We start from the raw sequence: 144,179 nt of genomic DNA, 5'->3' as shown, positions 1-144,179 counted from the left end.
TTTTATTGATAATGATTTTTTAGACGGAGAATTTGTTTCGGATGATAGTTCTGTGCAATCTACTGACGAGGATTATGATACAGACTTAGAGGTCAACGAAGAAGGTAGGTTAATCGTAAAACCACCGAAAAGGGCAAGAACATTTGCAAACCTAGCCTCTTTCATAGTTGTTACCCATATAAACAATACATAAATTTACCGTAGTATATATAAGTAGTAAAACAGATTCATGGCTCATATTTGATATTTGGTATGTCAGACGCGCGGTTCATCTACACAAGACTGATAATTGACACTCGAATCAAAATAGATGAATGACCAAATCAAATACGAAATGAATGTGTAATGAAAACTAAAAAAAAATCCTCAAACGTGTGCTTTACAGAACATTTGACTGAAGTATTTTCTGGTACGAGTACATGAGATTTCACGGTTGATTTTGATTCATTTTTGTAAAATATACGTCATTTGACCTATAATTGATATTTGCGATGTGACGTCATTTTTTTCCGGGCAGCAGATCAAGAATTGATTGCACGTCGTCTGTTATTTTCGATATCAAAATTCAAAAACATTATATATACAAGAATATATACAAGAAAAACTTAACTATTAACTCCAATACTTTTATATTACAGAATGGTTACATCCTTCGAAGAATGACTACCATGACACAACGGGGAAGAAAAAATACATGAAAGTGTGTAGTGACATGGGGATACATCCTGTATCATATATTGTAAATAACTTAGAACAGAAAGAACTCAAGCTTCGATTTCACGGTCTTGATCAACTTAGTATAAAAGCAATATCTATCCCTCTGGAGGTAAATATTTCATGTGTTGCAGTAAGTTGAAGTGTTATTATGGAAAATAAATACCATATATAAAGTTCAAAGTTTGCCATAGAAACTATAAAATGAAAAAGCAAATATAACATAAAACATAAAAGTCATCATGCTTATTTTAGACAATGAATTAGTTTTGTAGCACGAAAGTCCGTACGAGTGGTCCAATATTTTCCTAATTTTAAGGTAGTTCCCGTTTATCTTTTAGACAACTGTTAGTCTGGCAAATTCTGGTGGAAATGATGATAAAATTAGGTTTTCACCTGATGTTTTGGTTTCTATATTCTGTAATAGTTCATCACTCAAATTTGTATTGTTATAAGTAGTATTATTTTTTCTGAATTCAATTGTTTTCACCATCATTTCCAATTCTGTCACCCGATCAAAATCCTCGAACATAAGTAACAGGAAACTTGCATGTTACTGAATCTAGAACAACTTTTTCTATCATTTCAACGGTTAAACTACTGTTGTATTTTCCAGTTTTTCAAATATTGAAATCATAAAACTTTTGCTTGGTCTTCATAACTTACGAAATTTGAAAAACAAAATAGATATTGGCAGGGAGCTTTTACTTTTCTAACGAACACATAGTTCTACATAAAATAGTTCTATAATCATAAACTTTACCGTATCACATTAATATCAAGGATCTTTGACTTTTACAAAGCTAACATCCGGATGTTAGTCTTATTTGACAACACGTCTGCCTTTAAAAGCGGCATGACTTCCGGTGAAGCAGAATTTCACACATTATTATTGTCTTTGAAGCTCATGTCTAAAGTCATTTAGGCTGGTTCTACTCCTGTCATCTGGGTATTTTCCAACTCAGATCTATATGTCAAACATAGTCGGTTGTGAGCAGAATGATTAACAAAAAAGCCTGATAAGCGTGAGGTTAATGTATTTTGTTCTCTAAGTATATGTTATGATATAATTGACAATTTATTGCTAGACTAGGTCATACAAACAACTATTTTAGACCAAATGTTGACTGATATATATAAAGGTAACATCCGACCATCGAAAGCTTTATTGATTGAAGCCTATGCTGTCCAGTGGTCTAGCGAATCGAATACATTGCAGTCGATTTGGTGCCACGATATCTCAGTAGTATGAGTTCGAATCCCGGTGAGGGAAGAACAAAATATTTGCGAGAGAAAATTTACAGATCTAACATTGTTGGGCTGATCTTTAGACGAATTATTTATAAAATAATCTTTTTTTCATTTCGATGCCTTTTATAGTATTCTTTATGGCATGGTTTAGCCCATTGTTGATAGCGATTTATACATAGTTGCCTGCATCGTTGTCTGACAGTCTCCGGTCCCTAGTGGATAGTTGTCTTATTGGCAACCAAACCACATCATCTTATTTTTGTATTAATAGTTGTATGTTGTCTAGAATATACATCAGGTATTTGCCAGTGTACTTCATAACCGCCACGATTAATCTGAAGAATTGAATCTACTTTTAATTTTTATTTTCAGACAAATACAAATGTAGAAATATTAAACTTACAAGGAAATGGTATAGATCCCCTAGGAGCTAGATGTTTATGTAGGGTTCTTCGAGAGAATCTCTTTTTGACAGAAGTGGTAATATTCTTTTATTTTTAAAACAAGCATTATTTATTACCCTTACAATAAAAAGAATAAATAACATTTGTTTCAAGGTCGATGAACACAAATAAATCGAAATAGCATTGGTATTCTAAATATATATTTGGGTCTGTACATATTCTATAAAAGTAATTTTTGGAATATTTAGAGCATGTCAAAAATAACATTTGTTTTGACATTGATAACGATTTATTTTTGGAATAGTTCAGACAAATTTGAAGGTTATATTTTAGAAATGTAGGTCGAACAAACTTCAAAAGTGTAAAAAAATAAATTGTTTTGTATTTCAATTACTAGTATTATACAAACAGTTATCAAAGGTATCAGGATTATAATTTAATACGACAGACGCGCGTTTCGTCTACATAAGACTCATCAGCGACGCTCAGATCAAAATGATTATAAAGCCAAACAAATACAAAGTTGAAGAGCATTGTTTTTCAAAACATAGTTATTCGTTGAAAAGTCTTAAACATAGTAAGCGTCTAATTCTTTCACAATGTTCAATACTTTCTGAGCTGTGAAATTAGATTGTTAAGTTAATTAGAAGTCTACGGAACCAAACACTATCATGATTAATGTAAACATTGCGTGTTTCAGGTGCTATCTGAAAACAAGATTGGAACGGAAGGTGCTATAGCATTATGTCAATTTCTTAAAGGAAATCGGAACTTGATTAAAGTTGACCTTACAGGTGAGGCCATGTAGAGGAGTACCGAATAACCATTTAAATAGGATTAAGCTGTTATGATTAACTTATTTAGTATGAGTTAAAGTTTGTTTAAAGGATACAAAATCTATGATGACAAGAGAAAGAACATATCAGGCTTCAGAAATAGTTTCATTAAATTATGTTTTGCTCTTTATTCTTTTTTTTATAACCAAATTCCATGATAAAAAGTTCAATGTTTGATAAAAAAAATTATACTAGCTTTTGTTGTTATTCTAAAGAAGGTCTGAAGTATATTGGTATCCTTTCATACAGATAAGTTTGATTATAAACATGATGAAAAGAATATTAAGCAATTTTGTACAATGTATAAGAAGTAAAATTACAAAAAATACTGAACTCCGGGGAACATTCAATCGTAAAGTCCCTAATCAAATGGCAGAATCAAATGCCAAAACTCACTAAACGAATAGACAACAACTGTCATATTCCTGACTTGGTACACTCATTTTCAGATGTAGAAATTTGTTGATTGAACCTGGTTATATAGCGCTAAACCTCTCACTTATATGACAGTCGCATAAATGTATATTCATCAAAGTTATAATTTCTAATGCCAAATGTTTGTTTACAGATAATGAGATTGGAGATTCTGCGGGACAGAGCTTCTACGAAGTGTTGAAGGTATGAAAACAGTACAATATTATAATTCCACAATTGATTTTTTTTTATATAATATATGTTGGATATTGATATTAAACGACGGAGAAACGTGTTTTCGGAAATTTCAGGAAATCTTGTTTTCATATCGTATGGAATGACATGTAGCTAACTTGACCTGTACTAATAATTATTTGATATTTCTATCCTATTGGATTTTTCTATTTTAGGAAGCAACCATTTAAATTAACAATATGTTATGTGTATGTGTTTTTTTCCTAAAAACATAGTTTGATCCCCAAATTGATAAAAAAAAATCTTAATTCTGAATCCAGATTATTCAGATTACCCAAATACCTTGAAGTGCTTTTAGAAAAATAAAATGATTAGGTTCATAGCATTGAAAAAATTTGATAAAATTGTTCTCGGATTTTTCTTTCTGATTCAGAAAAACACATAACTCCCAGTAAAGTTATATGGTTGCTCCTTCTTATGAGCACGATAAGACACTGAACATATGAACGGACAAGTGAAACAACATAATGTGGGGTACCCAACTACAAATATATCGGCATAACCAACACACAACATCGTATTTTTCTTTTTGTGGTTTGAAAAAAATATATGGTTGCTATTGAGACAATATAAACTTAAAATCCAACATACACTCGTAAGTTCATAATTGGTATTTCTGATTAGAACAAGTGCACAACTCTGTGATTAGTAACGTTAACAAAAATCATTTCTACTTATTCTTATGGCTAACTATATAACTACCCGCCATGAACATGAATCAAAGGACCAATTATTGTGATTAATTTTACGAATAGGAAGCTGGGTAATGGAAAACTATTTACACGTTACAGAACAAACAATTAACGCAATTAAAACATCAATCTTAAATATGGGGAGCAATTTTAGAAATTGATTATGATTTGTTAAGAACAGTTATCTTGGTTTAATATATCAACTGTAGATACAAATAAATTTATGCTGTATTACCAGTGATACTACATTATGAGAAAAATAAACTAGCTTTCAGTAATGGCAAGCACATTTTAAATTTTAAGTAATTTGGTTAATTTATGGACATAATTATAGTAAAACCCTGTTCAAATGATTTTTATATTTAATCACACAAATGTTTAAGCCATTATTTATTTACGTGTCACACTATAGAACTTTTATAGGTTGTCATAGTTCCCGTCTGTCAACTCTAGCGCTGTTCTGTGTTAAATGTTAAAAGCTGCAACTCAGGCCATAAGTTCTGATATTAGCTCTATTTCAAATTTTGCTATCTCGATTATTTTATAGTGATGTATACGGTGTTTGTTTTGATTATGATTAAAGAACATATGACAACCTGTAGTTAACATCCTTATTCTTGATAACACAACGCTCTTTATTAGAGGCGTAAAATCCGCTGCCTCGTTAACATCTTTTTGAAGGTTCTGTATATGATCTATTGCAAAGCTAAATTGCGGTCCTTTTGCAATGTACCCCATTTTTCAGGGGGAAATCAAATTTCCCGACCTTCGTCCCGGATGGTCACTATTACAGAACTAATTTGTTGTCGTCCTGAACATGCACAAAGCATTTGCTAGCAACAATCAATCATTCATATTTGACGGATAATTGTCATTCGAACACTATTTTCCTTTTTCCTGAAGCTATTATAGGTTAAAGGAAAAACATAATGTTATTATTTTTAAAAATTTCTCTGCATTGTCATGCAACCGTTAGAATCCACTTTTCCATTATAACACTAAGTCCGATAGATCGTTTTTCAAACAAGCGGCTTAGCATTTAAACTGACTGGTTTCGTGATATCTGGGAATGTTTTTAAGACCAATTTACTTACATGAACACATAAGGATATGCAGTGTTTGTAAATTGCCTTTTTCAGGGTAACAAGTCATTAAAAGAGTTATTACTTGGTAACAATCACTTTGAAGAAAATGCCGCTACATGGTTTGGAGATGGTTTGTCAGAAAACGACACATTAGAAGTTATTGATTTAGGGTGGAATCCGTGGAAAACCAGAGGAGCAGTATGTCTGGCCGAAGGATTGGCGGTATGAATCCGTTAAAACCTTTGGTCAATATTCATAGAAGTGTGGTCAATATTCATAGAAGTGTGGTCTATATTCATAGAAGTGTGGTCAATATTCATAAAAGTGTGGTCAATATTCATAGAAGTGTGGTCTATATTCATAGAAGGGAAGAAAGATGCATTTTATAATTTAAAGATATAACTGAAATCTATTTATCGCTTAAGGAAATGGCATTCATTTTTAAAACAGCGAGATAGATATTTCCAACACAAAATGTACAAAGAAAGACAACACAAATATTTTACCAAGTTTTTAAAATGTCAGATAATAAACGAGGCGCTTAATGTCAAGCAAAAAATTATTTGGAAAGCCAAACTCAAATAAATAATGGTTAATTTATTTGACTCGTTTGATTCAGTTCATTTTAAAATATGAAAATTTGATATTTTTTTTTTATTTGTAGGAAAATGTTGGACTACGACGTGTTCGGTTCGTAATGGCAGGTCTAGGAAAGATGGGTGCGCAGGCATTAATGGATGCCCTACAACATAACAGAACTCTACAAGAGCTAGATATAAGCTATAATAGGATACCAGTAGAAGGAGCAAACTGTATAGCTTCCGGACTGAAGACAAATGATACTCTTAAAATATTGAAAGTATGTGCCTCAAAAGTCAAATGAGTCACACAGAAGGGGTTTTACCTAAGCTTATATTATTCATGAAGACAAACCAAATTTTTTTTTTTTTTTTTTTATAGAAACAACAACTACTAGTAAATTGATTATGAACTGCAACATTCATTTTGATTGAATTTAACCTTTCATGACTAGAAAAATTCAGTTATTCTTGTTTGTTTATTTCAATTAATTTTCAGATATATTTCCCATAGATTATTTACTCTGTTTTATCATCTTTCCTGCAGAAAATTGAGATATAGCCAGAAAATAACTACTGTTTTAAAGAGAATGTACATTATTGCCTGAAAATGAAAAATCGCATTTTAAAATGTTTTGCGTCCATAGCGCTATACTGGATTTGCCTCAGAAAGCAAACCATAAATATTGAAAACCAAAAATAACTGAATGTGCCTAAGTTCAACTCTGTCTGTAGGCATTAGAACCTTATTTAAAAACGACGACTAGTATATAAAACTCGATACATATACTTGTTTCGAGTTTGTCCTTCATCGGAAAAAAACTCGTCAATATTGCGAGCCTTTATAACGTCATTTATCAGATAGAGGGGATTGCCTGTATCCCCGCTCTGTTAAAGCTCATCAAGCGTCTTAGTTATCGTTATTGTACAGGATAAACTAGAAATAATGTAGTTAAAACAAATCCCTGATGACAGCAGTGGTGATTGTCAATTATGAGAATTCAGTTTGCCGAAAAAGTCCTGTAATACAGCGTCATAGTTTTCCAACCACTTGTTGAACATTGGAACGGACGTGACGACGTCCCTAAAAGCACGAACAATGTTCACAAAAAAAAAAAGAGTTTTTGACAGAAAGGTTTCGAACTCGAAAGTTGTCTATTGCTTACAAAACTTTTCTACATTTACCTTCAAGAAACTACTCGAATAATATCATTGACTAAAAGTGACATCACTTTTATGTAAAAAACAAAATAATTAAATTTTGCTATTGAACTGTAAGAAATTATTCTCCAGGTCGGACAGTTTTTGTCATTCGTTCGATGTGTTTGAGCTGTAGGTTTTGTCATTTGGCTGTGGACCTTCCGTTTTGGATTGTCCTCGGAGTTCCGGTATTTTAATTATTTTTACTATTTACCTTATAGATAGGAAATAATCCATTTGATGCAGACGGTGCCATGGTAATACTGGAAGCCGTTGAGAGTAATGAAACATGTGCAATAAATCTTCTAGACTTTAGTGTAAGTATTGAACCCTCGTTAATAGTATTATTCTAGCATGGAATTTTTGAAGCGCGTTTCGTCTACAAACGACTCATCATTAACGCTCGAAAAACAAAATGTCAAAACACAGCATTAACAATATCTAGATAGAATTAGCATTAAAAGTAGTATTCAAATATATATTCACCCTCATTTAAGGTCATACTTTTTTTTTTAAATTTCATCATAGATAGTCAGCACTAAAATTTTAGAAAGTCAAATAACTTTAATTTCACTATGAATTTTACTTAAAATTTAGCGTTATTTTGTTCAATTTGACCATTTTCTCAATGTAATTTCGGCATAAGTTTGCTGAAATTGGCTTCGTTTTATTCATCTAGATGTTCAAAAATTTTCTCGGAACCATGTTTAGGTAAACTTGTTTTATGGAATCAAGCTTGCAAATGTGTAGTAGTAACCGGTTTTTAATTTACCTTAAAAGTCAGAAGCATGTTATTTTACAAATGTAGAAAACCTAAAAAACAAAACGTAGGCAGCCTCTTTTGATAAAGTTAAAGTCATTTTCGATACGATTGATATTTTTTCACATTTTCTTCCAATTATCTTTTCAGAATATCATGGTTAAAATAGAATTTAAAAAAATACAGGATAGACTCGTGACTGAGCGAAATATGAAAATTACAAACGAAGGCGTTCTTCCTGACACTCAAACGGATCCAGAAACATTTGCAAAAATGACAGCTTTCCGTAAAGATCCAATTGAAGCTTTCAAACGTCATGTTTATACTTGTGGTGTTAATATGTGTGATGTGTTTAATGTGGATAATGATCTAAAACTTTCCGTCGTAGATTTCAAAGATTTGATAAAGGTAAGGTTTAGTTAAAGGAAGGTCGTAGGTAGGGGATATTGTTTTTGATGAAAACTATAGAATAAATTGTAATAGAAAATAACATGGAACGAAATTCATTTATAAAAGTGCAATGGTAAATACAAGAAAAACTTGATAGACATCGTGTTTTCATGAATCAAGCCAAAAAATGTAATTACAAATAATGAACGCTACGTTTAGTTACTTGATATGGTTATTAAATCGTTGACCGTGCACACAAGTGAAGAATGAAAGAGCGTCATAGAAACGAAATTCAGTCAACGTTTTAGCCCCTAAGAAATTTAGAAAAGAAGCATTCAATTCTTCTTTTTTTTATTCCAAACATACCGTAGAAAGAACAATGCTATACCAACAGATCTTTGGGAAAATTATGTTTATTATTTAGAACCACTTAGCGATAAAATATTCAACCAACAAGACTTAAGTTGTGCGTACGCCTTTTAACATTACCATTGCCAATTTTTACACAGAAACACGACCAATAGCCAAATGACGGTATAAAAACACAACATAGAAAACTTAAAGCTGAGAAACTAGGAACCCCAATAAAACCGGAAGTTTTTTCTATCGTTATATTTAAAGGGGAACACAGATCGTAAATTGAATAAGAGATCAAATATTTTTACGGCAATGATACACCAACCTACCGTTACGATAAAACAAAACAAAAAACACACAGAGGAGACCAAGGATTTTTTCGAAAGTACAGAAGTGAATTGACGAAATGTCATGTTCTAAACGGAGAGAACTACTGAGAAGCTCCAAATATACTTTTGTATAAAGCTTTACTTCAAATTGGACATAACAGCTTTGTTTGAAGTAATAGTTGATCATAATGATATATTCATACGGTCACGTTGCAAGAATAAATCGGTCAATCAATTTTATAATCAACACTTATTTTCAAATTGCAATTAATCTTGAAGCCCTGAAGGCTGTACATTAATGTGTTGAAACCAATTATATTTGTTTAAGTCATAAATTATGAGCTTATTTACTTCATTCTTAAAGCAATTGCTGCAATACCTTATCAATAGGGATAATTGAGGTGATAATTACTTAACCAGGATAAACAAAGCAGTTAAGTCATTATTGGATAATTGGTACCTGCAAAAATTTCAATTAAAAATGAATTAACATAATTATCGTAAAGAGATCAAGGAGGTATAACTACAAAATCGATACTGTCTTAGCTAAATAGTAGATTAAATAGAAGGGTTTTAGTCCGCGGTTTTGTTGTAAGGTATTTAAGATTTAAAACTACTGATCCATATTAAAATACAACTTCAGACAGGGTAAGGCGCTTAGGGAAATGTAGAACAGATTTTTGATAATTCGGTTAAATGTGCATTGCTATATGTATACACAATTAAACATTTTTATTCTAAACCTAAGGATGTCTTTTATTTTAAAGTCCTCAATATCTCATTGCCAAAATCCCCCCCCCCCCCTTTTCAATTAGATTAACAGATCAGAGGTCTTACATCTTAACTTTTTTTGTCTCTAAATGTTTTTGAGCAATTTTTATGATAAAATTCTTTCTATGAATTTAATAAGTTGGCCTTCCCACTGTTTTGTTTGATACCCATCCACCAGTCCTGTTTAGACTAAAGCGCGTCTTGCATTCTCTATGATAAGCATGATATACTTTTACACTCAGTAATTTTTCTTAATTAAAAATCAATAGTACCATTATGATGAAGTGCACCATCGTTGTTCGAATCGATAAATAGAACTTTTAAAAGACCGAAACCCTGTTCGTTAACAACATAAGCCTCTTCTGCTATGCATGTTTCAGATGTCCCCATGGGGAATAGGAGACGATTGTTTTTTCTCTATTGTAGATCAGATAATTTTTCTTTTATCAAAATATATAAGACGGTAAAACATGTTTCGAGTTGGTTAATATATTATAGCTACATACCGCTTAACCAATTTGTGTCGATTTCCGTCGTTATTCCACATAAATAAAGGCAACAGTAGTATACCGTAGTTTGAAAGTCATATTCGATTGATGTCGAAACCTTTCTTGTGAAGGAAGTACACATATGTAAATCAATTCCGCAAAGTTTGAACATACACGAGCATAACATACAAAACGGAAAATACAGCCGTTCCATACCAATTTTAATAGTTTAGTTTCATTTTAAACAGGGTGCTGGTATTGATATCCAGGGACAGCATTTCTCTTTTTTGATGAAAGTTTTAGAAGAAAATGGAAATGTTAATTACTGGTAAGAATCTATTTAAGCATCAATAATTTCCACCCCCAAAATAAGAGATACTGTTTAACAAATAGTAGCCACTTTGTAACTCTTAATTCTTTTACACATGTTGGTCCATAAGCTTATGGGTAACCAGTATTTGCCTGCATATTGATTACATTCTTCTAACATGTCTTACTTAAGTTTATTGTCAAATTGAAGTTTAAAATTGTAAAACGACAAATGGTTAAAGGTGTTTAATTGATTTGCTAATATGACACTAGCCAGTCGCGATTATCGGTATTCATTTGTGGTTATCAAATCCATCTGATTAGAAGGGTTCAAATATTTTTTCGATACTGTTTCCTTTTGTTAAATTTGTGTCCTTTGTTTTTTCTATACCGACGATTATATTGCTCTCTGAAAATAATTGAAAAATACTTAAACTCAATCAATAGTCAATTTTAATCTTTATATACAACTTTAAAATTATAGTCTTGAAATATTTTTGTTTCAGGCGTTTATTTGATAAAAATTCAAATGAAGAAGTAACGGAAACTGGAAACCCAGGAAAGCCACGTGTTACAATAAAAATCGTCGAAGAACCGCGATCAAAAGGGAAAAAATCGGCAAAGGACAGAAGTGAGTCAGCTAAATCAACGAAAAAGAAAAAGAGTAAAGATAAAACAAAGAAGAAATAATATTTCATGTCAAAATTGCATTCCCCTTTCATTGACCTCATTAGTGCCATAGAATTTCGCCACATCGTTTCATATCATAACAGTGTATCTGTATTTATTACAAGGTTATGGCTTTTTACAATGCTTTGTAATTCTATTCTTAAAGTTGTTGATATATGCATTAATAAAATCAAAATGAAACACAACCATTGCTTTTTTTAATTTCTAAACACCCTTTTCGATTAAAGTTCATCGTAAATACTCGCAATGAAATTAAACTTAAGTAAAAGTCGATTCATACTTAAAAAAAATCTAGATACAAGTTTCCTTATGATTACTGACGTTGTCTGATGTTCACCAAAATTCTAAATGTTTTATTGTATTTGAAAAGATAGTCGGTTTTCCTGATAATGAAATATATTTATTGATTGATACAAGTGGGACGATTTTTTGGCTTATCAACATGAGGAAAACAAGTAATTATAATTCAAGTTGGATGACTTATTGATTGTTGTTTGCTTAAATAAAACAAGAAGATGTGATACGGATGCCAATGAGATAACTTTTCATTCAAGTCACAATCTGTAATAACCAAAAAATTGTAGGTCAAAGTACAGTCTTCACCACGGAGCCTTTACTCACACCGAATTCCAGTTGCAATTTTTCATGAATATATATTCAGGAGCAAAAAAATAATCAAACAGTAGGCACGTATTGCATTGTATGTCGACTGGAATGAATGGTTTGGAATATGGACTGTAATAACAAAAAATAAAAAAGGAGTATTGTTACATATTTTACTCTTTATAACATATTTTCGGGATAAAAGTATCGACATGTTGAGTAAAATTCTAAGCTATTCTATTTAGATATAATCTTTAAAAAAAAAACCAGAATTATAAGATTTTTATTTAGATAAAAGTATATATATTGTCGCATTATGTATGTCTTCAAAGTGAAATGATTTGTTAATAAGAATATACTGTCCACATGACTTTGAAACAGATATATAGCCTGTAATTTTTTATCGTATGTCGGTACTCTTAAAGTTCATCGTTTTACTGTAAACATTTCATTTTTATGCCTTATATATCATGCACTGTATTACTGTTTTATGCCTTATATATCATGCACTGTATTACTGTATGACGACGACAAATCTGACAATGAAAGGTAACACCAGGCCATCGAGAGCTCTACTATTGTAGAAACTAGGCAGACGTTGTGCATAGTACAAGGTTATTTGATGCCAAACTATCTCAGTAGTATGAGTTTCAATCCCAACCAGGGTAGAACAAAAATATGTCTGGATAAAAAACAAGAGATGTAGTATTATTACCATATGAGACAACCATCCTCTAAAGTTCAAACTCATGTATTAAATTATAATTATAATAAATTTTGTGTTAGTAAGCTTGTGATCAATAAGATTATCTACTCATATCGGCCGATAAGACTACCCTTGCAAGATAAGATTTATCGATTATAGGTTGATGTATGCTAAGTAGTAGTTATTTTAAGCATATTCAAGAATGGAAAGGGGTGACATAATTCCGTAACTCGAAAATATTTGAAACAAGTTGTAGTATTATTACCATATGAAACAACCATCCTCTAAAGTTCAAACTAAGTGGCTCTTCAAATTTGTACTTGTTTGGGTTTATTACTATTTTGATCTGAGCGTCACTGATGAGTCTTCTGAGGACGAAACGCGCGTTTGGCGTATTAAATTATAATCATGGTACCATTGATAACTATTAAAGCGAAAAGTCATTTGAGGAATTAAAACTGCATATGGATTCGACTGATATTTGAATATTGGATATGCCTTCCGGTGTTGACAATTAGTCGATAATCATGATAATAAAGCATCACATTTTTTAGGTAAAAGAAAACGCGTTTCCGAAGTTGCAGTTGGCTACCTTACCATAATATTTGAATATTATTGTTTTCTCACATGACAATTTTCCAAAACTTTGAATTATTCGAAAAACTAAGGATTTTCTTACCCCAGGAGTAGATTACCTTAGCCGTATTTGGCACAACCTTTTGGAATTTCGGGTCCTCAATGCTCTTCAACTTTGTATTTGTTTGGCTTTTTAACTATTTTGATCTGAGCGTCACTGATGAGTCTTATGTAGACGAAACGCGCGTCTGGCGTATAAAATTATAATCCTGGTACTTTTGATAACTATTCCCCCAATATTAGTGAAATATTAAAAAAATTATCGAACTGAAATATTAAAAAATGATCGAGGTACTATATACTGATAAATGCTAATTAGTTTACTGTAAATCTAACTAAAAAGAAATACTTTACAATTTTTGCATTGTTGAAAAAATATCACAGAATATGTTTGTTCTCTAGTTTAGGGTATTTGGATTAAGGTAAATTTGCGGGTTGAAGGTAATTCCTCGATAAGTGTATAACAGGACCACATCTCTTAATTTTATGTAAGCAAATAACAATCAATAAGTCATCCAATTTGGGTTATAATTACTTTTTTCCCATGTATATCATACAAAATGATCAAATAAAAAAAAATGACCACACTTGTATTATCAAATAAATCTACTTCATGATCATGGATTCAGTTATAAAAAGCGATATACAGCATTTGGAGAATGAAGCTTTGAATACCGGATTTTGGAAATAGTGAAAACTAGAGCTAGTTCCTATTTCATGTTTTCTAAGGGTTAACATATACATAAGTGACATTATATTAGATCTTGGCAGCTATTTTTTTTTTATTTTGGTATAAGTTAAATGAATGTGTTACTTGATTAGTAGTAAAATAAAAATATAATTCATCAATATACTTACTATCTCAAACAATAGAACCGTTTCGTAATACCTGTAAATATATTTTTTGAAGAAAAAAAAATCATGATAAGAGTTTTTCGTAAGAGAGTAAAATTATTGGGCCAAAAGTAAATCCCAGATAGGCGTATAATATTTGTCCCTTCGTAAATAATTTCACCTATTGCAACAAAATGTAATTGTGCGAAGCCGACTTATCATGAAATCAGTAAATACTTTTTTTTATTTCATTAACAGTATGCTTCGAATCGCTATACAAGGTAACCAATTACTATTTTTTTTAATGGAATTCTATTTTTTTTTTTTATAATATCAGAAAATTTATTATGTTCACCGATGCAGAGCAAAAACATTAAATTGATAAAGGAAAGAACTGAAGACAGGGAAAAACAGCAAAATACAACGAAATAAATTTTAAAACGCATTAAAAGAGTTTTTTTTATAACAAATATATAATAATATAACTAATATCTCTATTAAAAGAGAGTAACTCATTTCGATAAATATAAAAAAGTAGATGAGGTATGATCGCCAATGAGACAACTACCCACAAAGACAAAAATGACACATACATTAACAACTATAGGTCACCGTACGGCCTTCAACAATGAAGAAAGCTCATACCGCATAGTCAGCTATTAAAGGCCCCGATAAGACAATGTAAAACAATTTAAACCAATATCCAATAAGGCTATCTACATGCAATGTTAACAATATGAATAAAACATATTTAATCTACTATTACACACATGTAAACAATAGACGTATATAAAGTAATAAAACAACAACAACAAAAATACCTATGGTATTCATTGTCGCTTAAAGGGGAATTAGCTGTCAAATTCATGGTCACACCGATTTGACTCAAATTCCATATTTAATTCATTACAATGTAAAACATTTATCCAAACTACCAAAAGTCTAAAATAAACAGTATACAGAGCATGGTGTAGATAATATGTAGGTTCGTTTCGTGTGTATGTTAGCCCAGACGCCATCTAATTAACTATTGATTTGACCTCAGATGGCCATATTAGCGATGTAAACATAAATAAAGATATAAATAGATTATACCAACACGTGCAATTGGATTTTTGATTTTATCTTATGGATTAAAAATTTATGTTTGTCATTGTTTTTTACCGTATAAGAATGATTTTATATAGATCGAATAAGTCATCAAATGATTTACCGTAGTTTCACTTTCATTGTTGACATTCGTTTTCTTTAAATAACCTGTACACGTATAATGCATGCGTTGTCAATCTCTAGCTAGGGGTTAAATTGAAGTTCACATGAATACGGATTTAATGAGGTCGACTAATTCACTTGCAAGTGAATGAGTAATTATCAATGTTTCTTCGCTTTATTTGACAAATTGAACCATTTTGGCTGCTAAAAGCGAATTATTATATCACTATTTCACTTTCATTATTGATTGAACAAAAAAAAATTACTTAAGATTTTTTAGATATCTTGTAGCTAATGCCCCTTTAACTTATAAATTTAACGCTTTTAAAAATATAATGACTCGTAAGAGTTTTTGAATGCAGATAGACTTTTTGATTTTTAAATTTCACTGGACAGTGAATTCCACACTTTTGGACCACTAAAAGAAAAACTTGATTTGTAAAATTCTGTATTTGATTTCGGAACAATAAAATTATCCGATGATGATGATGATATATGAATTATGCTGACGAAAACAAGATTCACTAATGCATAATTTGAAAAAGAATATTAAATTATTTCACGAACAACTCTGTATATACCTTTCGTTTATCTTGAAATATGTCTTCTAATACGATGATTATGCCATTATAACAACAACGAATAAGATTAAGAAACGTTTTTATTTGACTGGTTCCCATATTGATAACACCAAATAACGAAACCCTATATAGAAGGAAAGGGTAATACAAAATCAAAATCTGAACTGACAGCCAGACAGAGCAATTCATTATTGAAATATGATTGCAATCCACATTTTAAGGTCACCAAAGTTTACACAACACTCGTGAACATCAAACTACAAAGATAATTCGGCAGTTGTTGGAGCTTTAAAGGGAAATCTGTATAGTATACCAAGACAAACTAGCGATGTCTGTTGGTTTGTTCATGTATAAACACTCAAATGCAGGATAACATATTCAAAGCCGTTTTTTTGTGATGTGTATATAACTTCATTATATAAATGGTAAGTATGATTGTACTTCTACAAAATTTGAAATATCAAATCGAATGAAGACGCAAAGATATCGTCAACATTTTAAATTGTCGTGGACAAATCAAACATCGGTATACACTGTTAAGATTATACTCATTATCAAAGAATCTTTTAGCTAGGATCTGCAAAATATATCAAGTGAAAAGAAAGTTAGAAATATATCAAGTGAAAAGAAAGTTAGAAATATATCAAGTGAAAAGAAAGTTAGAAATTTGACTTCAACCCTAAACTAGAGGCTCTCATGAGCCTGTATCGCTCACCTGATTTTACCTGGGTTTTTGAAATCATATAAAATAAAAAAAAAAATTGGCTACAGAGTTACACCACATGGCCAGCACCTCATTAAGAAAGGAACATTTATGCTATGTTTGGTTTCATTCCATTCAGTGGTTCTCTAAAAGAAGTCATTTGTATGCATTTCCCATAGGGTCCTATGTTAAACTAAGTCCCCCGCTGGCAGCCATCTTGAATGATGGATCGGCTACAAAGTAACAACACTTGGTCAGCACCTCATAAGGAATAGCATGCCATGTTTGAATTCATTCTTTTCGGTGGTTCTCTAAAAGAAGTCATTTGTATGCATTCCCGTAGGGTCCTATGTTAAACTAAGTCCCCCGCTGGCGGCCATTTTGAATGATGGATCGCCTACAAAGTAACAACACTTGGTTAACACCTCATAAGGAACATTCATGCCATGTTTGGTTTCATTCCATTCAGTTGTTCTCTAAAAGAAGTCATTTGTATGCATTTCCCATAGGGTCCTATGTTAAACTAAGTCCCCCGCTGACTTTATCCCAAACAAACCTACACATTACGCTTTAGAACGTCGTTGAAACCAAAATATTTTAATCTTAAAGATAATGATATGCGATTAGTGTATAAGACATTTGCGGAAACTAGGTCAATGCCTAAGATTACATTTTAGACTTACGGTTACAGGTGACAAAAACAATGGGTTATCTCAAAATACAAAAACAAACCAACAATACAGATACAAAATAGCAAATGGTGTCTTCAATAAAAAAAAGAAGATGTAAGCAACACGTTAAAATTTCATGTGTCAGAAGCACTTTTCTGAATTTTCTATCAGGACGGCACACAGCGATTATTTGAATATTTGAAGACAAGGATTTAAAAGGATCAAATGTGTAGATAGATGTATAATGATATATTATCAGCAGGAGCAATATACTTTCCCCGCGAAACAGTGTACTTTTAATGCAATGGTTAGTATACGAAAACCACCAAAAATATTATTAAGAGAATACTCTACAAACTGTTTCATTTGAAATAGTAATGTGGGTGTTTTTTTTGTTATGGACGATTGTAACTTTGTATCCGCAACTGTTGCCCTGCCGACTTAAATAGATTGTGTTTTTCTAACAAATTTCTTCACGCCTGCTACACTTTTGCATTGTTTATCCCTAACAATCAATTGGAAAGATTTGCGTTTAAACAGATGCATATGGTCGGACCCTTTTATCTTGGGTTGCAATCCCCTTTTGAAAATGGCTGGATCGACCTATGTGTCGTCAGTGCACTCTATATTACAAATTCATGAAAATAGTGCCAGTCTCGGAAAAGGGGTTAAGACTCATGTTTCGAGCATGCTAGTCCAATCCATATTCAGGGCATGGGGATAATTATTGACACCACGAAAAAAACCCGTCCGTACTCAATGAGTCTCAAGATCTCTATCATAATAACTGCATCAAAATAAAAAAAAATAAAAAAATTGGAAGTCGTTCGTTTTTTGTTTGTTTGTTGCTGTTGAAAACATAGATAGCAAATTTTTATCTATTTGAGTACACCTGTTCATTCTTACATTTCAACTACGTCAACTGGCGAACAGTCTAAAATACGTTTCCGACATCAGGGGCGGATCCAACTTATTTAAAAAGGGGGTTTCCCAACCCAGAGAAAAGGGGGTTCCAACTATATGCTCCCATTCAAATGCATTGATCAGCTAAAAAAAGGGATGTTCCAACCCCCGGACCCCTGCCTTGGATCTGCAAATTGACAAAGAGAAGTTCGTTGATAACTGTTTTTTTCTCACTCGAATAGTTTTGATTTTTTTTTATTGAAACCAAAAACGTTGACAAAAGTGTTTTCAGGAAAAATGAAAGATTTCAAAATCATACAGAACGGCAAGTGAAATTTCATGAATAATAGATAGCTTAAAAACTACCGTCCGCTGTATTTCCTCATCCTCCTTAAAACAAAATAAAAAAGAAAAAGTATGTCTTAGCATACACATGCTAACATGCTTCATTGTTGATTGCACATAATATCATATCGTAAAGCATGATTGCTGACTTGTTCAAATCTAGCTCCTGCAACGACAATTGCAATATTTTGTATGTCTCGTGTTAAATTTATTTAAAAAAATATGTTATTTCATTCTATTAAGCTTCGTACAAATATACCATTTCCAACCTAGATATCACCGTTTACAAATATTAGTATTAACACAAAATGCTGCAAATATATATGAAGAAATCGTTGTTCAACTACAGAAAAAAAAATCACTATTGTTACATTGTTTTGGATCGACGGTTAAGGTTTACACTTTGAGAAAGCCCAATATTAAAATGGTAACTTTAAGTGTAATTGTAATCCTAATCGTAGGTGTATGACAGTTTCCGCAAATGTCTATTAATGCTCCAAATGAACTAGGAGAAATTGAAATGAAAACATTTTATATAAAAAAAATGGAGACTTTTGTTAACCATGCGTTTCTGTCAACCTATATCTTTTCTGCCTTACACAAGCTCAAATGGAAACTTGGTTATAAACAATGTCATAACATAAGTTTCTGTTGTTACAAATATTCTATACTCTTTTCTGCTAGAAACATATACTGTAATATATATTCTGTAAGGAACATATACTATAATATTTATTTCGTAGGGAACATATACTGTAATATATATTCCGTAAGGAACATAAAATGTAATATTTATTTCGTTAGAGTCATATACTGTAGTAGTATTCCTGCGGACAAATCTATTAGAACTTATGTTATGAAGGAACGATTGGTTCGTGACAATTCAAGTAAAACGTGATTCATTTACTAGGACCGAAGACTTGCACGTTAAGTGCAATAATCACATTGATTGCATTAATATACCCTCAGTGCTTTAGAAATAAATTTAATACTTGTGTTCGAGACATTTGTTAATGACAGCAGAATATTCTTCGACCCCGACCTTGACCAATGTCAAATATATTACTGAAAAATAATGTTTCACAAATCTTACTGCTCGGCAAGTTATGAGTTTAAAGAATCGTTGGGATAAATGGCATAATTTATAATATATCAATTGCATGTATGGGTGTATTTTGTAAGTGCCCCTCCAAGTATAATAAATGTTCATTACATTGCAGTTATATTAAACAAGTTTATGGGTTTTATTCATTAAAAAATTGTAAACAACACGTTTAGTTATTTCTTTCGTCCGAAGCGTTTTTTTCTGAATTTACCTTCATCAGGAACGCTCAAAGCAAAACATTTAAAATCCGAAGATGTATAAGTACCGAAACCGTCGAAGAGCTTTATGTAAAAAAACATACCAAAATAAATAGCCAAATTCATCTAAAGCCAACTTTGCCTGAGGGAGTTGAACCTTAGTTTCTTAATAATTTCAAAATTTATAAACGGACAATTTTAGTAGTTTGTTCAATCATGTCAGTACCGAAGTACTGACTACTGATCGAGCTGATCATACCCTCGGGGACTGATAGTCCACCAGCAGAGGTATCGTCCCAGTGTTGTAAAAAAAATGAAATCAACACGTTAAATTAATTCTTGCGTCCGAAGCGCTTTTTTGGATTTACCTTCATCAGGAACGCTCAAAGTCAAAAATCCGAAGATGTATAAGAACCGAAACCGTTGAAGAGCTAAATGTCAAAAATACAAAAAAATAAATAGCCAAGTTCATCTAAAGCCAAAATCTAGTAGTCCATCAGCTAGTTCTGAAAAGCGCGCTAGTTAAGGAGTTTGTGTTACACCCCAGGGTACCGCGATTTTTTTTGATAGAATTCAACTTCATTATCTTATTGATAAAATACAAGGTGTTAGACTAAAAAAAAAAGTGTCCAAAAGAGGATTAAGAACGTCCCTTCCAATGGTACCCTCATTTAGCAATCACGACTAAGTAATTTTTAATTAGATTTTTTAATATAAAGCGATTTAAAAAAATAAAGTATAGGTTTAAACAACTAAAAGAGATACAAAACTTATCATATTAATTGTAACTCGGAAGATTTTTTGTTTAAAATAAAATGTTTTTTACATTACTAACAATCCGATTTTTTGGGTTCAAATTAAGGCATATTTTCTCCTTTCATAAAGAAATACGTTATACAATTACCCGTTTTACTACTTAAACTTGAGAATGAATCATTATGCAATGTTTAAATCATTTGCAGTATTTTTATATCGTCTAAAATATGAATTATTTAATAAAGTATATGTACGTGCAAATACTCGTGAAATACCGGAAATCATTAAATAACCGTCTTTGATTCAGTATACAACATGTACAATGTATTCACACTTAAGGTTCATCATAACAAATGGACAAATATGGCCGTATTTTTACATCAAAAACTACTCTGTGTACAGACTTACCTGTGCTGTTTGAAAAGTTTTAATGCCTAGCATCCACTAGATATATAAAAGTTAAATGCATTTTGTGTTTAAGAAAGATAAAATCTTTCTTGGTTTTTGCTGGGCATTTTTTTTCCTTTCTTCAGAAGGTGCAAAAATAAACAAACACCTGCATTATTTTGATACTGTCCACTCACTGACTCAGATAAACTCTTTAACTCACCTATAGTTGTGAAGATACCTGGTGTCCAGGTCAACTAAGGACAATGAAAACAATACAAACCGGTTTTTTACCTGAGGGAGCATCTCATAGTTGTTCCACAACTTAGTCAATTTTCACACCTTTTGCATGAAAGAAAAAAAATGCCCATCAAAATCCAAAAGAGATTTTATCTTTCTGAAACACAAAATGGATTTAACTTTTTTATATCTAGTGGATGCTAGGGATTAAAACTTTTCCAACTTTACAGGTAAGTCTGTACTCAGAGTAATTTTTGGCATGTAAATACAACCATATTTGTCCGTTTGTTATGATGAACCTTAAGCATTATCAATTTGCAACTGAAAACAAACATTTAATTGTCGATTTATGATGTTTTTGTGAGACAAATTATTTAATAAAGTGAATGTGTAACGAAATATTTATGAAAAAATACAAATTAAGGTGATTTTGTTTGCGATCAGAAAAGGTGCACTCTATCGAACTCAATAAAGGTGTGCTTGATAACATTTTGTGTTGTACATTTAGCTATGAAGTGACTTAAGATTGTAAAGTCATTCAATCGACAAATAACGCTTTGAACGAACGTCAAATAGTCAGTAGTAGGGTTTGGCAATACTTTTTACTCTCTTAGGTTTCTTAGAGATACCAAAAAAATGGCTTTGTTGGTTTCAGTTTAAATAAAGATTCTGATAAACGTTGGTTGCTAAATGCACATGAAAGAGCTTCATTATCATTAAAATGTCGAGACTTGGTAGGTATGGTTAACCCTGAAACATCCGCCCAAAAAAACTCAGAAAAACTCGAATGAAGCGAGACGAATATGATGTTTTGAAATTGTTTCAGACACTGCAGAGCTGACCAATTCCATCAAAACATCTGAGCAGTAAAATGGCTTGTTCTCGGGTTCTGTTGCTTCTTCGGAATTAATGTGCGACCTTCTTAACGCGTATGAAAAGGGAAAATTTGCTTCAGAAATTTTCATTACGGAGCGGCTTATTCAGAAGTCAACCGATATCTTCAAAACACTCAAAAGAAAATCATTGTTTACATTTTTAAAAAGGGAAATAAAAGGCAAGCAGTTAATGGCAGATAAAAACAACAAAACATTGAGAGCAGATGAAAAATAAAGGTCGCCTGCTTGTCATAGCCCAGACAAGATACATGTAGTTGGTTATGCGATAGATTCTCCAGTTTGATTTAGGTCCTCTTCCAATGTCTCTTGCAAACTTTGATTGTACGCATGTAATGAAAAATTAGAACCTGTCCTGAGTGGTCTTTTAGAAAAGGCTCATTCCTTAGGAAAGCATGTGGATATTTGATGACATGGCAGTTATTCAAACAATTACTAGGATACCAAGCACTTTTTTTTGATTTGGCAATTGTTATTTTAAAAACCATCCTTTTAGTTTCAAAAAGTAGTCCCGCATTGATTTTGTCACTGAATAGTATCGCACAATATTCATAACGAAATTGGGAGGGCAAATCATTACAATAAGTTGTAAACCTCACAAACCAGTTCTTGGGAATGGAAGAAATTTTTGTTAGTTGGGGGAACCAAAGTTGCTTTTGTTGAATTCTTTTGATTTAAAAGAGTAAAGAATCCTATAGATTTACACTTGAATGTATGGATTTATTTGTATCACATGGAAGTATAAAATATATGTTGAAAATGAAAGAGCGTAAAATGGTTTTAGCTTATAATCGAATAGGAATAAGCCGATACAAAAATGTTTCTTAATAAAATGAAAAAACATGCAGCTGACAAAGTTTACGACTCCATTGTTATAATAAAACCTTCTGACACTGTTGTGGAAGTATTGGCTTACTATTTTCACAGTTGCATATCAATTATAACATTGTAAGTCTGACATATACATCCTCCAAATGCAGATTATTAAATGTGCAATCAATGTGTGCAAATTTGGTGAGAATGCATGTTTGTAGAAAACTGCCAGGATTTCGCGACAATACAGGTTGTGATTCAGTAAGTGTTTTGTCTGATAAAGAAAAAAGCAAAGCATTCGGCTTTTGACAAGTTATGTGGAGTTTTCAGAAGGTCTATTCCATCTTGGTGAAACCTTGGAAGAGGTTGGCGAAGAGTTGTCAAAACACTCGAGAGGTTTTCGTGTTCTATATATGGCTACGAAATTAAAAATATCGATAAATAAAGATCAGAACGTTTTGAAATGCAAAAGATGCAATGTTAAAGCACATTAAACAAGCCAATTTTCAGACGAAGATTTGGAAATCTGCTCTTAAACACAACACTGGTCTGTTGCCAAACAACTATGATTGGATTGTTTAGAGCGCTTTGATCATTATCAATTTGCTAGACCAACCACCAGCGTTAGATGCTTTGGTAATTCTGATGTGCTGTTCATGTAAAGCTGGTTGTGCCAAAAAAGATGTTCATGTGTTAAACAAGGTTTATCCTGAACAGATAGCTGTATGTTAATGCTCGAAAGCTTGTAGATATAAGCATTATCAAATCGTTGATATTGCTAACGATGACGACGAAGATGATGGAAAAGATGATAATTCGGTAGATGCAAGTGACCAAACTGATGATGATTCTATGGATTGACCTTCTGTGTGACCTTAAAATGTGGTGATGCGGTTGTTAAATTAAAAAAAAAATTAGAAACTTAGAAATCCTGATAGTTTTGTGTGTTTTAATATGTAAGTTATTTCATGAATGTGATGTATAAATTTGTGACAGAATAGTGCATTTCTGGTTGCTTATGTTTGTGTTTGTCGTTGATTCTCGTTGTCTTTGTTTCTTATCTTTATTTTTTTTTTCAACAGCCTTTATATACTTTATGCTGTATGTTTCAATGTGAAACAATATACCATTTTATCAAGAAAATTAGTACGTATGCTTCTTTTCATTCAAAAACATGACTTTTAGAAATTGACCCTCCCCCTTTTTTTCTTGGTCCTCTACGATTTAAAAATTAATCAAAAATTAGCCTGCGCTTTAATAAGATATGATGTGTTCCATTTAAAAAAAGTTAAGTACTAAATACTTGGTTATTTTCACATTTTTCTGTAATAGTGTGCAAAACTAAATTTTTGATATACCCTGAAATAAGTCCCCTTTTAACCCCTTTTGGACACTTTTTCAAAAGTCTAACACCTCTTAAAATATTCTTCAGATATTACTTTTTACATTTATACAAAAAAATTGCGGTACCCTGGGGTGTAACACAGAACTAAATTTTTGCCCTACCAGCTGATGGACTATAGATGCCTGAGGGAGTTGAAACCTTAGCAAAATATATAAACGGACAATTTTAGTTAACCTTGTGAAAAGTCTAAATGCGTTTGAGGTTGGATGGCACTATAAATTAAAACTAATAGAATGTGTTCATACTTTGCAAAAAACGTAGTATATCTTTTGATATGTTTAAAACTATAAATAAAATGACAGACCACTGAGCTTTTTCTCGAACAACAGGTTGAAAAAGACACCCTTCCTACCTCAAACATTAATAAATTCGCCTTTGAGGGAAAATAAACATGTGCCAACACTTTAGGAAAGGCATCGATTAGAATATTTTTTTGACAAATACTAATTATTATGCACCTAGTCCTAGTTCCCTAATATAACATAACAATATCATAAATAAGTTTAAGAAAATAAATTTCGTTTTTGTGTCGATTTGCAATTCATGGAGGTTTGGCTACAATAAGCACGAAGCAATTAATTATTTTTTTTCTTCTGCAGTTACACTTGAAGGATACGTTTGATAGGATGCACCCAATTACAAATGCAACCAATGGAATAAATAATCCGACTACATCGTCCTAATATAAAGAGGAGGGGCGGATCTTATTTATCTGTTTTATTGTTGAGTTTCAATTGATAATGCAAAATCGCACTTTAAATAAACATTATCTGAGACATTTTCAATTCCTTATGTACACACTTATGATAGTTTATAGCGCTTAGCAGTTTATGTTGATTTTATATCAACGCTTTGCATAGTTTGGGTGCATGGTTTGGACAATGCGTAAGCAATACATACTTTCCTGTTCGTGTCTATTTTTCATTATAACAACATCTGTATTTTTCAACATATTTTCAACATATTTGTTTAATTATACACCAACCATATATGAAGAAGAAATTGACCAAGCATTTTCGGATAGAACCTCATTCCTAAAAATCTTTGATTATAAACCAGCTAGTAATAATAATAGGAGTGCATTAACAGGAAGCGAACTATCCAGCATTTATAGCGAAGAATTTGTGAGAACTCCAATAAAACCGCCCTTGTTTGATCGAGATATTTGTGGAAATGCATCTGTGTACCTTTTTATACTTATATTTTCAAGTCCTGGACATTATATTAAGAGGCAAGCAATTCGTGAAACTTGGTTATCCAATGTCAACAAATTTACCAGATATACGTTTGTAACAGCATATAGCAAAAGATTCAATGAATTATTGGGAATCGAAATTCAAGAGAAAAAAGACATCGTTCAGTTTGATTTCATAGACACGTACAAAAACCTGACTTATAAAACAATGTCATCGTTTAATTGGATTGTAAAAGTTTGTCCGCAAGCTTCATACGTGTTAAAAGTTGACGATGATAATTGGTTAAACACTAAAACTTTACTCGAGACTCTCAAAAGGGGTATGGTAAAAAACAAAGTTGGTGGAAACTGTAAGTCACGTGGTTCTCCTAATCGTGATCCGAGCAATAAGTATTTTATTCCAGAAGCCATGTACCAGGAACGTATGTATCCTCCGTACTGTTCAGGACCAGCATATGTTCTTTCAACAGATGTTATAGTACAGATTTTAAACATCCACAAACATGTGCCATTTTTTCCATTAGAAGATATTTACGTTGGTCTATGTTTGAAAAAATTGAATATTAATGTAATTAATATTTGTGGATTCAATAATCTTCATGTTTATGCGAACCCTTGTTGGATGAAAAGTAAATTTATAATTAGTGTTCATGAAATGTTGCCCGTTCAATTAAGTAAGATTTGGACAACACAATGTACGGGTCTTTATCCCCTTCAAAAACTAAAAGGTTTGATGCACATGTATATTTGAATATAATCGACTTTGAAGTGGTATTAAGGTGGTACTCAAAACTTTGGCTAAGATTAATTTGGCGTGTTTATTTTCATTACATTTTGACAAAATATTTACTTTAATCCTTTTACAAAAATTCTATAATTTTAAACAAACTTAAACCACACACATGACTGGAGAAATTTCATTATATATCAGCTTAACAAACCCTTATTATAGTCATCGAGAAGCTTAAAATTTCCTTAACAATAGAACGTGATTAAAACGTTCTGCTCATTTTTTCATATATATCTTTATTCTCAATAAACCATCATTTTGACAAGGTATAGAGAAATACACAATATTATGTACAATATTTACAATATATACAATATTCAATAAATACATTTAGTAAAAGACATGTTACAAAAATAATTAATAGGGTGGTGTCACACTAGATAAAGCCAGGAGTTCACACAGATTTATTTATAATTTTGATAAATTTGCAGAGTTTAATCAACTTAACCTTCTTTTTTGATGACATTAATAATTTATATTTAAAAATATTTGGCTTTGTGTAGCTATACTTTTCAATGTAATTTTTCCTCTCCTGTTCAAAAAATTTGCATTCCAAAATAAAGTGAAATTCATCCCCGAGTTCATTGTTTTTACACAGAGTACAGTTTCTATTTTGTCTGCTGGTGTTTAGCCATCTACCAGCTTCAATGGGTAATTTATGATAAGTCGTTCTAAATCTGCAAAATTCTACAAGATTTTTGTTATCTAAAATATCAAAATAAGCTTCAGAACTAAAACTATCTTTAAATACTTTGTAATTTATAGCTTTTGGTGATTCTTCTAACAGTAAGTGCCAATTCTGTTCAAATTGGTCTTTAAGGTTTCTACTCACTGTAAGACGTAGCCAATTCAAATTAATAAAAGTTTGTGAATTCCAAATATATGTTAAGCCACATTCATTCAAAATATTTTTTATGTTATCTAACCATAAAAATTTATCTCCATTTACAAATGACAATTGAAAACATAAGTTATAGACAACTTTTGACAATTTTGACTCCTTTCCAGAAAGAATTTTACCCCAGAATGATATCTTTCTATTTTTTATGTCAATTTCTAGAGGATATCTTCCAAGTTCGCCATATATCATATACGATGGTGTAGAAGATTTTAAATGTAAAAGCAATTTGCAAAATTTAAGGTGGACTTTTTCGATTATTTCATTATTGCTAAAACCCAATACTTCGCACCCATATAATAAAATAGGCTTTATCATCTTATCGAATAATTCTAGTTGCGTTTTGATTGAAAGACCGTGGTTTTTGCCTAATTTTAGAACCTCGTAGAAAGCCTTCGTAGCTTTATTAGCTATGGACTGTTTCGCTTTCTTGAAATTCCCACTTCTAGCTAAGTCTATTCCTAGATAATTAATACTATTCACTATTTCTAATTCTGTTCCCTTCAAATTGAAATGTAGGTTTCTTGGAAGTGTTCCTTTAGAAAATATCATGATTTTACTTTTATCTGCATTTACTTTCAGTTTCCATAAAGTACAGTAATCTTGAAATGAGTCAAGTTGCTTTTGAAGATCTGCAGCTGATTCTGCCATTAGCACAGTATCATCAGCATACAAAATTACAAATAATTTCAAATATGTATTAAGTTTGATTTCAATTTCGTTAGTTATCGTTTGGAGACCATCTTAGTTACAGTTTGATAAATATGACTCGAGGTCGTTCATAAATGAGGCGAAAAGAAATGGTGATAAATTTTCCCCTTGGCGTACCCCGTTACTACACGGGAAAAATTCTGACTTACAATCATTATAAGAAATAAAAGACTTTGTACCGTTATACCTATTTACAATTATATTATACATGTTACCGTTCATATTATTCACTAGCAACTTGTACCATAGTCCATCCCGCCAAACTTTATCGAAAGCTTTTTCAAAATCAATAAAAGCGCAAAACATTTTTTTCTTTTTGTTTTATAGAATTTCAAAAAAGTTAAAAATTATAAACAAATTATCGATTGTTGAATAGCCCTTACGAAACCCACATTGATTTTCGTTCAAGATAAGAAATTCGTCTGAGAATTTAGTTAATCGCTCACTCAAAATTGCAGTAAAGAGTTTCCCGAGGCAGCTTAAAATTGTAATTGGTCTATAATTGTTTGGGTCCATTTTGTCACCTTTGTTTTTGAAAAACGGTTTAATATTTCCAATCAGCCAACCATCTGGGACAACACCTGTTACAAAAATGATATTAAATAGTTGTTCGTAAATATCTAAGAATATAGTTTCTGTTGACTTGATATATTCATTTACAATCAAATCTTCTCCCGCGCCTTTATTGTTTTTTAGTTTTTTAATACATTTTTTAATCTCGTGTTTTGAAATGTTTTTATTTATACTTTCGTTCAGACGATTAATATCGTAATGGTCAATGTATGGTATGCTAATGTCTTGCTTGTCATTTGGATCCTCGTTTAAAGATATAAAAAATTCAAAAAGTTTTTCCATGGGAATGTCGGGTTGCTCCCGGTTTTTCCCACTTTTTAATAGTTTCCGGAATTCTTGTGAATTATTTGATTTTAAATTTAAAATTTTCTTTGCCAAATTTCTTTTGTGATCAAGAATAGCTTGATCCATAACTTTTTTATATCTTTTTTCAGCTTGTTTCAAGTCTTGTAAATTTTGATCTGTTCTACATGTTTTGAATTTTCTTTTACGTTTTCTGAAATTTTGTCTCTCAAAGTGACAGTCGTCATTAAACCATTCTTTTTTCAATATTCCAAGTTTCTTTTTACCTTTTTTCTTAGAATTCGAAAATTTACATGTCCCGAATGTGGATTTCGCAGATTTACAGAATATTGAACATAAATGGTCAAGTAAGGTATTGATTTTTGTTTTATCAACTGACGAGTACTTTTTACTAAAAGCTAGATGTCCACTTTCTACTTCGTCTAATAGAATCTTTAATTCTTCAACTTTGCCTTGTTCAATCTGATCTTTAAATTCATGACACTTTTCATTATCCCATTTCTTATTTTTTTCAGAAAATATTTGACGATTACGATTCTCCCCCGTTTCCTCTACATCTGTTATCTAAAATATGTGCAATCCATGTGAGAAAAAAACAATAAAACTAAACTTTTAAATAATAAATGAAAATGAAAATTTAAAATTTATTTTCATGCAAACAATATTATTATTTATCTTCATTTACAGAAAATTATATTTTATTTTTATTTTTTAACAATTGTTTAACGGCAACATTTGAAAATGAAAGGAGAAGGTCTGGTAAGGACCGATTTTAGCCTCAAATTTCAGGTTCATCTGACGAAAGATTTTGACCACTTTTTAAACACTTAAGTGTCTATTACATCTGAATCAATTAGTTTATGTGAAAGATTTTAACTGATTTGGTAATTAAAAAACGATCCGATTCAAGCTCAAATATTAAAAATCTACCTAATATGCCGAAAAATGTCATTTTTCAGATGGTTTTTGTCAAAAATTATCCGTGTTCATTCTCAACCATTAAATATGTTATGTATTATCATTAAATACAACTTACATTTCGATATTAAGGATGAACACGAATGCGGCCACTTTCGTTTTACACGAAAACCGTCTAAAATTTAACTAAAATGCGAGAATTGTGAAGATTTCAGTAGTTTAGCCCATATTTATGTAGCAGAAGCATTCTACTATCCAATAAATAACTAATAGTTTATATTTTACAATTTTGTAAAAGTGCTATTATATTTTAGGGCCAAAAAGGGGTCTTACTGGACCTACTCCTTTAAAAATCTCACTCATACGACCACCTTGATTTGTTCTTTATTTACAAAATATTATATATTTTATTAGATTTATAAAATGATAATTTTATTTTAATACTTGTCTATTGACATATTTTTACTCTTAAATTATTATTTTTTTTCATACAAATAAATTTGAGATGTTCCAACATTGTACATTTATTGTTTATGTGATTTCCTTTCAAAAGCACAAATTTACATTGAAATTAGAGAAAAATATATTCAGATTTTGTTTTAGTCATTCGCATCACCACATTAAACTGTTACAAGAAAAGTTTGTCTTACAGAAAAAGGTTTAAATTTGTTTTTGGATAATATTGTTATAACTATAAAAGGCCAATCAATAACTTAAGGATATTCGGTGATCTTTCTTTTGAAAGATGTTCGGAATCCTAATAAAAATAATGTTGTTTATCATAATTTTATAATGTATAGTTTAGATAGCCACTGATGAAAATAAAAAAAAAAGCTTTATTAATTTTAAAATTTTAAAGAATTGAAGAAAAGGTGTGAATGAAAAAATATATAGAAAAATTATTTTCCTTAAACTTTTCAATTAGGATCAATACCACCATTGATTTCCCCTATTACTCTTTGATAGCTTTTCACTGTTTATAAAAATGTAGACATAATTTAACTTTGTTTCAAATAAAGAAAAAACTTGGCATGAGGCAAGCATTATCCTGTTCAGTACTATAGATAAAATTTCAAATAACATTTCATTGCATATTTATGTTTTTGTTGTTGGTTGTAGGACTGTTCTAGAATTTTATTCTTTCAAAACAACAAGCATACAGTAAAACGATTAAGTATTGTTGTAGACTTATAACCGGGTTTCAATAACATGAGCAACACGATGTGGAGCAGGAAATGCTTACCCTGGGGTCACTCCAAGTTTTAGAGGGGTTCGTGTTGCACAATATTAAGTTTTCTATGCTGTACTATGGTTTGTCTATTTATCTTTTTCTGTGTTTGCCATGGCGTTATCAGCTTATTTTCAACAAATTAGTTTTAATGTCTCTCCGGTATCTGTTGTCCCTCTTGTGATAGAATGTACATAATATAAAAAAAAGGTAGATGTTAGCAAGTATCAGAGGCGTAACATTTGAAATCAAAAGAAAAAAATCAATTCGACCATCTTTTCAAAATTAAAATTAAACAATCAGTCTGGAGTTATCGCATAGGACTGTCATTGTGACGTCTTTCGACGTTTGCTGATCACATTGGATTTTGTTCTTTTTTTTTTATTGAGTTCTTTTTTTAAAGAACATTAGAGTTATACTTTTATTATACCTTTTAGCATCATCGGGCAAAATAGGCTTTTTATACACAGTTTAAATATTTTTCGACCATTTTTTGTTTTTGTTGTTCTTGAACGACTTTTGCAAAATTAAACATAAGAAGATCTAGATTTGAAAAATGACTGAAATGACATTATTGCTGTCTTTCTAAAGTTCCATAGAAAATAGAAATTTTCCAGAAACAACGTTTCAATTTCGATAAGGACAAATTATCCTTGATGATTTTTACTTGTATTTATGAACTTTTTTTTATCACACATGCATTGCTGTCAAATGGTACTTTCTGCGTTTAAATATTTTTAAAGACGCCTCAAATACAACACATGTATGAAGTGTGGATATATATAAATAATGATAAAACATCACTTGAATGTCACTTGAAAAAATGTTTATGTTTCAGACCAATAAAGTCAAATTATAATACCCTCTTTAAGGTACGAAACCATAAAACACATGATCTATGAGTAAACAAAAAATGACACACGGATTTATTTCTAAAAGTCATACTATATTCTAATAGAAAGGAAATCTTCTTGATCTTATAAATCATGTGGAAAAACTATTCTTGAAGAGTGTTTTATAGACACTTCTATTTGAATATTAACTTATTTGTATCAGACATATGTTTCAAACATAATCTATACATAGCTTATGAATCATTTATTAAGTTATTAGACTAGTTCACATTTATTTGAATCAACATAAAACTTCACGTAAAGAACCTATTCTGTCATTTTATACATTCAAGCTTGCTTTATAAGTTTACTTTGGTAAGCAAGAAATGTCTTGTGAGTGAACCTCCACTGGCTTTATTTTGAGAATTTAAATATCGATTTCGTGCCCGACGTCTCTCCTTTCTAGTAATATCTATAGCTATAAATGATAAACCATAACTCGTTGACCACATCTCAGAAAAGGATGAAACAAGAGAAACAAATAATATTCAACAGCTTGAAAAAAAAATGATTAACAAGAATTTCAAAATATATGCAAAACTCTGCACTGCTAAAAATATATTTAGAAAAATAAATTTGTTAGGGAGAATATTCTTAAAATGAATTAACAAGAAAAAAAAGAGAACTGTTTTCCAAAAAAAAAAAAAAAGTTAAAACGTAAAATTTATCCGCTTAAAACAGTTTTTGGTAAGATAAAGGTTGAAGTATGATGAAACTCAAGTTTTATTTCAGAATTAATCAAATTGTGTTATATATATAAGTGTATCATTAGCAATGTATAAAAACATTTGATGTATTAAGTTCAATAAAATCAAATCAGAATACTATTGCAAAATAAAATTCAATAGTTTTAAATACAGATATCAGAATGATTATTTTCTTACATTTTTTTAATACTTGTGTCAACTACTAATCCTGCATGTTCTTTACAGAATCCGTCGAAAAAATGTTACTTACGATATTCAAATGCGAACAATATTTATCTATAACAAACAAAGTCACGTATATCATTTTTTCAGTGCATTTGGGTCTACTTTAGAACTCATTTTGATACAATCAATGAATGTTGGAAATACATTTGATGCACTTTTATTAATTATCCCCCCCCCCCGCCTTCGATATCATACCATTATTTTTTTAAACATTTTTTGTTTTTACTTCAAATGTTAAACTATCATTAATTTTTCATTAAACAAATAATTTTTGGGTAAGATATATTTGATGTTTAAAATAATAATCAGCATATAACGATTTCTGAGTCTCATATACCAAGTAAACTTTGATTTTAGTTTATGTAATTAATTCATTTTATGAAAAAAGAAATTGTCACGCAATTATGGTCCCGTTTATAACATACGCTATATATATAAGAGTCAGTGCAGATGGACTAGTTGGGAGAACAATTACAATATATATTTAGAACATAACCAATAGAGAATACTCAATTTGCATTAGAAGGTAACAATATAGGATAATTGCATGAATATTGGGAAATATTGTCCCGAGGAGAATTTTATATTGCACGAGCTTGCGAGTGCAAAATATGTTCTACGAGGGACACTATTCATGCAATAACCATTTTATTGTATAGAAATATGATATTTGAAAGTTAAAACGGGTTTCTACTAAGATTTTGTCGTTCATGACGTCACGAATTTTGAAGATTTATTGCACTAGTTCAGTATTGGAATTTATTGCACGCTAACTTTTGGTTACTTTCTGTGGGACATATAATATTGCTATGTAATAATACCAAATATATCCTCCAAAAAAATCAAGACAGAGAGTCCCTTCTCAAATGGCAAAAAAAAAAGATGTAAACAATCGTAGTTTAGACCTGGTTTTATAGCTGGCTACACCTCTCACTAGTTTGATAGTAGCATAACAATTTCATTTTAATAACAACAATACGTGAACGAAACAAACAGACATAATTGGTATGAAAGTCAAAATAGGGATACAGCAGCCAACACTGTGTTATTATCTTGATCACTTTAAAAAAAAAAATATTTCAACATAGAAAAGCTAAGGTATATAAACAAAACACATTCGTTACTGCAGCTATATTAGACTTTTATTGCATTTTCTTCATATCATTGGATTGTAAAAAAACAATTTGAAATATTTATCAATGATATTCTGTTTCGAACTCAATTTTACATTTCAACATTTTTTGTTATTCAAGCGGACTGAAAAGTCGTATCTAGAAAGCATGTGCACCCAAGAATGTGGTAACAACCCACATTAAGCCTGCCATATTTAGCATGTTTAGAGAGTATGAAAATTTACAAAAGCAGAGATTTTAATACAGAAAACTAATACGAACTTGAAGTGTGTTAGTTGTTCGAGGCTCTTTGCTGTTCTTACCTTCATCAAAATAAACTTCGATTAATTTGTATTCTTTTGATACAGCTGTTTTTGAATTCATTAGTATAAATGAACCAGAAACTTTCATATTAAAAACATAACAAGTTTGATATAGATTTTTACTTAATTATGTTTGCAGAAATATTTGATGATAATCTCTTCATTACCCGGATTAAAAGTTTGTATGTCAGACACGCGCTTCGTTTAAAAAATGAATCGTCAAAACAGTTATAATGGCTCGATAAAGAACGAAATTGAAGAATATAAATGACTAAAAATACTGAAAAAGGTTTTGCAAACTATATCTGTTCTTGGGCAAAAACATTCTAAGTATTTAAAAAAATCCAAGTTTAGAAACAGTTTAATTATAAATACAACCACATCAATAATAATTACAGAGAAGTGGTTCATCCCAGTGGGTGTAAATAAATAATAATTATTCCATATTGATAAAATATAAGTAGGTTTTTCTATATGAATGGGTATTTGAATAAGTAAGCATATTCACCTGCGGAAAAAAGGATATTCACCGCGCAAAACGTCGCGTGCTTTTACGTGTATAATTTTGGTAAAAAAACGTTTGATGTACTATTGGTTTTGAAAAATATTTTCCATTACATTAATTTCTCTCGGAATATGGAATAAAGCATTTACTCTCTTTTGTTTCGGTAAATATGTGGTTTTATTGACTTTTGAAAAACTGATATTCACTTCGGCCGTTGGCCTCAGTGAATATCAGTTTTTCAAAAGTCAATAAAACCACACATTTACCTCACCAAAAGACAGTAATTGTATATTATTCCATATTGATAAAATATTAGTTGGTTTTTCTATATGAATTGGAATTTGAATAAATAAGCATATTCACCTGCGGAAAAAGGATATTCACCGCGCAAAACGTCGCGTGCTTTTACCTGTTTAATTTGGGTAAAAAACGTTTGATGTTGGCCTCAGTGAATATCAGTTTTTCAAAAGTCAATAAAACCACACATTTACCTCACCAAAAGACATTAATTGTATATTATTCCATATTGATAAAATATTAGTTGGTTTTTCTATATGAATGGGAATTTGAATAAATAAGCATATTCACCTGCGGAAAAAGGATATTCACCGCGCAAAACGTCGCGTGCTTTTACCTGTTTAATTTGGGTAAAAAACGTTTGATGTACAATTGGTTTTGGTAAATATTTTACATTACATTAATTTCTCTCGGAATATGGAATAAAACATTTACTGTCTTTTGTTTTGGTACATATGTGGTTTTATTGACCTTTGAAAAACTGATATTCACTTCGGCCGTTGGCCTCAGTGAATATCAGTGAAAACCACACTTTTACCTCACCAAAAGACAGTATTCGTATAGTATTATTCTATATTGGTATTATTTTAGTAGGTTTCTCTATATGAATTGGATTTTGAAAAAAAAACCATATTCACCTGAGAAAGTGTTATTCACTGCGCTAAACGTCACGCGCTTTTACATGCAACGTTATGGTAAAATGTTTCATGTACAATTTGTTTTGGTTTATGTTTAACATTAAATACATTTTCTTCTCTCGGAATATGGAATAAAACAATTACTGTCTTTTGTTTCGGAAAATATGGGGTTTAATTGACTTTTGAAAAACTGTTATTCACCGCTCTAAACGTCACGCACTTTTACATGTACGTTATGGTAAAATGTTTCATGTACAATTTGTTTTGATTTATGTTTAACATTAAATACATTTTCTTCTCTCGGAATATGGAATAAAGCAATTACTGTCTTTTGTTTCGGTAAATATGGGGTTCAATTGATTTTTGAAAAACCGATATTCATTTCGGCCGCCGGCCTCAGTGAATATCATTTTTCAAAAGTCAATAAAACCGCACATTTACCTCATCAACAGACAGTAATTGTATATATATATATTTTTTTATTATTAAACAGTATTTATAACAGCGCATTATACAATATCTAAACTACCTTAAGCGCTCTACGACATATCAGTTTACATATATAAGTATCAACGGTAAAATATGAAAGCCTATGTTATAAAATCCTATTTTTTTAAAATTTCAAATGAATATTATATAAAACTATACTATTAGATTTAACGATGAATAATAACAATTTTTTATGAAATGGTCATGGTAAAATAAAGGAAAATTGCACCCGTACAAATAAAAATAAGATTTGAATGCAAAAAAAAAAACCCAATTTGCTAAAAAATAAGAAAAAATAATAATATTTGCTTAGAAATAAAAAAAAAATTACAGTGATATAAAATATTTTTAGAACTACGACAAAACATGTCCGAATAAATGAGTTTTACTTAAATGCGTCCACATAATTGATGTTCCGTATATAAAATTATTCCGCAGAACGGCTGCCGCTTTTTTTAATCTAATTTCCCCATATGTTTCAGTTCTCAATGTGGTGTTGTTAAGATCATGGAATTTTCAGATCTGACTGTTTGTATTTTGGGTGTATATGTTAACGAGTTCTTGTTCGTAGACCGGTGCCTCCTCGTGCAAAGCAGTGAACACATATACAAAGAGTATATATTGACATCAATATGTTACGGTGAGCCAATAAAGAGACTTAAGGATTGGTGTGATTTGGACGTAATTTCTCAAGCTTGTAATAACTCTCGCTGCTGTGTTTTGGGCTCGCTGTAATCTTTGAATAGTAGTTGATGGGAGTCCAGACAGCAATGCGTTCCCATTAAACAAACGAGAGGTTACAAGGGAGCATACTAATGTTTTATATGCTTCCTCGGTGACAATGGACGAGTTCGTCCAATGTTTCTGATCTGATGAAAACCTGATTTTGAAACAGCGCTAAATTTCTTGTCCGTTGCAAAAATTTTCTAAAAATAAAATGCATTTGTGTTTTACGCACTCAGTATCAGTGACAACCTTTCCACCAAAACTGAGATGCAAGTCTGAGAGGTCTTTCTTACGTTTTTTGGAGCGAATAATATCAGCTCCGTTTTATCCTTGTTAAATTGTAGAAGTTTCGAGCACATTAACTTGCTGATGTCAGCTACGCAAGCATCATGTCGCTTTGACATGTTTATCAAATTATCAAGTGATTTGAACACGCGATTAACTTGTATGTTTATAACATTGACAGTACATATTATGGCGTTTACATATTTCGCCAATTGGTCTAGAGAAAATGCAATAAAGTTTTGGTCCCATGTCCGCTCCTTGAGTAACACTAAATAGCAGACGAATCTAATCCGAAAGAATAGAAACATAGCGATTCGCTGATTCCTTATCTCGAGATATATGACTTTTACCAACTAAGTACGGTACCGGTTATACCACAAGAGTATTCCATCCGCTTTATCAAAATGGGATGATCTATAACATCGAAAGCAGCCGGTTGGTCTAGTATGGATAATACGGCACAACAGTCGTAATCAAGTACAAAACTGATGCCATGATGCACACGAAGTAATGCTGTATCGGTCGAATGACACGCAAAGTAGGTCGATTGTACATTGGCATACGATACAGTTACAGGGGAGGTAATGACGTTGCTAACGTAAAATGTTATTTTCGCGACTTCAAACTATGACATATCGCAAAAAGATGCATTTTTCGACTGATTTTTATCGTTCAAACTGATTTAATTTGCAAACGAGCGCATGGAACCTTTTTTTTCTAAGAATGACATTTTTTTTTATTTTGCAGGGATATTATGTGAAACAAAATTATAAAACTGTAAAAAGTGCAATTTTATTAATTCTTACAAATACATGTATACACAACAAATTACGTTTTTTCTCAGTTCATGACCATTTGATAAATATGAGTTATTTTTGGAATAAACAAGGGTGCACGTGTGTTCAAAGTACAAGGATGCACCATCTGCACTTTCATTTTATTACGTATGTTGGTTGAAGGAACCGCATTTTTATAATAGCATTATTGAAAATTCAAAACAGGGTCAGTAACACTGATTAGACGATGTATTTGATTCTGCTTTTGTAGCGTTTAGCAAACGATAACAAACGCCACATACCGTTTACAAAATAGTGGTTAGAAAGAAATGCACTCTTTGTATCTACAATTTAGAATGGAAATAGGGAATGTGTCAGAGAGACAAGAACAGCCGAATCAACAATATTCACGTAATTCTGTTGAGAAAACGTTTTATTGTTTAAGTGAAGGCTTTGCTTAGCGTCAGTAGCAATTCTATCATGAAATTGACCACCATAGCAGCTTTTATTAGATAATGTATACCACTTAAACGCCATCATACTTTAATTGATATTTAATTTAATTATATTGCGTTTTTGCAGTACGAGTTATATTTTGAATAATGGATAATTTTAAAACGTCAAAACTTCTATAAGTACCAAAGTTCTTGATACTTTCCAGAGATAACAAAAAGAAGTTAACGTAGGTTTCTAAATTCATAACACTGTAAGTTATTCGTCGCTTATCTGAACGTTTTTTCTACAAGAATCAGGATATTTTATATCAAGTTAAGAGAAAATCTTGGCTAATACAGCCGACAGTCATTGTGAATTTACTGAAAATGAAAAAGTATTTAATTTTTATAGGATTAATTTGTTCTGCACTACATGCAGGGGTAAAATCAACCAGTACCAGTGATGATATGGTAGAAACTCCAGTGGTCGATAATCAAAATGTCCCTTTGCTTGCAATGTTCGACATGACGAAAGTAAACAGTCGAATCAAGGAATATGTATCAAACGCATTCGAAAATATGAAAGGAAATTTAACTGTGAACATACGGAAGGAAATTAAAGACTACTTTGATGATATGAAACAAAATTCCACTGATGCTATTTCTGAAGGTAACTGCATTTTTTTTTTATATTTCCGTATATAAGGTAATTACTACAACAACAATTCATTTCTTGTTGTAACATTATTTTAAGTTCACTTGACTTTTATTGAACTTTATTTACAAACAAATTATCCCAAATTAAATGGTTGTAACTATATTTGAAAACCCCTTCTAAGATATTTTATTTGGTTTCAATAAATTTATAATCAATATTTTATATCTAAAATAAATTATAAACCAATCAGTACCCTTGAAAAATGGTATATTTTGAAATATACAATCACAATCAAAATCAAAACCTAAAAATATACACTATTTAAGGTAACGGATACATATTTTTGTGATTGTATAGATATTTTATGTGATTTTGGAATAATTTACGCTCCAATTATATTGTCGTAATGTGTAAAACCATAACTTGAAATGTCTCACAAAGAGCTTGGAATAAACAGCAAAACTGGTAGTCCTTTGTAATCTTTAACATCTTTAAGGAGGTATGGAAATTTACAAAAACACAAATATGTTCTTCTTTCTTCTGGTATTAACATCAAATAAAACGAAGAAAATCTATCGTCATTATACTGGATACCAAAACTTCATTAAACTCCTTTTAAAGATTTCGGTACAAAGCTGAATCATCAAGATGTTCGACTAAACATATTTCTAAAGTGATGGTTACCATTCGTTGTACAGTAAAACATAACCTTCAAAAATATTGTGATGAGATATATTGAACCAGTTGAGTCAATCAGAAGTCGATACTTAAAAATTCTTAAGATCTACTGCCTAATCATAGATCACGATGATTTGACATTTAACCTCTGGTATCTTTAGTCCCTCTTTCACAAATTCAATCACTATTGTATAATTCTATTTTTAGAAATATTTCTGTACTAAAATAAACATATCTTGGCTTTGGATTGTGACCCGGATTTGTTTTTGTTTAATATATGGATTAGTACTGGCCAGCGGCATACTACTGTTTACTTTATTTACAGCCAGAAGAACTGCAGAAGGAAAAATCAAAAAGGAAATTAAAGGCTATTTTAATGATATGAAACAGAACTCCACTGATTCTATATCTGAAGGTAACTGCATCAATTGTTTTTTCTTTTTTACGCTATATGCTTAAGCACAAACCATGTTTCAATTGATATGCTTTCTATGAAATTATGCAAGTATCTACAGCCAGTAGATATTTTTCGATAATCTTAGGTTCTGTTTAACCTTTGAGTAAGAACAGAACGGAACATCCTAGTACATAAAGCAGTAATCATATTTAACATTTGAAATTAAGATATAATCGTGGTACAATAGCTGATTGTCAAAGAGACAACTTAACTACCAAGTAAAGAAAGGAAAGCACAAATGCAAGTCACTACATTTCACCAATCAACATTAGACAATGCAAAACACCTTTCCAGTAAGTTACAAAAACATGATAATAGTGTAACCTGCACAATCCGACACCTTATTAATTAGTATTTCAACATCCTGCTTTAACTGACACCTTTTCATGGAGCGAAAATAGGATTTTTATTTATGACATATATGATGTATACATACTGTTTCCTTTTTCCTTTTTTAACTATTTAACTATCAGATCATTCATTAGTTAATGGGGTTCATGTTGCTTATTCTTTAGTTTTTTATGTTGTGTCATGTGTACTATTGTTTGTCTGGTTTTTTTTTCATATTTAGCCATGACGTTGTCAGTTTATTTTCGATTTATGAGTTTGACTGTCCCTCTGGTATCTTTCGTCCCTCTTTTAAAATTTTCTGGATTTACTATTATTTTATTTACAGGTAAATTTTATAAATCCTTTGTTGAAAAAAACTGTATAAAAAAACAAATGTTAGAGAAACATGAACACAAATAATATAATAATGTGGTACAACCAGATTTTTTTATGTGTGACAATCAGAACTCTAAAATAAAAAAATGGCGACATTAAGGAATGAAGCCTATCGGCAATACAAAATAATGTGTTAATGCACTTCTGTTTTTATAGATTTATGAATGCAATCAATATGTACGTTTCGTGCTGCAATACAATTCAGCATTTTACAATTAGTTTTTTGAGTAAATTAGGGTCGATTTTTAATATTTTCATCGTCAATTCTTTTTTTGCGGTCACCAATTGTGTTTGTATACTTTATATTTATACTGAACTACGTTGACACTTTGATTTTGATTTTTCTCTAATTTCAGTGCTTACTCCCCGGGACTGCTCTGACTTAGATAGAAAAAAGATCAGAAGTGGAGTGTACAAAATTTTCCCGGAGGGTACAGCTGGATATAACGTGTTCTGTGATATGAAGACGGATGGGGGAGGGTGGACGGTAAGAAGTTGAACAGTTTCTCTAATTGGCTGATATGTTTAAGCGCGGAAATATTTATCACGCTTAAGGTTGCTCGGATGTCTGCCTCCATCTTAGATTTTGAAGGAGCAGATATCATTTGGTCTGTATCTTTATTGAAATGTGCAAATTTTTAGTGTAATGTGTATATCATGTTTAAGACGTATAATTTTATTAACAAAAATATGCGTTATATCGTATTTTCGGATTTATTTTCTACAAAACACAATATTATCGTTCAATTAATATTTTCATTTGTTCCGAATAAAGGGAATTAGTAGTAGAGGTAACTCAGATAAAGTAATTTTATAAAAGAAAGTGTTGTGAATTTACCTCTTTTGATACGTAGCGAGAAAACAAGTTGTTTCTTTTTATTATCTGAAAGCATGTTCTAAGAGCTATCTTCTTACATTTAATATTCAAATTCTATGGTGTAGTTTTCTTTTTATCAAACATAATTTATACCAGCGAGCTCACTTAAATGCAGATTATTCTAGTTATTTGAATTTGACTATCATTCCTGTTTCGTTCTATACTACGTTATACCTTACACTCATGTTAATATTATGTGAAGGGTTGCGTATCTGTACTGCTTAGAATGAAGTTAGATCGATTTTAGGTTTAGTGCGCAAATATGTTTTATTTATCAAACTTCCAAATTTGCGCTTCTATTATGTGAAATATCAACGTACATGTAGGAGAACCGTGTTGTATGCGTCAATTCTTCAGCAATCAGTTTTAATATATAAGTCGCATCTTGGAATTTGAAAAAAAGCATACTATAGTAATCGCTCTTTAATGAAATGTGCAACTTTGGAGAGTAGTATGTTATTGATGTGTAAGACTTTCCATGTTAATATATGTTAATTGAGTGATTTATCATATTTACGGATGTATTAAAATCAGAATATTTATGTTTGATTATATTTGTAAAAAAACTTTGCCACATAAGGGAAGATAACTCATATACAGTGAACGGTTTAGTGAATTTACCTATTTTATCATGTAGCAAGAAAACTAGTCCGGTGACCAAATTTATCTGAAAGCATATTATCAGAGCTATTTTTTTCTTTTCTTATCTTAAAGTTCTATGGCGTAGTTTTCTTTTAATTACACACAAAAGGGTTTTCCATGCGAGATGGCAGTTTTGTAAAGACTGTTGTTTAAAAAACCTTAGTTACCCATACTTTTTCTTGCATTTTTTAAAACGTTTTCCAAATGTCCTTCCTATCATCTACTGTGGGGAAAATAAACATTCTAGCTAGAACGAATTCAACATTGGTCAAATAAATTTCTTAAACAAGTCATCAAAGAAAGATGACTGATACTATAGTGACAGTTAAACTCAAACGTCGCCATGGCTTAAAATGAAAACAGACAAACGACTGCACAAAAGCACAAAATAGAAGTAACTACTTAGCATCACGATCCCACCAACAACTGGGGTGATCTGAGATGCTTTATAATGTTAATCAGCTCTCCTTCCTCATGTGGCACCCGTTACATTGTGTGACACAAGATTGAAGAAACTACAAGCTTAAACTTCCATGCAAAAACAGTTATCTTACTGCTTTGAACACTTATAATTGATCAGTGAATGTTGCTTTTTTACATACGTTACAAGTCAAATTTTGAAAAAAAAGTCGTTCATTTTTCAGTTTTCTAGTGTTGTTTGTGGGGTTGATAGTATTATAGATATGTCAAAGTATGGCTGCGAATTTTGCCGTATAATTTTTTTTTCGCATCATGCTAGAAGCCATATAATACACAGTATACTAAATATTTCGTTAATCAACTCCTAGCCATTGATTAAATTGTTTCGAGTTTTTCAATGGACATTTTTTATAATTCGATAATCGCCGAGATACGTGTCTTATTGTAATCTCTATTAATACATTAGTGCATATGTGACGTGTTGTGCCTATCAGTATCTCCAATTATAACCATAAAGCAATTGTCATACTACCTGGGAAACATTTAATGTTTCCTACATATTATAGGTTTTGTTCATATAATTAGTTATATCATTTCATAACTTAGGTTTTTCAGCACAGACAAGATGGAAAAGTAGATTTTTTCCGCGGATGGAAAGAATATGCTAAAGGATTTGGTGATGTCAACACAGAATTTTGGTTAGGTCAGTAGTTTGAATAATTTATGTAAGGTCAAAAAGATATGAACAATTTTTACGGCATACTAGAATTCGAAAATATTCTTCGTATTGCGCACTTTTAACCTAACAGATAAGTGCATACATATATATAAGTGGTAATATTCTTTACAAAGCACAAACATGTCAGTACTTACCTCAAAAGCTTACAAAACCTTGAAATAGACATATGTAGAAGGGAAATAGTTACCATACTGTTTTCGGGTCATTAAAGATTGCATATTTTGGTTTTTATATTGATTCACTTATAGGGTCTCTGCATCGTAACTAAACACATTCATTTAAAAAACAGTTGTTGGCATGACACGGGTTATGTTCTGCTCATATATTTTATGAAAGTATTATACTAAACCCCTAACGACAGGGATTGTGCCTGATATTCAATTGATGAAGATATAGTCTTGCAATCAGTTTAATTAAGGTGTAGAGCAGGCATGTCAGTTAACTGCTAATAGTCTGTTGTTATTTGTTTTATTATGGTCATTTTATTTATTTTCTTTTGTTACATCTTCTGACATCGGACTCGGACTTCTCTTGAACTGAATTTTAATGTGCGTATTGTTATGCGTTTACTTTTCTACATTGGCTAGATGTATAGGGGGAGGGTTGAGATCTCATAAACATGTTAAACCCCGACGCAATTGTGCGCCTGTTCCAAGTCAGGAACCTCTGGCCTTTGTAAGTCTTGTATGTTTTTTAATTTTAGTTTCTTGTGTTTAATTCGGAGTTTAGGATGACGTCCATTATCACTGTACTAGTATAAATATTTTTTAAGGGGCCAGCTGAAGTACGCCTACGGGTGCGAGAGTTTCTCGCTACATTGAAAGCCCATTGGTGGCCTTCGGCTGTTGTCTGCTCTATGGTGGGGTTGTTGTCGCTTTGATACATTCCTCATTTCCTTTCTCAATTTTTTTTGTATGTGACGTTAGTTGAAAGTTGAAAATCGACGAAAATATAAAATAATAGATTGAATACCAGTGGCAAGTATTACACGCATCTATGGACGAACATAACACAATGGGACATAAGTTTGAATCCTGCTTTGTACTTTATCGACACGAATATCAATATTTCAACGTGCTATTTTACAACTAACTGGCGAAACGGAAGACCATCGAGTCGGCTTAAGATACTAAAATAACTGTTATTTCAAATAATGATGGGCTAACATGTACAGTTAGATAACTTTTTATTAAAAGTGAACAATTTTCTATATGTTGAATAAGAGAGGATTCCTTCCTTGGTTTTAAACAAGAAATAGTTCAACTTAAAACAAAAAAAGACTAAAATATATGTGGAGAGTTCTTAAAGAGTGCTAACCTTGATTCCGTCAAATAACGAACTTAAATACACTTAGAAAGAAGAATTATTTATACCCAAAATAGACATATGGGTACAAATTGCTAATGCACGGTTAAAAAAATCGAATGAAAAAACCTAAATCATTTCAATCATGTTCGACTTAATATGTGTATTTACTTGTATGTTATGTTTTGTTCATCCACAAAGGCAAACAAGAAAACAATTCTATATTTGCATTTAGGGGAAAACAATGATTAAAATATTTATCTATATAGATATAGAAAGATGGGGTATGAGTTCCGATAATACAACTCTCCATCCAAATAACAATTTACAATAGTAAATTATTATAGGTCAAGGAAGTGCTTTCAACACGGAGCCTGGGTTCACACCGAACTGCAGGATATAAAGGGCCCCAAAAATTAGTAATGTAAAACCATTCAAACGGAAAAACCAACGGTCTTATATACATTTATTTGTTTTTTCTTTTTCTGTGATTTGATTTTTCGTTTATAGGTAATGATAAACTTCATGATTTAACATCTCAAGGAAGTTATGAACTTAGGGTAGATTTGGAGGATTTTAATGGCGACAAGTGGTATGCCAAATACTCTACCTTCAACATTGGCGACCAGTCAACCAACTACACACTGACTGTAAATGGTTACAGTGGAACCGCAGGTATAAATTTATATTTTTTCAATGGTTGTGAGAGAAGGAACAATCACTGCTATTTTTGCATAATAGGTACTATTTCTGTACTAAAAATCTGTAGTACTGAAAATTTACTTTTAATATTTTAACTATTTCTTTACTTTTAATTTATAGTTATATTTAGGTACCTACATTTTACAGGACATGATTTGTACTAAAAATTGGTACAGAAATAATACCAACAGTGATCACAGTTTGAAAATCATAACGTTAAGATATTTGAAATAGACAAACCTTCAAAATGCTGAAAATGTAATGGTGTCACCAAAAAATCTGTAGTACTTAAATTTCAAGTACAAATCAAGTACAGTCAAACACGGGTACCTAAATGTAACAATAATTTTAAAGTAACAAATTGCTACTGAATATTAAAATTTGATTCGCAGTTTTACAGATTTGTTGGTACAGAAATAGTTCCTTTGCAAAAGTAGCTGTGTAAATGATTCATATTGGGCAGGTTTGTTTATTTTTTGTGTTATTTTGAAAATTGGAACTTCTTTTAACAATGATCGAATCAGAATAGGACACTTACTTTAATACACATACTGTTTCAAAGGACAGAAAACGTAATAAAGATCATAAAATTTCCGAAATTTAAGTGATAAAGACTCTTGTTTTATGTTTAAAAAATCCGATATAATATGACTGTATTTATTTTTAGTTCACCTGGCCTAAAGGGCAAAAGTGAGCTTTTCTCATCACTTGGCGTACTTCACAAAAATCTTCTCCTCTTAAACTTCTAGGCCAAATTAAACCAAATCCTGGTACTTTTGATAACTTTTAGCCATAAGAATCATTGTGGTATCTAGTTTTAAAATTGTGTCCGATGACCCAGCTAACAAACCAGTACGCCCGCCATGGCTTAAAATAGAACATAGGGGTAAAACGTAGATTTTGGCTTATATCTTTGAAATCAAAGCGTTTAGAGTAAACCTGGCATTGGGTATGCTTGTTTATCAGGTCAAGATATATATACCCTGAAATTTTCAGACAAATTGGACATCCCGTTATTAGGTTGCTGCCCCTGGATTGGTAATTTTAAGGAAAGTCTGAATTTTTTGGTTATTATCTTTAATATTATTATGGATAGAGATAAACTGTTATCAGCAAAAGTGTTCAACAAAGTTAGATCTACAAATAAGTCAAATGATCAAAATTGTCAATTGACCCCTTTAGGAGTTATTGTGATTGATAATAGATTTTTAACAAATTTTTGAAAACTTTTGTAATCTTACAAAAATCTTCTCTGAAACTACTGAGACAAATTTTAACTATATTTGTCACAATCATTATTAGGATAACTATGTTATAAAATGTGTTCGATGACCCTGTCTGCCAACCAATATAGCTGCAATGGCTAAAAATAGAATATAGTGGTAAAATGCAGTTTTTGGCTTATATCTCTGAAACTATAGGGTAAAGAGCAATTATGGCAATGGGTAAAAATTTTCATCAGGTTAAGATCTATCTGTTCTGAAATTTTCAGACAAAACAAACAGGCCGTTGTTGGGTAATTGCCCCCTGAATTAGTATTCTTAGGGAAGTTTGCAGATTTTGGTTATTATATTGAATATTACTATAAATAGAGATAAACTTTAATCTGTTGTTATTTATATATTATTCTCATTTTGTTTATTTTCTTTTGTTACATCTTCTGACATCGGACTCGGACTTCTCTTGAACTGAATGTTAATGTGCCCATTGTTATGCGAATACTTTTCTACATTGGTTACAGGTATAGGGGAGGGTTGAGATCTCATAAACATGTTTAACCCCGCTGCAATTGTGCGCCTGTCCCAAGTCAGGAGCCTCTGGCCTATGTTAGTCTTGTATGATTTTTAGTTTTAGTTTCTTGTGTATAATTCGGAGTTTAGTATGACGTCCATTATCACTGAACTAGTATACATACTTTTGAGAGCCGGCTGCAGGCCGCCTCTAGGTGCGGGAATTTCTCGCTACATTGAAGACCCATTGGTGTCCTTCGGATGTTGTCTGCTCTATGGTCGAGTTGTTGTCGTTTTGACACATTCCGTATTTCCTTTCTCAATTTTGTTTAAACAGCAATAACGTCCAGCAAAGTAAGGTCTACAATTAAGTGAGCATGACCAAAATGTCAATTTACCCCATAAGAGTTATTGCCATTTAAAGTCAAATCTAACAACTTTTGGTAAATTCTTATAATCTTTACTGACATGAATTATTATTGATATGGTCATATTTTAAATTTAACTGTTTACAAAACTTTTGAATATTTGAAATAATAAGGCTTTTCTATCCCAGGAATATAATACATTATCTGTACATGCTGTATTTAGCTAAACTTTTAGTAATTTTGGTCCTCAATGCTCTTCAACTTCGTACTTCATTTGGCTTTTTTGTTTTATTTTTTTTTAGATTCGAACGTCACTGATGAGTCTTTTGTAGACGAAACGCGCGTCTGGCGTAAACACAAAACTTAATCCTGGAATCTATTATGAGTTTGTTTACAACCACTGGGTCGAAACCACTGCTGTTTGAGTTTTTTTTTTATTCCCATAGGGTATCACCAGCCAAGGAGACAGCACTTCTGTGCTGACATAAATTATCATTGATATGGTCATATTTATAAATTTACTATTAACAAAACTTTTGAATGTATGAAATACCGAGACGTTGCGCACGATGTCTGTACAAATAAATACGTAGACTGGTTAGTTCGATAAAAAATAGTGATTCTTCATTGAATTCATTAAAGTAGACTTATAACTAAAGAAAAAAGGAACAGAAATTTAAAACACTAGGATTTAAATTTATAACACTAATTTATCCCATTTTTACGCACAAAAGTTATGTCCAACGTTTCATTTTGTGTGCAAAAGATCAGAGTTCCGTTTCTCTACTCCGGTATTTTTTCTCCGATCATCGTAAAACTGAAATATAAGTTGAAATAATGATATTGAAAAAAAGAAAAAAACAAAACTGGGGTACAGGTAAAAATAAAAAAAAGAGTAAAGCATGTAGGTGACGTAGTTCAGGTTGAAAGTATCTCCGTCATCTAGATGTTTTATTTTAATTGCGAAGTCTGGACTGGTAAGGGAAGTAATATCGTAATCTGGAAAATGTTATTTTTGACACGGTCTGAAAAATGTCTAAGCATATGCAAGGTAAGTATGTTTCGGATTTGCGCATTTATACCGTGAAATTGAAAAAGCTGAGAGGAAAAATATTTATTATATTTTAAAAGTTTTTTTTTACTTTTCTTCTGGTTCATGAATTTGTTGTGCCGGAAACCATGCTCATACTTTCTATTGCAATGACTTCAAAAAGTACAGCCAACTTGTCCCAACGAAAAAAAAATGTATGGTTTTAACGAGCTGTTTTTCAAATAAGCATAGTGAGATCATAGAAAACAAAACTTGGCGGTTAAGGTTTTTCTGTTTTTCTTTTTAAACAATATAGTGTTTAATATTTTTTCGTTAGGCAACAAGGTTTTTATATCGTTTCAAAAAAGTATAACGTTTTGTCCAAACGATCGCAAAACGTAATTGATGTCATGCTTAGGTTTTTAATCTTATATCGTAATTATTTGTTTTCAGTTTAATTGAAATAAAAATAAAAATACATGTATAAATTATGATACAACCAGTGTATGAGAAAGGAATAGTTAAAATTTTATTTCAAATATTGAACAAATGAGATTTATATAAAAAATGGGGATCTTAGGTGACTTTTAATTTTTTTTTTAGCATACTAGTTTTTGCTTTATATAAGGAAAAGTGTCTGTCTGCAAGTTTTCAATCGTCAAAAGTAACATGTATACATGTTTTTTGGTTAAAACAAGAAAATAGAGAAAACTCATTGCTGGAAGTTAAAACAAACGAAAGATATTGCACAAAAATACGGAAGTGAGAACATTTAAAACATGAATGCCGAATGTTTCACTTCCTAAATATTTTTCTACAAGGAAAGCATAGGGAAATGGTAAAATATAGAAAGGAAATGGAAACACGAAGAAATGCCACCAAAAGGAGTATTCATAAATATGCCAAAACTAGGAGAATATAAATTATAAATCTAATTTGAATTCAAAATAAATCTGTGTTAATTTGGAAATTAATGTATAGAATTAATTAATGCGAACTGCTTCATATGCCGTGAGAATAATTATCAATTATGGCCTGGAAAGACTGACAACTCCTGTAAATGAATACTCATTAATTTTTTTTTATCTATACTTTATTTGTAAAACTATGCATTTTTTCAGACAAACCGAAATCGGTTGCCAAATTCACAACAGTAAATTGACCTTATCAATTATATGCTTAAACGCCTGAAAGTTCCGTTGAAATCTTCTAAATCGTCTTATTTTGAGGAACTTCATGACACGCTAAGTAGTACCAACATCGTGCTTTTCTACCTCAGGGAATAGATTACCTTAGCTGTATTTGGCAAACTTGTAGAAATTTTGTTCCTCAATGCTTTTCAACTTCGTACGGCTTTTTTAAAAACTTTTTTGGATTGGAGCGTCACTGATGAGTCTTTAGTAGACGAAATGCGCGTCTGGCGTAAATACACAATTTGATTTTTTTTTTGATAATTGATTTTCCTCTGAGTTCAGTATTTTTGTGATTTTACTTTTTTTGAACCTAGTATCTATGATGAGTTTATTTACAAAAGTCTTCTTCTGTAATAACTGATACAAATCTAACCAAATTAAGCCATATGTAGTTTGAAAATGTGTCCAATTACCCTTCCTGTAAACGAACATGGACGACATGGCTGAACATAGAACATAGGGGAAAATGCAGTTTTTGACTTATATCTCTGAAACTAAACCAAAAGTATAACGGTTGCTTCTAGTGTAAATAAACATATCAGGAGAGCAACACAGACTCCTTGGAGCCTCTTTTTTTTATTCAAAAATCTTCTTTTTTTTTTAAAACGTAATTTTTCAACAAAGGAAACCTATATGTGATTGTAAGACACGAATTGTTCCGTCTGCCGCCCTGTCGCACGTTGTCTTACTCGTCCTGTAATTTGTTTTAGCATACACCGAGGTACCAAGAAGTACACAATGTATATATAGAGCCACAGCATTACTGTTAAAAAGTCCGGGCAAGTACAACTTTCACTGTGACCTGGAACACGATACGATTTGATTTGATTTTTTGTGTTTTAACGTCACTTTTAAGCACCGCATTTAGACTATTTTGTGGCGGCCTGTTTTTATTGGTGGAGGAATTCGGAGTGCCAGGAGAAAACTACCGAACGTCGATAGGAAAACTGACGATCCTAGTCAATTAAAATTGGGGTCGAATGCACTAACACGAGCGGGTTCGAACTTACACGCTCAGTGTTGACTGGGCAGTGATAACAGTAGTAACTACTTAGACCACTTGGCCACCGAAGCCCCGGAACACAATACGAGATCGATATTCTGTTCGCATTAGGTAGCACTCAACAGTTAGAATATAAAATGAAAATTGAACCACAAAAGTTTAATAATTTTCTTTTCCTGGCTTTCTATACATGTGCATATGTATGTAATCAGTATCACCCATTGATTTGATTTTCAAAAGTTAAAAAGGTGCAAGATAATTCCTTTTTTGTGTATCCATGACAACATTACACAGTTGTTTTCCATAAATATTACAAGAAAGGGCATGCAAATGTCACATATTTGACTACGATTTGGTTCAACCTAGAAGTTCAATGCTTTTGAGTGAAACCTTTTCATCAACTGTTAAATTTAAACTATCAATATGATCGAATAAAAATGGGTGTATTTCGCCTATTTTTTTGCGTAAAGTTTAAACTTAAATTTGTGTGAATGCCGGATCCATTTTTGATATGGAAATAGAAATATAGTCTGACATACAGAAAGTAATATATAGAAAATGATACATGGCAAAATCCGTATCGTATGTTGACACCAATATCAGCCCAAGAGCCTTTAGTCCCGAGGGATGATATTGGTCGAGGGTGAAACGGTATGTGTTACGGATGTTGCCATGTTTTATACGCTTAATCATATATTTCAACAGGAGAGTTATATTATATGAACTGTTCACTGGGTAACCTTCAGTTTTATTTTTGTCCTGTTATAAAAGTCTTAAAAAAACTGCTCAATTACTTTACCCAAAGCACCTGGTTTACCTTAAAATGAGCGTGCTGTTGTTTTTAAAATATTTTGTTTATTATTAGGTCTTTCCACTTTTCTGTGGAAAGACCTATTGTTTTTCTTCTGATTATTTTTTTTTTTTTCTTCCGCCTACAGTTGGGTGCAGACCAAGCATTACACTTTACATTGAACTGTTTATGGATCCCATCCTTCAATATTTGTAGGTTCCGTTTACAAAATAGGCAAGCGACAAACTACTACATATATTAAATTGTGAAACTCAGCAGCAGTATGAAGATAACATGTTTCAGAGTAAATGGTGAATGTGTCCATGGGACACAGACGATGTACCCGCTTGCATATCATATATCATTTTATTTTTTTATTTTTACGTAGTATAACAACTCCAGAAAGGTTTCATTGACATTACCAACATTCGAACTTGATCTCTTTGTTGTGTATAAGTTTCCTAACATTTGGTAAAGTCAAACCTTCGTGTATGTTAGAGAACGGAAACGAAAATTTCATCATTTTTTTCCATTTGTAAAGGAATTTTACTTTAGAGTGGTTTAAATGACACTTAAAAAATTAAACTTGATCTGTGTTTTGTTGTAATATTATTAAAAATTGTTTATACACAGTGTGGGAACAGAACTGTACGGTTTTCTAATATTTTTGTCATTCTGGAGACTGTCAAGCATGGATCCGACATTTTGAAAATTACAAGTTGCTTGATGGAAACTTTGATGAACTCTAATATTCTTTTATGACGTTTCTGCTTCAAATTTTGATAGCTTAATAATTTTCTATGTAACTATGAACCAATTAAGTAATAATAAAAAAAAACGTGTTTCTTAGAATGGTGGAGATCCGAGTAGAACGATTAAAGCTGTCTCACATCAGCGATCAAAACTGTCAAATAAACATCGAAAAACCAATCGTTTCTACCAGAATTTTCACTTGTACCTTTTCTGATATATAGTTTCACCTGTCTGAAAGTTTCAAAGCCATTGTTCAAGGAGAATTCCAAATATATTCATTTTCTCTATGTCAGATATTTTTATTGACAGTACAATCGCTTGCAAATCTACTGTACAATCACTTGAAGCATTCATACACAATCGATCGACCGAGTTTTATCAAAAACATCGCATATGCATTTCATTGGTTGTTCCTTGTCTGTCCTAAAATATTCATCTATGGTATTTGAAATGAAAATGAACCCAAGATCACTCATTTTGCCAATTACGATTATATCAAGGAACCTGTTTCAGGTGTCTATATCAGAGACAAAACTCGTACAATAAGTATACAAGACAAAATAAAGGTACAGTGCACATGTAAAGAAATTACTAAAATGTAAATAATCCTCGTACAAAATAAAAAAATATTTATATATACCGAAAGGTGGCTGTATGCTCTTGAAGGATAAGCATAGTGAAGTTCACTTAATTTATTATTTTCCATCAAGTCAAAAAAAATATATATTTACGTATTTGAACAATACAACAAAATATGTGTTATCACATGCAGCTTGATCGGGATATTTTAACTTGTTTAAGGAATTTGAATGTTGAATGGTGGAAGCTATTCACAAAACAACAAAAAAACGTCTAGGCCAATATACATTAACCAAAAAGAAAGATGTGGTATAATTTCAAATGGGATATCTATGTATTATAAGCTATAGCTTCTAATGGAATTTCCGATGTATTACATGTGTAATCAAATGTTCAGTCAACAAACTTAACGACAATAAACAGTGTACACACATTTAGTCGTCGTAATGCAATACACGCAGGTATAGTAAACTTCAAACTAGTCCGGGGTTATGTCAGGTCACAATCCGTATACTCCCAGTCCGGGGTTATTTAAGGTCACGGTCCGGACTCGCCTAGTATTATTTTGTTGATTCTCGGGTAAACGTTTTTTATTAATGTTTCAGACGATAATCCAGTAAGCAAAACATGAATGAATAAAAATGATAAAGTTCGTTTCATCAAATAATTTGTGAAGTTTTACATCTCTATCGATGTCTATAGTTTGCGAATACACCTAGTCCGGGGTTACTTCAGGTCACCATCCGGACTCGGCTAGTACATGTAATTGTTTCGTTAAATGTCGGATAAATATCTTATAATTGTTTTCTGTATTACATGCTTGATCAAAGGTCCCGTCAATATACTTTACGACAATAAACAGTGTACATACAGTTAGTCGTCGTAATGCAATACACGCAGGTATAGTAAACTTCAAACTAGTCCGGGGTTATGTCAGGTCACAGTCCGGACTCACCTGTTCAACATTGTGTATTACATGGGTGATCGCTGCTTAAATGTCGTTTATTGATTTTTCCGATGACCATCGAATAATTTAAGAAATAGAAAAATGAATAAAGGAAAAGCCAAAAGCAAAACGGGGGAAAAAAATCTTTCAATTTAGCAAATAATTTGGTATATTTATATACAATCCGTATACTCCCAGTCCGGGGTTATTTAAGGTCACGGTCCGGACTCGCCTAGTATTATTTTGTTGATTCTCGGGTAAACGTTTTTTATTAATGTTTCAGACGATAATCCAGTAAGCAAAACATGAATGAATAAAAATGATAAAGTTCGTTTCATCAAATAATTTGTGAAGTTTTACATCTCTATCGATGTCTATAGTTTGCGAATACACCTAGTCCGGGGTTACTTCAGGTCACCATCCGGACTCGGCTAGTACATGTAATTGTTTCGTTAAATGTCGGATAAATATCTTATAATTGTTTTCTGTATTACATGCTTGATCAAAGGTCCCGTCAATATACTTTACGACAATAAACAGTGTACATACAGTTAGTCGTCGTAATGCAATACACGCAGGTATAGTAAACTTCAAACTAGTCCGGGGTTATGTCAGGTCACAGTCCGGACTCACCTGTTCAACATTGTGTATTACATGGATGATCGATCGTTGCTTAAATTTTATTGGAGCAATTTCAACTTTGTATCATCCAATCAGGAGCTGCATAATATTTTATTCAGAGTACCATCTTGGGGTAAAAAATATCCCGGTTAATGAATACGGCCTTTGAATATGCCACTTATTGTATATAACACAAGATTATTTCTGTATTTCTTACCAAAGGAATACTACTGATACGGAGATTACGAGTGAATAATTCTTAAGCGAGGTATCTTAGTTCATTTTGACAATGGATGCTCAAATAAAATTATTTCACTATATTGAACATTATTTATTATTTCATTATATCTCGTAGCTAATGCCCCTTTAAATCTAACTTCTATACATGCTTGATTATGATTGATAGTGTAGTCTTTGACACCTTTTCACATCTGATTGTTTAATTATTTTTATAGACTTTGTGATGACAATCCGAAATAAGCAAGTATATCTTTTTTATTTATTTTACTGTAGAAAAAAATGGAGTAATTAAAGTACTATGTTATTGACCAGTGATGTTGATATAAGAATAATAATCATGTGATGTGATGTGATTGCAAATGAGAGCTGACAAAGAAGACCAAATGACACAGACATATACAACTATAGGTCACAGTACGACCTTCAAAACTGAGCAAATTACATACCGGAAAGTCAGCTATAGAAGGCCCTAATAATGACAAAAGGAAAAGAAATCGCTATAATGAAAGATATACAAATGTATTACACATCAACAAACGACAACCACTAAATTGCAGGCTCCTGACTTTGGACAGGCACATACTAAATGTTGCCAGTTTTTACTCGTTTGAAGGCGACAACCCCCCTTAACTTGGGGCAGTGCTGTAAAATAAGAACAAACTATTAAAATCAGTTGAAAAAAATATTAACTCATCAGATGGATACAAATAGATTTACAAAAACAGAGTATACATGGGTTGGTACTAATACTTGGATGGGTACTTATACAACTTATACAGCCACACAACATAACGACACCAACTACAAATATGAGAATGCTCGCAGTTACTGATCACAGCTAGTACATGGCCAACAACTAAAGGTAAAAAGCAATCCATCATGGTTTATATTTTGGTTATTTAAACACTGAATTACCAACAGCCTTAACGTATCTTGTAAGTAATTCCTGGTTGTGTCTCCTTTTTTCGTTTTCTTTAAATTAACCCAATATCCTAAAGCGAGTCTGTGTAAAACTTTGTCAATAATATAATATGAGGAACAGTAAAAGATCATAAGAATTAAGAGGAACAATTAAAAGACATACACATTCGTAGGAACGATAAGTCTTAGAGATTATAATAACTCGGATGAACAATAAAAAGTCACAAGGCTTCTGAGGAACAGCAAGAGGTCATAAGAATTCGGAGGAAAAATCAAGTCATAAGAATTCGGAGGAACAATAAAAAGTCATAAGAATTATGAGGAACAATAAAATATTATAAGAATTTGGAAGAACAATAAGATATCATAAACATTCGGAGGAACAATAAGAGATCATAGGAATTCTTATGATAATAGTTGACAATTCTGATATGTACAACTCGCTAACGAAAGAGGTTTATATTGATGAATAGAAAGTGATATTCACCTGCAATTTACCTGTGCACAATCGGCGTAAATGTCAAATAAAACACGAGACTTTCATTACACAGTGACATAACAACGCTTAATTAATGTTCTCATGCAAGTGAACTAATATTAAAAGTGATTAATTAAGACTGCCAAAACAAGAAAGATCTAATTTCTTGTCCAATTGCATGTAAAGCACAAGTTAAGGCTAAATTCGTAAATTTCGATAAATGTTTATGAAGAGGGAGAAAATAACCGTCATATATCATATATAGAAGTAAAACATTGAGTCATAAGACAAAAAACGTCGTAATAACTCAAAATTTATTTATACAGTTTCTTAGAGAAATATAAACACGGGCGCATTATTTAGAAAAGCAGGAATTCTATTTTTCCCTTTATGTCTAGAAGAAGAAAACAACCAAAGAAATATAATCCTCGAATGTTTCAAACTGTTGCGCTTCACTCTTCCTTTGAATAAAAAATTAATTTGCTTTCATTGATAATAAAAAGATTTTATTAATTTCCATAAAACAATAACGACAAGGGAATTATTTTATCTCTTCCTTACTTTACTTTAATCTTTTTGGTCAATTTTGCGCTCGGAATGTGGATTTTTTTAAACTATACTATTACTTATTATATGACAGTATAAATCTTAAAAAAAATATTTCTGAAAGTGGTAAAAAAAGACACAGTCCGGGTCCGGCATTCAGTCCGGGTCCGGCGACCAGTCCGGGTCCGGGTCCGGGTTTCATACCCAAGTCCGGGTCCGGAGTCCGGTCCGGTCCGGGTTTCAGTGCGTACCGATTAAATTACATGTATTTGAATAAACATACTTAAACTATTATTTGCGAAGAACAAGCAATTTACTATAATTATTGTTCAATTGAATACAAATGTTTGACATTTTTAAATAACTTTAATCTTCAATATGTCAAGCAGAAATGACCAGTTGGTCAATTAATTTTGATGTTCCGAACTGTTCCTTATCATTTCCTATTTAAGGTCAGTGTATCCAGGTTACGATGACAAACTGCGTTAACGGGCGTTTACTATAAACAGTAAACGCGCGTTTACTTATTACGAACATAGAAGACGCGCATTTTCCACGTTAACGCGGAGGTAAACGGGAAAGTAAACGCCCGTTTACTCTTTACAAAATTAGAAGACGCGCCGTTTTTGCGTTAACGCGGAGGTAAACGCGAAAGTAAACGCCCGTTTACTTTAAATGTCTACTGCAATTTCGGAGTAAACGCACAGTTAACGCGGCGTTTACATGAAGTGCACGCGAGTAAACGCCGCGTTAACTTTTTCGGCCCGTCTACATGTAATGCTTGGTCTGCACCCAACTGTAACTTTGTTCTTGCGATAAACATTTGTTTCGCAATATGTCGCTTAGATATTTTGTATATGATATCGAACAGTTTATGCGCTTTTGAAATTTACCCTGCGTAAACGAATACTTTTCTTTGTAGGAGTTATCTCCCCAAACACTGTTTTCCTTGTTAGCGCATCTCCTTTGCAACCGTAAAAGATTATGACAAATTTATTTTACAAAATTGCTCGTTATATCCTTCGCATGATTTGTCCTTTTTTGACCGAAGCGATATGACAGCTCCATATGAGAGTTATTTCCCCTTATGCATCTGATATAAGTGATATGAATTTCTATCTTATAAATCATAAGTGATAGAGACCTAGGATCTTTTGATTTGAGGTCCTTGGTCCCAAAAAATGAAAATTAGGTCAAGGTCAAAGGTCAAGGTCATTTTCTAATATTTGAATTTGGCTTATTTTCACTAATATCCAAAGACTGTATAAGATATCAACAAATTATTTTTACTAAATTGTTAGTTGCGACATGTCGTAAGATGTAAATTTGGATTGCAAGCGTACGTTGAATGTAAAAGGGAGTTTTCTCCCCTCTTGTATTTGAAAATACGCGTTTGGTGATATAACTCATTAACTGAATATAATTAAGACCTATGGTCTTTTGATTTGAGGTCCTTGGTTTATGACCTTGAAATTGATCTCAAGGTCATAGCTTAATTTGACATTCTAGATTTTGACCTTTGCTTTTATTCTATATGTATACATAATAAAGATATACAACTTTTAGAAAAAGGTATCAAACCATTTAACCTTGAAAAAAACAACCGGAAGTGACCTTTTGTAAACCGGAAGTAGCTATGTTTTTGTACTTTTTTGATATATAAGTATATAGAACCAGATATTTTTGGAATCAGTGTCAAGTAAATATTCAAATATAATCGGAAGTAACATTTTTCAAACCGGAAGTAACAAATTATCTCCCTTATTTAAAAAAAATGTATGGAAACAATATATTTTTGGAATCAGCTTACTAGGAGCTATCATTTGACGATTGAAATGACATTTTAAACTTAGTTTCACAACTTTTCATATTAAGATACATTGTTTTGATGGAAAGACCTTCAATTGTTCTCTGAACAATTGGTTTTTAATTGATTTTTTTTTTGTGCTTTGTATTTTTAATAGTTGCATTTTGTGTGCCAGAAAATATGAAAAATTGACGTTCGTGACGTCACATAGACATACCAAACAATGACGTCATTCAATAAATTGCGTCACGCCTGAATGAGCGTACCTATTTTGAGGAAAAATATTTTTTTAAGCTTACATAAATAAAAACTGACTTTATGTAAAAAAAAAAAAAAGTAGGGGTGTGATAAAGATTAAAGGTGTGATAAAGGGTATGCGACAAAGGGTATGGTGTGATAAAGGGTATGCAATAAAGCGTGTGCATCAAAGTTGCGCGATATAGATTAAACAGCAGGCTATTTATCAAATATTCAAAACTACTAGGGGCTATAATGGCCTAAAATGGCCCCAGATTTACAAGATAATAAAAATTCGAACAGAGCAGATTTTTCTCCATAAATTATTAGAATATGAGTCAATTATTTAAAAAAAATGTTTTTATCTAACACAAAAATGTTCAATGACGTCACAATGGTAGGTGCAAATGACGTCATAATTAGAAAAATAGGCAAAAATACAGAAATTTGGAAGGTTTTTCTAAATTTTGACCACCGCACCATACTTGCACCAATTAGAAATTGAAAAATTTTGACAAGTTCATACATATCAAACTTCGGATAAAATATTTTTTTGGTGCAAGGTTGGTGCGATAGTTTGTTTTATATTTTTCATAGCCGATCGGAGCATTAAAAAGCTGAAATATGCCGTTCAAATTGGACATATTCATCTGACAAAGTTTAGTTTATACATTCTTATGCCTATAGGAACTTTATTTTTTTGGTTATGAATGTAACATGTATTCCCAATATAATTTCCATAAGTATATCTCGGTAAATGTCTTTAAAAATCCGAAAGCAATAAACTACATGTGTAAGGGAGTCAATAACAACTTTGAGAACATTTTTTTTTAATTGTGAAATTTTAGATAGACCAATATATAACAACATCTGTACATTTCTTATGTTTCTGCTTATTATCAATTCAAAATCTGGTGTTTGAAAGGGGTAATCTTCTCTCTCTCTGGTATTAGGGTCGGATCCATGATTTATGTTAGGAAAAGGGGGCCAAATTTAAAAGATTATTTTGCTTAAATTCACATAATTGGCAAGAAACACAAAATTTAGTTTGAAAATGAAACTACCTATATTCCAACTGCATGTTTTTTTGTTGGGAATGAGCATAGAGAACAAAAAAAAATCCTTTTCCCATATCAGTTTGGTTTTATGTAAAAGAGGAATACTTCAGTGTCAAAAGAAAAATATTAGTTGATAAAGACACAGCGGGAACACCAAACAAGTTGACAGTCAAAGAAGTTATGGGAACTTTAGTGTCCTTATCATATATATATCTGATAGTTTTCTTAACTTTTTACTTATTTCAAGCTTAAAAAGGTGAACTATTCCAGAGGCACGTTCTATAACCTTGTAAATAAAAGTACCCCCTTTCAACTCCAACTCCTACCTGAAACATAACTACTGTAATGGAAATACACGGACATTTAAAAACATCCTTTAATGCATGTGTCTGTATCTATTTATTTTAAATAATTAATATTGAGATTTCTTAGCGCTAAATATGTGTTCTTGTCTTTATATTTTTCTTCTTGTCGCTAATAAGTGAGACTCCACCCGGCACTAGATATCTGTATATGTCAGCAATACCCAGTGTTTTGTTTTGTTTGTTGATGTTTTAATATTGCTTTTCCCCTTAACATTTACTTTGGAGTTTGTTACTTTTTACAATTTGCATCTGTTGCAATATATTTGAAATTAAATCTTGTAAAATAGAAAACAAATTGCAGTTGCCAGGGGCACATATGTGTTGCTAGGGAGAAACAACAGGGAATCTGGCAAAAATGTGCATTTAATTATGTAATATTTAAATATTGTACCATTGTAATGTTCACTACATGCTTAAAACAGGTTTAATTTCAAAAATAGATATATTAAAGCTGTATAATAATCATATTCGATGAGTTTAACTCCGCCATTATATTGGTTGCTAGGCAATAGAATAAACGAGCTAGACCCAAAATTCAATTATTTTCAGAAGGTCTATGGTATAGACTTAAAACAAGACAAATTAAATGATATTTGGGGGTGGGGCCAAAAATGGCCCTTATAGCCCCTACTATAATACATACATAACACAATTTTGATGTTCTTAAAATCCCATTATGAAGGCTATTCTTATCTTCATCTATCCAACAATACATTGTATTGCAAAATTTACAAGGACCAAAACTTAACACATCTAAATTTTACAATAATGTTCGAAGGTCAGAGCAATATTCGGCATACAACAAAGTAATAACAACCGTTGTTTGATATCAGAATGACGTAATGGCGGATATAATATACACCTACCAGGTAGTTGCGAGGTTATAAACATATCATAGTTAATGCGCATTTATTTGCCAAATTTTTATTTATGCTTCATATCTAACAAAATATAATTTTGATTTTTTTACACACATAAGGCGATGCTCTCAGGTTCCACAACGGACACACTTTCAATACAAAAGATAATGATCAACGTGAGTGTTCGAAATCTTATAAAGGTGGTTGGTGGTATGGAGCCTGTCACCACGCTAATCTGAATGGACTATATGTTGGAAATAAAAAGGATTACAAAGGCTTGCGTTGGAAGCAATTGGATGATACACAGTCAATGAAGACAACATCGATGATGATACGTAGGATATGACCGAAGAAAAGGCAGCTTCCATATTGACATAAAAAAACATTATTTCATCAACTTTGGTTGCGAGATTTTATTAAATTATTATGTTGTTTTTTGTTTGTTTGTTAATGATGTTCATTTTTATAAATGAATACATGAACACGTTGTTGTTGACGCATTTGCCGTTTCTATTCTAAATTTTTTAAATGTTGTCAAATTTATTTCATGATGTTAGCTTAATTTTACATATCAGGTCTTTTTCTGTTGATGAACTGTTTGTTCCCGAAGTTATGACAAATCCAGTGATACATTGTTTTTTGACGGAAATTGTTTGAATAAAATTTGCTATTACATAATTCTTAATATAGATCAAATCAAGGTATGTATTTTCCTTATTCTCAGTTTTGATACCTCGTTCGAAATGGCATAACGCTCTTTTTTTATTCTTGATCAGCTAATAAACGCAAGAAAAAGTGTTTGCTTTTCAAATATTTTGACCTCGATCATCACTGAAAAAACATTTATTATCAAAATGTACATCTGGTGCAGTAAAATTGATACCGTTAATATCATACATAGATAATATTAGTGTTGTCAAATCCTACAGTTTTGCCTACGAGTTACTCGGATACTCATTAGACCTATTTAATGGTTAACCGATACTGTAAATTGATGTTTGAAGGCCTTATGACCAAAGCTAGATGATTTCAGCTTCCCAATTGTGAACTATCCATTTCTATGTCGCCACATTCCAGCAGCACCTGCATACATATATATCTCCCAATTGATACGATATTCTTGGGCTTGTATTTCCTATCACGGTTTTCTTGATAAAGGGCTGCTGATCACAAGGAAGCTATTAAACCAGGAGTTACAAATTGTACAGTTGAAACCGACCCTTCGTAAATTTTGCGGACGCAATCACAATCATAACTACAATCCCCTTCCCTTTCCACGAATTTGACCTACTGAATTAGACTATTTACCGGATGTGTAATAACATAAGCAACACTACGAGTATCATACGTGGAGTTTTTGGTGGTGTTCGTGTTCAGGGGTCGAAATTAGCGCTGGTCTGGTGGTCCAAGACCAGTAGAATTGGAGTTGGATCTTTAGATTTTTTAGATAAAAATTCCCAACATAATCTCGGTTTGTTTACAAAACTAAATACCTGCGAAATCTCGATACTGGGTTGTACTAAGTATTACAATTGATCAAGTTCATTAATAACCCGGGTGAGCGTTTTTGTTGAAGTTGTAATCTGTACGTGTTCATGAACAATCAGAACAGCACAAAAAAAATCACGGAAATCTAAGGCAGGAAAAATCATTCCAACTTTAGATCAAATTATTGTTATTAGTGTTTGTCAATTGAATGTAATTTTTGCAGGACCAGTAGATTTTTAGCTGGAACAGCAGATTGTTCAGTCCACTGGTCCGACTGGCAATCACACACAAAAAAATCGACTCATGCTCGTGTTGCTTAGTCTTTAGTTTTCTATCTGGTGTCTTGTGTACTATTATTTGTCTGTGTGTCGTTTTCGTTTTTAGCCAGTGCGTTGTCAGTTTATTTTCGATGTACGAGTTGGACTGTCTCTTTGGTATCATTCGCCCCTCCTCTAGTACCCTTCAAATGTACTTTTGTAAAAAAACTATGAGTTTCAGTTTGTCATTTGACATTATAAGTCTGGCCTGTGAGGATTCCTGGCCAAGTTTAACTTTTAATATTCCAATAAACCATATATACTAGGACGTTTGTAGTTTCAGATTGAAAAATATAAAACCTTCTTGATCTCGTCGAATTGAAAAATTTCTGAAACCGATGATTATTTCGTCTTCTCACGATGCCTCAGACAATTATAATGTGGAGTGTTTCAATTTGAAATGATGAAGCCTGTTACTCGAACCATCAAGTTCATATTAATTAAATTCACGTCTTACAGTTTTTGAGTTATTATTTCGTAAGTATGACAAAGCCTTGCACGATGGAGGATGCACATTTAGATGAAGGTCTACGCAATATTTGATAAAAATAAAATAATGAAAGAAATATCAAAATTTTATCGAATTAGTGATTCAAAGTTACTATTCAAAATAACATGTATACCAATTATGTTTACTTAAGATCTTTTTCAGAGATAAATTACAAGTTGTCGAAGTTTTAATGAGGCACTGGCTACGGTAACATGGAAATGTATTAATAATAAAAAAAAATTACAGAAAGCAGGGCTGGGTAAAGAACCAATTATAATTTTTCCACGGTTACATTGCGTTAATGTTTATTAATGCAATTATATGTTCGCTGAAACTATTAATTTATGAGCCGTGTTTCTATTGATAAAGATTTGAACAAGCGATGAACTTTCTCCAGCTGTTTAAAATTTAAATGTGAGAAACGGTACAGATTAGATCTGTCATAGATACAGAATTAGAACGATTGATGAAGTATAGCAAATTGCCACCTAAGTTAAAGTAATCAAATCAATTAAGAATGACTAATATTTATATATATAATTACACAGGCTTGTATTCAAGACATAACATATATCAGTCATTTCAAAATAAAGTACAAATTCGGAATCTGAACTTTTCAGAAAAAAAAGTCAAAATAAATGCAAATTAATTTAAAAAAAACAATAGCATATTGATTTGTTAATATTTTTTCAAAATATGCAATCTTACCAACACCTGAGAAAATTTTATTTTAAAATTGTGTGCCAGCTTGTGTCAGATTTTGTCCATCCTGTTACTTTTTTTAGCTGATAGCAAAAGTGATAATAGAAAAGAAAATATCCAATGAAAAGTGTGGCTCACATTTGCATAGCAGTGTTCATTTGAAATCACATTTACATTTATCATTTATGTAGATTACAAAAAAAAAATTGCAGATAGTTCAGGAAGATCATCACATTTCTTATTTTTCAAACACTCTTAAAAAAATATTGTGAAGACAGTGGCATTAAAAATTTAATATTATGTCCCTTTTCAATTATACTAACTGGAAACTGAGTCAATAGATCAGTTATGTTGATTGTAAAAATTATTTTACACATCTTTTGGGGTAACAGGAACGAACAAAGGCAGTAACAGGGAGGACAAAGTGGTAACAGTAGAGACAAGACATAATTTGGGTCACGAAAATCAATAACAAAATACTGGATTTTGAATTTCATAGGGATACGAACGGGAGATATAAGTATCTAAACATAATACACGAACCATTTATACGTGTATCAAACCTGTCCGGGTCAAACAAAAAAAAAAATTAAAAAAAATTAAAAATAATTGGTATTGGTATTTTTTGTTTTTTTCGCTTAGTATGAAGTAAGATTTGGTTGCCGCAAGTCGTAAAAATCAGTACATAAGATGAAATGCCTTTCTGTAAACTACCGCTTTTAAGACCAAGTTCAGCATATTGGTTCTTATTCATTTATCAAAAAAAATAAATATTATCTTCCTGAATATGCCTTTAAGTGTCCACTGGAGGCTAACCAATCACCAGAACAACCACCAATCGTACCGTGTTAGAGAAGGTTGAAGATGTAGGCGTAAAATGCAAAACTTATTTCATATGTTATAAACAGGAGGACATGCTAAAGAACACAACAATACAACTGAACGGAAATTCAAAATATATTTTTCTTATTGTCAATGATTCTGATATACATGTATCTAGTTTCTGACACATTTTAACACTGAAGGCTTGTCATTCTTGGATTTTTGTATCATCTCCATAAGTTCACAAAGAGGGTCTGATTTTATTAGGAATCGGAATGATAGCCAATATTCTGGAAGTTGTAGCAGCGTCTCTCAATTATGTTGGCAAAGAAAAGCACGGAGGCGTAAAAAAAAGGGGGGAAGGTATGTCATTATAAAAATTACAAAAATGAATAATATACACAGATTTGCCGCTGGTGTGCGTATTTATATTTTGAATGGCAAATATATCAATGACCTGCAACTTTACGAAGGCAATAAATCAATTGGTAGAAATTCTTATATCACTTAATGGGTCGACCCATACGTACATAATGTGCACCTACTGTAGACTAAAATTGGTGTTCTAAAAATTGTATCTCCTAATATCATCTCATTTAAGTGTGATAGTGGTAGCTGTGAAACATATATGTGACGGAGAAGGGTTTTTCGCATTGTTATTTTATAAATAGGGCAGTGGAGTTCAAACCACAACCGGAGGTATAATATACCCACATTCATATGTTGTGCAACCCCCCCTTTTTTTTTTGGAATAAAAGACATTCTTTTGTTTTAATAAGTGTTGCTGTCGTCTCGCAAGGTCTGTATCTATATTTGCCTGTAACGAGAAAGTATCATGTCTCTAAGAAACCAGTACAAAAGTTGGCAAAATATGATGATAGTTTTACAACCCAAGCAGAACAAAATAACACATCAAAGAACAAAATGAACCAAATTAGGTTTAGGTACTAAAGAAAAGGGTAAAGCATTCAAAGAGTATAGAAAAGGATCAATGCGTAGGCCTATTCTATATATGACACGCTTGAATAAAAGCTGTACAGTAATATCGGCAACTGAATTCTAAATAATAGTTGCACAATTAATAATTTTGTCCATCCTGTTACCAGTCAAGGTAGCACTTGACTTGTTCTAGAAATACCTCAATACAAATGTACATTTTATGAATTAATATACCGTACGGTAATACAATTTATTAACGATAATGTAAGAGACATTTTGAGTTATCTTACAAAGCATGTCTATCCTGTTACCATGTTTGTCCCTCCTGTTACTATTGTCTTTGTAACAGGAAGGACAGTAACAGGATGGAAAAATTAGTACATAACTTGAATTGGTTTTAAAATAGTCGCTCCCTAATAATTGATGTAGTGTTTTTATACTTCCGGCCCGTGCCTAAGTTACGGGAACAAGCGTTTCATTAGTCTTATGCAATAAAAAAATATCTATCAACTGGTAACATTGAAGACATTATAAAAAGGTACGCATACATCAATACTTACCGATCTTTTGATTCTGATGACCAAAATCTTTCCCCATAAAACAAATCACCATGTCGTTACGTCCTGTATCCACGCCTACGACGTCACCATAAAAAACGCCGTTATTTGAGGGAGAAACTAGTTTTATTCCGTAAACAAATAAATAGTAACAGGAAGGACAAATATTGATGAACAGATATTCCAGTGACTGTGGCATAAAAGTTGTCATGATTTGAAACATGGAAAGTCCTTTATTTTCAATTATGATGTTACTAAATGAAGAAAAATCATTCTGTTTACCTTAAGCTTTAAACGCAGTTTTATGTACAGATAATTTGAATGCAAATGTTATTTATCAAAAATGAACGCATGGAAATTAGCGAATTTTCATACTTCAACGAATATAAAAAAAAATATGAAACATTTTGCACACTAATATTTGCATGTACTATCTTGCACAATATGTAAACTCTTATCTTAAATTAAAAAAAATACGTCAAACTTAAAATAAAACAGACAATAACCGAAAAATGTACATTTTTTTTTAAATGACTGATATACAAAAGTAATAAAAACATAATATAACAAAAAATACAAAATATAAAATTGGCGTTATGGGCAACATGCTAGCAATTGATATGTATTTAAAAAATAAAAAAATAAAATACATATCTCAATTAAATTCACATTATTCGAGCATCTATCGCGGCACTTGCACTTGACGACAGAGTGTAGATGTGATACCCTGACTTCAAATAACTTTCACCTTATACTTTAAGGAGAAAGTCACGAGCCACTTTAGTATACATCAAACAGAAACATAACTCGTAGAGTATTGAATGAAACCGCCGACAATGTGAACCTAATAGCAAACTATGCACTACTTAAAAATGCGTCTACAGTTTGTCGTTCGTCGTTTGTTAGTTCTAACTTAAACTTTGAATCGATCAACAATATTCACGTAATTCTGTTGAGAAAACGTTATATTGTATAAGTAAAGGCTTTGATTAGCGTCAGTAGCAATTTTGTCATGAAATTGACCACCATAGCAGCTTTTATTAGATAATGTATACCACTTAAACGCCATCATACTTTAATTTATATTTGATTTAATTATATTGCTTTTTATCAGTACGAGGCATGTTTTGAATAATTGATAATTTTAAGACATCAAAATTAATAGAAGTACCGGAGTTCTTGATACTTTCCAGAGAGATTACAAACGGAAGTAAAGTTATGTTTCTTAATTCATTACGTTCTAAGTTATTCTTCACTCATCTGAAAGTTTTTTTCTAAAATAATCAGAGTATCTTATTCAAAGTCAGAGAAAACCTTGGTCTATTCACCTGACAGTTTAGTAAAAATGGAGAAGTGCCATACTTCTTGCAGGAGTAAAATCAACCAGTACCAAAGATGATATGGTAGAAACTCCTGTAGTCGACAATCAAAATGTCCCTTTGCTTGCAATGTTTGACATGACAAAAGTAATCAAGCGAATCAAGGAATATATATCAGACGCATTCGAAAATATGAAAGGAAATTTGACTGTAAGCATAAGGAAGGAAATTAAGGACTATTTTGATGATATGGAGCAGAATTCCACTGATGCTATTTCTGAAGGTAACTTCATTTTTTTTTATATTTCCGTTGATATGAGGTAATTACTTAAGCAACAACCATTCATTTCCTGTTGTGACATTATTTTTAGTTCACTTGACTTTTTTTAAACTTTGTTTTTACTTTATTTACAAACAAATTATCCCCAATTAAATGGTTGTAACTTTATATTTGAAAATCCTTTCTTAGATATTTTATTTGTTTTCAATAAATTTATAATCAATATTTTATATCTAAAATAAATTATAAACCAATCAGTACCCTTTAAAAATAACACAGATAAGGTATGTTTTGAAAAAAATTGTGCAATCACAATCAAAATCAAAACCTAAAAATATAACACTAATGGTTTACTTTTTAAATTGTTACTTGGATGGAGAGTTGTCTCATTGGCACTCACACCACATCTTCCTATATCTACTCTTATAGGTAACAGGTATGTTATTCTGTGATTCAGTATAGAATTATTATTCTCGAAGAATTTACACTCCAATTATATGGTCTAAATTTGTAAAAAAATAACTTGGAATGTCGCACAAAGAGCTTGGATTAAACAGCTCTAGCAAAACTGGTACAAATGTAGTCCTAAATATTCTTTAACATTATTAAGAAGGTATGGAATTTAAAAAATCACTAATTAGTTCTTCTTTAATTTCTTTTGGTATCAGACATCTAATAAAACGAAGAAAATCTATCGCCATTATACATGTTATACTGGATACCAAACTTCATAAAACTCCTTATAAAGAACGATATATAGCTGGATCATCAAGATGTTAGACTAGACATCTTTCTAAAGTACTGACTACTATTCTTTGTACAGTAAAACATGACCTCCAATATTGTGATGAGATATATTCACCCAGTTGTGTCAATCAAAGTGGATTCTTAAAGATTCTAAAGATCTACTGCCTAATCGTAAATCACAATTACTTGGCATTGATACATCCAACATTTAAGTGTTTCTTCTGTAAGTCTCATTACACATTGTGTTATATTACTCGCTTGTTGTTTCAATTCTATTTTTATTTTCTTTGTGGATGTAAAAGTTAAGATAATGAATCAGTTCATCTACATGCATATGATTTTTAGAAGAAAACTCCACATGGTTTAAAAAAATGTAATCCCAATTCAATGTTCAATTTTCCGAAATGTTTCTGTACTAAAATAAACATCCCTCACCCGGACTTGTTTTTGTTTAATATATTTATTAGTCTTGGACAGCGGTATACTACTGTTTTCTTTATATACAGCCAGAAGGACTGCGGAAGAAAACATTAAAAAGGAAATTAAAGACAATTTTGATGATATGAAACAGAACTCCACTGATGCTATATCTGAAGGTAACTGCATGAGTTGTATTTCTTATTTACGCTATATGCTTAAGCACCAACCATTTTGTAATTGGTAGGCCGTCAATGGAAGTATGGAAGTATCTACAGCCAGTAGATTTTTTTTTCGATCATCTCAGTTTCTGTTAACCCTTGAGTAAGAACAGAACGGATCATCCTAGAACATACAGCAGTAATCATATTTAACATTTGAAATACAGATATAATAGTGGTATATAAGCTGATTGTCAATGAAACAACTTAACTATCTAGTAAAGACAGGAAAGCACAAATGCAAGTCATTACATTTCACCCAATCAACATTAGACAATGCGAAACATCTTACCATTAAGTGACAGAAACATGGTTACAGCGTAACCTGCATGATCCGACACCTTCGTATTCCAACATCATGCTTTAACTGACACATTTTCATGGACCCAAAATATTATTTTTATTTATGACATGTATGATGCATACATATTATTTCCCGTTTTCATTTTTTAACTAGTTAACCATCAGATCATTCATAACTTAATATGTTCTGAATTTACTATTATTTCATTTACAGGTAAATTTTATAAATACACATGGCAACAAACCACTTTATTCCTATTTTTTTTACATGTATAAAAAATTACAAATGATAGAGATGCATGAACACAAATAATATAATAATGTGGGATCACCAGATTTTTTTATGTGGGACAATCAGAACTCTAAAATTTAAAAAAAAGAGAACAGAAAGGAATGGAGCCTATCGGCAATACAAAATAATATATGTCTATGCACTCCTGTTTTTATAGATTTAAGAATGCAATCAATATGTACGTTTCATGTTGGAATTCAATTCAGCATTTTGCAATTAGTTTCAGTAAATTATGGTCGATTTTAATATTCATCTTTAACTTTTTTGGCGGTCACCAATTGTGTTTGTATGATTTATATTTATACTGAACTACTTTGATACTTTGATTTTGATTTTCTCGAATTTCAGCGCTTACTCCTCGGGACTGTTCTGACTTAGATAGAAAAAAGATCAGGAGTGGTGTGTACAAAATATTCCCGGAAGTTACAGCTGGATTGAACGCGTACTGTGATATGGAGACGGATGGGGGAGGATGGACGGTTAGACATTAAAAACTTTCTCTAATTGCCTGCAATTTTTAAGCGCGGAAATATATATCACGCTTAAGGTGGCTCGGGTGTCTGCCTCCATCTTAGATTTTGGAGTAGCAGATCTAGATATCAATCGGTCTGGATCTCTATTGAAATGTGCAAATATTTAGTGTAATGTGTATTTCATGTTTAAGACAAAAGACATTTCGGATTTATTTTTTACAAAACACAATATTTTCGTTCAATTCATTTTTTCATTTGTGCCAAATAAGGGGAAATAAGTAAGATAGTAGAAGAGTTAACTCAGGTAACGTAATTTGATAATAGAAAATGTTATGAAATAACCTCTTTCAATATGTAGTGAGTAAACAAGTTTAATGACTCCATTGTTTCTTTTCATTATCTAAAAGCATGTTCTAAGAGCTATCTTTTCACATTTTATTCTCAAATTCTATGGTGTAGTTTTCTTTTTATCAAAAAGAATTTATTCCAGTGAGCTCCCTTAAACGAGATTATTCTAGTTTTTTTGTATTCGAACTATTATTCCTGTTCCGTTCTATACTGCGTTACACCTTACACTCATGTTAATATTATGTGAAGGGTTACGTATCGTTTCTGCTTAGATCGATTTTAGGTTATGAAGGGTTGCGTATCTGTACTGTTTAGAATGAAGTTTGATCGATTTTAGGTTTAGTGCGCCTATATGTTTTATTTATAAAACTTCCAAATTTGCGCTTCTATCTTGTGAAATATCAACGTTCATTTAGGAGACCCTGGTTGTATACATCGATTCGTATCTTTGAATTTGAAAAAAAAGCAGACTATAAGAATCGATATTTTATGAAATTTGCAAATTTGGAGAGTAGTTTGTAATTAATGTGCCAGACTTTTCTTGTTAATATCTGTTAATTGTGTGTTTTATCATATTTACGGATGAATTAAAATCAGAATTATTCTAGTTATGTTTGATTATATTTGTAAAAAAAATCTGCCACATAAGGGAAGATAACTCATGTACAGTAAAATGATTTATGAATTTACCTATTTTATCATGTAGCAAGAAAACTAGTCCGGTGACCCAATTTTATATGTCTCTTATCTAAAAGCATACTATCAGAGCTATTTTTCTTTCCGTATCATAAATTTCTATAGCGACCTTTTCTTTTAATCACACACAATTGGGTTTTCCATGCGTGATGGCAGTTTTGCACAAACTGTTGCTTAAAAACCCCAGGTAACCCATACTTTTTCTTACATTTGTTGAAAACGTTTTCTTAATGTCCCTCCTTTCATCTACTGTGAATTATTTTTGGGGAAAAATTCGGATTTTACCTAGAACGAATTTAGCATCGCTAAAAGAATATTCTTAAAAAATTCATAAAGAAAGGCGACAGATACTAGAGTGACATTTAAACTCATACATCGCACTGGCTAAAAAAGAAAACAGGCAAACAACAATACAAAAACATAAAAAAGACGTAAATACTGAGTATCACGAATCCCACCAAAAACTAGGGGTGATCTGAGATGCTTTAGAATGGTAAGCAGCTCCCGCTGCACCCGCAGCGTTGCATGACATAATATTGAAAAAACTACAAGTTTAAACTTCGAGGCAAATAAGTTATCCTACTGCTTTGAACATTAATAATTGATATGTGAATTTTGCTTGTTTCCACAAGTCGAATTTTGAAAATAAATACGTCATTCATTTTTTAGTTTTTACGTGACGTCTTTGGGGTTGATAGTACTATAGATTTTTCAAATTATGGGCGCGAATTGAGGCATTGAAAGTATTTTTCTAACCCTGCTAGAAGCACAATATACTAAATATTTCGTTGATCAACTCCTAGCCATTGATCAAATTGTTTCGAGTTTTTCAATGGACATTTTTCATTATCCGATAACCGCCGAGATAAGTGACTTACTGTAATTTCTATTAATACATTAGTGCATATGTGTCATGTTATACTTACAAGTATCTTCCATTATAACCATATAGCAATTGTCATACTACCTTGGAAAACATTTCATGTTTCATACAAATACATTTTTGGTTCATATAATTAGTTTTTAACGTTTCATATCTTAGGTTTTTCAGCGCAGACAAGATGGTAAAGTAGATTTCTATCGCGGCTGGTCAGAGTATGTAAAAGGATTTGGTGATGTCAACACAGAATTTTGGTTAGGTCAGTATATGTAGTTTGAATAATTTATGTAAAGGCAACATGAACAATTTTTTACGGCTTACTTGAGTGAATCAAAAATGTCCTTCGTATTTCTAACCTTTTAACAGAACAGGTAAGTGCATTAACTTGTATGTGACATTAGTTGAAAGTTAAAAGTCGACGAAAATATGAAATAAGAGATTGAATTTGTAAATATCAGTGGCAAGTATTACAATTATCTAAGGACTAGAACAAGTCAATTGGATATAAGTATGAATTCTGCTATGTCGACACGCATATCAATATTTTAACGTGCTGCTTTACAAATAAACTGCCCAAAAAGAAGACCACCTAGTCGACCCAAGACACTGAAAGTAACTTTAATATCAAATAATGGTCCTCTAACACATTTAATGTGAACGTTTTTTATATGTTGATTACGAAATGATTTCTTGCTTAGTTTTAAACAAGAAATAGTTTAAGCTGAAAAAAAGACAAAAAAAATATGTGGCGAGTATTGAGAGAGTACTACCCTAGATTCCGCCAAATAATGAACTTTAAAACACAAAACTTTGTAAGAAGAATTGTTTATACCTAAAATAGTCAAATGGGTACAAACTGCTAATGTACGGTTTTAGAAAAACAAATGAAAAAAAAACCCAGGTCATTACAATCATGTTCGACTCAATGTTTTATATGTGTTTTTACTATGTATGTCTTGTTTTGATCCTCCACGAAGGCAAACAAGAAAACAATTATATATTTGTATTAAGGGGAGAACAATGATTAAAATGTTTATCAGTATGCATATATTTGTTTTCTCTATTTTTGTGATTTGATTTTTCGTTTAAAGGTAATAATAAACTTCATGATTTAACATCTCAAGGAAGTTTTGAACTCAGGGTAGATCTGGAGGATTTTAATGGTGATAAGGCTTATGCCAAATATTCTACCTTCAACATTGGCGATCAGTCGACCAACTACATACTGACCGTATATGGCTACAATGGAAACGCAGGTATTATAAAAAAATTTGTCCAATGATCATGAAAAAAGGAACTTAAATGATTCCTATTGGCTATGGTTGTTTATTGTTTGTGTTATTTAGAAGTGTGATCTTTATTTAACAATGACTGGATCAGTATATAACACTTTTATACAATTCTTTCAGTATAAGACAAAAACGCATTGGATAAAAAATTACTTCAAATAAAATCGGGTTTGACGATATTGTCATTGTAAAACAGTCATGGTTTATTACTGTGTTCGGTCCTTACCCTTTGGTTGCATTTGAATATGTTAAAAATCTTAGCAAACAGATATTAATGTAAAAAAAAATAATAAAACAATCAAAAATAATAAAGAGATTTTTTTTGTGTATGCTTAAACAATTTCATTCATAAATCTATTTCTTTAACCTGTTGTAAGGATAATTAGTTTAATTAGACATTTAAATCTTAATTTACACTGATGAACGAAACAAGTATTTCTAGATCTGCAACATTACAAACAAAATTCCGTACAGTACAATGTTCATGAAAAAGTCCACGACAAAAAACTTCAACATGAGACGGACTCAATCTTATAGTCCGCTTTAAACAATTATGCAATACGGTTTGAAAATCAGAGCCACAACCGGCATAAAGAAAACATTATTTTTAACCTTTTGATATCTGACCTATAAGATACGCGGTCATAAAAAATATCAAAATGCATGTTAAAAGTGAATGCGCATGTATTTGCCATTCCTTGTATACGATGAATACTTTTTGTATCAATATGTCGAAACATCAATAACAAATGCCAATTTACAAATCAAAATATAAATGCAATGCTCTCTGCTTTAATTTATAGCAATCATGTCGATTTTAATATTATACAACATAGGTGATGCTCTCTGGCGTCATCACAATCAGGCTTTCTCGACAAAAGATAAAGATAATGACTTGGATGGTGGAAATTGTGCAGAAACGTACACGGGAGCTTGGTGGTACAACAACTGTTATGATAGTAATTTAAATGGGCTGTATGTCGGAAATCAAACTGATTACTCAGGCATCAATTGGTATAAATGGAAGGGATATCAGTCAATGAAAACAACATCGATGATGATACGTAGGATATGATCGTAAAAATGAAAGCGTTCATTTTGAAAAAAATGATTTCTTTGTGTTTACTTCTTTTGTGAGATTTAATTGATTTTTGTTTGTTTGTAAATGATGTTCATTTTAATAAATGTAACGCAGATGTCATATTTTTTGCTGTGGTTAGTTAAAAGGTCGATATTTCTGATTGTGAACTGGTTTTTTCCACAGGGATATTACCAGCGCAGTTATACATCGTGTTTGCTGAAATTGTTTGAATTAATACAACTATGCTGTAACATGATTTAAGATATAGTTTCAAGTATCAAGGAATGTATCTTCCTTATGCTATGTTCTGATTTCTCATTCGAAATGGCATTAGTTCAGGTCTTTATTATTTTTATCAGCTCATAAAAGCTAGTATAAGTTTAGGTTTTTCAAATGTGTTGTCATCGATCATCACTGAAAAGACATTTATTATCGAAATGTATATCTTGTGCAGTAAAATGTATGCCGTTAATATTATACATTGTTTAACTCGATGGTTTTCTAATGGTACGACTTATGTGTACACCATTTTGACTGCTGGATTATATCCCTCTTGGTTGTTTAACCAATTTTGTCAATATAACGGAACTTTAAACAACTGTCATACAAGTGTGAGATTGGTCTAGCTGGAAAACCAGGTTTAAATGATCGTTTTGTTTTATCGGGAACATGCCTATAATATTTAACGAACATGTCAGGTGTTTTCCATTCGTTTTGCTGGATAAGTGGTCTTAAATTTTGGTGTTTTCAGATTTCATGGATTCCGAATTTTAGAACATACCTTGGAGTAAGGTTTTTTTGTAAAATTTCTCTTCTTCTAAACATATGTTATAAACGTACCCGATACAAATTATTCATTTAACACGATATTTGCGTACGAAATCGTCTTGTAATAAAATCTTTCAATGACACGAAAACACATGCACCTAAAAGTTTTTACAAATGGACAAAATATATCTAATCATAATGATCAATAAATATTTTAACCAATAAAAAATATCCTTAATTAGTGTTCTATGCCGTATGTCAAACAACAACCAAAGTATCAACCGCTTGAAATCCTACAAAAAACAATGAGACAAGTAATCTATGTAGAAATTGGCTAGTCAGAAGGTACAGTTAAGCATAGTTTTGAGTTGGCATGTGTTTTTTTCATAACCTGCCCCTTTCAAGGGTGATTGTTGATCTTGTTAATTTTCTAAAAACTTTTTGTCACATATTCCGAATTCTCTGATTTTGTAAATGAAATGTCATCAAAAAAGTTTGCCGAATAACTGCTTTTCTTTTCATAATCATATAACATTTACGTAAGTTAAATAAGGCATTATTGATGTTTGGAAAATCCTTGTTATTTTTCATAGATTTAGTAGAAAACGTGATGCAATAAAAGAAGGTATGAAAAGTAAAGATTATATAAATTTTTAATGACATATATGTTCTACTTTGATAATAACACATGGGCTTGTTAATAGTCCCAAACTAAATAGGTCGAAAACATAGAAGGTCGGGAATTTGAACTATAGGCCGAACAGATGGTTTTGCCGTTCGGCGCGGAAATTTCGATTAGGAATGAGTGACTAAGTGATTCCTCGAAGACTTTGAAAATTTATTATTTTAACACAAATGATTTAACTTAACACCCGGACCGGATTTGTCTGTGAATATAGAACTTGTGTCGAACAGTTAAAAGGGCTTTTATTCCTAACTGACAATATCTATGACATGAGTTACATCGGGTTCGATAATAAAGTAAGAGTGTTGTTTCACATCATGTAGACTGCAAATATGTTTTTATTTGTTTTAAAAAAATACAATCCTACATAAACAAACAACTGGATGAACTACTTACAAAAGAATAAATTATAAAATTGAAGAATTCAAAGTGCAGTGAGGAAATGAGGAGCGCTATAAAATTTAATATATGTGGTACAATTGCCAATGAGACAAGTTTCCAACAAATGACGTTGAAGTTGGCACTTATAGGGAACTACCTTCTTCAGTGAGCACAACCAACATAGCATAGCATGTCAAGAAAGGCATAGAAATAAATAGTTGAATTATGACAATCGTTTGTTTGCATTAAATTAAGACACCAGTAGTATACTACTGTTCTATATTGATATATCAATAGGGAGAACACCAATTCCGGTAACCAAGGGAAACACATAAACTAGAAGAGGAACACAACGGAACAACATAAACACTGAAGTGCAACAAAAACAAACTTACATACATGTAGAAACGGTCTATTTGATAATAACTACCATATTCCTGTTTGGGTATATAATTAATTATCAAAGGTACCAGGGTTATGATTTAGTACGCCAGACGCGCGTTTCGTCTACATAAGACTCATCAGTGACGCTCATATCAAAATAAAGCCAAACAAGTTAAAAGTTGATGAGCATTGAGGGTCCAAAATTTCCAAAAAGTTGTTTAATCCAATTTCCAACTGTCTGTGAAGATAGACCTTTAAAAGGTTTCTTAGTTGACCTTAATAAAGGATCAGGTTGAACTTCATGTTTACCCACATGCCTTAAATGTTCAGATCTCAATTTATATTCATGTATACAAGAAATAACACATACTTTCTTCTTTGAAAATGTGCAGTATTTCACTGATCTGTTATAGTAATCTTTTTGTGTTTTAGACAGACCCGGTAAATGAATAACTATACTACTTTTGTTTCTGGAAATGAATATTCTGTCTAACCTTGCAATTTCAGATATCCTTTTAGGTGCTGCCAAAGCCAATAAAATTGATAACTTTTTACCTAAAACTGAAAAATCAAGTTTTTTGTTTATTGGTAAAGCGGATAAATATTTGAGAACAATATCCAAATCCCATGAAAATTGGTATTTTGGTAAAGGTGGGTTATTTTGTAGAACACCTTTCATTAATTGTTTTACTATAGGTAATTGACCAATTGGGACGCCCTCTATATATGGCAAGACTGAAGATATGGCCGAACGGTGAACATTTAAAGTTCTGTATTGATACCCCTTTTTATACATTCAAGAAAAAAAATCTGTCTTATGGCCTTCTTGTTTAAAAGTCCTGTTATTTCTTTGTTTATCAATTCCTGATTCTCTTGATTGAAAAATGCGTGATTTGGTATTTGCTTTTGGTAAGGTGTTGCTAAAAAATATTATTTTATTCCTTTTACTCACTGGAGAACCCAAGGATCTTTTGTTATTGAGTTCCAATTCTGGAGGAAAAGACTTACCCTCCCCCTACAGGAATAGAATTTTGATTGATAATGCAACTCATTGGTAATTGGAAATAGTTTTGTATATGACTTAAACTTTTCTCTTGACCTTCACGTTCTATCAGTTTGCAGGTTTCTTGAATCCTTGGTGGTTCTGAGGTTGGGTCTGAATTGGTTCTGGGTCTGGTTCTTGCGCCGATTCTGGCGCTTACCATAACTAATCCCCTGTCTGTTCTGTGACTGGTTTCCCTGCCAAGGTATCTTACCTGAAACTTGTGGATGGAGAGCTTGTCTGCCGCCCACAGACTGCAGGTCGTAGTACAATAACATTTCTCTAAGTTCTTTGTTATCCTTGTTTTCTTTAGCCAAAGCTTTTAGAAATTGATTACCAAAAAGTTGACCATTAGATTTTGCCAAAGCTCTCTTGTCTTTCTTCTCATATAAAAAATCTAACTATCTGGCATTGTTTTAACTAACATTGCTTTTCTCCTGTCAGTGTCATAAACATAGCGAGCATTACCTGCTAGCACAATAGCCCTCTGTGTTAACTGAATTACATCAGCAGGGTTCATACCTTGATTATCTTTCTTAATCCTACGTGCTTCTGACCATAAACGGGACAGAGGAATCATAACATCTAGAATGCGTAGCTGTGTGTTAATTTAAATAATAAATATATAATCGATATATTTTGCAATATTTTTTTTATTTGTACAAAATTTACAGATATCTTTGAGATGACAGTTAATTGTATTATTAACAAAGCTGACAGCATGGTGTGATTTTTTTTTTCAAAATGAAATAAATTTCGCCCGCATCCTTGGTAGTCTGTTTGGTTCAAACTGAACAATATTTCGTAGTACAATTTTTTTCTGTTTTCTAAATTAAGTCGAGCTCTAAATCGCCTGAAATTTGAAGAAATGTCACCACAAGGTTTGCCCTAATTTTTGAAACACATTAAATAAAATCCCCATGTTGAAAACATACAGAAATAAGATTGCATGCAATTAAAGTATGACATGAATTGGTGCACTAAAAATTATTCGTATTTATTGAAAAAGCAAAAAGGAAAACAAATATCATACAGTAGATAATAGATATTAGATAATATTTCTTAGTTCAACGGCATGAATCTTTGATATATATATGTAACTATTCTGAGAATGCAATTAATCAGGAAGAAGTATATTTACTTGAATAAATATTTACGAAATGAAACATTTTTATCTTAAAATTGTTTACTTATGACATAATTCAATCACAGTAATTTTACAAGTTATACTGCAAGAGACGAACATGACCACGGTTGAATCTAGCATTGAAAGAGGGGGGTATGAAAACAAATGTTCAACTCTGCTACAATTACATGTTCATGGTCAGTGTCTGTCTAATGTTATTTGTAGATCTCTATGTTTGAGTTATTTTTGATATTTTTATCGTGTACCGAAAAAGAACTCCATGTAATAAATGATGATTAATGAAATATTAGAGATAAACGAAAGCATAAAGTATAATGACAAAGAAATTGGTTGTCTTTTATCAAATGGCAAAATCAAAAGCTCAGACACCACCTACGAATGGAAAACAATCGTACATGTATTTATAATATTCGAACGTAGCTAGAAATCCTATGTATTACATCACAAATGCATATCACAATTCAAAACCGATAGATCGATTAATGTACAATATAAAAAAGGAAAAAGGAAAACAAATATCATACAGTAGTAGTATTATGAGTGAAGTAAGTAGTTTAAAAAAAAATTGAATGACATTATCGATTTAAAATTAGAATATTGTTTATTGCATCTCTACTGCTGATCGTGGCACTATTGAAAGCTTAATGATAATTAGAACATTAACACGAGACAAATATTTTTCAAAGAGGGTTTCACATCGACTATTTCGGAAAATATTAGATGAAAATCAAGGAAAAATAAGGACGAGTGATAAATAGTTTTAATATCAAACATAGCTTACGTTAAACCGAAATTTGGTTCACAAGATAAGGTTTTAGAATAAAGAGAAACATATAGAAAAGTACTTACGTGCGTCATCGTAGTTCTGCTGGTATTACCAGAATTATCTTCATATGATTAAAACGAGATTTTAAAGAACATATCTTGTTTTATTTAGTGATAATAGAGTAATGAATTCATTTGATATCTTATTTGTTTTTTGTTATTTTCAATTTATTTTCACACATTGCTTTTTTGTTAGATAATATATACTCATTTAACGAATGAATCTTTCATGTCTATATCTAACTATTCTCAGAATGCGTTTAATCAGTAAGACGTATATTTTGTTTAATCTTAATCTTTTGAACGTCAAAGGGAATATAAGAACCGGAGTTCTTATAATTTTTCAGAGAGATTAAGTTAAGTTTTTTTTATTTCATAACGTGGTAGGATATTGTTTTTCAAAAGTATAAGTACAACTAATTTAAAGAAAGAGGGAACATTCACTTATACAGTTGACAGACCGTTAACAGAAAATGAAAACGATTTTCATTTTTATAGGATTAATTTGTTCCGTACTACTTGCAGGAGTAAAATCAAAAAGTACCGGTGTTGATATGGTAGAAACTCCTGTGGTAGATAACCAAAATGTCCCGTTACTTGCAATGTTCGACATGACGAAAGTGAACAAGCAAATCAAGGAATATGTATCAGACGCATTCGAAAATATGAAAGGAAATTTAACAGTAAACATTAAGAAGGAAATTAAAGACTATTTTGATGACATGAAGCAGAGTTCCACTGATGCTATTTCTGAAGGTAACTACATTTATTATATTTCGTATATACGGTAGTGGCGTAAGCACAAACCATTCATTTCTTGATATTTTAAGACATTTTATTTGTGTTCAATAAATTTCGAATCAATTTTTCAAAATAAAAAAATAATAAACCTATTTGTTCTCTTGAAACATAACACGAAAAGGTATATTTTGGATTATTCTTGTAATCACAATCAAAATCAAAACCTAAGAATATCCACTATCTTAGGTAACAGGTACGTAATTTTGTGATTATATAGGTTTTTTTATGTTGTTTTGGAAGTATTTACACTCCAATAAAATTGTCTTTATGTGTAGAAACAATAACTTGGAATGTCTCACAAAATAGCATGGAATACATAGCAAAACTGGTAGTCCTTCATATTCTTTAACATCCGTAAGAGGATACGGAATTTTACAAAATTCAAATATGTCCTTAATTCTCCTTCTTTTGATATCAACACAAAAAAAACCCGAAGAAAATCTATCGTCATTATACTGGATACCAAAACTCTGAAAAACTTCTTTTAAATAATGGTACATAGCGGGATCATCAAGATGTTTGACTAAATATCTTTCTAAAGTGCTCACGACCGTTCTTTGAACATTAAATCATGACCTTCAAAAATATAATGATGAGATATACTCAACCAGATGTGTCAATCAGAAGTGGGTTCTTAAATTTTTTTAAAGATCTACCGCTAAATTGTTGATCACAATCTCTCGGTATTTATACATCCAACATTCATGTATTTAGTTATGATGTTTTTTTCGTGAGTCTAATTGGACATTGTGTTATGTCTTCTCGCTTGTTGTTTCAATTCTATTTTTATTTTCTATTCCAGGAATGACTGTAATATATTTTCTGTCAATGGAGAAATAACATAAAAAAAACGTGGTGCACATTAAAACCAGCGTAGTCTTCATAGACAGAATTACATAACAGTCATTTCTTATAATTTAATTCTTAATTCCATTTTCAACCGAAGTAAATCATAAAAAAACGTTCATGTCGTCACTGTCCCATGACAAAATTATAATAAATTATCAATAATAAACAAAACTACGTCAGCCAATCAGGAGAAGTGTTACATCAAAAATTGAATTACATGTATGTTGAGATAGTGAATCAGCTAGTTCATTTACATGCATATGATGTAAATTTTATGAATCCCTAATTGCAAAAAATCACCTTTTTCCAAGATTTATTAATATGTTCAACAAATTAAAAAAAAAAGTAAGAGAAACATGCACACAACTAATATAATAATTTCGGACAATCGTTTTTTTTATGTGGGACAATCAGAACTCTAAAATTAAAAAAGGAGATAAACTGATTATTTATATGGGACTATCAGATTCTAAACTTAAAAAAACGGAGATATGGATGCAATCAATTTGTACATTTCTTGTTGCAATACAATTCAGCATTTTGCAATTAGTTTGAGTTAATTGGGGTTGTTTTTAATATTCAGGGTTAATACTTTTTTGACAGTCACTAATGGTGTTTGTATGAATTATGTCTATACTGAACTACTTTGACACTTTGAATTTGATTTTCTCGAATTTCAGCGCTTACTTCTAGGGACTGCTCTGACTTAGATAGAGAAAAGATCAGAAGTGGAGTGTATAAAATATTCCCGGATGGAACAGCTGGATTTAACGTGTACTGTGATATGACGACGGATGGCGGAGGATGGACAGTAAGACTTTTAAGAATTTCTCTAACTGGCTGTTAATTTTAAGCGCAGAAGAATACATCACTCTCAAGGGGGCTCAAGGGTCTACCTCCATCTTAGATTTTGAAGTAGCAGATATCAATTGGTCTGGATCTTTATTGAAATGTGCAAATGTTTAGTGTAATGTGTATTTCATGTTTAAGACGTATAATGTTATTACCAAAAAATATGCGTTTAATCGTATTTCCGGATTTATTTTTAACAAAACACACTATTTACGGTCAATAATCTTTTTCATTTGTGCAAAATAAGGAGAAATAAGTTAGCTATTTAGAGTAGGAGATTTAATTCATGTAAAGTAATTTTATCATAGAAAGTGTTGTGAATATACTTCCTTGTGATATGAAGCGATTAATCAAGTTGGGTGACTCCATTAATGTTTTAATAATCTGAAAGCATGTAAAAGTCGAAATATAGAATTATAAGAGCTATCTTCTCACATTTTATCTTCAAATTCTATGGTGTACTTTTCTTTTTATCAAACAGAATTTATACCAGCGAGCTCCCTTGATTGCATATTATTCTAACTGTTTGTATTTTAACTATCATTCCTGTTCCGTTCTATACAACGTTACAACTAACTATCATGTTATTATTATGAGAAGGGTTGAGTATCGTTTCTGCATAGATCAATTTTAGGTTTAGTGCGCCTGAATGTTTGATTTGTAACTTCCAAATTTGCACTTCTATCATGTGAAATACCAACAAACATGTAGGAGACCCGGGTAGTATGCGTTGATTCTTCAGCAATCAGTTTGATCATATAAGTCGCATCTTGGAATTTGAAAAAAGCAGACTATAGCTATAGGAATCGATATTTTATGAAATGTGCAAATTTGAAAAGTAGTATGTAAATGATGTGTAAGACTTTCCATGTTAATATATATTAATTGTGTGTTTTATCATATTTACGGATGTATTTAAATCAGAACATTTATGTTTGATTCTATTTGTAAAAAAACTTTGCCACATAAGGGAAGATAACTCATGTACAGTAGGAGATAACTCAGATAGAGTAATTTTTATAGTAATTTGTGAATTTACCTATTTTATCATATTGCAAGAAAACTAGTCCGATGACCCAATTTTTTATGTCGATTATCTGAAATCATATTATCAGAGCTATTTTAAGTTTTCTTATCTTAAAGTTCTATTGAGTAGTTCTTTATTAATCAAACAAAATTGGAATTGCCATGCGTGATAGCAGCTTTGCACAAACTGTTGCTTGAAAAACCCCAGTTACCCATACGTTTTCTTATACCTTTTGAAATGTTTTCCAATTGTCCTTCCTTTCATTTTCTGTGATTTATATTTGGGGAAAATCAACATTCTAGCTAGAAGGAATTTAACATTGCTCAAATAATTATTTTTAAAACAATTCATAAAAGAAAGGCGACAGATCCTAAAACAGGGACGAAAGATACCACAGGAACATTAAAACTCATACTTCATGTACGTCGCCATGGTTAAAAAAGAAAACAGACAAACATTAGTACAAAAATATAAAATGTACGTAAATACTGAGCAACAAGAACCCCACCAAAAACTTAGGGTGCCTTGAGAGGCTTCAACATGATAAGCAACTCCCGCTTCAGACGTGGCACCCGTAGTGTTGCATAACACAAGAGTGAAGAAGCTACAAGCTTAAATTTTCAAGCAAAAAAGTTATCAGACTGCTTTAAAAACTGATAATTGATATGTAAATTTTGTCTGTTTACACAAGTCAAATTTTGAAAACAAATATTTCATTCAGAAACTTGTGTTATTTTCTAGTTTTTAAGTGTCGTCTGATAGTATGATATATATGTCAAATAATCGTGGCGAATTGTGGCGTACAAAGGGTTTTTCCGCATCATGTCAGAAGCTAGATAAACCACAAGATACTAAATATTTCGTTAATGAACTCCTAGCCATTGATTAAATTGTTTCGAGTTTTTCGATGGACATTTTGTATTATCTGATAATCACCGAGATAAGTGTCATATTGTAATTGATCTCTGTTATATGCGTAAGTGTATATGTGACATGTTGTACCATTATAACCATAAAGCAATTGTCATACTACCTGGGAAAACATTTTATGTTTCATACAAATACATTTTTGGTTCATATAATTAATTTTGACATTTCATAACTTAGGTTTTTCAGCGCAGACAAGATGGTAAAGTAGATTTCTATCGCGGCTGGTCAGAGTATGTCAAAGGATTTGGTGATGTCAACACAGAATTTTGGTTAGGTCAGTACATGTAGTTTGAATAATTTATGTAAAGGCAACAATATATGAACAAGTTTTAACGACTTATAAAAAATCGACGAAAATATGAATAGATTGAATGTTTAAATACCAGTGGCAAGCATTAAAACATCTCAGGACGAGGACAAGGCAATTGGATACAAGAATGAATCCTGTTTTGTACTTCATTGACACGAATATCAATATTTTTACGTGCTGTTTTACAAATTAACTGTCCAACAAAAAGACTATTTATTACCTATAACTTCCAAATAAACTCATCATAGATACCAGAATTAAAATTTTTAATATACGCAAGACGCATGTTTCGTCTACAAAAGACTCATCAGTGACACTGGAATAAAAAAAACGTTAAAAAGGCCAAATGGAGTGCGAAGATGAAGAGCATTGAGGACCACAAATGTATAAAAGTTTTGCCAAACACAGCTTAGGTGTTTGTGATATTTCTGTAACAAACACGGATAACTTTTTATTTAGTTTTTGACATGTTGATGACGATGAGATTTCTTGGTTGGTTTAAAAAAAAGAAATAGTTTTAGGAGAGAAAAAAAACATATGTGGAGAGTATTTAGAGAGTACCAACTTAGATTCCGTCAAATCATGAACTTTATATACACAATACTAAGTGAAACAAATGTTTTATTTGAATTTGATGAAGTTACAAACATAAGAAGAATCATAATACCCAAAATGAACAATCATAAACTGCAAATGGACGGTAATAAAAAGTAAAATCACAAAAATACTGAACTTAGAGGAAAATCTAATCAAAAGGTCCATAATAACATGGCAAAATAAATTAACAAAACACATCGAAAATGAATGAACAAGAATTGTCATATTCATGACTTGGTACAGGCATTTTCAATTTTGGTTTTATAGCGCTAAAACTCTTATTTTGATGACAGTCTCATTAAATAACACACCGAATACAAAAATCCGGGTACATTTTAATTATGTCCAACCTAATGTCCGATATGCGTTTTTTTTTACCATGTATGTCTTTGTTTTTATCATCCACCAAGACAAATAAGAAAACAATTCAAGATTTGCATTAAGGGGAGAACAATGATTAAAATGTTTATACAATGCATATATGTATATACATCTATTATTCTTTTTTTTTGTGATTTGATTTTTTTGTTATAGGCAACGATAAACTTCATGATTTAACTTCTCAAGGAAGTTATGAACTCAGGGTCGATCTGGAGGATTTTAATGGTGATAAGGCATATGCCAAATATTCTACCTTCAACATTGGAGACCAGTCAACCAACTACATACTGATTGTAAATGGCTACAGCGGAACCGCAGGTAATATTTACATTATTTTCATTTAATATGGGACAAGGAACTTAAAAGAGGGACGAAAGATACCAAAGGGACAGTCAAACTCATAAATCTAAAAAAAAACTGACAACGCCATGGCTAAAAATTAAAAAGACAAACAGACAAATAATAGTACACATGACACAACATAGAAAACCAAAGAATAAACAACACGAACCCCACCAAAAACTAGGGGTGATCTAAGGTGCTCCAAAAGGGTAAGCAGATCCTGCTCCACATGTGACACTCGTCGTGCTGCTTATGTGATATCAAATCCGGTAAGTAGTATAATTCATGAAAGAGAAGGGGATTGTAGTTACGACGAAAGGAACATATCCGATATCCTTTGTGAAACGGTTATTCAATAACGGTCAACCAACTCGTGATGGCGCTCGTAAAATTTACGAAGGAATGATTTTGGTTTCATAGCTTCCTTGTGAGCAGCAACCATCTATCAAGAAAAGCATGATAGGAAATGCAAGCACGGGAATATCGTATCAATTGGGAGATGCAGGTGCTGCTGGAATCTTGCTTTCCAAGCGGTTCCTGCATGAAGTCGGCCTCATAATAATAAAGAAATAAGTCGGTAAGTAGAGGAGCACAGTTTGTTCTCATTGGAATGCCGACAGTCTGTTAAAAAAAAACGGCCTCCGAACGTAACAAATATGGTGTCAATAAAAAAATCAAGCATCTTGATAATATCAGTTTCAGAGATTATTTTGTTTGAATCAGAGTGATTCTTTACAAAGTAGGATTTATTCCTTCCTAAGACAAGATACTTGTACCTACGTTAGCCATTCTTTTTTATGAAGCAAAGCCATACCAACTCTTTTAATTTGTCTTTTAGTTTGGAATGTAAAATACTTGTGTAAAGAGTAGAAAAGTCAAATGTTTTAATACTGTTACAAGATGAAAGAGAGTTAGGATGATTTCTTAATGTTATCTAAAAGGGGGATATTTTTTTAACAATCACTGAATCAGTGTAGGACTTTTATACTCGAATTGTATCAATAGACAGAAAATATAAAATGATACATTTTTCGCAATTTGACTCGTCTTTTATATTCAAACAATCTGATACAACATGACTATTTTCATTTTCCTCTTTTCACATTATGGAAGAAAACCAGTTAAAATTTACGTTGTAATTTTTTACGTTATTTTCAACAAAAAGAACATTGCAAGTTGCATTTACGGTATAAACAAAATGAGCTTACAACACTTATGATCTGTAAGTTAACAATATACATTTAGGTATAACAAATTATCGCCAAATATTAGCGTTACAAAAACGTCCGAAAAATACAACTTCATGAAAAATGTCCATGAACCGATATACTGATAAAATCGATCAACAGAAACAAAACACAAAACCAATTTGAAAGTTCGTATTATAAATTCATACAATAAAGTTCGAGCTCTGATCAATACCAAGAATAATAAAAAAGCAATTACAACTGTTTGATTTCAGAATGACAGACTGACGGACAACATATGCGCCGACCAATTAGCTGCTCTGTCATAAAATTATCATTGTTAACATATTTTTATATTAAACAAGCATTCATTTACCTTTTTTGTGTATGAATAATATTGTAAAGCTTTTTTCAAGCCAATATGTCAAAACATCCATCAGGAATGACAATCTATAAATCAAACTGCAGTCTAATGCTGTCTGTTTTAATCTATATCAATGTCGATTGTACGTTTTTAAATTTTATATAAAACATTAGGCGATGCTCTTGAGTACCATAACAGACAGGCTTTCTCGACCAATGATAAAGATAATGACTTGGCTAGGCGTAATTGTGCAGAAGTTTACAAAGGAGGTTGGTGGTACAACGACTGTCATCATAGTAATCTGAATGGGTGGTATTTGGGAAATAAATATGATGACAAAGGCATGCGTTGGAATAAATGGAAGGGATCTCAGTCAATGAAGACAACATCGATGATGATACGTAGGATATGATCCTAAAAAGGACAGCTTTCATTTTAGTAAAAAAGAAATCATTATGTCGATTTTACTTACTTTGTGAAATATAAGCTTTTTTGTTTACTAGTGATGTTCACTATAAAAGATGTTGTTAAACGAACTTCATGATGTTATCTTTTTTTTTAAATATTTCTTAAAGGTTTATATTTCTGTTGATGACCTGTTTGTCCCCGCGGGTCTTACCAACCTAGTAATACAGTGTTTTTACAGAAATTGTTTTAACAAAATATGCTGTTACATAATTCTAAATATGAATTCAAATCAAGGAATGTATCCTCCTTATGCCCAGTTCTGATTTCTCGATTGAAATGGCATTTTTTTTATCAGCTCATAAACGCTCGAATAAGAAATGTTTTTCAAATATATAGCCTCAATAAACACTGAAAAAAACCCATTTATTATCTAAATGTACATCTGGTGCAGTAAAATTGATGCCGTTAATATCATACATAGTTTTTATAGATTGTTTTCGAATGGAAAGACTTATGTGTACACAATTTTGGCTGCTGGACCCCAACTATAATCCAATTAACCAATTATATCCCTTTTGGTTATTTAACGAATTTTGTCAATATAACGGAACTATAACATGTTTAAACAGCTGGCATGTAAGTGTCAGATATTGCTAGCTGTAAAACCAGATTTAAACTACCCTTTCCTTTCATCGGGAAAGTGCCTGTTACAGTTGACGAACATGGCAGCTGTTTTCAATTCGTATCGTTGGGTACGTAGTCCTACATTTGATGATTTTTGGTTTCCTGGATTTCCCACTTTTAGAATAGACCTAGGATTTACTTCTTTTTATAATATTGTTTTTTCTTTTAAACAGATGGTCGTAAGCGTACTCAAAACATAGTGATCATTTAACACGATATGTGCGCACGGAATCATCTTGTCATAACATCTTTAAGATCAATAACACGAAGACACATGCACCTGAAAATTGATAAAAATGTACAAGAGATATATTTACAATGACCAATAAATATTTTTGATAACAGATATCCCTTAATCAGTATTCCATGCCGTTTATCAAACAAAAACCGAAGTATCAATCGCTTGAAATTCTATAAACCACTATGAATAGTAATCTATGTAGAAATTGGGCTAGTCAGAAGGTACAGGTTAGCCTAATTTTGAGTAAGCATATGCATTTTTCATAACCTGCCTCTTTTGAGGATGATTGCTTATCTTATTATTTAAAAAAAAATAATTGTAGAATACTACGAATTCTCTGATTTTGACAATGAAATGTCATTAAAATATTTCCCAAATAACTGCTTTTCTTTTCATAATCAATTAGCATTTACTTAAATTTAAATAAGGCATTATTTATTTTTGGAAAATCCTTGTTATTTTTCATAGAGTTAGTAGAAAACGTGATGCAATAAAAGAAGGTATGAAAAATATAGAGAAGTCTTTGCAGCCAAGTTGTCAATGACATGTATATTCTACTTTGATAGTCATAATAGTTGCGTATGGGCTTGGTGAGCGGGCCAAACCAAACAGGTAGAAAAATAGATGGACGGGAATTCGAACTATAGGCTGAAACAGATGGTTTTGCCGTTAGGCACGGATATTTTCTTTTGAAATGAGTCATTAATGGATCCCTCGAAATTGGAAAATTAATTATCTTTACACAAATGATTTAACTTAACACCCGGACCGGATTTGTCTGCGAATTAAGTACGTGTATCGAACAGTTAAAAGGGCTTCTATTCCCAACTGGCAATATCTATAACATGGGTTACATTGGGTTCGGTAATAAAAGTAAGAGTGTTGTTTTACATCATGTAGACAGCAAAGATGCTATTAACTGTTGTTACAAACAAACAAACAAGTAAATAAACCTACTTACAAAAGAGAAAACCAAATACCAAATTGAACGAAAAGAAAAAATACAATTCATGACTAAAACTCGTGAAAGTAACATTTCCATGATTGCCTGCTATACAATGTGTCTATCATTAATTAAACACACTACGACTGAGAAATCTCATTAAAAGTAACAATGAAAACATTGTATCAGATGTAGAAAATAAATGATAAAAAGCTAAAGAATTAAAATCCTGCTTTGATAGTTTCGATTAATGTAAACCATGAACCATGAAATCCAAGCTCAAAAAGTCACGACCATAAAACATAAAAAAGATTTTATGTCTGAACCTAGGAAAAACTGACCAAATCGGACTATTACATAGATATCCTAATTTCCTGGCCGGAATCCTGATATTGGTAGAAAGTAAAAGAACGAAACACCAAGAAGCATTTTCAATATCCGCTCGTCTTTTGATTTTTAAATTGAAGAATTTAAAATGCAGTGTGGGAATGAGGAGCACTATACACATGAATATGTGTGGTATAATTGCCAGTGAGACAACTTTCCCACAAATGACGTAGAAGTTGCAATTTACTTTCTACAATGAGCACAACCATCATAGCATAGCATGTCATAAAAGGCTCCGACATAAAAAAAATAGAAAATATAAATAATTTAAATGAGAAAAGTAAAACCCTTGCCTTTAAGCCATAAAACTTCACTCAACTCAAAATTTAAAGCATAACAATATATGCTCGAAACACCAAATTCTGTTTTTTTAATGAGTTGAATTATGACAATCGTTTATTTGCATTAAATACAGACAGCAGTAGTATACCCGTGTTCTTTATTTTTAAATCAATGGAGAGACAACCAATTCCGGTAATCTCGGGAAACACATCAATTATAGGAGGAATACAACCGAAAAACATAAATACTTAAGTGCAACAAAAACAAACATACATACATGTAGAAACGGTCTATTTGATAATAACTGCCATTTTCCTGTTTAGGTATATAATTAGTTATCAAAGGTAACAGGAATATCATTTAGTACGCCAGACGAACGTTTTGCCTACATAATACTCATCAGTGACGCTCATATCAAAATATTTCTAAAGCTAAACAACAACAAAGTTGAAGAGCATAGAAGATCCAAAATTCCAAAAAGTTGTTTAAAATACGGCTAAGGAAATTTATGCCTGGGATAAGAAAATCATTAGTTTTTCGCAAAATTCAAAGTTTGGTAAACATAAATGCGAATCCTGATTGGTAGGAAGTAAAAGAACGAAAACATCAGGAAAAATATTTAATATTAGTTCGTGTTATTTTAAAATTATTTAAATGAAGACTTTACAGTGCAGTGAGGGAATGAGGGGCACTATACAAATGAATATGTGTGATATAATTGCCAAAGAGACAAGTTTCTAACAATTGACATACAAGTTTGCATTTATAGGGTACTACCTCTTACAATGGACACACACAACATAGCATAGCATGCCGCGACATGAAAAATAAATAAATAAACCCAATTTCATTGAGAAAAGTAAAACTATTGTCTTAAAGTCATAAAACTTCACTCAATACTTACAGCATTAAAATATATGCTCGAATTTAGTTTTTTAATTAGTTGAATTATGACAATCGTTTGTTTTCATTAAAAAAGGCCAACAGTAGTATACCATCAACTAGACATCGATTGAGGACATTGAAATAAATGAATAAAATTAACCCAAAAGCAATGGAATATGGAACGAGATAGTAAATACACATGTTACACACACCACAAGAAGGCGAAAATGTGGGAACTAGAAAAGAATTAATGGAGACAAAATCTCTTTTGTTGCTTATCTTTTATTACTAATCACATAATCTGTTAACAATTTCCGTCTATATGTATGGCAAGCTTGACGAACATCTATATCGCTTCTTCGGACATAACAATTATAAAAGTAAAAAAACCCAGCAAACACAATAGTACCATTATAAAATCCCAACCACTTCAAACAGTCAGGAAACAACAAGGACAATCACATAAATAGTGTAAATATTTCTGTAAACTTTGTGAACTGTCTTTCATTAAACGACAAAGGACAGTCTATCCCCTAGGACTGAATAACGATAATTTGACAAAGGGAATACATCTATAACTTCCTTTATTAATATCATGACTAGTGTTGATAAAAGGCAACGCAATCATATGTCTAACAACAAACTCATTAACCGTCATCAACGAAGAAAACATCGTTCTAATATTACACTTGAAATTATTTTTATCTATATTTAAAATGAATGGTAAATACTAATTATTATAAAAACTGGGACAATACTAGTTAGTTAATTACATGATATTTATAATGAATCTGATATAGTATCGTTCTTCAGTCCAAAATTTGAGTGTATACAAATTAGGTAGACATCACCTGGTTTTACAGTTGGTTTAACCTCTCACTTGTATGACATTCGCATCAATATCTATTATATTGACAACGATACGTGACCAAAACGAACAGACAAAAAACAGTAGTTGTCTTTTATTTATGTAATATACATACGACGTGTTTCTCGTTTCTCGTTTTTTTTTATATATATTAGACCGTTGGTTTTCCCGTTTGAATTGTTTAACGCTAGTAATTTTGGGGCCCCTTTATAGGTTGTTGTTCGGTGTGAGCTAAGGATCCGTGTTGAAGGCCGAACATTGACCTATAATGGTTTACTTTTTTTAAATTGTTATTTGGATGGAGAGTTGTCTTATTGGCACTCACACCACATCTTCCTTAATCTAAAAAAGATCAACGACAGAAACCCGACAGAAAAACACTTGATTACTATTTAAAGATATGTTTGGGTACATACCAGCCGAAAGTGTAGCAAACAAATGTAGTGGTGGTATGACATGAATACTACACGACATTCCTGAACCTGATGTTCAGTGGTTGTCGTTTGTTGATGTGGTTCACAGGGGTTCAAAGTTTTCCGTTTGTTATATAAATAACACCGTTAGGTTTCCTGTTTGAATGGTTTTACATAAGTCCTTTTTGGACCCTTTATATCGTGTGATTCGGTGTAAACCAATGATTCGTGTTGAAGGCCGTACCTTGACACTTAAGTTTATGGTTTCCTTTACAAATTGTGATTTAAATAGTTCATTTGCCAATTACCGATTTGATTCTGTTACTACACACTTTTTAAACAATTACTTCCCTTTGTTAATCTTAGACTGGTTCTATACCGGACACTATTGGCTTTTGCCTATGCAGAATATAATGAATTGAAAATGATGCATCGGCGGTTTAACTGATTTTTCATGAAAAATGATTTCTGATGTCGTAAGTATTCAGCTAAACAACAAATTAATGTAATTTAAAGATTTCAAAACCTTAAAGATTACTCACATTACGCACAGGTAAATTATCTCTCTCTGCTAGCTCTCCATTGTTTATAAAAAATATTGTACCTGATAAGGGAGACAACTAAAAAAAAGGTTTCTGATTACAGGGTCAAATACGGAAATTGGCAAATGAACTATTGAGAGTTGTCTAATTGACACTTCTTCTCATATATATTAACCCTGTTAAATTCTGTAAGTGTCTGTCCCAAGCCAATAGCCTGTAATATAGTTGTTTTCGATAGTTCGTGTTTATCTTATTTATTTTTCGTTAATTGTTTTGTTCTAAGTTTGGCTTTTAGTTTTCTCAGTAGAATTGTTTTATATGTGTCATTTCGGGGCTTAATAACCGACCAAACGGTATGGGTTATTTTAATTTTGAAACACGTAAAATTGTCTATTAATGCTTACAGTCACTTTTTTGAATTTTGGTAGATAGGTGTTTCATTTGCAAGCATACCTCATTTCCCTATTTAAATTTGTTCTGTGGGTGATGTCTTATGTAGCTTGTGTAACTCAATACTTGAGTTATATATTACTTTTTTTTTAAATGTACCTTAAAATATGATACAGCAGTAATATTATATTTGAAGCTAGCTGGTCTCATGAATGAAATATTTAAGCATACGTTTTAATTCATAGAAAATATATAAATGTAGAAAATAAGCCACACAGCCTTGTTTTGGCCACTGAAAATAATTGAAGTGAATACACACTTTCAAGTCCAGAATATAATTTTGAAGGAAACCATATTACAGATTAAAAGTAGAACAATCTCATATGTTGAACGAGTATCTGTATGACTGAATTTTATGTTATCTTAAACTATTGTCTTTATATTGTCACAGTGTAAACATATTTTCCTATGGAACAACTATCTACGTCATCTGAGTTGTGTTAAAAATGGAACTCGACATCACAAAAGATAATTTTACAATTCAAACGAGAACACATATTAGATAGCCCGATTGAAATACAAAACAAACAAAAAAGGAGAAAAAACCTAAACATGATACAGCAATAGTATTATATTTGAAGCTAGAGGATCTCATTAATTGAATTCAATGATGTTTTTGACTATTGTGGATTACGTATCTGAAGTCGCTCATTATACTGCTGACAGTGTAATGTTCGTTATAACATTGCCAATAATGTTTGTTAAATATAAGATCATATCTATCATTTAACAAAAATGTAAGAAGATAATAAGCTAGGGCACTACAATGTTTCGAATAAGAACAAATAATCCTTACTAGTCTGCATGTGCAAAATGCTCAAGCCAAATCAAAATTTGATTCACATGATAATGTTTTAAGAAATAGAGATAATGGTAGAAAAGTGCTTGAGTATGTCGCCGTCTATCTGTGTTAGAATATCAGACATTAAAGCAAGACACTCCAAGAACATGTGTTAACAATTGAGTAATAATAGCTTTTTCTTATCATCTTTGTCAACTAATATTCATTTATTTCTCTTTTGTTTCATAAGGTATATTAGTTAAACGCTATGAGATTTAATATATGTAATGATTGTTATTAGTAAATGCGTAAATAATATTATGGAATATGTTTCAATGCCAAACTTACAATAAGTAGTGGAACAATTCTCATCAGAAATAATTAACACACTATTAAATAATATTTCCCGTTTGATAATGTCATTTTTACTCATCTGATCGTTTTTTCCACAAGAATCAGAAAATCTTATTCAAACTCAGAGAAAACCTTAGCCAATACAGTTGACAGTTTACTGAAAATGGAAAAGTGTTTGATCTTTATAGGATTAATTTGTTCTGTACTTCTTGCAGGAGTAAAATCAACTAGTACCAGAGATGATATGGTAGAAAATCTTGTGGTCGATAATCAAAATGTTCCTTTACTTGCAATGTTCGACATGACAAAAGTAATCAACCGCATCAAGGAATATATATCAGACGCATTCGAAAATATGAAAGGAAATTTAACTGTGAACATAAGGAAGGAAATTAAAGACTATTTTGATGACATGAAGCAGAATTCCACTGATGCTATTTCTGAAGGTAACTGCATTTTTTTTTTATATTTCCGTATTTAAGGTAATTACTAAAGCAACAACCATTCATTTCTTGTTGTGACATTAATTTTAGTTATCTTGACATTTTTTTAGTAACTTTTTTCACAAACAAATTATCCCAAATATTAATGGTTGTAACTATATTTTAAAATCCCTTCTAAGACATTTTATTTGGTTTTATTAAATTTCGAATCAATTTTCTATATTTTAAAGAAATTATAAACCAATTAGTACTATTGAAAAATAACACGAAAAGGTATATTTTGACTTATTCTTATAATCACAATAAAAATCAAAACCTGAAAACATACACTTTTTAAGGTTACAGGTACGTTGGTTGATTGTATAGGCTTTTTATGCTGTGCGGTATGGGCTTTGAATATTGTTGAAGGCCGTACGGTGACATATAGTTGTTAATGTTTGTGTCATTTTGGTCTTTTGCGGAAAGTTGTCTCATTGGCAATCATAACACATCTTCTTTTTTATATTTTTATGTAATTTTGGAAGAATTAACACTCCAACAATATTGTCTTTATGTGTAAAAACAATAACTTGGAATGTCTCACAAAAGAGCTTGTAATAAATAGCAAATCTGGTATTCCTTCATATCCTTTAACATCATTAAGAAGGTATGGAATTTTAACAAAATCCCAAATATATCCTTGTCTCTTTTGATATTAACATCAAATAAAACGGAGAAGTCATCAAACTTTAAGAAACTCCATATAAAGAATTCGGTACATAGCTGAATCATCAAGATGTTTGTCTAAACATATTTCTAAAGTGATGGTTACCATTTGTTGTACAGTAAAACATGACCTTCAAAAATATTGTGATGAGATATGCTTAACCAGTTGTGTCAATCAAAAGTGGATTCTTAAACTTTCTGAATATCTACTGCCTAATCATAGATCACGATAACTTGGCATTTAACCATCCAATACTCATGTATTTAGTTATGCTGTGTCTTTTGTAAGTGTAATTGGACATTGTGTTATATTACTGGATTGTTGTTTGAATTATATTTACATATTTTTTTCTATATATATGTTAGAGTTAAGATAATGAATAAGCTAGGCCATTTAAATGTATATGATATTTAGAAGAACAACTTACATGATTTGACAATACAAATATATATGTTCCGAACCAAATGTGCATTTCGACTATTCGCGTATGGTCATGACCATATGCGTATACTCATATGGTCCGACCATACACGTATGGTCCGGTCGTACGCGTATGGTCTTACCATATGAGTATATACTCGTTTGGTTATTAACTGGCCGGACCATATGAGTATTTGGACCATAAAGGTATATTTTTTGTAATAAGCATTAGAAAAACTTTATTAAAAACACAATGATTGCTGCATGCAATTATATTTGATTAGTGATGAAATTTACTGTGTGAAAATGGCCAAATGGCCAAAGGCCACCAATGGGTCTTCAATGTACCGAGAAACTCCCGCACCCGTAGGCGTCCTACAGCCTTCAGTAATAAGTTGTATTACTTTTTTACGCTATATGCTTAAGCACCAATCATTTTTTAATTGATAGGCTTTCTATGAAATTATGCAAGTATCTCTATAGCCAGTAGATTTTTTTTCAATAATCTAATTTTTCCGTGTAACCTTTGAGTAAGAACAGTACGGAACATCCTACATAAATCAGTAATCATGTTTAACATTTGAAATTAAAATATGATCGTGATACATGTACATCAGCTGATTGTCAATTAAACAACTTAACTATCCAGAAAATACAGGAAAGCACAAATGCAAGTCACTACATTTCACCAATCAACATTAAACAATGCGAAACACCTTTCCCGTAAGTTACAAAACATGATTACAGTGTAAGCTGCATAATCTGAAATCTTAGTATTCCAACATCCTGCTTTAACTGACACATTTTCATGGACCCAAAATATGATTGTTATTTATGACATGTATGCATATTGTTTCCATTTTTCATTTTTTTAACTAGACTATCAGATCATTCATAAGTTAATGTATGCTGAATTTACTATTATTTTATTTACAGGTAAATTTTATAAATCCCTCATGGCAAAAAATTGCTTTTTTCCAACATTTTTCTGTTCCTGTATAAAAAATAACAAATGTTAGAGAAGCATGAACACAAATAATAGAATAATGTGGGACAATCAGATTTTTTATATGGAACAATCGGAACTCTAAAATTAAAAAACGGAGACATTAAGGAATGAAGCCTATCGTTAATTTTTAATTATAATATATGTCTAAACACTCCTTTTTTATATAAATTATATAGATTTATGGATGCAATCAATATGTACATTTCGTGTTGCAATACAATTCAGCAGTTTGCAATTAGTTTAAGTAAATTAGGGTCAATTTTAATATTCATCGGTAATACTTTTTTTGCGGTCACCAATTGTATTTGTATAATTCATATCTATACTGAACTACTTTGAAACTTTGATTTTAATTTTCTCGAATTTCAGCGCTTACTCCTCGGGACTGCTTTGACTTAGTTAGAAAAAACAACATAAGTGGTGTGTTCAAAATATCCCCGGAGGGTAGAGCTGGATTTAACGTGTACTGTGATATGGAGACGGACGGGGAGGGGGTGACGGTAAGATGTTTAAGAATTTCTCTAATTGGCTGATATTTTTGAGCCCAGAAATATATATCACGCTTAAGGATGGTCGTTTGTCATGTTTTGGAATTTTTATCAGATTTTTGGAAACATCTGTTTTTATCCATTTGAATGCCTTATAATTTTGCCCATTGACCCCTGTTTTTCTTTTTATAAATCTGTTACATGTTTAATGATAATCCATCTGAAAAATCCTCTTAAAATTTTGATTATTTTTTAATTTTTGAGAACTAAAACTTGTCAATTATAAAGCTATGAAAAGTCAAGAGAGAACATTTTCCAGCCAAAATTTTAATGGCTAATATGTCGAAAACAATCCCATTTACCTTTCCTTTATTTATCCCCTGACAACAAATACCATTGTTTTGAAAAGTTAGTCATTTAAAATTAATATCGAACTCCTTTTTAGGTGATTCTGGTGTCTGTCTCCATCTTTTATTTTGAAGAAGCAGATATCAATTGGTACAGATCTTTTTTTGAAATATTCAAACTTTTAGAGTAGTAGTTAATTCAATAGTGAGACGTTTAATCTTATTACAAAACATATATATGTTTTATTATATTTTTGGATTTATTTTCCACAAAGCACAATATGTTTTGATCAAATGTGTTTTCTTTTAATTTTGTTAAAACTTTGTGAAGTCATTAACGTTTTTTCATGGTTTTCTACGGTTTAGAATTAAATTATAAGAAATGACTGTAATATTTTTTATGTCTATTCGAAATAACATAAAAAATGTAATAAATACACACTGTTCAATAACCCGCTACGCGGACAGAGAAAATATCACAGTCATTTCTTAAATGTGTTGTAAATTTGCCTGTTTTATTTTGTAGCCAGAAAAAGTATATAAACTTAATATTTCGTTAATCAACTCCTAGCCTTCCTTCAAATAGTTTTATGTGATATACATATATAGTTTTGTTCTAATAAGTTTGTTTTAACAATTGTTAACTTAGGTTTTTCAGCGCAGACTAGATGGTAAAGTAGACTTCTATCGCGGATGGAAAGAATATGTCAAAGGATTTGGTGACCTCAGAAAAGAATTTTGGTTAGGTCAGTAGTTTCATAAATAATTTTCCATCAAAAAATATATGAAAAACATTTTTCTAAATGCTTTCATTTAATCGAAAATGTTCATCGTAATGTTAGCTGTTTAACAAAAATAAGTGCATAAATTTATAGATGAAATCAGGTAAAAGATTATAATGGATGCACAACTGAAATTGTGGATTGATATTTGAAAGTACAGTGGCAAATATTACTATAGGATTAAACACATTTTTTCTAGAGGTTATTGATGTGTAAACCGAGGCAATTAACTCACAAACTGAATAAAGTCCGAAGTTATGTCAAGTTTGTGAGTTAGAGACCCGGGGCCTGTTTATCGAAGATCTCTTAGGATTAGGACGTGTCCTAAGACCAACTTAGGACACATCTTAGTCCTAAGTGGGTTTATCAAACATGTGTCAACTTCGGAAAATCCTAGGAATTGTCCTAACTTTAGGATACCAATTTAGGTGTCTTAAGATGGTCTTAGGATGGTCCTAACTTTATGATATATTCAATTTCGTCTTTTATTCGTTTTCACACGTATTATTGTTTTTAGCAGTAGTAATATAGTTGAAATTCACCGTATTGATTTGAAAAAATGCACGAGATTTGCCTTTGAACTGTAAAATATTGAAACCTTGACACTTCAAATTCAACTCACTCAAAAACATGTAATGATTTTTACCGATTATATATCTTGTTTACAATTAGTTCCTTAATTTTTTATATAATACGTAGTTATTATTTTTGTCTTATGTTTTGTGTTATACAGTTTCAATGTACATATATCATACAATACTCTTTTATTATCTTTAATGTAACATTCATAATTATTTTCTAAATAACTATATTTAACATATTTTATTTTTTGATATCTTATTTGTATTTTCTTTTCAGCCAATACTTAGGACATCGGTCAGGACGTCCTAGTTGAGATATGCCTAAGATAGCTTCGGTGTGTATGCTGAGACGTGTCGTAAGTCGGTCCTAACTTTATCCTAAATCCTGTCCTAAGAAATTCTTAGGACGGAATTTAGGATAGTTTCGATAAACAGGCCCCCGGTTTACATATCAATAACCTCTAGAAAAAATGTGTTTATCCTTATAATTTTTTAGCCAAACATACACAATTATTAATTTACAATATTACTTTGATGGCTACTATAGATACCATCAGAAACACAATGGCATGTCGTAACTAAGGAGTACGCCGCCATCTGACTTTCTAAAAAAATTGAAATGTTCGATAAATGAAACAGAATCTAAAATGAACTAGCACCTACCTTAAAAACTTCATTTTAATTAGATACTATCCGAATTTGAAGCGTACAAGTAACGAAATAATCTTCCGAATGAAAGTTTTCAATCGTATGACGTCGTGTTTTGCCATGACGTAAATTCGCCAAATCATTCGTGAAATTTTCCGGAATTTTATTCAAATTTTATTTTTATACATTTTCGAAGCTTTAGTGTATTCATTTTATTTCTTATTTTTTTGGTCATATATGCATTAGAATAGAAACAACGGTTATGCAAATGTTTTATAATATCAACTTGCTGAACATCCCGTATCCCTGCCGTATACTGGGATGTTCACAGGTATCCCTGCAAGAATGTGTATCGCGCATCAATAGATTACAAAAGTAGTTTCGGAAACATGATATTTTTAATTAACATATTTTGTTGATGGCTACTATATATATTTACCATCAAAAGCACAATGACAAGTCGTAACTAAGGAATACGCCGCCATCTTGACTTACTAAAAACCATAAATGTCCGATAAATACAACGGTAATAGATTACAAAAGTAGTTTCGGAAACATGGTTTATCGAAGTGTAAACTTAGAGAAAAATTCTAATTCACCAATCCAATTCAAGTATGTATAGATATGCAAATGATATAAAAATTATATGCATTTAAGGATGGGAGCTTGTCAAGGGATATGAGTATAAGTCCTGTTTTTACTTTATCGACACGCATATCAATTTTTTAACGTGCTATTTTACCAATCAACAGTCAATAAGAAAACCATCGAAGCGGTTCAAAGCGCTTTAATTCAAGGTTACATACCTTGTTTCTGTAACAAAGATGGAAAATGTTTTATTTATTGTGAATGATTTTCTTTTTGTTAATTACGAGGGTATTTCATGCTTGGGTTTAAATAAGAAATAGTTTCAGGTAAAAAAAAAGATGAAGCGTATAAGAATAGTATTTAGTGAATGAGAACACTTATTCCGTCAAATCACGAACTTTAATGCGCAACACTACTATTACTCAAATGTTTTATTTAGATTAGTTGAAGTAACAACCGTTAACAAAATCCTTTATATCCAAACTATCATCAAAACAGTACATGTAATGTTATAAACACTGAAAAAACATGTAAATTTAAATCATGTTCGGCTTAATGTACATTTTACATGTGTGTTTTATTATGAATTTCTTGTTTTGGTCTTCCACGAAGGTAACTAAGGAAAAAAAATCATGATTTGAATTTAGGGGAGAACAACAATCTATACACTTATATATGATTTCTCTTTTTCTGTGGTTTTTTTTTAAAAGGTAATGAAAATCTTCATGATTTAACATCTCAAGGAAGTTATGAACTCATGGTAGATCTGGAGGATTTTAATGGAAATAAGGCGTATGCTAAGTATTCTACCTTCAACATTGTCGACCAGTCAACCTACTACATACTGATCGTGAATGGCTACAGTGGAACTGCAGGTAATATTTACAAATGTTCAAAGATTGTGGGACAATAAACCATATTTTTTTAGCTTTGCTTATTGTTTTTGTTTACAGAAAGAGGAATTTTCATTTTAAAACAATAATGACAAAATCAATTTAGGACAATATAATCTAAAAGATGCTTTTAAATTTGTATTGCTTATGTTATCGACTTATATATAAAAGGAAATTATAAGCAGTAGTGCACAATGCACAAAATCATTTCAACTAAACTGGATTTGGCGATTGTGTTTATGTAAACAAGTAATGGATTATTTACTGCGTTAATATCGGGACTCACATTCACGATTTTCACTGCCGTCTTTGACAGAACCATTTTCGGATTAAAATTTGTCGAAAGTCAGATAAAGATCCTGTGAATCGTGAACGGAAATTCATTTTTAAATTATTTTTTTTATCACAATAACAATCAGATATTGTTCAAGAAGCGTCGATAATTAACCGTTTCAGAGCGCAATTGTCCCATAATTACGTTCTCAGTCCAATTCTCATCCGATTTGTATCTTTCGCATGGAAAAAAGCGACTGAATCTGTCCCGACAGCATCCCGATTCTATCGAATGAAATCCGACGGAGATCAGACAGTGAAAAGACGATGAACCGACGCTGACGTATCTTCCGTTTCAAAACTGTCGGCAAACTCGGGATGATTATGTACTGTCGGAACGTAAAGACGTTACGCACGGTTATGCGTTCGGATTAAAATTACGTTATTATATGATTTTAGAACAGCAACCATTTGCCTATAAAAAATAAAATCACCAACAGCCATATATCTACAGAAAGGTCCGGACATTTTTTTCTTATTTTAAGTTAATTCTATAAATTTTTGCACCATACATTTATTTTATTGAACTCACAAAGGTTTCTTTTGCGTTAAAAATCGTATGTCCGACGTAACATTTAAGATTAAATTAAATGCATTTCTCTATGTTCCGTTGTAATTTTGCACATAAAATCTGCGAAATTTAGTATATCAGCTTCCTACTAGATTTATAGTATAACATCATACCCGTTTTTTGGTATTGGCTGAACTTTGAACCAAGCCTTCAACGAAATATTCAGCAGAGGAACCTGTCTTAATGAGTTTTGAGGAAAGTTTATCAAACTTTCAGTTTTATTAGTATCCCTATAAAATAATCAAATCATATCAAAACTATACCCATAAGAAAGTTCGGAAAAAAATAAACATTTTCAAAGTTTCAAATGTAAAATAAAACTTTTTCTTGAAGCAGATTTTTTAAAAATAGAATGTCTAGCCACTATGTCCAAACGTTATTTTTGTCCATTCCTTAGGTGAAACATGTTCTATAGATACTAAATGTGCATTTATAATACAAAACTAACATATTTATAAGATACAAACTATAAGTTCATACAAATGGTTAAATGAGTCGGGTGTTTTCACTAACATTATGACCTTAATTTTTTTTTTGGAAAGTATTTCCTATGTCTAGCCATTATGTCCAAGGGTGTCATTTTGACGTTTCTGCACAGTGGCGTCTTTTATACAAATACGCACTATTTACGAACTGTTTAGGCATTTAAAATGATGCCTGGAAATGTTCATTATAAAATGGTCTGCTGAATCAAATAACAATCAGATTAGAAAAATATACACACATAAGGAATAAACCCTTTATAGACAAAGAGGAAAGGGGTATCGCATTGCAAACGGCTTTGTCTGGACTCAGTTGTATTGTATTCTGTAATTGTCAGTTCTCTGACGTGGGTATCATTGCCGATTTTCGTTTTAATAACGATACTGTTCCGGAACGGTTTGTGGCAAAGACGGTTCGCATTCGATAAGAACTTGATGCAATCTGACCTCAATGCCGAGAAAAACATCAATAAAAAATTTCTCCATATAATCCCGTTCCACAGACAGGACACTGTGCAGAAAACACTAGGATTTTAATCTGAACAACAAAATCTGTCTCGACAGAGTCACGATTGTAATTCGACTATACAAAGTCGACTGAATTTCCCTGAATGTTACGGGACGCCCTCCACTGCCTGTATGTTTGGCAGACCTCTCCGCATGTTTCCCGATGAGTAGGATTCTGTTACGAACGTATACGACTGTGTTCAGACAATAATAGGACATTCCAGATATTTGAGGATTGTAATCTGATGTTTTTATCTTTTGTGTCTTATTGCTCTCTGGTCTCAAACGGGTGTCATAATTGGTCGCATTAAACCCATACCATTAATATTTGGTTGCTTTTGCCTATTTACACACCTTAACAAAAACAAATCATGAATTTGCACAATTTAAAAAAGTGAGAACATATTTGTTTTCAGTATTATTAATTAATCATGGTTTTAGTTATAAGCCTTACTTCAACATGTATGTCATCAACCTGTCCAACAATGATATTTATAGTTTTATAAAATACTTATAAATTAGTATTGCATAGTAATATTTAAATTAGTATTGCTTAGTAATATTTAAATTAGTATTGCTTAGTAATATTTTTATAGGGGTTCATACAGAGTGAGGATGGGAGAGATAACGCTTGATATCAACTCGAGTTATTTGATTTTATTATACTAATATACGAGACTTAGGCGAGTTTATTTTAACTAATCAAATAAATTAGAGTCGATATCAAGCGATTTTATTTTTCACAAGTTGTAAAACCTATTTCTCTTATGGTCAATACTTTCAGTGTGTAAACTAAAAATTCTTTTGCACATTCCTGTATGACGGGATATGTCCTTTTCCGGAGTCAAACTTTGATATCAGACATTTCAAGTCTTTTTGTATGCTTCAGAAAGTAGTAAAAATTGACACAAAATAGATTTTCAGTTGAAATGTATAGGGGTTTTGTATATTATTGAAGAAATCACATTTGTATATTGTCAATACCTTTGAAAGTCATTAATGACCTAGTCAATTTAAATGCTGTAATATATTCTTGTGATACTGGTTAAGTCAATCAAATTTACACAGATTTTCGTATCACTGTCTCCTATCATACTCCGTGCAGTTTGTTACGAGAATTGCTTATTCAGGCAAAAAATAGATAACAGGCCACAACCATAAGTTAACTAGTTTTACATTTTTTCTACTAAGTAATTTGATTAAAATTATCGCAATTTTAGGTGATAAGCGTACTTCTCTTATGTTTAAAAATAGTAAATAAAATGAGTGTACTTATTTTTCTTTATTTTCTTGGTTTTCTTACATTACAGTAGAGACTCCAATTAAAACATAACGTTTTAAATTTCTTACGTTTTTTAAACATTCAGAACTATGTATGTACGAATAAATGTAAACTAAATAAGTCGGTACGACACGAATGTTCTCGTCGTCTACCCTATTGTACTTAGTCTAACTCGGCATGTAAGTTCTCAGTATACACCGATGTATCAAAAAATATATCCGAATCTAAAGTGTCCCGACCAGTCTATATATCGGTCACCTAGAACAAAATAAAGCTCGATCTGTAAATTCGCATTATAAAGTTATATTCCAGTAATAATGTTCGAAAATCAGATGCATATCAGGAATGAAGGAACAAATATATGGCAACTAACTGTTTGATTTTTAGAATGACGGACATACGGACAATATTTGCACCGACTCGTTGCACTACATGTAATAGAAATTTATTTATTCTTATATATGATAATTATATTTTTAAATAATTTAATTTTGGATGTAACGCGTCTTCTGATTGGCTGATATTGTTTTGTTTCTCAGCTCATAGACATTATTAAGTCATATGACCCTGACGTTATCAACGTATTTTCATGGTTTACTCCGGTTTAAAATGGAATTCAGAATTAAATTATAAGAAATAACTGTAATATTTTATCTGTCTATTCGAAATAACATGAAAATGTTGTGCACACTTTAAAATAACCCGCTACGCGCTATTCATGTTACTACAGTTATTTCTTAAATCAATGTATCGAATCATAAATAACAAATGCCAATTCATAAATTAAACTGAAATCTGTTTTAATTAATATCAATGCCGATTTTACATTTATTATTTTATACAAACATAGGCGATTCTCTCAAGTACTATAACAAACAGACCTTTTCGACGAAAGACAGAGATAATGACAACAAAAGTGAGGAGAATTGTGCAGCAGTTTACAAAGGAGCTTGGTGGTATGATGCCTGTCATACTTCTAATCTAAACGGACTGTATGTGGGAAATAAAATGGATGACAAAAGCATGCGTTGGTGGCAATGGAAGGGCGCCCAGTCAATGAAAACAACAGTGATGATGATGCGTAGGATATGATTGTAAAAAGACAGCTTTCATTTTGAAAAAAAAATTAAAATCATTATGTCTACTTCTTTTTTGTGATTTTATCATTTTTTTTAATTTTTTGGTGTGAAAGATGTTTTCTATAATACAGGAAAAAGCGGATGTGGGATTTTTGCTGTGTTTAGACCAATTGAAACCTTTTGGCTATTTTCTGCTCTTTGGTCCGGTTGTTGTCTCTTTAACACATCCGCCGTTTCTATTCTCAGTTTTACATATTGTAAAACCTTTTTTATGAAGTTAGCTAAACTTTATATTTCTTAAACGGTATATATTTCTGCTGGTAAACTGTTTGTCCACTGAGGGTATTACCAGTCCAGATTTTTAATCGTTATTGTGGATATTGTTTGAAATAAATATGCTGTAAAAAAAAAGATGTAATTTTAAATCAAGGAATACATCTGGTGAAGTAATATTGGTACCGTTCATAAAATATTTTTATTGAAGTCTTTCTAAATATGATCACGATCGTTCCGGATGAAGGTTATTCATGAAACAGAATTTGGAAGCACGGAATCGGCTTGGATTAGTTTCTTTGATATCAATAACACGCAATTCCCCAAATGAGAAAACCAAAATGATAAATTAATTTGATTGGATACTTATTAAGGATATGTGTAATAAAAATTGTTCTGATCAATATAATAATTATTTTCTATTACTTGTTTCTCACTTTAGGAAGCATGTTATTAATATCAAAGATATTAAACTAACTAAGATGAGTCAGTGCTAACAAAATTAAAGATAAAGAAATCTGAGAATGTTCAGAGCAATGTATTTGGTGTTTGTGTAGAACATCCCTAAAATAGACTGTCACTCTGGATATGATCTTTCTTCTCAAGAACCTCTCAAGAATCTTACATGTTGTCCATAAATAAACTCATCATATATACCAGGATTGTATTTTATGTTAGCACCAGACGTGTGTTTCGTCTAAAAAAAAACCAGTGACGCTCAAATTAAGAAATCTTAAAAAGGCCGAATAAAGTCCCAAAATGTTTGCCAAATACTAAGATAATTTATTCCTGATTCATCGGGGAGTATCATATTGGTAAAATATAAGATTTTCGAAAGATAACAAATACATTCAAATGGATTTTAATTGCTTAGAGTAACGATTTTTATAAATTTCCTGTTTACTAAACTTTGAATTTTCTTATCCAAGGCATAGAATACACAAGTCGTATTTGGCACAACTTTTAGTAATGTTGGATCCTCAATGCTCTTCAACTTTGTGTTTGTTTGGCTTTATAAATATGTTGATATGAGCGTAACTAGTGAGTCTTATGTAGACGAAACGCGCGTCTGGCGTACTAAATTATAATCCTGGTACCTTAAATTACTATTTACACCACTTGGTTGATGCTACTGTTAGTTGACGTTTCGTCCCCGAGGGTATCACACGTCGGTGTTGACATGAATATCACTATATGGTCATTTTTATGAATTTCCTGTTTACAAAACTTTGAATTTTTCGAAAAACTAAGGATTTTCGTATTCCAGGCATAGATTACCTTAGCCGTATTTAGCACAAAGTTTTGGAATTTTGGATCATCACTGCTCTTCAACTTTATAATTGTTTGGCTTTATAAATATTTTGATACTAGAGTCACTGATGAGTCTTATGTAGACGAAACGCGCGTCCGGTGTACTAAATTATAATCCTGGTACCTTTGAAAACTATTTATTGATTCTAGTTTGCCAAACGTAAAATATGAAAATAAATCATACATTTAAAACATTAAAAGAGGGACGAAAGATACCAGAGGGGCACATAGATTGAAAATAAACTGATAACGCCATGGCTAAAAATATAAATAAAAACAGACAAATAATAGTTCAGAAGACACACCATAGAGAACTACGGACTAAGGAACACCAACCCAACCAAAAACTTATTAACAATAACACTACAATCTGAAAAAAGGAAAACAACAGACATTTAATCTGGCAAAATAAATAAACATTTTTTGTTTTACGTACGATGCAGCGTGTCATTCTCTTTAATGAAATTAACGGTATCAATTTTCCTGCACCAGATGCGCATTTCGACAATACATGTCTCTTCAATGATGCTCGTGGCCAAAATATTTGATATCCAAAGCTTATATAAAAGATGAAATATAGACAGACTCTCCTCTCAGTAACATATTATATTGTAAATGAGGCACCAAGTAAAGATTACGCAGACTTATATTCACTTGCAGAAAATATAAAAGGACGATCTCTCACTCAGTATGCAACTGTGACTAATGGCATACATAGACAATAATGAATGCATATCTATATACTTACTTACTTAATCCATGTTCTTGAACACATAATGCATCAACAAGGGAATACTGTGGATTCATAATTATTCGTTGGATATCAATTTTCGTGGATTTCGTGGGCACAGTCAAACCAAGAAATTAAATATTCAACGAATGATAATTTTTCTATAGGTTTGTATGCAGACTTCAGCAAAACCACGAAATTAAATATCAACGAATATGCAAGTTTTTCTTAATCCACGAAAATTGGTACCCACGAAAATAAATGAATCCACAGTATCTATAAACTAACTTTTAAACAAATCTTCATCCCATAGGCCTAATAATTGAACGTTTGTAGCTATAGATTTTAAACTAGCCATCAGGCGTTATATTGACCATCGCACTTCAGTGTGGCTATCGCACCTCAGCGTCCCAATCGCACATCCGAGTCCAACACATATATTATGATCTTACATTCGGCAACACTTTTTTTCAGCTTGTATACATGTATCCCCTTTGGAAAAAGTAATAACGGTACGATGGGCATCGCACATGAAAATTTGTCCGTGGTGTGAAGTGAAAACTTTTAATTTTGTCTTTTAGTTTGAAGTTTAACTTTATTTTGGTGGTCAACAATTGCAAAGCTGTCAGTTACAAGTCATACTTGACATAAAATCGTTTGAAGATTTATAGGAGAGGCGAAAGATATAAAAACGACATGCAAACTCGTAGTAGAAAAAACAATGCCATGCCATGGCAAATAACGACAATCAATCAATAGAAAAACTACATTATACAAAACAAATGCAACATAGATAACCCAACACTGAGCAACACGAACCGTCAAAAATATGGGTTATCTCAAGTTATCCGCATAGACAAGTACATCCTGCTCCACATGCGACAAGCTTTCGATTTAGTGAATATAATATAATAACATACAAAGTCGTTTTAAAGATATTTTGATTCAAGATGAAAGTGCAAGATAGCAATTATGATAACATTTATCAAAATATACAATGATATAAAGTATTAAACAAGACCTTGTTGAACTGTGATATAAAATTAATGTCAAATCCTCCATGATCAACAATTCTTAAAGAAAAAAGAACATAAAAACTGTATCAGACTTGTGTTGTTTTTTTATACAAGTTGTGAATTTTTTCTGTCTAACTTTGGATTATTCTGCTCCAATTTATTTCTCCGAAGTTCTCGTTCTGCGGTTATAAGCTCCCTGTAATAGAAATGATATATACATGATAATTTATAAGATTCCTGAAATATCATATACAAGTTACTGATAACTGGAAACGTTTTAATACCGGTGTGGACGAGGCAATTTTTTGACGCGCCCAGGTTATCAATTTCAAGTGGGTCAGATTGGGTGAACGTTCCTCTGTAACACTGAATTGTCACATCGCACTTGCTATAGACATTTAAACTGTGGATTTCTAAGATTCTTAACGCACGAATCAAATTATTTTATTTGAGTAAATAGTGCACGGGGTCTTTGTATGAAGGTGATCATATACCAAAGAATAACAAACATGTTGTTTTTAAAACAAAAATACCTTTATTGAAGGAAAGACTGTTATTGTTTTCTGTCTATGAAAAAATAACATTACAAATGTGGTGCACACTGAATAACCCTTAAAGCGAGTTATTCTAAAGTGTGCACCACATTTTTATGTTATTTCTTATAGACAGAAAAAAATGTAGTACATTGATTTCTTATAATTCAATTCTAAATTTCATTTGTGAGGAGTAAGTTTTGAAAAAAGTTCATGACGTGTTACTCCAAACTTAATTATTTAAGGAATGACTGTAATATTTTAGTCTCTGAAGATTTTACCTCAAATATGTGGTGCACACTGAATAACTAGCGTAATATTTTTGATATTTTTTCAAAAAGACAGAAAATATATTACAGTCATACACTAGTAATTTTGGGGCCCTTTATATCTTGTTGCTCGGTGTGAGTCAATGTTCCGTGTTGAAGGCCGTACATTGACCTAGAATGGTTTACTTTTATAAACTGTTATTTGGATGGAGAGTTGTCTCATTGGCACTCACATCACATCTTCTTATATCTATATCTAATTTGAGTTTGGAGTAATACGTCAGCAACGTTTCTTTTCAAAATTTCCGCCTGACAAATGAAATTTAAAATTGAATTATATGAAATTACTGTATTATTTTTTCTGTCTATTAAAAAAAACATAAAAAATGTGGTGCTCACTTTAAAATAAATTCCATTTTAAGCCGAGGAAAATCATGAAAAACGTTGATGATATCACGGTCACATGACAAAATTATGTCTTTGAGTTGATAGACAAAACGCAGTCAGGCAATTAGAAGACGTGTAACATCCAAAATTAACTTACTATTATTACATGAAATTTGCTAATTCCTTAGAGGATGATTATTTTATACAGTGTTAGTTTTTATCCATTTAAGAAATACTATCTATATTCAAAAGGTTTTCATGTCTAAGAAAAGTATAAACGACAGAAAAAAACAAAGGGTTGACAGAGTCATTTACAAATAAAAAGTTCAAAAGGGTAATCTTTATATAAACAAAACTCAAATATAAGAAATCAGATTGCAAATAAATAGTTTCCTGTTACCGAAACAAAATTGCAATGTCAAGCCAAAAAGGTACTATTCCCAGGTGACATTGATAGAGTTATAGTCGTATATAAATAAAATGGGAAACGAAACTACGCATAGTAGTTTCAGCTGAAACAAACAAAACTTTGAAGTTAAAGTAGGAAACACAAAATATCAGATGTACATTGCAAAAAAAGGCAGAAAGTACCAAAAGGGGGCATTCAAAGGATAAAATATTTACATAAGAAACAACAAAGTTTAACATTCAATCAGTACTTACATAAAAGAATTCTCTTTAAATACATAAATAATAAATATTCAATATTAAAGAAATAATTATAAAATATTGAAAATTAAGCAGATATATATTATATCAAGGCTTAGATTAATATACCACAATAATATATCATACTTCAGCTTGAGAAAAATGTGAGAGAGTCATTCAATTTTACCAATAATGTGTGTGTATTAAATACGAATTAATTATTTTTAGCTGTTCTTGTTATTTCCTAGTTTGCATCCGCAGCTGTCTCAATATATCTTTGATTTTTAAGAATTTTGTTACAAAATGAGAATTAGTCTAAACAAGATTTTTGGTTGCAGCAAATTCAGCTATTTTAGTCTTTCTTAATATTTATTTTTCATGTTTTTCCATTACATCACGGTCTTCAAAAAAAGTTTGCTAAATAATGAGTACAATCACCTAGTAGATAAAATTGAGAATGGAAATGGGGAATGTGTCAAAGAGACAACAACCCGACCAAAATAAAAAAAAACCACAACAGCAGAAGGTCACCAACAGGTCTTCAATGTAGCGAGAAATTCCCGCACCCGGTGGCGTCCTTCAGCTGGCCCCTAAACAAATATATACTAGTTCAGTGATAATGAACGCCATACTAATTTCCAAAGTAGATAGTCTATATCAGAACTGAACGACAATATAAGTACATGAAAGAAGAAACAGTAGTTTATCGATGTTCGAAGTCCATAAATTCATTTTAATGAACAAATTAATCACTGAACTAGTACACACTTTTGTTTAAGGGCCAGCTTATAATAAGCACGCCTCCGAGTTCGTGATTTCCTTGTTTTGAAGACCTAATGGTGGCCCTCGGCTGTTGTTCTGCTCTTTGATCGGGTTGTTGTCTCTTTAACACATTTCCCATTTCCATTCTCAATTTTAAGACACAAAAAAATATGGAACCAAGGAACTGGTTCATTTAAATTCCAAACGTAGCGAGCAAGACCTGATGCATTGAAACGGTTTGTATCAGACATCTTATATGTCAAACAATTCAAGATGGTGGCCGTTAAACTTAATATGAAGTGTCGATTTCCTCAAATAAAGTTATAACATGAACATGTGTTAATGATATACCAAAAAAAGTTAACATGAACATGTGTTTATGAAACTAAAAATAAATTAACATGAACATTGGTTAAAGGAACTCCCATAAAGTTAATATGAACATGTGTTAATGGAACTTGCATAAAGTTAACATGAACACGTGTTGGTCAAACTCGAATAAAGTGAACATGAACACGTGTTATGAAACTCAAATAAAGTTAACTTGAACACGTGAAACAAATCATCCCAAGATACTCGATAAAATTATTGAAAAAAACAAGGAATCTTTACTGAAACTTTTTTTTCAATAAAAAACCCTAAAGTGTTTATGAAACTAAAAATAAATTAACATGAACATTGGTTAAAGGAACTCCCATAAAGTTAATATGAACATGTGTTAATGGAACTTGCATAAAGTTAACATGAACACGTGTTGGTCAAACTCGAATAGAGTGAACATGAACACGTGTTATGAAACTCAAATAAAGTTAACTTGAACACGTGAAACAAATCAATCCAAGATACTCGATAAAATTATTGAAAAAAACAAGGAATCTTTACTGAAACTTTTTTTTCAATAAAAAACCCTAATATATAACAAGGAAGTTCAGTAGAAATTAAAGTTTCACAATCTACCTTAGCTAAAAAAAAATTCAATGAGTAATGCATCTGGTTAACAGGTGATTTTGTCCCGCCCATTTAGGTCAAGTCATGAAGTACTACAATGAAGTAGTCAAGTAGTATATATATAGAGTAATTATAGTATAGTGAAATTCTTACGCATAGTCTACACATCCGTCTTTATTGGTGTCCAGTTTCTCCATGATCACTTCTATCTGCCGTACACTGACTTGCATCCCGGCTCTCTGTGAGTGAAAAATGATAAAACTTTCGAATTAGTTCAAAATTTACCATTGCAAAAACAAGTTCTTAATCCGCATCTTTTATGCTCAATGTAAACAGAGCTCAGATGAATTGAAATCAACGATTGTTGTTAGGCTTTTTTATTTGCTTGCTTTTTTAAAAAGAAGTTCGAGAATATGCGGTATACAAAGTTTTTCTAATTTTCGCTCTGTATTAACGAATAAACAACATTCGTGTAAATATTCTTGTTTGTCTTCACATTTTTGTCTTTTTGACGGATAGTAGTCGATAAATTGCAGATTTTTTTAAATCTACATTTGTAAAACGTGTGAAAGGTTGCGTTTATATCAAAGTACTTGTAAGAAATACTTTATGGGGAATATTATTATGCGTGGTAACTTAACTTAGCTTAGTTATTCGGAATTTGTACTGGGATTGTAAAGCCATACATGTAACCCATGTGAAGCCAGAATAATATTTATTATACTGGAGTGTCTTGATTTCATTTATCACCATTCTCATCTCATGCTGTTCACTGGGAATAGGATCTTGTGCTCACTCACAATATTATAATTTCGTTATAACATATTTTTTTGTTTTATAGTGATTAAGATTATAACACAATGATGACAGCTACATACCCCTATTTTTGCCATTTTACCTATTATGTCTGTTTGTTTTGTTTAAACATCGTTGTCAATATTATGGAATTTTTCAACTGTTACGTGTAATACAGGTGACAGGTTGAGCTAGCCATAAAACCAGGTTCAATCCAACATTTTCTACATAAGAAAATGTCTGTAGCCCTGTACCAAGTCAGGAAAATAATAGTTGTTATCCATTCGTTTGGTGTGTTTGAGTTTGAGATTTTTCCATTTGATTAAGGACTTTCCGTTTTTAATTTTCCTCGAAGTTCTGAATTTTTGTGATTTTACTTTTCATAATAGGTTTAATGTCGCATCGATTAGGAGAAAAAATGTATATGATATAATAAAAGTTTTCCGCTGTGGTTTTAAAAATTACCTTTATACCCATTACGAATTCATCTTTGCTGATGTAACTATTTCCATCTTTATCGAAATCCTTAAATAAGTCGATCATTCGATACCCAGCCTCTTTTGCAATATCCCGAAGCATTCCGACCGGGTTCTTCCGAAAATCATGTAAAGGATCAAATGTTATTGATTGTATATTATACACTTCTCCGGCTATACCGCCGTGTGTAACTGTCAGAATTCTGTCTTTTTCTAATTTGTCTTGTAGCTCTTGGAACTCCTCAGTGACCAATACGTTCTGAAAAAAAAGTTGCGTCTTTATTCCTCTAAGCTTTTGTTTAATCAATTTGTATTGGTCTCTATCTCGTTTATGCACAGTTCAAAAAGATTACCCTAACTATTTTCAAAGAAAAATTTAGCGGGCAAACAAAAATACAAACAAACCTATAATGAACATTATATATTGTATTTAGTGGGTCTTTCAAAATTAATTCAAAATTTCTGAAAGTCTTCATATAGTTTTAAGCAGCTGATATTTTACAATATCAATGTGCAGGCATCCTGATAATTGGTTTCTAAAAAAAAAACACAACCACACTGATTGTAGTTTTTTTATGAGCCAAAAAAACAGTTTAGTACCTTGATACCAATCATTGAACAGCTAGGCGGTAAAACGGGACCTTTTGAGTTCATATAGTTAAGGTATTATACAAAACATTAAGATATTTTCTAAACTCTTTTTGTTCACATTTAAAAGAATCACTATAAACTGACAAAACATGTTGCTTTTGGTGTTGTTGTTCACTAAAATTAGCAAATCAATTTACATGAATGAAACTTGTTAAACCAAAATACAGTTAAACCATTATGAGTCTAAATTTACTTGTCCATAGATCTGTTTTACAATTGGTTGAATTGAATATGAAGTGTTTTAAATCGTTGCTTTGCTACCTATACATACAGATAAGTCTAGTTCTGTAACAGTGCAAATGTCATTCTTTTCGATTGCCTGAAGAATATTCAAGGGGCCTTCAGACCCAAGTGGATTACTGCCAACCTAAAAAATACAAAAGAAGGAGAAATGTATGTATATATTTTTAATACCATTAAAAACTGTATATAATGAGCAATATAGTTTGTATCTCATTAAAAATATCAATTTAAAAAAGTTGTTATGGAGTAAGAAGTTTTTCTGTTTGGAAGATAATACCTTTTTTTACATGTACATAATTATGTAAGTCAGTATTAGTCCACGTGTACTTTCAATCGTGTTCTGATTGCTAACTAGAATGTTAACAAAATTCTATGTACTTTAAGTAAAAAAAACTTGAATAAGTAATACTTATTCTAGATTACTTATTCTAGTTTTGTTAATTTTATTATCTCCTAAGAAAAAAGCTATACTATTGACACTCTCTGTTTCTATATTGACCAATGAAGTGAGCCAGAATTAGCAAAAAGTAATTAAATGACTTTTCAAAGCACGTACTTAAAATATGATAGGAATGACCTGTTATGTTAGGGCTCAAGCGTTCCTTTTCCGTACCGTTAGCGTCAAGGACCTAGACAGTTGAATAAGCATTCACAACATAACTAATATATCAAAGAAGTCTCTATACAATAAATCACAATATGAGAATTTATTAACTCTTTTGGAATACACACATAATTCGATATGATCGAAACAATACCTTCAGCTCCTGTAAGCCATCATTTTCTAAAAGTCCTTTGGCAATATGTTTGGCACCATCTTGTGGAATTCTGTTGTGACTGATGTCAAGAGATCTTAAAGTTCTATTTTGTTTAATTGCCTTTCCAATGGCTTCCGATCCCATCAAAGAGAACCCGTTCATAGCAAGATTAATGGTTTTTAAACCAAAGTTTTCCTACAATAAAATCAATCATAAACAATGAACTACATATTCCATCGCTTGCGAAAAGCATTTTTTCAATAAATTTGGGATAATAACAAAACACGTTATAAGACAAAATGGGTCACAGTAATTATTATAATTTCTTAAATGCTTAAATGCTTGTTGAAGGCCGTACGGTGACCTATAATTGTTAATGTTTGTGTCATTTTGATCTTTTGTGGATAGTTGTCTCATTGGCAATCATACCACATCTTCTTTTTTATATTAGACAGTTACAATAAAGCTGATTTGTTTCAAAAATTGATTATTTGATCGTTGCTTGCTTTCAATTCTGAGGCAAATATCTCAGTCAGACGCTATATGTCCTTAAACTAATGGGACCATCTATGGCTTTTATCGCAGTGCATTATTTTTCCTATATAATATATTGGAATGTAATAATCAAAAGATTATTAGACTTCAGAAACTGTATTTACCTTTTCTTGATCAGAAGAAGTGACGTAGTAGTTTTAACCACGCCCAACATGGAGCAGGCGAACCTAATTTGATTGAGTAAGAACATACCTGCAGACCTTCCGCTATAGCACTAGCACCTCTGGTCCTGATATGATTCCAACTAAGGTCTAGTGTATCTAAACTTTCGTTGTGTAATAACACGTGTTTAAAACTTATAGCTGCACGCTCTTCAAATGAATTTTTGCTTAAATACACATGCTTGATTGTTGTGTTTTTCTGGAAATAAATTGAGTAAAATTTAGCAATTCGAAAAATTTTACGACTCAATGATGACTTGTGACTATTTGTTACACATTTGTAAATATGATCAAAATAATGGCTTTTCACTTCATTACCAATTTTTTAAAAGACGACTTTCAAATATTATTAAAATTGTGTTTCATAATTATATTTTTCTCTTTGAGACTTTTCATTGTAGCAGTTGTCTTTCGTTTGAGCAGGTACGAAGTCTATCTGCACTTTTTCATAGGGAAAAGATGAGAACTATCTATTGTTTTTTTTTCTAAGGTACGGAAATGATTTCTAGGAGGAAGACAGAAAAAATACAAAAGGTTATAATTTGATAGGTTGTTTTTTACTTCAAGTCATCGGAAAAGATGTCATGCATATTCAGGAAAATATTTGATTTTATATTAAAAAATAGAGGAAAAATCGACCTTTGTTTATCGGACTATAAAACCTTATACAAACTGTTCAATAAACAGAAAAACATATCTAATAAAAGTTGGATAGAAGTAAAGTTTACGCCGTTAAAACAAGAAAAAAAATCTCCTCATAAATCCGGATACTGTCCTGGTCAGTTAAATGGAAATTTGTAAGGTAAATAATGTCGGGTTTCGCTGTAAATTCTAAACAAGAAAACTGACAGCATGGGAGATAACCATCTTGCAACTTTTTATCAAACTTACCATAAGAGTACTACAAATGACTTCTGCACCATTGTCATCGATGTCATTACCAGAGAGGTCGACAGTATGAATCATATCATTCTTCAGTAACATTTCACTTATTGCCTTCGCTCCATCATTCCCTATCTTGTTTTCTGCTAAATGCTAAAAAATAGATTTCATATTGAATAAGAAAAAACACAACACATTCAAAAGACTATATGAATTATATCATTCTTCAGTAACATTTCCCTTATTGCCTTTGCTTCGTCTTGTTTTCTGATAAATGCTATAATATCAATTACGTATCAAGCAAGAAAAAAAAAACCCAGCACAATCAAAAGTTATGAATTGATTGAGTGTTGGTTGCTTTACATCCGATGAGAAATATGTTATGCTTGTTCATGACGAAAAAAAAAATCAATGAGTTATATTTTTTTAGTTTGTCTTTTACGATATAACTTCAAACATGGGTTACATACATGTACCGAATATAAGAAATAAATCATGAAAATAACGTTCCAAATCAATGTCTATGAGCAGCTAGACAAATAACTTCCACCCAATCAGAAGACGTGTTTCGTCCAAAATTAAATTATTCATTATAGGCAATAAATGATAATAGAATTGAATAATTTATACACATAAGTTAGCAAGATATTTTCAGTTCTCATATCTGGTTTTAGATTTTTTATACTAAATATCGGCCGAATTCATTTCTTCCTTATGCTCCTAATACATATACGGTTTGTTTGTACGGATATATGTTATCTAAAAGCTTACCAGTTCCGTTAGGTAAAGGTTGTTTGCTAACATCTGAGCTAAGTATATTGCACCTTGACTTTCAATCCAATTTCCTTCTATATTTACTTTTTCTATCTTTCTATTTGACTGAAGATATAAAATAACATTGTTATAACATTATAGGCGAGGGAGTTTGTCATACATTTGTATTCTATACACATATTTGTAATTATTATAGTTATGTTAAATATTCTTGTTTGTTTTATTCTTTTTACGATAGGAAATGGAAAATGCATTTTTTTTTATCGAACCTCTATGTCTACAGCTGAATATATCAATGTAGTCCTTATGTACTCTACAGTTACTAGATGTTTTACATAATATTTCTTTAACTTCATTGTATTGCATTGTATTGTGTAAAATTGTTGTTTGATTAAAATTGAGAATGGAAATGGGGAATGTGTCAAAGAGACAACAACCCGACCAAATAAAAAACAACAGCAGAAGGTCACCAACAGGTCTTCAATGTAGCGAGAAATTCCCGCACCCGGAGGCGTCCTTCAGCTGGCCCTTAAACAAATATACTAGTTCAGTGATAATGAACGCCATACTAATTTCCAAATTGTACACAAGAAACTAAAATTAAAATAATACAAGACTAACAAAGGCCAGAGGCTCCTGGCTTGGGACAGGCGCAAACATGCGGCGGGGTTAAACATGTTTGTGAGATCTCAACCCTTCCCCTATACCTCTAACCAATGTAGAAAAGTAAACGCATAACAATACGCACATTAAAATTCAGTTCAAGAGAAGTCCGAGTCTGATGTCAGAAGGTGTAACCAAAGAAAATAAACAAAATGACAATAATACATAAATAACAACAGACTACTAGCAGTTAACTGACATGCCAGCTCCAGACTTCAATTAAACTGACTGAAAGATTATGATTTCATAATATGAACATCAGGCACAATCCTTCCCGTTAGGGGTTTAGTATCATACCATCATAACATATATGAGAAGAACATAACCCGTGTCATGACAACAACTGTTTTTAGAATAAATGTGTTTAGTTCCGACGCAAAGACCTTATCAGTGACTCAATATTAACGCCAAAATATGCAATCTTTAATGACTTGACAACTTGACAACAGTATCGTAATTATATCCCAAGCTGATTGTATTGCTTGACCCTTATGGGTGTACATTTGCAATAAAGATAATTTAACAAAGAAACCTTTTAAATTAGATACAAACAAATCTCATTAAACTAAAACTGATTAAATTTCAACTCTTTATTTTTGAGAGATATATATAATATTGTATAATATGTCAGTGTCAACGATGAGCATTTAATTTGAAAGCACTTTGTTTGTATTCAGATGGCAATCAAAAAGTGACTTAATCAAAAGAAACGGACGTTAACCTCTTGAAAAGTTATCTTTTCTGTTGATTCTCATAAGACTAATAAAAGCTAAATAAATGTTAACCCTTTACTGACGTTAAACATTTTAATTTGAAAATATTTTGTATGTATTTAGATGGTCATCAAAAGTGACTTTAACAAAAGAAACGTATATTAAACTCTTGAACATTTTATCTTTTCGGGTTTATCTTTCATTTAATTTCCATTTATTTATTTATTTTAATTGTTACACATAAAAGCATTGCCTTTTAAAACTATAAACGTTTTCATTTATAGGAGGAGTATTACTTTGTCATACGTGTTAAACAGGTTTTTTTCACCCGTGACACCGCTAAATAATTATACTCGTACATTACAAAGACAGGCACTGGTACGTGTATCCGAGATTGTAATTTGCACTTGAAAACAAGGATACACGATATTATGTTTTCGTGAAGAATGGTTCCATAATTTGACAGCATTGGTATTTCATTAAACACACACAGTTCAACGAGATAAGGCTGCAGAATTATTTAAACCACATAACTAAATTGATAATTCACTTTGGAAAGATTTCTGGGTCGACACTAGAAATTATGCTTCAACTGATAAAATAAGTAAAATACAACAGAACTTTTGCATCATTTTTTTTTTTTGTGAATATTCCTTCATTTATATAACGATCGACATGATTTATTAAATATCGAGAATCTCTGTTAATGTTTTCTAGGACATTGGAATTTGGTTGGATCTTCATCAGTACTCACTTCACATTGTTTAGAACACACGTATGTGTATGCGTGAGTAATACAAAAGAGGGACTAAAGATACCAGAAAGGTAAATGTAGATACACGTAAGAAAACAACGGGTGCAATTGACATAATTATTTTCTTGTTCGTTACCCGACACAAACATCAAACATTCAAAGGACACTCTCCCTGTATTTATAATAATCAATGACAAATATAAAAGTAAGGAGCTTTAGTATGAGTGGCCAATAGATAAACCAATTATCCCCTCAAGGCAAGAAGACACGGATGTCAGCAACTTCAGATCACGGTTTTCAAGAATAAACAAAATCGATATAAATAAGCAACATAACAAAATGTAAACAATTCAAAAGTGAAAGCGAATATCATTTTATTGAACTGATAAAATTGAACGAAAAACAATCATGATGGAGCCGGAAGAAAGAACAAAAAAAAAAACCACTGGACCACAGCTTCCTGATCTAGGACATGTTAAAACAATAACGTACGTGTGATTGAAAATATTTGAGAGTGCTCAACTCTTGAAGAATATGAGTCAAAACTCACAAATAGAAACAGTATAAGTTTACAACAAGAAATATGATAATAGTTCAAAGCCTAAATTAAAACCAATTAAGTAGAAGATTCATAAGCAGTTAAAACAGAAATCGAGTTCGTCATTTTGTGTTTAATACTTTCGAAAATCAAACCGTAACTTATACGTTTGTGTTTTTAAGTTCATACATACCCGGAGCGGAAGAGCAATAGCTTTAGCACCAAGAGGCCCAAGACCATGATATTTCATTTCGAATTCTTTATTCTGTATGTGTCGAACAAAGTATGATACCGGTATAACACCCGTTTTATTACAAATGTCTATATACTTTCGTTCACCGGTTTTATCTTCTTCAATGAGTATTTTTTCTGCGTGTATCCAATCTGAAATAAGTACATATTGATGTTGAATATGTGTGGTTGGTGTGCTGCCTTATTGACATAGTTTATACCTCTTTTTTATTTCATTTTAAAGAGGTACATTATTTTACCTTATGTTTAGTTAATTTGCAAGAAGAATATTTATGATGTTTTAAATATACTCTACTAAAATTTTCGTAACTAGTTTTTCATTTTTCAATATTTAATCTGTGCATCCAACTCCAAAAGAAATATATCTATTGAAGGCAGTTGAACATTATTGTGGAAACTGCCTTACAGTGGTAATTGATTTCCAAGTACATATTTCCTCCTCATCGTTCCATGGTTTCAACGGATGCCACGTGTAGAGCAGGATCTGCTTACCCTTCCAGAGTACCTGAGATCACCTCCATTTTTTTGTGGGGTTCGTGTTGCTCAGTCTTTAGTTTTCTATGTTGTTTCTTGTGTACTATTATGTGTCAGTTTGTGTTTTTCATTCTTAGACATGGTGTTGTCAGTTTATTTTCGATTTATGAGTTTGACTGTTCCTCTGGTATCTTTTGCCCCTCTTTTTATATAACTTTCAAAATCTTAAGGATTATAGGGAATATTTCATTTTTCGTAAAACAGAATTCAAATAATATGAAATCTACTGCGTACGTACGGTATTGTATAATTATCATAATGTTTTCGAGCACTTTATATAGATATAGGAAGATGTGGTGTGAGTGCCACTTTAGGATATTTGAAAAAAATACCCAGAAGTCATTATATTTTTTAAAACTCAATTACCGTCATAATCCATCTCCAAATCAGTGTCATAATCTCCTTCCTTTGTAACACGACCGGATGGCGGAGTTTCGTCGGGAAATTCTTCTTCAAACGCATCATCGTCATTTAAACGTCCTGCAGCTGAATTTCTACCGGGAAATTCAGTTATGAGCAGTCTATCTTGTATTAATGTTGATAATGCACTAAATTTGTCTTCAATAGACGATAAAGAATGCGCACTTTTTGCAGATGACGAAATTCTTTTCAATTTAGCACTTCCGCGTTGTGTAGGAGTCCGTCTTTCTTCTGAATCTTTGTCACTCTTAAAACTCGTGGATCTCTTTTTTTCGAAGTGGCCATGTTGTGTGGCTAAGTGGTTAAGGAGGTTATCTTCCGATAATTCCGTCATCTGAAAAAAATATATACATTTATGTATTTCAATAACAGTACGCATGCTTGAAACATATACTGCATACATTTTTTTTAAATAAAGTTACAAAAAGAGGGACGAAAGATACCAAAGGGACAGTCAAACTCATAAATCTAAAATAAACTGACAACGCCACTAATATACCTACCTTGGTCTTCTACTCTTAAAGTTCAAAGCTAGACAGGATTTATATACCCTGCTATTCGAGAAAAAAATATGAAAAAAAACCACCGAGTAAATGAATGCATTTTTAAACAATAAATGCAAACCAAATAAATACTAGCTTAAAACCTTAAATATTGAGTATCTGAAACGCTTTTTTTGAATTTATCTCCACCAAGATCGCTCAAATCTAAATATTTCAAAACTCAGGAATTTATATAAATATGTAAAAAAGTAGGATCTATAATATATAAAAGCAAAGATAACATTGTCATACAAACTTAAGAATAAAAAAATTCAAGTTGTCTTTGCCTGAGGGAGTTTGAACCTTAGTTTCTTCATAATTTCTTAATTTCTCAAAGGGGGGAGGGGGGTAAACAAAGGGACGAATTACACTAGTGTCGATTCATATAATACTAAGCAGATAATACCATAAGAACACACAGTCAACTACATATAACAACGGCATTGATCCATTGCTATAGTAAAGCAACATCCCACATTATTAATTTTGAATAAGTATGCATTGCATGTATGTTTCATTATGATTCGTTGTTTTGATTGGCTAACAGAATTATCGCATCCTTCTTAAGTTGATTTTCAATACACAATGAAATGTAACATTCATGATGACATGAAGTTCCACACCAAAGTGCAAAGGCAAATCAAACAAAAACCTAGTAAAAAATCTAGTTTATATTATCCTTGTTAAAAAATGTAATTACAAGTATTGAATGCTTCTATTTGTAATTTCATAGAGTTGTAAAAGCGTTGACTGTGCACACATTTTTATAACGAAGCACTTCCGCGCTTCATACAAAATGTTCATCGGTCAGCGCTTTAACACCGCAATGATTTACAAAAAGAAGTATTCAATTCTGAAGTAGGTAAAATACATTTGATATGAGTAGCAATGAAATGTTTACGTTAATTCAGAAAGAAGATCTTTTAAACTCCTTTTTTAATTTTCTGAGAGTTATCGCTCTTGTACATACGGTGTTCTACATAAAAATACTATAATTGAACAATGTAAAATGACGGGAAAATGCTATACTCCATTATTATTACCGTAACGTAATAAATAGCGCAACCTTAACTAATTCTTAACATACCTACCTTTTAAATTTCTTTTCTAACTTTACACAAAGTATGTCATTTTGTAGATACAGCATCTATTTCTACGATAGAAAAAAAAATCATGATCAAAATCATTTAGTTATAAATCCTTAAAATATCATAAGTATGCAGTTGTAGGATGTTGTCTACTTTTAAACAGCCGTTTCTGAAAAAAAATAGTCTCACTTATTGATCTAACGATTTGTCCATTTTGAAATAAACCTTTTACCCGAGTTCCTCTGATCTTTGATAAACAGATTCAATACTTCCGTTTTGTCAGCAATTTTCCTGTCTAAAATGGTTTATCACCAATGGAAAGCTGTGTGGAGTTTTAATATGCCGTAAACAGAAACATCCAATTTTAAGATATAATATTAATTCAAAATAGTCATTTGTCTAAAATTTTTGCTTTTGCTGCAGTGCATTCACATGTAAACATTATTTTTACAAATCAAATGCAGAATGTATACAAATGTAACACTGATAGAATGCTGATATTAAATTCAAACTTATTCATTAATTGCAATAACCTACTGTAGCCGTACTTTAATATATAATTGACTTTAGATTTGTGTAGAAAGTGCACTTAAAATATTTGATTAAGTCTTTTATTAATTAAACATGGAACATAGGATGAGGAGCGAGATGGAGAAAGAAGGGTACACGTGGCATGATCTGGAGAGGCTAGCAAGAAACAGAACAAGGTGGAGAAATATCGTAAGTGGCCTATGCTCCACCAAGGTGCAACATGATTAAGCAAAAGTAAGCAAAAAAGTAAAGCTTAAGGTAATAAAGTATATACTAAAGTAATTATGATAAGATAAAGACTAAGTGTTATGTACTGTAACATATTTCTGAGTAAGAAAACCAACAACGCAAGAAAGAACAATCTACAGGTTAACGCATTAAGATTTCCGTCTCGCCTTAATTAGCTCCTATCAAACGTCCTTTTGACTAAATGACTGCTCCTATCAAACAGTCCTCCCTTGACTTTGGGCGACACTCATTAATTTGTTATCATGACATATTCGCCATTGAATATACAGCAATGCACAATCATTCAAGCAAAGTACAATATAGGTCATAAATATTACAGTTAAACATAATCTTACATACAATGCAATATAAAGATAAGTACTTTTTTGTTTAAATGCACATTTTATAATTAGAAAAAAGTCTCTATAAGCCGCTTATTATAAGAACAAGAGTTGACGGCGAATATATTAAGTACGATGAATTTTTTTCAGTGGAAGGAAAAATTGTTTTCTATCTTCCGATAAAATAACCGAGAGGTGTTCAACGCGCGGTACGGCAAAATATCAGTGCGTAGGGTTCAGTTGATTTTTCGCAATAATTTTCCTGATTTTGAATGAATACAATTAAAGGAAACGACCTTTGAACTGTCAATTATATGGTTTTAATTCTTCCTTATAAAGACTAACACATTATTCGATATGTTTATCGACAATTTCACCTAAGCATGATTAATAAGCTTATTAATGTGAAATGTACTGGGTGACAGAGGTCATATCACGTGACAATTGATCCGAAAATAATCGTATTGTTTTCCTTTGACTCTAAATGCTTCTAATGATTTAACAAATATTGAGTAAGTTTCATTGGAAAAATAATAGTGTTTTCTTGAAACAAACAAAAAATGCATTTTTTTTCACATGTTCATTTGGTTGTTTGATCAGAGGCAAGTACCTGATTACCTTTTAGGATAAACACAACTGTAACTTACAGTAGAATGGTAAACAGTTACAGTTATGAAATATATAACACATATATTTTTTGATGTCTTTGAAACTCAGATAATTCAATATTATTGTGATTATTAGAAAGGTGTTTATCCAGTGTAGCAGTTACAGCTATTTATTTTTCCATTCAGTTTCCGAAGATTAAAACATCTTTTAACCGAAAGTATCGCTCATAACGACCTTTATGTCGCATGCAGAGCAAGACTAACCTTAAGAGCACCTTAGATCACCCCCCATATTTTGGTTTTGGTTCGTGTTGCTCAGTCTTTAGTTTTCTATGTTGTGTTTTGTATGCTGTTATTTGTCTATTAGTCTTTCGTTTTTTTGTGGAGTTGTCAGTTTATTTATGAAGTTGACTGTCTTTTTGATATACTTCTTCTCTGTTTTATTAATACAAAAAGAGTTCCAGATATGGCGTTTATATTTGTATTTCTTTGACCATATATCTTAAAATATGTCAACCAGGCGGCTAACTACAAGACCTACACCAAATGGACCAAATGATCAGTTTACGGTGAAAGTTTCGCCTAAAAGCAAAAATAATGTTTTTAGTAATTTTAAATGTCAGTTAGCACGTTATGACATCATGTACCTTTTTAGAGCAATTAAGATCACCCCTAATTTTTGATGGAGTTCGTGCTGATTAGTCTTTAAATTAGTTTTCTATGTTGTATCTTGTGTGCTTTTATTTGTCTGTTTGTCATTTTCATTTTTAGCCATTGCGTTGTCAGTTTCTTTACGATATATGAGTTTAACTGTCCCTCTAAAAAAATTTGCCCCTCTATTACATTTATAGAGAAAATACTTGAAAGTAGGAGATAATAATATTTGGAAGTTTGTTTATTTCTGAATATACTTATACCTTGCGGTTTAGCACAAAATGTACATTCCCACACGCCATGCTGAATCGGCTCTCAGACATTATTTATCACGTTCATATCGCAACAACAATTATAGTTTAATATAAATAAAAATATTTGATGATCTTGACAGCACAGGAATACTTCATTTCAGTTTACGGTCATGATTTTTTAGTACATTAACGTAGATACTAGAGGACTTTAGAATTGAAGTATCGAAGGCAACATGTAGTAACAGTATATGTCCTTTTATGTATCAGTTACAACAACTTACATATTCTTATCAGTATGTTCACCGTTATTATAGAATCGGAGCAATGGATGCATGTCAATAAATGTCTTTGGGGTAAAATGGCAGGTCTTTAATATCATAAAGATTTTTACTACTTTGTCGTTGCACAACATGCTGAGTGGGTAGGACATACGTATCCATGTTATTTATACATATTATCATTATCATACTAACATACTTATTCTTGAATTTGATTGTAGTGTTGTATTATATATTATTGGGAGATGAGACTTAAATAAAATATTGAATTGAATTGTGTCTGCCATGGCCATACAACAATCTTATGTACTAAACAGATAGACAAGACAAGACAAGACAAGACCATGGCCATACAACAATCTTATGTACTAAACAGATAGACAAGACAAGACAAGACAAGACTAGACAAGACAAGACAAGAATTTATTTGAGTCTTGCCTCTTATAAAACATTTACATATTATTACAACTTCACATATAAAACAAGAGCCACTCTAAAAAGAGTTATGACTATAAAAAAATTGCAGATATGCAAACAAAAAACCCAGTGATTTCATATACCTGTCACGTATTATTGCAATTATGATGTTGACAATGATGGTGAGAGTCAGTGTTTCAAAAAACTTAGACCCACTGCGAGATATATAACACACTTTATGACTAAATGGTGATGCTAAGTATTTTTATACGTCAATGAGAAATATTTCTCTTTTTAGCGAAATATAACCAGAAAAGAAATATTTAATATCTTAAGAGTTTAATATTTTGATTCTGTCATTATCAGTGAAGCCGGGACAGTTTAAATGCTGTGTGTTTTTTTCTTCTACATTTTATCATTCGCTTTTTTTGTTGCTTTCAGTCATCTTGAAGCTGTATTTTGATTATCAGTTATTAATGGTACCTTGATGTCCGTTTTGGCGGCAGTTTGTGTTGTTTCTTATCTAACTTTATAATGCTGATACAAATAATTATAGCAAATGAATGTTCATGAAGAAAGTTCTGATGTTGTATCATTGCCAAATAAGAAACATACATCAGAGACCAACCGGTATGAAGGTGTACATGTATACAGTGATTTATGTAAGTTAACCCTCTAGATATCTGCTGGCTATTCATGTCGTTGGGTTGCTGTCTCATTTATGAGTACATGTATCATTAATATTGAATTTGAAATGTTTATCATAATAATATTGTTCTGTAGTTTGGTTTCTGTCTCATCATCAATTATTCAATATGAGTCGGGAGTGTATAATACTGTTCTATAATGTAAAGTTCTTATTCTTTCTTATTACCAAATTAATGTAAATAAAATATTCAAAAAACTGAAAAAAAATAACAAAAAATTGACTTACCTTATCTAATGAATTTGATACAAAATTTTCATCACATATTTCAATATAATATATCTAAATCAATTCAATACTGCTAACCCATATTGTCAGTATTAAGGGTATCATTTTGCTTAATCTTTCATTTGAATAAACATTAAAATTAACAACTTTCCGTATATAACAATAGATCTGCTGACCCATACCGATTCTTTTTGTTATAATTTATATCTTCTTAATAGTAGTTCATGGTGTTCGTATCTAGGATTACGTTCTGTATATCGATTTAACAAATTTGATCAATTATAACAACATCATAAAAAGATTTAACTCTGATTAAGTTAATATATATTTAATAATGTTACATTTAATTTTTAAGCGATTTAAAATTGAAATCTTTATAATATATTAAATGTTGAAACTTTTGTTTCCTTTGTATTCTATTTACATATTACTTTTAACCGATATGCGACAATTTTAACAACTTATCCTTGTGATAGTTTTGCACTTTACAATCTCCCATGCAGAGTTATCTGTCCTTTCTTCCTCTTTCTCTCGGGGAAAGAACGGACCGATAACTCTGCATGAGAGATTGCAATACTTATAGTAATAATAAGGGCACTTAAGATGTAAAGGGAAACGAACTGCCTTTAAAAGAAAAGCTTTTATTTTAATATGTTAACACTAACATAAATTAAACAACTTCTCAAGCGTTATTCGGGGTTGGGAACCCACTTTTTGAAAATGTCGTGATCCGCCCTGTAAACTATGATTGCCAATGAAACAACTATTCAACAAAGTTCAAAAGAATTGAATGCAAGCAATTAAAGGCACCAATACGACTTTCAAAATTGAGAAAAAACAATACCATGAAGTCGGTATAACTTTCGGGACAATTATTCAACCAGATAAAAAAAAGTGTAAAATCGTTTGTAATAGGAATTAAAATTATAAATCATCAAAGTTGAACGTGTGTTTATCAGTCAGATTATAAACTTGCTAGAGGTAATTTTCACGAGAGCCATCATGGTCAAAGGAAATCAATGTCCAAGGCTGACGGACAATTATAGTTGATTGACAAAGATGGTTGTAATTGTCTTTAGAAACGAACATACAAAGAATAAGATTTAAGAATATCAGGAAAGCAACTATAGTGTGACGTTTATCAGATACATTGTATCTGCAATGTAAAATTCGTTATATAAATAACCGGGCTGAAGTGCGTTCACTATTCACTTTTTACTTTTCACTATTCACTTTTTACTTTTCACTATTCACTTTTTACTTTTCACTATTCGAAATCCATGAATAGTGAATTGTGTTTTTTTGCACTATTCACTTTTCAAGTTTATTTTAATTGAATAACTTTAAAATCTTCTTGTATGTCCTGGATATAGTCCTGTCTGAATTGGGTAGATATCCTCTTTATATAAATTTGCTAACACATATGTTTATGTATTGGCATAGACTAGAGAATTCTCCATCTGATTTATTGAAAAATGCTTATGCAGAGTTAAAAATGATAGAAAGCAACGGTCAAACTAGTTCCAATAATTCATGGCTCTCTAATATCATTTTCTACAGTGAAAAAAATGGGTATCGACCTAAATATATGTAAAAATTTAGGCAACAATAAATTTAAAAACAGCTTATGACTATGAAAATTATTTAGATTTAAAGGACCCACAAAAATATTTGTTAACAACACACAGACTGAGCAATCACTGTTTAAGAATAGAAACTGGCAAACATGAACGAATTACCAATGTATGTGGTAAATATGAAATATTACCTCGACATGAGAGGATAATTTTATGTTTATATTGTAAGGCAGCAACCATTTGATTTTCGGGGGGGGGGGGGGGGGGGGGCTATGGTTTTTTTTGGAAAAAAAGTTTGTTTCCAATTTTTGGTGAAAAAAATAATTTGTTTTGGACCCTGAGAAAAAAAAATGTTTGTTTCACCCTCAGCTGCCACTATTGGTAATGCTAAAATTGAAAGAAAAAAATTGTTTTCGGTTTGTCGCTAAAAAAATAGATTGTTCTTCGCCGAAGGCAAAAAAAAAAGTTTGTACAGAAAAAAAAACCATAGCCCCCCCCCAGAAAATCAAATGGTTGCTGCCTAATACAAATTGTATTGAAAATGAAATGCACTTTCTTTTGGAATGCTCTCTTTACAATAACCTCAGAAGAGATATCAGTGATTATATAAAACAAATACCCCAGTTTAGATAGTTTAAATAGAAATGATCTTTTTTCATGGATCATGATTAATGAAGATATCTATTTTATGTGCATACCTCGATAAAGGCCTGCAACTAAGAAAATCAGAAATTTAGTTAAATACTCTAAAATATATCAACATTATCTCCCCTTGACCACTGATCCTTTCTTCATGCATTTTAATTATTATTTTATGTTTCTTTAATCACTCTGTAAAGTTTATGTCATGTTGTAATTAATGTTATGCTCTTAATGGGCCCTTTAATTTGGAAAATAAAAATATTGTATTGAATTGTATTGTATTGTATATAAAAAGAAGATGTTGTATGATTGCCAATGAGACAACACTTCACAAGAGACTAAATTACACAGAAATTAACAGCCACAGGTCATTTTCCGGCCTTCAACTTTTATAACTGATTTTTACATCGCGATAACCATGAGGGCATTCAGATGCATTGCTACAGCAGGAATTCTACTTGCGTAACTTTTTTTTTTTACTGGTAACCGATCTATAAATTTGGGGACAATTATCGAGTGCAACATAACATTCCTTATCGTCTGAGCAGATTATACTGATTTGTATGACTACAATCAGAGAAATTTATATAAAAGATATTGAGAAGTCTCTGCTACAATATAATAGTTATTACGGTGTGGTCGTTGTATATTCATCATTCACGCACGAACTTATCGTACAAAATAAATATTTCTTTGTACATTAACCTTACTTTCATGCGTAGAGATGTGAGACAGGTGCTTGTGACCGATGTTCAGTAATTCCGTACTTTTATTATAGTTAGTTCTTATGGTGTACTTGGTGGATCTTAATAGAAACCCAATCATGCACTTTTCTGCGTTATGTGATCGTTACGTGTACTAAGTATTGATTGATTGTTAGTTGCTTAACGGCTCGTGGCATATATGAACCAAGTAGAAAGATTCATTAATAGTAACGGTTAGTCTGAACACCATTTTTTTAATATAGATTTTTAGAATCATTATTTTGCAAAACATCGTATGATTCAATGTAGCCATGGTTGACATATCTCAAATGATGTTTGCTTAGTGGACTTATCTCAAATGATTTTTGCTTGGTGGACATATCCCAAATGATGTTTGCTTCGTGGACATATCCCAAATGATTGGTTAGCTTGGTGGACATATCCCAAATGATAAGTAAGCTTGGTGGACATATCCCAAATGATTGGTTAGCTTGGTGAACATATCCCAAATGATTGGTTAGCTTGGTGGACATATCCCAAATGATGTTTGCTTGATGGACATATCCCAAATGATTGGTTACCTTGGTGGACATATCTCAAATGAATTTTGCTTGGTGGACATATCCCAAATGATTTGTTTGCTTGGTGGACATATCCCAAATGATTGGTTTGCTTGGTGGACATATCTCAAATGATGTTTGCTTAGTGGACATGTCTCAAATGATGTTTGCTTAGTGGACATATCTCAAATGATTTTTGCTTGGTGGACATATCCCAAATGCTAGGTTCAATTATCCCAACAGATTTGTTCATTAGGTGGACATATCCCAAATGATTTGTTTGCTTGGTGGACATATCTTCTTGCTGGACAAAATTTTATTATCCCCCTTAATTATTTGCTTGGTGGACTTATCCCAAATGATAATGAGCTTGGTAAACATATCCCAAATGATTTTTGATAGATGGTCATATCCCAAATGATTTTTGCTTGGTACACATATCCCAAAATATTTTTGCTTGGTGGACTTAACCCAAACATTGTTTTGCTTGATAGACATATCCCAAATGATTTTATTTTCATGGACATATCCCAAATGATTTTTAAATGGTGCAATATCGGTAACGGTTGTTATACAAAATATCGTAGTGATTAATATGACAATACAAGAAGAATTTCAAAAAATAAGACAGAACTGGTTACCTTGTATCGCAATGCTTTTGAAGATCTGTCATCGTAGAAACTAATTCAGATTGGTTATAACAATAAGCAGTGTGTTGAAAGTGAGAATTGGTAAATAACATGTTTTCTGTATGTATCCAATCATGTATTTTGAATTTAAATGAAAAATAAACGAAAAAGTAATGATGTTTTTCAATAAAATGAAACATATACAAAAAAGTAATGATTTTTTTTATAAAATAAAAAAATAACTTGCACGAAAAAAAAGCGTCAAATAAGACGTGATTTCACGTTGAATAGTTTCTGTAATGAACGTTGCACGGAAAATAAATACGTTTATGTTAACCTTTTGTGACTGAGTCACAGTCTTCTTGTATATATTAACGCTTTGTTTTACTTGATATTCCCGATTTTGTATACACATGTTTGATATAATTGGTTTACGACTGTTAAAAAAGTATTTCTTGACGATCCCTGTCAAGTGTTTGAATTTATTTGAAACTACCGAGCACGCAAAATAAGACTTTGAAAATCACGATGCACGTGAAATTAAATAAGCAGAACACGTTGAACGCACACACACACATGCAAATTTTTAGTAAATATAAACGTCATTTTTTCCAAAAGGAATATAAAGCAATACATACATGTAAATTAAATATACATTTTTGTGTACATGCATTTAGCGATTTTTGTCAGATAACTGAATTAGACGTACCTAAACTAGTTTAAATCGGTCAGACATATTAATTATGTTAACAGTAAAAGTGGACTTTTGGTTCAATCAAAATACACCAATAATTTGTTTTAAAGTCATACCGTAGTTTTCGTACTTTTTGAAATATTCTTAATTAAATAAGACGAAATATTACCAACTGTGCTATAATAATCTGCATCGCAAATAGTTAAAGCGAAACCATATTTAAAAAGATAATCCACTTTTAAATTACTCTTTCAAATCATGATACAAGTGGTCTGAATATCCCGTCGTTTGAAGAGCATTATAAGGGTTAAGGTAATAATCATTGTTTTTCTGGTACGCATAGTCGTACTCTTTCTGTTCATTATAATATGGTGGAGGCTCGGAGCCATCAAGATTCCCAAAATGTTGTTTTGATAACAGACCGTCGGTATTCTCGTTGTAGTAGCCCAATAGTTGGGGACTGACAACTGGACGTTTGACCGCCGCGTCACTTGGTATCAGATCTTCTGGTATTTCATCATAAATGATTTGGTCAGCATTATGAAAAGGTACAATTTTAGACCTGTCCATACGTTTGAAAACGAAGATCATTCCAACTATGAAAAGAAATATGCAGGCCAAAGCAAGAGCGCCACCGCTACTATATATAACATAAACAACTCTTGTTTGTTCATGTCTATTCTGTGATCTGTATAATACTTCTGTGTAGATGTCTGAAAAAAATGTACTTTAAAATCAGAAACTTCTTAAAATTTGTCTGTATATATTATATATTGAGTCATAGGGATTGGAAACATAATTTGTATATTAATATAAAAAAGAGGATGTACAAAAATTATATAAATACAAAAGCATTTCCTAACATTCTATAATTTCATAATCAAAGTACTGAAGTACTGAACATCGGATGACCGCAGGTTCTTGTGGATGGTCAAAAGAACATGTCACAGAAACAGATCACATCTCTATACCTGAAACTTAGGTTAATTTACAGAGATATTTTTTTTTATACAAGTTCGTGCTTGGATGATGAATAAATGACAGGAAATTCAACCTCACCGTAATAACTATTATATTGTAGTGCAAGAAATCAGTATACCTTGGACTATTATACTTGTATAATAAAAGTCGTAGAGAATACACTGGTTTGTTGTTATATATATTATTAATATTACGATTGCATGTATGTACCAATTATCAGGTTGTCTGCATGTTGATATCGTAAAATATCAGCTGCGAGACATAATATTAAGCTTTTTGTCGAGTAAGCGCAGCGAACGAGACCTAAAAGCCTTCATATCATTTCGAGCAGCTGATATTTTACAATATTAATTTGCCGATAACCTGATAATCGATTTATCGGGCTGCATTTGCGTCTTTTGGAAGTATTGTCTTAGTTTCATCAGCAACCGGAAGTAGACTTGATAAGTGTGGGGCAAACTTATCAACGTCGGTTCAAACATTATGATGTCGCTGATATGTCCGGGTCAAAGTTATTAAGGCCAGGTCAACGTATTTGACGTCACAAAGCCGTGATATGGAGTTTTATCAAGAGCTGAGCAGATTGATATAGACAGTTGGACGACCGATAAATGTCATTTTCATCTATTTGTATATATGATAATTCTATTCTACTATTATTATAGTGCAGTGCAAGTGCATGGTGGACACTCTTCTGTAAAAAAATCAAAGTCTAATAGGCTGTAAAAGCAATTGCTGCCATGTTAATGTTTTGGGACACTTTTATTTTTCGTCTACATATATAAGAATTAAACCTGACAGGACATGGTTGTCTAGTGAAAAGCAAGAAGGTTTTGACTTTATATCAATTAAAGACTTAAGCAGGAAATCATTTTTAATATGTTTTATATTTCACAAGGAGACAACAAGTTTACCAGGCTAAAGTTGGGGGTAATTATGGATTATCCCCTGGTAGTGTTTGTAACTGGGCAATAATTACTTTTATTTATTTAATTTTAACAATTTTCATAATTAATTTAAATTAACCATTCAGTTAAAACATTTCACCTTTCGAGACGCTAATGTTGAAAAATGGGACAGAAATAAAATAACTTACAAGACATAAACATGTAAAAAATAAATATATATTTCAGCTTACTAAAAATATTTTCATAGTGTTACTTTGACATCATTTCTTAAAACTAAGTCCCACACATAATTGTTCATTTGATATGGGTCATCCTCATGCGGTACGAGAAGTTTTCATGTCGCTAAATAGTCTTCTTGTCGCTTAATTTATTCTTCTTGTCCGTTCTTGACGCTTCTTGTCGCTAAAAGTTCTTCTTGACGTTATTAGTGAGACCGCTATTTTTAGATTACAGGTGGTCATTTACACTACACGTATAACCTGTGTAGTGATTTTTATTTTACGATAAATTTATGAATGAACGATAATTTTATGAATGAACAAGAGCACCTGACCTCTTTCTGAAACACCAATTAAACATATAAAATCGTATTTATTAAGATATAATTCAGTCAAATTTTCACCACTAAATCAACAACTGAAATGATTCCATATTTTGTTGAAACATCGTACAACCGGAGAACAGAAATCGCAGGTATGAAAATGCACTTTTTTCACTGGTGTTGAAAACCCAAAACTAATTTGACTAGAATTTATGAATGACGGAAATTTAAGCGATAACAATACATCGGAGTGACCTCAAGGTCGTCCTCTGTAAAAAAGGATAAATGGAGTTTGTAAGAATATATGACGGTTAAACAGACCATACAAACCAACACTTGTAGCGGGCTTTTCTCGAAATGAAAGAACAAAAAAATAACTAATTAGAATAACACGTGCCCAAGGTAGATTACAATCTATTTTTTTCGTATATTTTTAATTCAGAGCTTACATGTTTTTCCAAAAAAAACATTTTCTGAACTGGAGATGACATAAATATTTGTATGTACATTTTATTCGATCTATGTATTCAAAACTATACAGATTTTAATATCTAGTATACAGTCTCTAATTAAGTTATAAAAAAGTGACTCTATATAAAACACTTATTTTTAAAATAAGGAGGCATATCTTCAAATGGTTTAGCCCACACGGGGCTAGTGTCGGTATGATTAATTAGCATTTTAAAATTTGGAATTCCAGGACCGATATATATTTTTGATTCATCTTGACCTTAAAACAGCCAGTAAGACGTATCATGAGTATATTACCTGATGTTCCCTCTGGAATGGCCGTTGAGGGTCTCTTTGTCGTTCGGCTTTCCGTAGGAAATGGCGTTGACCTCTCTTTTCTCTGGCTCGTGGTTACAATTAATTTAGCTTAAAAAAATGAATTAACACGTTCAACATTTTAACCAAAACGTAATGATAGAAATTTTGGATGGATGGACCATCTGAGAAGTTGAAAAGGATGTGTCAGTGGCCTTATATTTGTAAATACCAACATAAATAGTATTGAATTAATTATCTTTACAGTAAATGATAACCACATGAATACTTGAAATGAAGGCATATTTCCGAATCTAAAATTGGAAATGTGGTGTCAAATAGACAACCACCCGACCAAATAGCAGAAAAAAGCCCAAGCCTAGACCACCAATAGCTATAGGTTTTTAATCACAGCGAGAAAATCCCGCAACACGGGAGCTGTCCCCTAAATAATAGTGTATACATGTATTAGTCCTGCTGGTCAGTTAATATGCAAAAGTTATCATGCGATTCATGTAAACTAAATATTAGGAAGTAGAGTTTCAAATTATCTGCTGATGTTTGCCGAAGTCGAAAAGCTTGTTTTGCGTAGATCATCTTGTTCCTTTAAAATAATCACGTGACCACGTCTGGACAAAACGGAAAAATTGTCACATGATTTTAAAATCCGTCACTCTTTGCGTTTTGCTTGATCTAATAAAGTTTAATGTACATTGACAACAAACTCTACAAATCTAACACTGTCTTATCTCAGCGACAATTGAATAAGTTGTCGAAACTTGAGCAACATTTTGCTTCAGGCAGATCATACCCATTCAGACACTTGAGTTCACTCCAGGTACTTTAGAGAGGTAATTCTGTTGAAGGCCGTACTTTGACCTATAATGGTTCACTTTTATAAGTAGAGTTGTCTAATTGGCACTAATACCACATCTTCCTATATTTATTTAATAGTTTGATTTCTGTGTTGTGGCTTATGTGATGTTTTAGTCTGATAATATTTTCTGCTGTTGCTGTATGTCTGTCCTTCAAAATTGCAAAATCTAATTGCCCACTTCACATCCTTTCATATCTCTTTTTGAATACGTTCGTTGTTTAACTTAGCTCAGCATTATAATTTAAGCTGCAGATTCCTAGGCAATTCATTTTTATCTTACCTTTTCTAAACATGTTTTTCAATTGACATCCTTCTACCCTATCACAAGTCAGCTTCCCTGAACAATTCTTAGGGCATTTGGAGTTACAGCGAACCCCGTACTGCCCATATGGACACTTATATGAACAGCTGTTACCATAGAGACCAGCTGGACAATCTGCAAAATAGCCCATAAAAGAATAGATTTAAAAAAAAAAATAAGTGTTTAAATTTATGTACATTCAAACATAAACTTTGTATAAAATATAAGAAATCCGAAAGTAAATGTTGGAAATAAATATTGAATTCAGGTTAAACTTAATAAACTTTTTTTCCCTTTATTTTTTTCTTTCACTTTTCCAAAAATCGGATTTTACAATTTAAAACTTATCTTAACAAAAATTAAGCTATCATAGAATATTAAATTTACTTAAGAGAGTGGTTTAACACGTTAAGAACAAACGGGTCTGTCGTTTCAACATCGACATTAAGATGAAAACAACCAAACAAACAAACAAACAAAGGACATGCATATATATATAAATGAAAAATATTATTTTCAATAAAGAGGATAAATCTCAAATAGTTCATAGTTCTTCCGTAATCAAAAGGGGCGTATTGCATTTCTGCTTATTTGTCAATGTCCCAATACTACGTTTCCGCAAATTTAAAGTATACGTTTCCGCAATTTGTATTTATTAATTTTCCGGAAATTTAACTGGTAAGTTATAAATATTTGAATATATATTAAATAAATTATATACTAGATATAACTAGTTGACTCTGGTAAGGATTAGTCAAATTACAAAGACAAAGATTCGAATTTTGGTACATGGCTAACACATTTCTTTGGTTTGGCTTACTTGCCAACTGTCATGATTGAAGAATGCTTTGTTGAATTAATAGCCGATGCTCCATCTGACGATAAATGCATGAAGTTTGTCGATTATATATTGGAATTTTATATAGATGGCATTTCGAGATTTCCTCCAACCATTTGGGCATTACCTCCTGACCCCGAGGAAAAGAGAACAACGAATGGTGCCGAGTCTTTTCATGCCCACCTGAACGAGCAGTTTTACGATAGCAATCCTAACATTTTTGTCTTGGTCGATGTGTTATTGAAACTGCAAACAACATCTTACCTAAAGATGAGAACTCTTAACTGTAAAAGCACCCGTTCGGACTTTGTACGACGTGTTTGGCTACAAATATTCTGCAATAACTGACTTATGAACTCCAAAGATATATCAGATTAGTGCTGACTTTTGAACATATTACGTTTTCAAACATTTTAATGATGAATTTTACTTGCATGTTATGATGACTTTTAACTAATTAATTCTTAATTTTTTATTATGGCTTTGCTTTCGATCAACAAGTTTTCTTAATAATTTGCGGAAAAGTAACAATTTTTTTTTGCGGAATAGTTACTTTTTTTCGGAAAAGAAAGATATTTACTTGCGGAAACGTAAACTTTTTTTCTCCCGGAAACGTCATTTTTCCCCCCGGAAAAGTAATTACCAATTTGCGGAAACGTAAAACGCCGATCAAAAGAGTATTCTCTAGTGCGATTGACTGGGCGAACGATTCCATTCATACTGCAAGAAATTAAAAAAAATATCTTGGATTACAGATGCAACTACGGATCACTCCTTAGTAAGAAATTCTCCCGAGGAAATTCTAACAAAATTTGTAACGAACTTAATATGCGATTAAAGTTCCATACTCTTATTGCAGAACAGCACATGGAGCTGTTTCTGATTGCAACTAGCTCTTGTTCCTAATTGACAAATATTCTATATGACCCATTCTATTTGTGATAAATTCTATTTGACCTAATAAAGTATTCTAATTGATAAAATTTTCCATTTTACCTATCTATTTTACCAAACTGATATTCAATTTAACTTATATCACTTAATAGATATTACATATGACAGATACTATATTTCATTTGAAGAATATGCCATTTGACCTATTCTGTTTTACAAATACATGATTACATTTGGCACATTTGATATGACAAATTTTTCATTTGACCTCTTTTGATTCTATTTATCAGATATTTCATTAGACATATATTACATTCGACCTATTCCGTTTGACCCGATAGACATCCAATTTGACAAAAAAATATATATATTCTATTGATAGATTTATGTTAACCATTTGACCCATTCCATTTGACATATTCTATCTGTTATAATTTTTTTCCGACAAATATTCCATAAGACAGATATTTCATTTGCAAGAACATTTACAGACATATATTTCGATAGACATATTTTCTATTTGGGTCCACTCGATAGATATTCAGTTGCACAGGAACACCACATGACAAATTATCCATAAATAGATGTTCCATTTGACTGATAATCCACTTGGCCGATGTCCAACATGACAGACATTCCATTAGACAGATAATCCATTTGATAAATGTTCCATTTGACTGATACTCGACTTGATCGATGTTCCACATGACAGATATTCTAAAAGACAGATATTCTTCTTGACAGGTGTTCCACCTGACGATACTCTTTAAGACAGATATTCCATTTGACAGGTGTTTTATTGACGATACTCTTTAATACAGATATTCCACTTGACAGGTGTTCCTTTTGACGATATTCTATAAGACAGATATTCCACCTGACTGATATTTCATTTGCCAGACATTCCACTTAAGACTTTTACACCACTTAACAGGTGTTCCTTTTTACAGAAATTCCATTATACAAATATTCCAATTGCCAGATCTTCCATTAGACCGATATTCCATTTGACAGATATTCCATTAGACAGATATTCCATTAGACAGATATTCCATTAGATAGATATTCCACTTGCAATTGACATATGTTCCATTAGACAGATATTCCACTTGACAGATATTCCATTAAACCGATATTCAATTAGACCGATATTCCATTAGACAGATATTCCATTGGACAGATATTCCATTTAACAAATATTTCATTTGACAGATATATAATGTTGACAATTATTCCATTTGACATGTGTTCCATTTGGCATGTGTTCCATTCGACAAATATTCCATTTGGCATGTGTTCCATTCAACAAAGATTCCATTTGGCATGTGTCCCATATGATAGATATTCCATTAGACAGATATTACAGTTGACACATATTCCAGTTGACAGATTTCCACATGACAGATATTCCACAAAATACCTTTTTTGATATTATAGGTTAACGTGAAATTCATGGGAAAATTTCACGTGAAATTCACATGAAAAAATACCAGTCATAATTGTTTGGGTCTACTGATATGATTCTTAGAAATACAATTCTTGGAATGAAAACGATGCTTTTTTTCAGACGAATTATTTCCCCTTTTCGTACTGTATTTTGACTATGCGGTATGGACTTTGTTCATTGTTGAAGTCCATAGACGGTGACCTATAGTCATTAATTCATGTGTCACATGATTTCTTGTGAAGAGTTGTCTCATTGGCAGTCAAACCACATCTACGTATTTTCATATGTAAGACATTGCTATATTTAAACTATTAAACTGGACGAATAATCAAATACGAAAATGGAAAAAAAATCCCCAAACCTTCACATTTTGATCGATCCTGTGATAATATAAATCCATAACAACATTCTATCCTGAAAAAAAAAATACAACTGATCAATATAATGACGTCATAATTATCATTATGGTAAACGAGTTATTATAAATTAAAAGAGAAAGTTGATATTAGTTAACACATCATCTTTATATTTTCTAATCACGTCAATTCTATGGTAGTCTGATAAAAGAAGTAATGATGAGATAATATGTATAATATCCGCCTGTATGAGTTAAAATTAATATTTGTTCAAGCAACGCCCATATAAAAAATATGACTTACCCTGTGTCAGATTTACAAGCATTCTTGTCATTTGTAGATAATTGATGAGAAACTTTTACATTTCCGTAAATAAAGAGTAAAATAAAGGAGTGTCCATACTGTAAACCCATACTCCATTTACTCTTAACCTGCTGATTAATATTACATCCGTATTTCAAATCGATCGTTCATAAATTATCTGGGAATTCTACAATTTAAACGAAAGTGAAAATGATTTTTTAAAATGTACTTCAATTGCAAGATCGGATATATAACTTAAATATACTATAATATATTATAACGTTAAAATAAACGAAAAAAAAACTTGACTAGTGAACTTCCTGCATGATTTATGATTTATTAAATTTCCGGATGATACTACTTTAATTAATAACAAATTACTTCAAAAAATTTTAACATACATTGTACTTTTTTGTTTGTCAAAGGGACCACAGGAGGAAATCATCATTGGTATTTTAAAACCCATTAAATTTTAATTTTTCTATTCAACCAGAGTTAAAAATAAATTATATTGCACGAACTGTTGCCAGTGTTGATTGTTATTTTCTATATATATAGAAAGAAAAACCCACAATCTATTTCCGCGTAAGCTTAGTCATCAATGAACTAATCTAAATAAAGAACACTGATAAATGCTGATCATTGTGTTCCTCAATGATCTGTGGCTATTTAAACCCTGAGCTTTAATATAGAAAGCTTTAAGGAAATCTTTTTGAAAATAACAAAAAAAAAAAAATAATATAAAGGAATAACGAATTTCCGAAACAAATATATGGATCAAATGAAACCTCGAATGAAACTTTTGTAAACTTTCAATCAATACTGAAGTATTTCAAATTGCTCATGTATATATCATGTATAAATGACGTCAAACAGAATTGAAATTGTTTGGATCATGTTTTTCTTTTTATGTCATGGGTGATTCCCATGTTTCTTCCTTGTAGCTGCGGAACCGTAGCTCTTATAGGTCCTTATGCTATTTTTTTACCATTAATTTTGCGGACCATATGGTCAAAAAATAGCATAAGGACCTAAGAGCTACGGTTCCGCAGCTATCTTCCTTGCTGCCTGAATAATAACATAAACAAAATATTCACGCCGAAAAAAAGGAAGAACTATTATCATGATTATGTCACGTTCTGAATTTTTAACAAACTTATGTTTCACTATGCAATATACATGATATATAAGTTCTTCAAAATTATAATTGTTAAACTGTCTTCTCATTTTGTTATTTAGAACTGATTCCGGTGTAAATAAATGTTAAAAATCGGGTTTTTATTGCACTGAAGTGTAAGCTTAGCATGGGTTGGAGGGTACATTGTACATACAGCTGGTCCATTTGCTGTATGTCAACGACAGTTTTACTGTAACACAGAACGTCTGTTTTCATTATTCTGATTCAAACACACACAAAATATATAGTTTTCGATTTGTTTTGTTTATGTATTCATTTATCGTTGTTTATGCATATAGTTATATGTAGTACTGTAGTTGTCCTTTTTTAGATTTAAATATTTAATGTCTCCAGGGTAACTCCGTACTAAAATTCATTTCCCCCTTTTTTGACGGTAATGTTCCTTTTGCTTTATCATATGTTGATATATCCCAACTCGTTCGTTATGCACGTTAGTGATGTTATAGATTTTAACGAACTTAATCACAAGTGTTTCGTGACCACAAATTTATTAAAACTTTTACTAAATTTTTTCATAGAAACAGATAGGATATTTGATTAGTAAATTTGGCCGTGTCTGTAAAACTTATTAAAAAATGTAATTCAAATCCTAAATTTTACGGTAATATTGTACTTAGAGCGGAATTAAATATGTGATCCGTGTAAACTCATCTTTAAACAAACTTCTCAGTAAAAATTGTCTTGCCAATATTGTAATTAGATCTTTGATTATAGTTTACATTAGCACAACTATCGATTTTATCATCAGCTAGTTAAGACATGACTAAATTTGTTTTCCTATCAAACGGGTTTTTGGGATGTATAAATACACATCCACGTTCATTTTATACATAGAGATTATATATAACATTATACATTATATAATGTTTACATATATTTGTTTGTTTTTATAGTGATTAAAATAATAACACAATGTTGACTGCTGCACCCCTATTTTTGATTTTTTTTCTATTATGTCTGTTTGTTTTGTTCACACATCGTTGTTAATATGATGAAATTTTATGGGACTGTCATACAAGTGATAGGTTTATATAGGCTATTAGCAAAGAGGTTATATTAGATATAACCTCCTTGCTATTAGTAAGCTATAAAACCAGGTATAATCCACCATTTTCTACACAAGACAATGCCTCTACCAAGTCAGGAATATGACAGTTTTTGTCCATTCGTTCGATGTGTTTGATTTTTTGATTTTGCTTTTTGATTAAAGACTTTTCGTATTGAAATTTCCTCGGGAGTTTAGTATTTTTGTGATTTTACTTTTTTTTTTTATATAACTATCCTACTGCCTAACGATTCTTTTATTTTAACATTGCACACGTTCTGTCTTCTTTGACCATGGTGACTGTCCATTACTTTAAAATACCAGATCCCTGTGATGTGTTTTTAAATTAATTGATTTAGTCTCTGATGCGTTTTTTTTTTATTATTAATAATTGTTTTTGGCGTTCAACTAGCTTTCAAATGCTGCGAAGACTCTCAAATCGTACTTTCGTGTTTATTTGACAATTAATTTAATACAATTTGAAATGTATTTTTGTAATTTAATGTTTACTAATTATAATAAGTGTTTTAACGCATCTCGCTATTTTAAATATATACCACATTTGATAAGTGTTTGGTATGATGATACATTTCACTTCTGTTCTTGTACTACGAACAACAAAATTATTGATTTGTAAAAATATTTCCGTACTCCATGTATACCTTTCAACAATAATACTTTTATTTACCAGACTGAGTGTACGTTATTTTTTTGGGCGGGATCTTAGCTTGTCCAAGGTTAAAGTTGTCTTTCTGATATTGTTTTACATTTAAACCCCTTATTTTATTAATTTTGTATTT

The 144,179-nt window shown here is 31.5% G+C and overlaps 7 protein-coding genes across 8 annotated transcripts in view; 5 read left to right on the top strand and 2 right to left on the bottom strand.

The window, feature by feature from the left end:
- The window catches only part of LOC134711194 (leucine-rich repeat-containing protein 74B-like), a 20,958-nt gene extending 9,250 nt beyond the window's left edge, over positions 1-11,708 (top strand). Inside the window, exons 2-12 of the mRNA XM_063571648.1 lie at positions 1-104; positions 639-826; positions 2,338-2,445; positions 3,070-3,163; positions 3,774-3,823; positions 5,706-5,873; positions 6,316-6,510; positions 7,651-7,746; positions 8,340-8,597; positions 10,773-10,852; positions 11,340-11,708. The exon at positions 1-104 is cut by the window's left edge and continues 378 nt beyond it. Of these exons, the coding sequence (XP_063427718.1) occupies positions 1-104; positions 639-826; positions 2,338-2,445; positions 3,070-3,163; positions 3,774-3,823; positions 5,706-5,873; positions 6,316-6,510; positions 7,651-7,746; positions 8,340-8,597; positions 10,773-10,852; positions 11,340-11,523 (1,525 nt within the window). The 3' untranslated portion in view covers positions 11,524-11,708. The remainder of the gene's footprint in view (positions 105-638; positions 827-2,337; positions 2,446-3,069; positions 3,164-3,773; positions 3,824-5,705; positions 5,874-6,315; positions 6,511-7,650; positions 7,747-8,339; positions 8,598-10,772; positions 10,853-11,339) is intronic.
- Positions 11,709-38,808: 27,100 nt separating this feature from the next.
- Positions 38,809-61,963, top strand: LOC134711192 (ryncolin-1-like). The gene is made up of 6 exons (XM_063571646.1): positions 38,809-39,209; positions 40,201-40,290; positions 41,415-41,545; positions 43,604-43,700; positions 45,552-45,716; positions 61,388-61,963. The coding sequence occupies exons 1-6, from the start codon at positions 38,927-38,929 to the stop codon at positions 61,612-61,614; spliced, it is 993 nt and encodes a 330-aa protein (XP_063427716.1). The 5' UTR covers positions 38,809-38,926; the 3' UTR covers positions 61,615-61,963.
- Positions 61,964-67,943: 5,980 nt separating this feature from the next.
- Positions 67,944-74,965, top strand: LOC134711193 (ryncolin-1-like). The gene is made up of 6 exons (XM_063571647.1): positions 67,944-68,185; positions 69,436-69,525; positions 70,511-70,641; positions 72,722-72,818; positions 73,651-73,815; positions 74,685-74,965. Exons 1-6 carry the CDS (start codon positions 67,984-67,986, stop codon positions 74,921-74,923), a joined length of 924 nt encoding a protein of 307 aa, XP_063427717.1. The 5' UTR covers positions 67,944-67,983; the 3' UTR covers positions 74,924-74,965.
- Positions 74,966-82,495: 7,530 nt separating this feature from the next.
- LOC134709334 (ryncolin-1-like) lies at positions 82,496-88,213 on the top strand. Its single transcript, XM_063569500.1, has 4 exons — positions 82,496-82,622; positions 84,798-84,894; positions 86,062-86,226; positions 87,975-88,213. The coding sequence occupies exons 1-4, from the start codon at positions 82,596-82,598 to the stop codon at positions 88,211-88,213; spliced, it is 528 nt and encodes a 175-aa protein (XP_063425570.1). The 5' UTR covers positions 82,496-82,595.
- Positions 88,214-94,774: 6,561 nt separating this feature from the next.
- Positions 94,775-106,211, top strand: LOC134710633 (fibrinogen-like protein A). Its single transcript, XM_063571017.1, has 6 exons — positions 94,775-94,793; positions 95,255-95,485; positions 97,987-98,117; positions 99,102-99,198; positions 101,762-101,926; positions 105,970-106,211. The coding sequence occupies exons 1-6, from the start codon at positions 94,775-94,777 to the stop codon at positions 106,209-106,211; spliced, it is 885 nt and encodes a 294-aa protein (XP_063427087.1).
- Positions 106,212-109,457: 3,246 nt separating this feature from the next.
- On the bottom strand, positions 109,458-128,350 carry LOC134711190 (leucine-rich repeat-containing protein 74A-like). 2 transcript variants are annotated; one of them, XM_063571644.1, is made up of 12 exons: positions 128,120-128,349; positions 123,878-123,939; positions 122,191-122,578; positions 121,232-121,422; positions 118,368-118,475; positions 117,606-117,749; positions 116,746-116,913; positions 115,999-116,193; positions 115,269-115,364; positions 114,336-114,605; positions 113,229-113,314; positions 109,458-109,724 (listed from the first exon to the last, which is right to left on the bottom strand). In XM_063571644.1, the coding sequence occupies exons 3-12, from the start codon at positions 122,576-122,578 to the stop codon at positions 109,634-109,636; spliced, it is 1,737 nt and encodes a 578-aa protein (XP_063427714.1). In that variant the 5' UTR covers positions 123,878-123,939; positions 128,120-128,349; the 3' UTR covers positions 109,458-109,633. The 2 variants fall into 2 exon arrangements, with proteins under 2 accessions (XP_063427714.1, XP_063427715.1); XM_063571645.1 differs by lacking the exon at positions 123,878-123,939 and having other exon boundaries at positions 128,120-128,350.
- A 4,453-nt stretch (positions 128,351-132,803) lies between these two features.
- LOC134711187 (uncharacterized) lies at positions 132,804-141,409 on the bottom strand. Its single transcript, XM_063571641.1, has 5 exons — positions 141,137-141,409; positions 140,839-140,891; positions 137,278-137,433; positions 136,124-136,231; positions 132,804-133,638 (listed from the first exon to the last, which is right to left on the bottom strand). The coding sequence occupies exons 1-5, from the start codon at positions 141,244-141,246 to the stop codon at positions 133,169-133,171; spliced, it is 897 nt and encodes a 298-aa protein (XP_063427711.1). The 5' UTR covers positions 141,247-141,409; the 3' UTR covers positions 132,804-133,168.
- Between the last annotated feature and the right edge of the window lie 2,770 nt (positions 141,410-144,179).

This window comes from Mytilus trossulus, chromosome 3, assembly GCF_036588685.1.
Source record: "Mytilus trossulus isolate FHL-02 chromosome 3, PNRI_Mtr1.1.1.hap1, whole genome shotgun sequence".
Taxonomy (NCBI): domain Eukaryota; kingdom Metazoa; phylum Mollusca; class Bivalvia; order Mytilida; family Mytilidae; genus Mytilus; species Mytilus trossulus.
The sequence above is the reverse complement of the archived record's forward strand: the minus strand, read 5'-3'. Positions and strand labels throughout refer to the sequence as shown.

Excerpts from the sequence above, each read along its gene's own strand:
- LOC134711192 (XM_063571646.1), top strand. The coding sequence starts at position 38,927 with ATGAAAAAGTATTTAATTTTTATAGGATTAATTTGTTCTGCACTACAT. Across the intron at positions 39,210-40,200 it reads CACTGATGCTATTTCTGAAG|CCAGAAGAACTGCAGAAGGA; the intron begins GTAACTGCATTT and ends CTTTATTTACAG. Across the intron at positions 40,291-41,414 it reads CACTGATTCTATATCTGAAG|TGCTTACTCCCCGGGACTGC; the intron begins GTAACTGCATCA and ends CTCTAATTTCAG.
- LOC134711193 (XM_063571647.1), top strand. The coding sequence starts at position 67,984 with ATGGTAGAAACTCCTGTAGTCGACAATCAAAATGTCCCTTTGCTTGCA. Across the intron at positions 70,642-72,721 it reads CGGATGGGGGAGGATGGACG|GTTTTTCAGCGCAGACAAGA; the intron begins GTTAGACATTAA and ends TTCATATCTTAG. Across the intron at positions 73,816-74,684 it reads TGGCTACAATGGAAACGCAG|GTGATGCTCTCTGGCGTCAT; the intron begins GTATTATAAAAA and ends TATACAACATAG.
- LOC134709334 (XM_063569500.1), top strand. The coding sequence starts at position 82,596 with ATGACGACGGATGGCGGAGGATGGACA. Across the intron at positions 84,895-86,061 it reads CAACACAGAATTTTGGTTAG|GCAACGATAAACTTCATGAT; the intron begins GTCAGTACATGT and ends TTTTTGTTATAG. Across the intron at positions 86,227-87,974 it reads TGGCTACAGCGGAACCGCAG|GCGATGCTCTTGAGTACCAT; the intron begins GTAATATTTACA and ends ATAAAACATTAG.
- LOC134710633 (XM_063571017.1), top strand. Across the intron at positions 95,486-97,986 it reads CACTGATGCTATTTCTGAAG|CGCTTACTCCTCGGGACTGC; the intron begins GTAACTGCATTT and ends CTCGAATTTCAG. Across the intron at positions 99,199-101,761 it reads CAGAAAAGAATTTTGGTTAG|GTAATGAAAATCTTCATGAT; the intron begins GTCAGTAGTTTC and ends TTTTTTTAAAAG.
- LOC134711190 (XM_063571645.1), bottom strand. The coding sequence starts at position 122,578 with ATGACGGAATTATCGGAAGATAACCTCCTTAACCACTTAGCCACACAA. Across the intron at positions 116,914-117,605 it reads TCATTTGTAGTACTCTTATG|AAAAACACAACAATCAAGCA; the intron begins GTAAGTTTGATA and ends ATTTATTTCCAG. Across the intron at positions 109,725-113,228 it reads GACGGATGTGTAGACTATGC|GGAGCTTATAACCGCAGAAC; the intron begins GTAAGAATTTCA and ends TTTCTATTACAG.
- LOC134711187 (XM_063571641.1), bottom strand. The coding sequence starts at position 141,246 with ATGGGTTTACAGTATGGACACTCCTTTATTTTACTCTTTATTTACGGA. Across the intron at positions 140,892-141,136 it reads GCTTGTAAATCTGACACAGG|GATAGAATGTTGTTATGGAT; the intron begins GTAAGTCATATT and ends TTTTTTTTTCAG. Across the intron at positions 137,434-140,838 it reads GGATCGATCAAAATGTGAAG|ATTGTCCAGCTGGTCTCTAT; the intron begins GTTTGGGGATTT and ends GCTATTTTGCAG.